This window comes from Thunnus thynnus, chromosome 13 (genome assembly GCF_963924715.1).
Source record: "Thunnus thynnus chromosome 13, fThuThy2.1, whole genome shotgun sequence".
Lineage (NCBI taxonomy): Eukaryota > Metazoa > Chordata > Actinopteri > Scombriformes > Scombridae > Thunnus > Thunnus thynnus.
This window is the reverse complement of record NC_089529.1, coordinates 26,600,947-26,721,379: the sequence shown is the minus strand read 5'-3', so window position 1 is coordinate 26,721,379 and position 120,433 is coordinate 26,600,947. Positions and strand designations below refer to the sequence as shown.

Here is a 120,433-nt window from a genome sequence, read left to right as displayed (position 1 = left end):
TTCTGTTCAGGTACATTTTCTTTGGCCGCTGTCTCGTTGTGAGCGTTCACCTGGGGGCCTGGTGAGGCTGGCTGCACGGCTTGCAGCTCATTCCACAGCCATAGCAGTAAAACGCCTGTTAAAACTTGTCTGACTGATTCTGTAGCGCTGCCTGCAATCCTCTCTTAAATATCTCTCTGAGGAACTCACACTGAAGAACATAGGCTTCAGTGTGCAATGTATCACTCAAATTGTTGATGAGAAAGTCTGCAACATCTATGTTAAAAACACTTGAAGTTGACCAAAGATGTCAGCTGCATCTTTTTAGAGCTGTTGGTATCCATGTTTGAAGTCATGAGTCCACAGTGAGTTGTGTTTACATTGAAAATAACTTTTTAGTATCTACAGTTAGACCATTAGATTAAATTAGAGAGTTGCCTGATTTATTGATCTACAAATCAAATGATCCAACTTCAAGTTTTCCCAGCTTTTATCACATCACTTTTGTGGATGTGGACAGAGCGTGCAGCAAAGTGACAGTTTCAACCTATTAGAATGTTTTCAATCATCTTTATATTTTTTGGAAACTGTCTTTAACTGATATTAGAAAGATCTCTTGTGCATTGTTAAACTCGTACCAGGATGTCAGACTTAACAGAGAATTCACAAGGTACAGAAATGAATGACTTGTTAAGACATAAGCCAGAGAACATCACTTGACACGTTTGGAATGAAATTCCCTGGATCGCGTCATCCATCATCTGCAAGAAATCTCATCATTCAATCATTTTCGCTTGCTAAACTTTAGCAGAGGTATGTTGGCAACTTTAAAAGTAACTGTAAACATAGAATTAGGGCAACAATATCTCACAATCATGTCTATCAAAGTGCAGGTGAGGATCCTTTTGATTGCAAAACCTCACATGAACCGTTTCAACATCTTTTGTCAACGTGGCTGGACCAGTATCATTGTATACAGGCGTTGTTTTAACCGCTTACATTTTTGACACAGTATTGCAGACAAAAGCTGCCAGCACATCGTGCCATGCCCACACGAAATGTGAGAGGATGGAAAAGGGAAAGCAGCCAACATATCTGTCAAAACAACCCATTGAGCCTGTAGACTGTGACTTGTCACTCACTCAGACATTCAGGGATCAGCTGTAGTATTCGCCTGGCTTTACGGTTTAGCAAAGAGCTGCTCAGACAAGTCCCACCAAACCCATAAAGTGTATATTGTATTATGATGTAAAAACAATCTATCTAAAGCAATTGTATTGAACAGGCAGGTCAAAAGCCTCATACAAGCAGTCCTCTGTCTGTCAAATTCAAATTTGCTTTATTGGCATGCATGTCACTACAACAATACTGCCAAACTATCAAGAATCAATGAAACAAAATAACATTAACACAACATTAAGATTGATATATATTAATTATATATATGTATATGCAGTTTATCCTATGCATGTACATGTGTGTGTGTATCTGTGTGTCTAGGTCATTCACTGCCCTCAGGTTATGGCATGTTGGTACATATTGGGCAGCAGGATATGGTCTGTCTCCTTCTCCTAGGAGTATTTTTAATTTTGAGAGGTCATTGAGCTCTTTGAAATCTGAAATTATAGAGTTGTTTAAGTAAATGTTCCTTATTTCGCTGTTTTACATTGTAGGAGGAATGGTGCATCTCTGTCTCAACCTCAACTGTCGAAACAGTGACCACATATTCTGTTTTTCTTTTGGTTACCATGATTTTTTGTGTCGTCCCTTTTCAATGGCCAGTTTGTGGTCACTGAGCCTGTATTTCTATATTTTCTATCTCTGACAGTAGAGAGATAAACTCTTTTTAGGGCCAGATAATATTCTAATCTAGTTTCTTTTTTCTAATGTTCCAAATAGTTTGGGGTGTTTTTTTGCATTGCGTTATAGTTTAGTTTATTCTGATTGTTGTTTGGAAAGCAGTGTTGGTGTGAGACTGGTCAGACTGCTTCTGAGACGGGGCAGTTAGTCCCAGCACCAAGTTACATGGGGGGACTCTTCTCTGGGCTCAGCTCTTAGGTTTGGAAGACTTTGGAATGGAAGGTGTCTAAGGGGCTGGATTTAAGTTGATTAAAAGAAACTGAGTGCTCTCTTTTGAATGTTATTGTCATTGAGTATCTGCCTAATTCTGCTCTGAATGCATTTGTTGGTGTTTTCCTGTTCATATGTAAGATGTATCTGCAGAATTCTGCATGTAAAGATTCTGTTGGATGTTTGTTCCAACGGGTTTAGCTATGATGATGTCTGCCTGCCCACCTGCCTGCCTGCCCACCTGCCTGTTTGTCTGCCTGTCTGTCTGTTTGTCTACAATGGCTGCATTCAGTCAAACACGTTTAAGTTCACAGAAGTGTACACAGCCTCCAGGAAATCTTATCATCCATGATCACGGTTTTTGCCAAGGTAATTGACCTGTGGATAAATTCCGACTGATAACATGTATTGGAATAGGGCATACGCCTATCAGACAGCCAACTGGAAAGTGAGTTTCCAAAAGAAATGAAAATGAAAATGTATCTAAAAGCAGCCTATAGATTCCCCTCATTAGCCTTTAGAGCCTAATTAAAGTGATTTGCGTCAAAAATCTAACTCAGGCTACTCAGAATCATAAGTCACTCAAATCTGAGTACAGAGACATTGTACAAACGGTAGATTCAACGTGACTTTCGCTTTCTGGGGATATTGATATCTCAAAAGTCCATAAATCCGCCTTGGAAAAAGACATTTCTCATAAGTACAGATCTTGCCTGATAATCATAATCATAATCCAGTGATAGTTGTCTGTATATTGTGCAAACAGGAACTACTCATAGCTCTGCATGAATTTTCATGGAGCAAAATAGCCAAACTGTCAACAAGTATAGGCAAAAAAAAAACAAAAACAAAAACAGAACTCAAAGTACTGATGTCACACGTGCTTGTTTAATTATTCCAAAGCAGTGATGTATGAAGCATTGTGTTGGTGATAGCTTCAAAACTGCAAAAAGCACACCATTAACGTTTGAAGCAGTTTACACCTCGCAGGTGGTAGGAAACTGGTCTTAACCGTTGTGCGGCGCGACTTCGTTATAAAGCTCAATGCGTCAGACACAAACTTTGCATGTTGTGGTGGAGGAGTTCAAGAGAATCATTAGCGATTGCACAAGTACAGTTATTGTAATAAACCTAGATTTGGTTCCTGATATAGCTGATATAACACACATTAATTATATCTGTCCCACATGTCATACAGTCTGTCCTCAAGCACCTTTACTGTCTTACAAAATCATATGAACTTTGCTCTTAAAATATATTCTAAAATGACTGGGACAAAATATCACACACAAACAAACATGAAGATAAAATGGAGACTCTGCTTTCTTGCAAATCTGTGGTCCTCTGTGTGGGAGGCAAAAACAGGATTTCGTGGCCAAAATTAACCAGGCAGTTAGGACAGCAGCGAGCTGGTAGCCTATGATTCATTACAGTGGAACTCACAAAAACTAAAAAATAAGTAAATCAGATTAAGAGGCCACAGCAGCTGAGCTCGGCAGTGTGCAAGTCCCTTCCTGTCCTGATTGAGCGTTGTTCTGCAGACTGCCAAATCACATAAAGTAGCAAAGTTTTGTTCTTTATTGCATTTATATAGCGTCTGTCTGTCTCCATCTGCATCTGCATGAATCAAACGGCTGTCGCTGTATGTTAATGATTGGCCTGATCATGACTGCATGAGGCCAATAAACCTATTTAGAGGAAACGGCAAAAGCAGAGAGAGTTACATCCAGAGCCAACACACACACACACGCACACACACACACACACACACACACACACACATGCACACACACACACAAAGAAAAGGTTTTTATTACTTGGTTCATGCTTTAGTCAGTGAGGTTTTCATTTATTAACTGAGTTTGATTTCAGTCTTCTTCTGTTTGGATTTCAAATGAAGGATCCTCTCTAAACTTTTCTTTTTTAAAACATGAGGTCAGAACATTTTAAAGGGAGTAACCCACATTTTAAATGATTCAGTTACTACTTACATGTTTACACCTGTAACATTTCCTCTGCTGACAGTTTCTTCTACTTGAGATGGATGTTGTGTCTCTTTCTCCTCCCTGATGGGATTCCTTCACTTTTCCTCCCATTCTCTGTTACAATGCGCCCTCTTGTGGCGGACAGGTCAACATACAAGTGTGTCATGTCGCACCACACTGACTTTATTTATCAGTGGTGTAATAAAAAGTAAAATATTCATGTGTCAGCCTATGACAGTCATCATTACAATATAAATAATAAAATAACTTGACCTTTAGTGCTCCCAGTATTATCAGTTAAATTCCTCTTAAGGAGTTTCACAGTTCGGTGGATTTTTTTTGCACACTGTTGGACAACATTATATAATCTGTTTGTTCCAGAACAACAAAATATATACAAATATACATTATATTGCATTACACATACTTCATTAAATATATGATGCATGTGTGATCTATTAATGTTTGCACCATTTAATCAAAGAAGAAAATATAGGTTTAATATTATTTACATTTCCCTGTAATACAGTCACACATATTTGGTATAAATAATAAGTCTTAAAAGAGGAGAACATTTCTTCAAATTAAAGTTTGTAAAAGTGTGTTTATGTTCGGTTTTTACCGTTTCAGATTATTTGGATTTTTTTTTATTTTTGACCACAAAAATTTCAACATTACTTTGGTGAATGACTAAATCCTGAAAAACTAATGACATTCCCATCAGCCTGAGCTGTACTTTGTGTTTATTTCTTATTTCTTATAATATTATTAGCAAATATTAGATGGTGACAGTCATAGTACGGCATCGCAGAGCCAGTCTTTATAAATGTTTTCTTACAGATAACACAAAAAGAACATTTTTCAACTTTGAAATTATCCTCCATAGGATACTGGCCTGTAATTTCACATTGTAATTTAAAAATTGTGACTATGGACATGAGAAAAGTATTCTCTTGTCTAATGTTTTTTAATTTCATTTTTAACAAATCTGCAATTATCGTCACTGATATGAAATTCTACCTCTTTTCTTCCTAAGAACCGTATTTCTTTCTCATTGGAAACTCTCTTTCAATCTCCTCTGCATTGTCATTTTCTCAGGACTTTATTACATGATCATTTGACTTTTGACCTCTTCCATACCATCGATGAACTGCTGTTTATCCTGCCACTGGACTCTGAATAGGGGCATCACCCAAGTATAAGAAACAACACACACAGACACCAAAATAAATTGCACCAAAAACATTTTTTATTCTATAAAAGAAGAAGGGAGGGAGGGGGGGAATAAATCACAACTGTACAGGGAGAAACTGACTTTTCAACACCATGAGTCACAGTATCAAAAAGCTCACGTTTTCCTCACTGATCTTTACACATTTGTTCTGTACAAATACAAAATAAAAAGAAAGAAAACATATTATTAATAATTTTATTATTATAATGATAACTGCATTGCACTGAGTAAATATAGTACTGGCCCATAAGTTACTGCATTCAATAGAAAATACCTAAAAGTTCTGATTTGCAGAGGAAATGATTCGTGGTGAGTCGAGGCACTCGCACACAGACGGACACAGTCAGTGACGTCACCCTCAGACATGAACTCTATCCTGGGTTAAGGTCTAAGCAGGGATACAAAACTTTTTTTTTTTTTTTAAATGTTTCAGTGTCCTGCTTTGCACATGAACAGAAGATTTAGAAGAATACAGAGGAAAACAAGCTTGCACAAATGGCAAAAAACCAACAGGAAGCAGGAAAGACATGTACACATGCATCAGTCTCCTGGCAACAACTCTTAAAACCAGCGGAAAGACTTTGTCAGGGTCATCGTCAACAGGCTCTGAAATGTAATAACTGACTGTCCTCTTTGTGACACTGAAGGTTTTAGTGTGTGTGTGTTTACCAATTTAGCTGCTATGATGATCACCAGAGCTGATCACTGTGCTTGTAAAGCAATGGACCAATATCATGTTCATTTACATAATAACACATTTGTGTTGTGTGTGTGTGTGTGGTACATGTTCCTACAAATAAAAGGGGGCTTTGGATCTATTTTGTTGAATAAAAAAAAAATTGAAGGGTTACTTCACCCACGTTCTTTCACAAACATGTAGTGATATCTAGTCACACAGATAATTCTGGTTTTATTTTTCCAGGTTTTTAGATGTCTCTAAATTCTGCCTATATCACAATATGATGGAGGTGTATGGAATTCAATTTGTGGTGCTCAAAAGATTGAAGCATTGACAGTGTCTTTACCACTGACCCTGGAACTAGAAAACTGACCTTGAGCTACGATTATTTCAAAAACGTAGTTACTGTGATGTTTCTGTTGAATTCTGAAGTGTTTTTTCAGTGAACCACAAATTCCATTCACCTTCATTATATCTTGTTCCTCACAGATTTCTCAAAACTCGAGTAAATAAAACCAAAACTAGGCTACATCGCGTGGCTACATATGACTAGAGGTAAAGAAGAGGGTTTTTTTTTTATTATTTGGATGAACTGATTGGTTTGGGTAGGAAAATTGGATTTAAGCTGTTCCATAGTTTATCAAATCAACACAAGTCTATTAAGAGCTCAAGTCCTGTCACGTTCCTTGCTAGCTTCTGTTCAGTTAGCTTCAGTGCGTTTTCCCAAAGAGGGTCTTTTTTATCAATCTTTCAACAAAGCTCTGTCTATATTCTGAACTAAATGGGTATCCACTACCATACTGGATTGAAAAATGCAAACGCCTTTATTTTAACATATATATATGTTAAAATAAAGGCGTTTGCATTTAGGTAGATATTACAGTTATTTTGTTAGCATTCAACAACAACAACAACATATCCCATGAATCTTAACCACTGGCAGACAGTCAAGGCATCATGGGATATGTTGGTGTTGAAAGCTAACCAGAAAAATATATTTTCATCTTACTTATGATCAGAACGGCAGTAGATACCCATTTATCTTACAGTGCTAGTACGCTAACATTTTAGCATGTAGCACCTGAGCGAATTATCTACCAATGACACGTGGATGATTTTGGTTTCTAAGTTAAAATCTTACTCCTGTTAATATTTGAATTTCAAATAGGAGGAGAGACACTAGCATAATTTAATTGTCTATATTTTATTTGGGAACTTCTCAAACTGAACTGTAATAAAAATATTAGAAAGCTGGTTTTCTGTAGGCAACTACGGATTGTATCTTGTTTCTTGAAATAGATCAAGGTGTAAAACAGGTTGGATATGTTTGGATCTTGTAACTCTTCAACATAATCAATCCACTATGAGTCAGGAGAGTGTGAATTGGGAATTGGATTCAAGTCAGTCTACCCAAAATAGCCACAACATTAATACTTTAGCCCTATCTCACCTGAAATATTCTGTCTGAACACACCTGAAACTGGGAGTAAAAAATGTTTTCTGACCCAAACCAGCTAAATATTGTATTTAACTGACTGTTCTAATGATATTTCAATCAGGTCCAGTGCAGAAATGTCAAGCTCTGTTGTAATAAATGGATCTGGTTATTAATTTTCAACATGATTTCTCAGTAGGGTGTGTTTTTTTTTTCCTTGGGTCGTTAATGTTAAGGTAACCCCACTGTCTCACACACACTGACATGCTCACCAACGTCACTATAAGAAAACAAGAAGGCTACTCTCCATGCAACACAAGTGTGCACAACACAAGTGGGACCAATATTTTTTTTTTTTAAGAAACTACAAAACAAATGTATTGTTAGATTTGAAAAGAAGAACACATGATGAAACACATTTCATCAAACCAACAGAGGAGGAAGGAGAAAAAAAAAAAGTTTTTTTTCACATTATCTAGTCAGTGTTAAAAATAGAAATTCACCCGTTACATTTACTCTGCACTTTTTGATTATATACATTTATGTACATGGATTTCTCTTAATTATTTGTCATTGTCCTTAATGTCTTTATCAACAGTTTACAAAAGAAAGAAAATTGCAATCAAATGCATATACTCTTCTAGAAAGATGTGCTTAGTAACTTTTTTTTTTAGTTGAAGCAGAGGGGGATGTTAAGAGAAATGGGAACATTGCATTTGCTCTGCACTGCAAAAAAGAACAAAATCCTTCAAAACAAGTGACTGAATTTAGTTCAGATTCTTAATATAATGGGAAAAAAATGACACCATTTCCCATACTTTTACTGATATGAGTGACAATATCCTTCAGTGAGGCTGATCTTATTTATGAAAAATAAGATTTCAAAGTCCCAAAACCAGATTCAGTGACTTGCTAAGAGGGATTTTTTTTTTCATTTGCAGTGTGCAGACCAAACAACAATCTGCCCTGTTCATGGCATGCACTCAGTTGACAGGAAGCCTGCACGTCCATCTCAGTTCTATGAAAATCTAACATTTTGCTCTCACTTGCCAGCTTTTGAAATGACCACAACTCCAAATCACCAACAAGAACAGCGCCGCCAAAGCACAATGTCTGTCCAGCTTTTTTTAATTCTTACTCGAACTACTTGCGCTATCCTTGAAGAGCACCTGATTTTTTACTTCAACATCACCAACACTACGTTTCTTGACCCAGTGCAGTACTCCCTATTTTATCTTCAATACAAAATGTCTTTTGCCTTTTTATTATTTTGTAAAGGAACACATCAGGATTATAAAAAGCATGTTCCATTGATCACATACCCTCACTTAAGACATCACAACACACGAGTTCCTGTGTTTTTGCTTCGGAGTGTTTTATATGGAGCACTTCGTTCAGTGATCGACAGCACAGGCTTCTTCACATCCTGACCTCCCTTTAAGATTCTTTGTTATAACCTATGCGAGCTGCATATCAGCAGTACAACTACCAGCTATAGTGCTCTACTACTGAGTTCAGAACAGCGCTTGGAGCGAGGTCGCGTTATGTTGCATAATCAAGTTCAGCCCAGATCAGGAGCTGAAAAACAGCCCACTTAAGACATGGACGCTGTAGGTTAGAGAACAGGGTCAAGGGGGGTCAATTCTGTTCCAAAAGGTTTGCTGATTAGATTTGGTTCAGTACAGGTTGGGGAGTTATGCCAGGAGGGTTTTAGACACCTAAACTGTGAGGAAAAGGCAGAAAAACAAGATTCTCAGTTAAAATTGGTAGTTTTTTTCATTAAATTAAGTTCTATCACCATGGAAAACAAGCTCTGTCGAAAGAGAATTGACCCCCGCGACCCTTTTAGAAATGCTAGTGAGGAGAGAGCTTAGTTCCCCCTTGGTTTAAACCCCGGCACTACAGACCCTGACAGCCCGACACAGTGCCTGGTTTCTCCCAGAACCACTGACAGACGGCCTCGCCACTGTGCCGCTTTCAGTGGCAGCCATGTTGGCTCCACAGGTACATTGTTGGGTATGTTAGTATGATGGCAAAAAGTGGCTGATGTGTCTGCTGCTGTTTCTAAATTCAAAAACTACTGGTTACAGTTAGGATTTGTAGAAATCAAACTGTCAAATAATTTGTGGTGTAAACAAATTAAACAGTGATGATATTGTCATTGCTTGAATTTCTCAGAATTAAACCCATATTTCCTGTAATCCATTTAGCTAAATGTGAACGGCAGGAGGCTGATCCTTTCCTTAACTTTAAAGAAGCAGTGATTTTTCCCCTTCTGTTATCATCAAAAACTCTTAAATCTGCTTGCTCTGGAGGAACAGTGCCCTCTTCCTGATTTGTGCTGTGCAGCAATTCAGCAGATTTCCTGCTCAAACCATCCAATACTCAGTATTTAACTAGTTAAATAGCACTTTAGAGTTTCTCTGTGCACCAAAACCATCGTTTCTGCACAAAATAAGGAGATAAACAAGTCAACACTGCTAAGACCAGGTTCTGATGGAAAAACAGTGTCTCGGGAAGTAGCTTCTTTGGCCAAACGTCCTCTGTCAGTGGTTCTGGTTTCGCCCTTTACAGATTGACTTCAGTTATTAAGGCTCAACGGGCAAGAGGTAAAAGAACAAGTGCCCGGAACACACACTCGTAAAAATCTTAAATTCTGATTATGTGTTTGTCTCAAAACATGCACACTCACTCGCAGACACTCACACGAACAACACACGCAAAAAACACACACTCAGAAAAGCTCCCCTATTCCCTGCGCGAGAGTTTTACTTGTAATCTCAAACTACTTGTGTCTCCTCTGCTTTTTTTTTTCACAGCCTCAGAACACAACCAAAGGATCTGAAATCATTAAAAAAAAAAAGATGCTATCTTTGTTAAGAGCGCCAAATCTGGCAAAGAGGGGGGGAAAAAAAAGAGGCAAAACTGAAGGCCTTATTTCATAAAACAACAGCAACAATGACACATAAAAAGCAAATACTGTTATCGAAGTACAAGTCAGAAAGGTGTGTGTGCAGGGTTGGGGGGGAAGAGAACACGCAAATAACAATAATGTGATTGATACAATGAAAACAAATGAATCTTTATAAAGTTCACAGTCTTGAAGCTCCTTGCACCAGGGGTAGGGGTTGGGGTGGGGGTGGGGGTGGGGGTTGGGGGGAGGGGGTGGTTGGGGTTCGGGGGAGGGGTCAGGACAAAATAAACTACTTTTTCTTAACCTCAGACACCTCAGACAGATTTAGAGGAAATGTGTGTTTGATGTCACTTCAGCTGCTGTGAAAAAGCTCACTACATACGCACACACGCACACACACACACACACACACAGACTCATACACTGATATGCACAGGGTCGGGAAGTCTCTCCTTTCAAAATCTATTACAGTTTAGTAAATTCTTCATCTAAAGTTGTGATTACAAATTGATATAATCCAACTGAGTTTTGGTTGTTTAAGCCATTTTTCTATCAAATATTACCAGGAACCAAGGAACAACAGGAACTAAAAGTACCTTTGTGTTGTAGTTTGTCATGTGCAACAATATTTTCAGAGTCATTGTGATGTATTTCGTAGTTTACTGTAGCAACAGAGATGGAAATGGAGACTGAAAACAATCTGCTGAGTTTATCGTGGTTATTTATTTTTGTTCCACCCAGATAGTTCCTTGTCCATTAAAGAAGACTTCCCCCAACGGCAGGGACGTTTTGGAGGTCAGGAACTATGGGTCAGGATTAGAGTAGGGTATCGATATTAATACTTTTTTTGGTACCAACCGAAATATGTCCATTGTACCAACCAAGTATCAATAACTTTCAAGTACCAATGGTTAGGAACTGGAAGGTCTGGTGAGATTTGTAGTCATATTTTCTTTTTCTTAGATCTGACAGTTCCTGATTTAGATCATAATTTACCAATTTTGCCAGGTTCCTCCGGTCAAAACGGTAAGGTAACAAAGAAAGGTAAAGTTCCAGAGTTCCTAAAAAGATTCCTAGAAAAGTCCCTGTGTGGAAAAGGGTTATTGGGTCATTATATTTAAAATTTAATTTAGGCTGCATAACTTCCCAACTCTGGATATGTACATAATTAATATTGTTAAAAAAAGAGAAGAAGAGCAGCTGAAGCGACATCAGGCTGAAGATTTTCCTTCTCATTTAAATTTAAAAATAATACACACGTCATTCCTCCTCTCGTCCCTTCATCTTCCTCCTCTCCTCCGGATGGATGGATGGATGCATGTGATGGATGGATGGATGGATGGATGAACGTCCCTGCTGTTTGAAGTCCATCTGTCCATCCCTCTCTTTCTGAGGAGGGGACGTGTTCTGTGAGGGGTGGGACTGAGTTGGAAGATGATGGTGGGGTGGTGGGTAGTTGGGTGGACGGTAATGATGATTATGTGTTGAAACACACACAGTTAAAATCCTGTCACCTCCACTGCGCACACACACATAAACACAGACACATTCCTGATGTTCCTATGATTTCAAGATGAAGAAGAGGAGGAAGAAGATGTCATTTTCTATCTGCTGATGGGGGTTGAAATCCTGTGGGAGGTGAGAGGCAGCGGAGGGGAGGCAGGGAGATATAGTGGGGCGAACTGGTACAAGATGTGCTGTGAGGGACTTTGAGAGGGTCAAGAGGTTGGTTTGTAGGGGAGGTTGATGAGGAGTTTGTGGGTGTTTGGGAGGGTGGGGGGGAGGAGGGAGGTCAGAGTTCACATCATGACGTGGCGGCGGCGGTGCAGAGAGAGGTGGTCGGACCGGGAGAAGGAGCGGTCGCACTCGGTGCAGCGGAAAGGTTTGATTCCTGTGTGCTTGCGGAAATGTCGGGTCAGCTCGTCGGAGCGGGCGAAGCGCCAGGTGCAGCCCTCCCAGGTACAGTGGTAGGGCTTCTCTCCTGGAGGGAGGCGGGAGACAAGGAGAAGAGTTAGGGGAGAGGAAAAGATGGGAGGACATGACAGAAGGAGGGAAAGAAAAAGGAAGGCTGGGATACTGATGGAAACAAAAATTTACAAAAAAACCCTCAATACCCTGTAATCCTACCTCAGGTGACATTTCCCATAATTTCCAACAACTCATGAAAGTCTCTCTCTCTTTTCTGCAAAGCATTTTCCACTGTGTGATTGTTGAATGTTGGTAGAAGATAGATGGCATTTGGCTACAAGACTGCAGAAAAATGTTAATGCGCTTCTAGCAGTTTTAAACAACCAAACCTGCTCTGTCCACCTTTTTCCAGTCTGCATTAACATTAACTGAACAAAGATAAAGGTCACTTGTTTGTGTCTTCCAAAACAACTTGAACTCCAAAATATATGTTTCAAAACTGACTCTGAGTATATTCTGATCTGCTAAATCTGCTAAACTGAAGCTATTTAGTTGAGGTTATGGAAACATCACTGTCAATGTTAGAGAAACAGTTCAACACTGTGGGGAAAAATGCTTATTCCCTTCTTTACCAAGAGTCAGTTGATACCACTCTCATGTCTGTATGGTAAATATGAAACAGTCTATATTTCAAACAGCGCTACGACACATTTGAGTCAAAGGTTACATTCTACTGGGGGAGAATGACAATCTACAGTATACCCTGATAGGATCTAATTATTATGATTTTTATTTGAACATCAGCACAAACAAATGTATGCTGGGGAACATTTTTTTTCAGGTTCCCATTATGTGCTATATAGAGATGGGGAACATAGGACGCTTTGTCATGTTCCCATTATGTGCCATATAAATCCGGGGAACATAGAGCCCTGGGAACTACATTGCCACCTCGCTGGTGTTGCAGAAAGAAGAAGCTGCTGGCAGATATCATCAAGCAGCTGCATGCACTTAGGAGATCTGGAAAAAAAATGCAGCAAGGCCATTGAGATGTGCAAAAAAGATCCTACATTCTCTAAGCTTCCATGCCCTTTGAGTCAGTATTAAATTAGGTCGATGCGCATAGCAATGTATGAATAAAGCCATAGACACCTTCACCTTAACTTCACCCCATTTAGTCCAGATGCCATGACGGCAGCGCCATCAAAGCACTGTGCCACAACTTGATCCAGGCATTCGTGTTCCTCCAAGAATCAGATAATGAGAGCAGCAACGTCATCAGCCCGCTTGCCACTCGTAACATCGTCAAATCTGTCAAATCTCTTCTTGAAACCAGTGTCCGTCACATAACAGAGAACCAGTGCCAGCTGGGCTGCAGTACTCACATCTGTAATTTCATCCACCATAACTGTGACAAAAGATGATTATTGATCTCCCTTTTTATCTCCTCTCACAAAACTTCAGCTATAGGAATAGTCAGGTCGTATAGTAATAGACACTTTGTTAGTGGAAAGGTGGTAATGCAAGTCTTTGTCGTGCTCGGCCAGAAAGGATCGACATGGTTACCCCTATTTGTGGACTCCTTGCTTTCATCGTGTCCACTAAATGAGTGCTCTTGTTTACCCAGAAAGATGACACAATCGATCAGTTTTTTCAGTATTTCCCTATTTTTCTTGACTTTTTCATTGTGGAGCTCCATTTCCCTTCGCTTTTGTTCATTGAGTCGTAGATCCACTTGGGTGCCTCCAAACGTTTTCAGTAGCACAGTCGCTTGCAAGTGTCCCGCCGTGCTCTGGTGTCTCTTTGCTGCCTTGGTTAGGGAATTCTTATTTGCAAACCCAGTGTGGCTCCAAAAACCATATTTGGTCGGTTGAAAATAACATTCTGCATTCCCAGCAAGGTTCCTTCGACGCTGTAAGCGTCGGTTCCCCGGCTGTGACAGGGCTTCTAGCTGCAGGGTTCGTTGACCTTTGTCGAAAAAGGCTTTGTGAGTGAATACGCCACGAAATCCGTTTCTTCTCCTCCTTGAGCCATTGTGTGTAGTACAGTAGAAATCTATACTAAAGCACTACATCTAAAAATCTAAATGTCAGGAAAAGAAAGTTGAAATAAATCTTAAATAACGCTATGTTACGTGCTTAAATTTTGTAAATGGGCAGACTGGAAAGGGATTAATCATTAGGAAGAAACCCAAATAATAATTTACCTGCAGAACTAATCCCACACAAACACATTTGGTGATTTATTATTAATAATTTAGTTTTCATTTTGAGGTGAACTCCTCCTTTAAACCTGCGTAGAATCCTCAGATTGGATGGATTTTGTTGTGTTGTAGGTGTGTGTGTGAGTGTGTGTGTGTGTGTGTGTGTGTGTGTGTGTGTGTGTGTGTGTGTGTGGTCTGCTCAGGTCTCACCTGTGTGTATCCTCCTGTGGGCTTTGAGGTGGGAACTCTTGGTGTAAACTTTTTTACAGCCTTCATAGTCACACATGTGGATCCGCCTCCTTTTGATGTCCGGAGAATCTGGATCGACCGGCTCCAAGTCCATAACAGACCTGAGACAGAGGAAGAGACGAAGAAAGAATATTGAGTGAGTGTCACTGATAAAGAACTTTAAAAGATAAAATCAATTTTCTTGCAAATTGTCCTGTTCCCCTAAAAAAAAGCCTTTGACCTTAAGACACTCCATGTCACATAAACAGTGTTGAGTTTATATCAAACACGTCCCGTTATCCAAAATAAGAAGGCTGATCAACATGTAAGTAACGAGTCAGACAGAACTAGTACGGCAAGCTCCAAAGTGTGTCATCATGTGACCCATGCTTCGAATTTCAATTATCTCTTGCATGAAGACGGAAATTACGGTGTATTTGTAACTTTGGAGTTATCAACAAAGGACTCCCAAACATAACTGGAAGATATTAAGACCTGCAAGAGAAACAAAGAGTCCATAACGTGACCTTTACAATGACAGTAGTCATACTACGTTTAGTTCAAATTCATGGATTAAAACCTGGCTGATGTATTATCTGAAGAAATCTGTTTTAGCTCATCACACACTGGTATTGCAATATAACTATGGCGGCCAATAAGTAGCAAGAAATTGCAGAAAAGAAATTAGTAATTAATGTTATTACTTGATATGTTTATTTCAACACTGTATAATATCCCACTCAGTTTATATGTTGGTCTTTATAGTTTTATAATTTGAAAACTAAAAACATTATAATTTGTTCAAAATGTGTCTAAATTTTTTACTCATGTTATGTGTTTAGCAGCTGATATATTGTTTACTTATTTTTTAAATTTCAAATATTGATATTGTTATCAGTCTCAATAATCCGGCTTCAGTCTGGCTCTTAAAATGTTAGATTTGTGAAAAAAGTACCTGGATATTACTATTTAAACTATCCCTTTATGTTTAAATTAATTTTGTTAATTAACATGTAAATTAGGTGCCTTGATGAAGAATGTTTTACCCTTGATCAATTTATTTATGTGACATGTTTTTTTTCCTGCTGCTGGCCATCATTTTATTGTCACTGTTTGTGCTCCGTACCATGGTAACATGGTCTTGACTTAATAAATCTGAATCTGTTTTTCATTTTATGAAATGCATTCATAAAAAAAACAAACAAAAAAAAAAATCACAAGTAACTTGTAATCAGGTTTATTTTTTGGAGCTATTTCACATGATGCTACGATGCTACAAATTTTCTTGTCTGTCATCACATTCAGGGTTAATTTGAGAGTGATGTCAGGGGCCTCTTAGGACCACCGGGGGGCGTCAGAGAGTCAAACTGTCTTCAACACAGCTGCACAAAAGCTTCAACATTACTGTGTCCCTCTCTCCCTCTCATTCTCTCTCTCTCTCGTTGATTCCCTCATATTTTTTGGGATTTTTTACTCTCCTCACAGCGACAAATAGACAACAAACCAACAAACTCTTTACTCTCCTTTTTACCTCTCTCACCCTCCCTCCTTCTCCTGAATTATTATTCAGATGTCAAAGATCGACTTATCTACACTGTGACAAATTTATTCAGTTTATTTAATATTCATGTGATAATCAAGATGTAAATAAAGTTGACTTGTCAAGAGAGCCTCTCTCTCTCTCTCTCTCCCTCTCCCTCTCTCTCTCTCTCTCTCTCGCCATTTTACAAGGAGGTGTGACGGCAAGCTGCATTACGTAACCTTGTTTACACCCCAGTTCTGGGACAGCCCTGCCCAGCAACACACACACACACACACACACACACACACACACACACACACACACACACACACACACACACAAGCTCGTAAACAATCTTCATCACACAAAAAACACAAATATCCACAAACACACTTGTTCACTTTGTTTCTATTAAACGTTCTCTCTGTCTCTTTCTTTCTCACTCAAGCTCACACACACAAACACAAACACACACACATACACAAACACACACACATACACACACACATATACACACACACACAAACCAGATTACAGCACTAAGTTAATCGTGTACATCCACACCCTGATTTTCAGTTACAGTCAGGCAGCCTCGCCCTCTGGGTGTGGCAAGAGCTCCATCCTGATTTACTAATAAACACACCGGACACACACACACACACACACACACACACACACACACAGTAGTAGTAGTGTTTACTGTACTTGCAAGAGCCTTCAGTGGCATCCTAACCTTCACTTCTCTGCAGCCTTGAGCCTTACAAGTAGCCTAACAACCTTTCACATGTCCACACTTTCCTCAAGAGGACCAAATGTCCTCATTTGTGAAGTGTGAACAAAGCATGTACACACATGTGTGCACACCAACACATGCACTCACTTGTCTCCCTGTGATACAGCCAGGGCGTCTCCAGAGCTATACAGAGGGTTATATAAGGTTATATAAGTGTCCAGTCATGGCAGCACTGCAGTAATGTAATTAGTCCAGAGGCTGGAGACAAGGGAGGTGATCCACAAAAAGACCGCATTTCCCATAAACCCCGCTGTGCATTAATGTCTCTTTCTCCCCGGCCCTGCCGACTCACATCATGGGTTTTACACTGAGATGACATCACGCATGGCTCATGGTTCTTATATGATGTCAAAGGTTTTGCAGACACTTGTTTTATATTGGCACAAAATCTTTCTCCATGCCGTAATCAGCTCTAACAAAGATAGTTTTGTTTGCATTCAGTGTTTCTCACCCATATATATTGTCTGTCTTTAAAGGGATAGTTCAACATTTTCGGAAATGTGCTTATTCACATTGTTTCCTGGAGTGAAATGAGAAGAACAATATCAGTCTTTCAGTCTTTGTGTTAAGTACGGAGCTGACGTCAGGGTGTGTTTAGCCTAGCTTAGCATTAAGCCTGTCCAAAATGTACATTATGTTTGCTGTTTTGTTTAATCCATAAGTAAATAGAAATGTAAAATGACAATTGGTAGTTTTAGAGGGAGTTACATTCTTGAACTATTTGCTGACAGCGACTATGCGCAGCATCCTGGAGTCTTGTCGTCCGATAGTATCAGGTTTGATACCATCGCACCTTGACAAAGTCCAAATCCAGTGCTCAACGACCAGATCTGGAAACCCCTGCTAGAGATGCTGCACAGAGGTGATGTGCAGATTGTTTAACTGTTATTCTTAAAGATATCAATTCAATACATATCTGTAACAAATTGTCATTTTTGCATTTCTGTTTACGTACAGGTAAACAGAGAAGATATAATGAGTTAACTTGTGAACATCAGAAGTGTCGGTAGGCAAATTTTTAAAATTCTTCTCATTGTATTTCCCAAAATGTTAAACTATTCCTTTAAGAGGAACATATTGACCACTCATCCTGTCTCATAAAATGAAAGCAAAGCTACTTTTTAATGTTATAAAACCTTGCTTTGTTTACAACTAGCAGCCTTCTTCTGCTCTTTTAATGATGTGCTGCTTCTATCATTGACAAATTACTGCCACCAGCTGCCCATATGTGCAACTGCAGGAAACTGAAGGATGCAGCTGTTGCTTAATTTTTGGTAGATAAGGCCACAAAAAAGCTAAAGCTAAGCCTAAGCGGCAAGTTTATTTAGCATCACGACAGAAAAGCTGACATTCAGGCCCAAATCCATAAATAAAGTGAAATGTTTCAAGCCAAGACCCTAATAAATGTAGGACATTTACTTTATTTATTTATGTATGACTGATAGAAACCAAACTGAGCAACTAAGTATATAGGATCAAACATGTAAAAGTAAACTCTCCATGGACACAAAGATAGCTTGTTACATGTCACATTGTCCAAACTTGAGCCATTTCCCTGGAAATTCAAAACAAAAGAGTTTCAGAGTAGTTATGAATAATCTGAGAGCACAAGATCCAAACAAAACAAGGATCTGCTTATCTAAACTTTGCTCCACAGTGCCACTCCTGCTCAAAGACACAATGTACCCTTAATATACTGGTTCCAACCTCCACTATCACCCTGATTAGGACAAATACACAGATCCCGAGTTCTGACTGTCCGAGAAATATAAGAACAAGATGTCACAGTTAATGCAGTTTTTCTGTCCAGCGTGTCCCATTTTATCTACAGGATCGTACCACTTTCACGCCTGCATATTTTCTCTAAATATGTGATATTGAGCTGTGTGCCTGAATCGGTTTGTTGAGTCTCTCTGTAGCATGGACTCACCCTGCATAGAGGCTCTGGGCGCTGAGGGAGGCCGAGCCGGACTCCGTACCGCTCTCCGCGTCGCTTTCACTCTGATACTCCACCGGAGACGTCGAACCTGGTTTGATACGAACTGCAGAGAGAAGAAGATAAAAAAAAAGAGCTTTATTAATCCCCAAGGAAACTCTAGTGCCATCAACATGCTCAATGCAACAGAAACACATGGTAGAGAAAGACATTTTTTTAGTAAGATCTAAATACGACGTACAGTAAATATAAATAAAAATAGAATAAAATCATTTAGGCAGTGCAGCTATAGACATGGATGTGACAAAATAGAACAAGGTAGTTGTCGGCGAGAGGTTGAAAAGTGACAATTTATATTCATATTGAAAAGATAAAATGATAGAAGAAGATAATGCTCCCTCTACAGATACTGCACTCAATGTGAGAAGAGAGGACGAGGTAATGACGATAGGAGGATGGACGGAAAGAGGGAAAGGAGGGACAGAACCAGTGGAAGATGGTGGAATGGACAGAAATTGAGGAAGGATGATGGAGAAACATAAGGCCCAGAGGAAGAGATAAATCTGTGAAATGTAAAAAGCGAGAGGATAAAAGACAGAGAGGAGGGGTAGAGACAGAAAGAAGAGAACAGCAGGGGGTTAATAACTTCTTAACAACGATGCCTGAATTCCAGCAACTTAGCAAGACAAAGACTTGCTCCAAGTGTGTGTGTGTGTGTGCGTGCGTGTGTGTGTGCGTGCGTGTGCGTGTGTGTGTGCGTGCGTGCGTGCGTGTGTGTGTGTGTGTGTGTGTGTGTGTGTGTGTGTGTGTGTATGTGTGTGTGTGTGTAGTTAGATGTGGTCTGCCAGCCTGCAGAATTGATGGATCAAATTTATGGCCAAACCTCGTCTCCTCTTTGTCAAAGTTTCTAATCCTGTTCTGGTGTTGAATTTCTTTTAACAGACAAAATATTTCAGGAGTCTGTCTTTCTTCCTTTCTCTCCTGTTTCAAGAAACTTTCACAATGTCAAAAGCACGAGGAAGACAATGTGAACAGATGTTAATGAAAAATATTCTGCAGGACTCACAGACAATGCTAATTAGCAATTAACTGAAAGACAAATCTCTCGAGGCTATCTGAAGTCTCTGCTGGTCGTCCTCAAGTTTTGGCAAGCTAACACTAATTCTAACACATTGAGTTTATTTATTTTTTCACCAGGGAGGATAGTCACTGTGGGGTTGTGCTCTTGCTTTTGAGTTCTTGATAGCTGAGAGTAACTGCTGGCAAGATATTTCTGAGAAAATTCATCTTCATGTCAGCTAGTTGAAGGTGTAGGCGATGTAATGAGATTCATAGTAGCTAGAGCTTCAGTCGAAGTGCATTGAAGCATTGAGCTGCGTCAGAGACAGATGTTTCCTCCGAGAGTTGGTGGAGACCAAAACCAGAGCATTCATCAGGTGGCCAGAAAGACTCCAAATGAATGCTAACATACACCATATCTACAGGATGTATAAATAAGCAACTGTTTTGCTAGGTAGTAATTATATGAGGGGGGACCAAAAATTCCTGGTAACCACTGATAGCACGGGAGTAGGGTGTAGTTATTGGATTTGCCTCTAGGTAGCGCATGTCTAGAGTTTGGTGAAACTAAAATTGGGACTAAAAGGGAGAAGATTCGCCATAATGGAAGAAATCCAGGAAGAATCACAGGAGGCTCTGGACACGGTGACAAAAGATGACTACAGGAAATGTTTCCAGGAATGGGAGAATCACTGAGACAACTCAAGCAGAGTTCTTTAAAGGACATTAGGAAGGTACTACTGAAAGATTTATGATAGTTTTTTTTGTTGTTTGTTTGTTTTTTTAACAATTCTGGGAATTTTTGGGTTCCCCTCGTATGTCTTTGTTGTGTTTACAGCTTGTTTTCGCTGCCCCCAAGTGGCCAAAAAATCAGTTTATAGTTTTATACTTGATTAGAAATTTGATGTCAAATTGAGTTTAGCGAGTAACACAGATTTAACGCTTTTTGCCTAGAAATAGAAATCTGAGAAGTTTTGTTGTTATGTGCTATGGCAAGTGAGTCTGTAGGAGTGTTTCTTTTTTTAATTTCTCAGTATGGTTAGGACACCTTAAAACAAAATGTATAATAATGTGCATGCCGGCCTGTTTGCACTGCATCAGGTGTCTATGTTTGCGGACGTGTAGTCCACACGTGGTGAATGGTGCATGCAGACCTTTGAGGTGGAAAGTACAATTTGAGCTTTACATTAAGGGATGACGATCCACAAGCAGATGAATCTGGCTAAATGCAGTGTGTATGCATAGAAGTGGTGTTTTTATGTGCTTTTATTGATCTACTAGGATGGTATTTATTATATCTGAGGTCCTGCTCTCGCTGGACAACATAGTTCTACTCTGTTCTATACGATCTGATGTCATCTTCTACTGTATAATATATAATTGCATTATATCGTGATAGATCATAAACAGCTTAACATGTCTGTGAAATTTCTGGAGTCAGGACAGAATGATTGACATGATCATATGATAATTAATTATCAGCAATAAGTTGTTTTAATTACCAGCAATAAGTCAAAAGTATTCTTACATTAAATTACCCTTACATTGCCATTCTCATCAATATCATTTCCACTGTGGTCAGATTATCTGGGTCCGGGTCAGACAGTAGCAGTCATTTATTTAATCTATTGGAACCATTAAGTCCGCTCTCTCTCTCTCTTTTTCCCTCTCTGGCTGTGTCTTTCAGTCTCTCGCCTCTCCATCATTCCCTCTCGTCTTTCCCCTAAATTCACTATTCGGCAGCTTCACTGGCTGTTACCAGAAATACTATTACCAAAACGGAAAACAAGACTTAAGCCAAAGAACGTTTTATGTCTCCAAATCAAACTCTGATGATTAATTATTTGGTCAGAAAACATAATGAATGAATCACAAGTGTCCCACCCTCCCCTTTCTCATCCGTGCTGGAATGTGGCAGCCATACTGTTCAAAGTCCACCCAGCCTGGAGAGGGCAAAGGAGGGGTGGGGCGGTTGGAAGGGTGACGCAAGGAATTTGGGTGGAGTATTTATGTGTGTGTGGGGGGGGGGGGGTCACACACCAAAAGAAGTGTTCTTTGTCTCTGGAGACAATTAAGCCACCCCCACCACTCCGCCATTGCAGCCTTCCTCTTTCAAAAGGCAAAACGACCTATCTTCTCTCCTCTCGACCCCTGCACCCTCTCCTCCTCATCCTCCCTCACCCCCGCAGCATACTCGACCCACCCCCACACCCACCATCACCTCACCCACCCAGTCTCACTTCCTTTCCTCCCCACCGCCCCCCTCTCTATGTCTACCTATCCGGTCCTCGCTCTCCTTTTCCTCCCACACAGCACCACAGTCACAGCAAATGTCAGCCGTCTCCTGCTTGTTCTCTTTGCAGGTACAGGAAGAAAATATCAAAGCTCCCATCTCCTCTCTCTCCTTCTCCTTCCCTCTCTCCTCTCATCTGGATCACGTCTTCTTTTTTTTTTTTCAGTGTTGTACTGCACAGCACTGACAGACGGCTCCTTTGCTGACAACTGAACCCTCAGAATCCACCTGGCCCTGCTCGCTAGATAAGATATTAGATTACATCGGTGTAGAAGAAGCTTGAATGATCCCTATGAGGAAATTGTGTAAGCAAGCACTGTGCTAACTGTAAGCTACTGTATCACAGTACTCAAACCTCCAGACTAAGTAAGCTGAGATCATGTTCTTGATCCATCTGTTTGTTTTCCTTTGGTATAAAAGACTGGCCAGGTTAGTTACATGAGTGTACTGTGTGCAGTTCACTTACACAACCCTTTTTATTACAAACCGGTTCTTATTTTCATAGTTTCGCCCATCATTCCTATCATTGTATTTAAAGTTAATTTCTGAGATCTGGAAACGTTACTGAAAAGAAGTCAGACAGGAAAGAAATATAATCAGGTTTTAAACTATATTAAAGTTTGCTTAACGCATTTGTCTGAGAAAACAAAGGCAAATGATAAAAAGGATTATCCAAACAGTCCATTGTTAACATCTTGATTAACTTTGACCTTCTTTGATTAACTTTGACCTTCTGTACTATACACAGTTTCTTGCACAATGAGGCATTACTGTGCTCATTTTCAGTTTTACTCCCAAATAAGGTGGTTTAGATAATGTGGCTAAACTGTTGGCTTATTGTCTCGTCGCCTGACTGCTCACATATCTTCCCCCGATGGATTTTGTTGTAGCAATGTTCTTATCGTCACCCATAGAAATGATGGTCAAAACTTCAAAAATGAGGCTCAAGAGAACCAAAATCATACTGCAACAGTTAAAAATCTCATTTTTGTTGACGTCAAATGGTTTCACTTTTCACCTTTCTGCACTGAAGTGTGTCGGGACACCATGACATCACTGTAAGGTGTGGTTACAGGTGCAGTACTGTGAGACTCAGCCAAGTGTTAAGTTCACTACCAAGAGATCACTGTTTGCATGAGATGACATTTACAGACACTGAAATGAGCAAAGTTGCAGCTTTAAAAGCTCCATTAAATGATATCAATACTTACTTAAAGTGATGTAATTCCTTGTGAAACATGATGTTAGGGTGGTACATTAGACCGTGAGAGATAAATCTTATTAACTGGTGGGCTGTTAACTACGGACAGAAAGAAAGTTTTAGTGTGTTCAGATGGGCGGCGGCGGCGGAAAATGTGTGATGCTTTATTAGTTAGACTTTTTAGCTACACCTACTCGTACAGCATGAGGTCACCACTGAACACGAACTGTTTTCCAAGAAGTTCCAAAGTGCCCGTCTGACAGGATCTTTAAACCTGCAATAACTACATTTTTTGGGGCAATGGAAACAAGTTGTGAACAGAATATTTAATATCATCAGCTTTTATGTTGATATGATGAACTTGTTAGCAAACAGCTGCTTATTTATACATCCAGCACTTATGGTGCAAAATTATAATTCATTTGGATGATGAGTGTTTCTGTCCATCTGGTGAATATAAGTCCAATATTCACTCTTTTAGCTCTGTTTTGGTCTCTACCAACTCCTGACAGACATATCTGGCTGTTCAGCTGCTAAATGCTACACTATGTTCATCAGCTCTTTGCTAGCTGTGTCTGTTTGCCGTTTGGTGTTGAGCAGGTAGTGTACAGTGGATTTTTAGAACTTTTCCTCTGAAAACAGCTGCCTGCTGCAGCCACAAAAAAAAACCCCTAGAAGACTGCTTAGAGTGAACCAAAGCAGTAAAGTTACAGCTGGACGACTAAACAATGAACTGAAACTCGCTATAAATCTCCATAAAGCCGAGGGGAGCTGCAGAGTGGCTGATAATTCTCTGTAGGTTCATCACTATGAGTGACACCTTTCATATTACACGCTGACAAAATATCAATCGATGTTCTGATGCAAACAAAAAGACATTAGACATTGTGCTGCATTATACCAACCCAAAATCAAGACATCAGTGTTAGTAACCACCAAATAACATACATTTGAACATCTTATTGTTCATTATATGACTTTGTGCTTTAACATCTAATCAAAATCATTGCAAGAAGGGAAGGATGCAGTCACAAGATACAGTGAATTTGCGTTACGTCAATTTAAAAATCATTTATTGGTTTCACTATGTATTGCTATCATTATCACTGTTTCTCCATCTACAGGAGGTTTAATTTACTTTAATTATATGAACCTGTGTAAAGCAATCCCACACAATTAACCAGTAACATGAAGTACCTCTGTGAAGCTTATAATGATAAAAGATTTTGAAAACTACATTGGTTTATTGTATGATGTAAATTATATTCTGAACCTGAACATGAACCTGGATGCCCTGAAAAATGTGCACTAATTTTTGAAATGCATGCTGGGAAATGAAGGAAAGTAGAAGAGGAGAAGTCAAAAATGTAAATTATAGAACTGTGTGACAACTGAACTCCTGACTATGTATTAAATGTCAGAGACTGTTGAAGTTGAAGAGCGTGAGAGCATCTTCAGGCCAGTTTGTACGCCGGAGATTCTTTGAGAGGTTTCTGAGAGTCGCTGCGTCCCCTGTTTACATTCCTGAGTCGAGGCCATGCTGGTTTGGATTAGAGACCAAGGTGAACTAAACTGACTTCACTGAGTGACTTTACTGCAGTTTGTCAAAGGGGTGGAGGCCTGTTTTGCCAGCTTGCCTGCAAATGTCGAGCTTCCGCTCATGTTTACTCAGGGATGGATTACACCTCCTTCAACCTTTCTGTTTTTCATTCGCTTAACTCAAATTGACCAGATCGTTTTGAGTATTTAAAGGCGCTTCTGACTAACAGCTGACATCATGAAAAACTTTCTTCAGTGAGTGGTTTGATATGAGGACTTCCCTCAGACAGGTTCTTCACTATTGATCATCATTTCACATACTGACTCATCTCAGTGTCTGAAAAGGTCAGGACATTTGAGGAACAGAACTTGAGTACATGCTTAAGTAAGTTAAAAACGACAGATGATAGTTACTCAGCAGTCAGCACACTGGATAGAGGATAGAATCAGCTGTAGAAACGTTGACAGATGTATTTCAGGCAGGAACATTTTCCTACAATATATGTAAAATTTCTTTCCACAAGTTCCCTCATTTAAGTGGGAATATCAATCATCTGGCACATATGGAGAGCTTCCAGGATGTCAAAGATAGACAGGCAGACAGATGGCAAGTCTAACATAGCGCTAACCACAAACACACACCGCCTCCCTCGGGAGACACACTGTACTCCTCTGAGACCGAGAGCTCCCCCATAAATGACGGTGTGAGCAAGAGTGACAGAACCATGGAAGAACATGGAAGAACCAGCTGTGACAGACAAAGATAGGAAAGAATGACAGAGGAGAGGACAGATCTAGTAATCTAATAATCTCAAATGGTCTTCCTTTTCTTTACTTCGCAAATTTTAAAACAAATCCTCCCTGTGCTATGTAGTGTACTGCCAAATCATTTTTGTTTTAACATGATACGCATGACATTTGCACATGTCTCGGTCTATATTGATGTTCTGGGGCTTTACTGGACTCTACTTATGCTTTATGCAACTCCTCAGTTCAGCCTTTGTCTGAAACAGGCTGTTTCAGACACCTTCCTATCCAGTGTTTAATGCTATGTGACTTTTAGTGGTCGTACTAGCCTAAAAAGCACGCAACGTATGAAGCATAACACATAACATATAAAGTGAGGTCAAAGTGATGTACTGGGGTTGTTTTTAAATGTTATCTTTGTATAGCTCTAACTGAGGCTCACAGTCATGTCATCACTTTGACAAGAGAAGAAGTCTAGGTGCAGCAGCCAACTGAGGGAACAAGTTTGAAAATAGCACAGTGGCCTATTCTGTCACAGTATATGAGTCACTGCTGTTGGTCTGTGCTAATATGCCAAGAAGCCGACCTGGCTCCTGATTCTGATTCAGTGATTCAAGTAGGACTGGTGTTGTACTTGTTTTGTTGGGATAAACAACTAAACCAATCAATCATTTGAGGGCTGAATTAAGAACGGGGACGTCATGCTGCTGTGTCACAAACAGAAAAATGGCAAAAAGATCGACACGGCTCTATACAGGTTGTTGTAAGTTGACTTGCAGAAATAAAAAAGAAAATGTCGAACATGAACATAATGTCAGGCTGAATACTGAAATGACAACCAAACTTCCTGGAAACACTCACCAGATCCTTCTGAGCGCCCGTCGCTGCCGATGAGCGGCACCGTAATGGCTGCCGTTGCAACGCCGTCCGTAGGCATGGTTGTGTACACAACAGGTAGGGACTGTACCACCACCGGGATGGTCTGCAGCTGGCCCACCTTGCTGGGCATGCTGACAGAGGGGATGGTGTGGATGACATGGAGGATCTGCTGGCCGCCGGCGCCCTGCGTGGCCAAGATGGAGCCTGGAGAGAGGACCTGGAGAGGAATACGATAGGTTGATTTAACCCTGCTGAGTACATTTTAATACAGCTTCACTTAACGATGGAAAACAAGTTTGTTGTTACCATGGAGCCTATCGATTGTACCGTGGAGGGGACCGGTGTGGCAGACAGGCTGGGTTGGGTTACGGTACCGCCGGGCGCCGGGTTGACCGTGGTGTTCGTCGTAGAAGCGGGGAGCGAAGAGGAGCGGGGCTTGTTGAGCGACAAGTCGACGGGTTCGGTCTGGTCCTCCGCGGGGCACGGCTGGGTCAAACAGGGCTCCGTCTTACAACTCAGCAACTCCGTCTTCACCTTTAGATCTGTCGGTTGTGAGCAGTCGTCACCTACGTCTGCCTGCTGGAGAGAACAAGAGGACAGGAAGGTTTAGGAATCTGATCGTTATTTTCATGGCATTTACATATTTTTTACACACTGACATCCTGCTGATAAATTTCTTTAGTTGATTAGTAACTCCATACGTCCGGGTGAGGCTGGTTTCATTTCAGATTTTACATATTGACTCCGACATTGACAGAGCCGACTCATCTCCTCAACATAATCAGATTTCTCACTCTGAGAGGACAACGTAGGCCGAATTCTATCGGCAAACGGATGTATTAATTTGACAGATGTAATCACAGTTAAGTGGAATATGCCAAAAACTGCTGATACATGCTGCTCTATTGTGTGGGAAAGCCAGCAGGAGCCAAACTATCCACTAAAAAAAGAAATTATATCATTATTTTTCTTCCGTGCTGTGAGACTGAGATGGAGACACAGCAGCAGAGGAAACAAAGCAGTGAGGGTTTGTTATATATTCTATCTCTGCTGGCTGCACAGTGACGTGGCTGTTACTGTCTGTGACAATGGACATGATATGCAAATATTTCTAAATATTATAGACGTGCAAAGTAAGAGGTTATTTCCAGGGTTCGGGAAGTACAGACAGTGTTTGGAGACTGACAGTTGGACAACGTGGATTGGATGGACGTTAAACTCTCCTGGTTCAATCATGAATAACAAAGATGAGCAACTGTGTTAGAAATATCTGATTCTTCGATAAAAAAAAAGTCAAAGGAACGAGTCTGTGCACATTAAAAAATTCATAAAGTGAAGTTAGAGTCGACTCTTAAGGTGCATTTTGATATGAAACACTCAACCAGAGAGCTTACAATTCGGTTAAATGTGCCTACACTAAAGATTATACTGTCTGATGAAATTATTTAGCACATTAAACAAACAGTTCACTTTCAGATTCTGTGTCAATATTGGATGCAACTTTCGCACGGTATTTTGTTAACAATTGCAAGGCAAATATTGCAACAGCTCTGATTTGCCCCATTAATTAGTTTCCTCTCCATAGCAACGGTTGCTAGGGCTCGTGGCAAATGCTAAACTAGCAGAAAAACAGGATTTCTCACAAAGATTTAAAAAAAAAAAGAAAGAAAACCAATTACTTTCAAGGGGACTCCTGTGTTTCTCTATTGAGGAATCAGGAATCAGCACAGCTACACACAGTTTCATGATGGGAACTTGTGATTCTTCTAGTCAGGTCTGAATAAAGAACGATTGGATTGCAAAAGTTTGCTATGAGAAAGAACTTCATCCTGTATTGAAGCTTTCGTGTTCAACTTGCGCCAGGCTTTTTGATACTACGCCCCAGTTTTTCTCCTCCGAGGATCGAAGCCTCTACAGCCACCCAGGGCTCAGCTGCCATATAGCTCGAAAAGCACAGGGAACAATGGCTGCTGTGTGGGACACTGAGGGGGGGGGGGGGTGGAGGAGAAGGAGAGAGAGAGACAGAAAGAGAAGGGTTGGACGGGTATAGAGAGAGACTGGTACTGACTGAGAGAGAGAGAGAGAGAGAGAGAGAGAGAGACAGGAGAAATGGAATGAGAGAGGGAGCAGCAGCGAGCCCCCAGTCCTGGTGTTGGCCTCCATCCAGTTCAGCTGAGCGTAGCTTGGCTCTGGGTGAGGAGGAGAGGGTGGAGACTCTGCTACGCCCTTTTATCGGGTCACACAGTTCAGCTGGAGGCTGGGCTGTGGTAAGGAAGACGCAAATATGGAGGCTGCTTCACAACAACCTCCTACGGTTAACAAACATCACATATGCAAATAACCACCGTTAAAGGTGGTTTTAGTGCGTTGCAGGTCGCTACACATCACGCTTGTTTTTGAACCGTGTCTGTTTCATTCTTCGCTCTGAGAAAGTCAGTTTGCAGACTTGGAACTAGTCTCTACAAGCTCGATTCTTTTGTCGAAGTTTTATCATTCTGATATGGTAATCCAGGTGCCAGGAGAGACTTTTTTCGCAACTGTCTTCAACTGTGTGTCCAAGAAAATCCTGAATTGTGCTTCTGCTGTAACGTTCATCCTCTTTGTTTTACATGAGCATAGAAAAAAATGCACCAAAGTTGGTTAAGGTAAGGAGGAAAGTAATTTAAGGAGCACAGGAGATAAATGATACAATAAACACACAGAGCCAAACCAAACTTGGCTGAATAAGGAAGAATTTAAGGAGCTGTTATGGGCAAAAAGGAAAGGTAAAGTAAGCCAGGGAGAGGAGATGAGGGAGAAACGAGGAAGGACAGAAAAGGGAGATCGGTGAGGGCCGTAACATGATTATAGGGAGAGGAAAAAAAAAAAAAAAAGAAAAAACTGAAAAGAAAATGAAGTGTGAAAGAAGTGAGGGAGTGGGTGAGGCAGAGACGAGAGAAAGACATGAGAGAAAGAGAGTGGGTGGGAAAGGCCTAGCGTTGCCATGGAAACTGGGAGCTATCAGCTGACTCCATGTTTTCCACTCGTTCGTTCGCCACCCACCAACTCCCCTTTCCTTTCCCTCCCAGTCCGTTCATCTTTCCATCACCTCACCCCTACCTTCTCTCATCACCGCTCTTTTTTTTTTTTTTTTTTCCTAACCACACCTCTCACCTTTCTCTCCCACACCCCCGCCTCTCCCTCCAGCATCTCTCGCTCTTTACATCAGCCACACCCTTGCCTCTTCCCACCTCACCCTCTCATCCCTCGCTCGTTTTCCACCCACCCGTTCTCGTATTCTCCTCCATTCTCTTATGTGTTTTTTTTTTTTCTCCTCTCCTCTCCTCTGCTCTCCTCTGCTCTGCTCTCTTTTCACGGTTGCTCAGATTAAACCCACAACTCTTTGCAAAATCCCCAAAAGAAGAGACTGAAAGGACTGAACTCCAACAGAAAAAAAAAAAAAAAAAAGAAGAAGAAGAAAAAAAACCTCTCTGGACTCCTGCAAGCTCTGTGATTTGAGAGAGAGAGAGAGAGACTGAGGAAGAGAAAAAAAAAAAACAGGGAAGACAGAGAGAGAGAAACCTTCTGGCATGAGGATAGCGTGATTCGCTTAAAAAGGAGGATGTGTAGCAGCTCATTACCCGGTGGAACACGTCATACTGAACAACAGATGCTAATTTTGGGGGGGGGGGGGGGTTGATGGACACCAGCTCAGTATCAGAAGGAACAAATTAAGACATTTTGACTGACATGCCTCCTATGTTGAGTAATGTTAACCCTTTCTAAATGTTAGAAAATGACAATTAATTCAGTCTAATACCTGCATACGTCTAAGTTATGTCAGTTATGTAAATGATCTTGTGTTTTAATTTCACCGAAGCAGTGAGGGAAAAACTGAGGCCACGTCTAAACTATAGTGAATAATAGTTCTTGCTGTTCAGGTGTCAAAAGTTTTCCGTCCACTGTAGCATTTTCAGCTTTTTTTCCAACAAGTTCATACACATAAAAATGTCTAAACAATAGAAAAACGCTCTTCCACTTCAGCCAGCAGCTTTACGCAACAGCACATGACTATCATCATCTGAATTTTTAAAAAAAAACCAAAACATTATATTCCCCCATCCACACCTGCAAACAAGCGTGTTTTAAATGCACTGCTACGCCGTTGCATTGAAGGCAGCTTTTCACTAAAGATCCAATTTTCATGGTCAAAAGCTCATAAACGAATCAAATAAAAATAAACTTGATACTCTGGAAGTCAAGTTTTGAGAGGATTCAAGGTCAAAACTGTGAGAGTTAGATATGTTTTGAGCCCAGAAGAACACATTTCAGTATTAAAAGGTGATACAACCTCAAAAATATGTTGTTTTTCAAAAGGTAACATAGTATTTAAAGGCACTTTACTACAAACTCAGTGGCAACGCTTCATCATTGATCTTGATTTGGATATAAACACAGACACACCGGCTCTGTGCTGTCTCTCTCTTTCCACCAAGTTCATTTGAAATCACATCTTAACCTTTCATTTTGCCCTGAAGTTGAATTTATTTGCATCGTTTGTGAGTCAGAGAACAGCACAGGACCATAAAATAACTGAAACTACAACTACCAAAACAATCTGCCGGGGTTGTAAGACAGTTCACCTTAAAACAATAAACTCAACGTGTAACATGAAAAAAAACCCTCGCTGAGCTAGACATGTTGCAGCCGAGCCCCCACCCCCCCCCCCCTTTCCCCTTCTCTGCACTTCACAGTTCAACTGCTCCACCATAAAATGGGTCACCCAGTCTTCGCCTTGCAATTAATTCATGTGATCTCTAACTTGAATGGAAGCGGGTAGCAGCTGTGACTGCAGTGGTGAGAAAGCCAGGCACAGAGAGAGAGAGAACGATGTAATATGTCCACTGGACTTTAATCTTCTTGTACTCACACTGAGTCTCATACAGATAAAGTAATGAGTGATTTACGGTACCAATACAGCTCTGCTAACAGTAACCTTCTGTGTCCACAGAGGGCTATTTACATGGCACAGTATGTATGATTATGGCACAGTACCCAGAGCGTATCAGCCGGGCTGAAGCATTCATATTTTCTAAACGTTCCTTCATGTTTTCTCCCAATTTAGTTGCGGCAGAAGCAAAGCAGCCACAGACTGACACCTGTCACTGCATCAGAGTGGGGTTTTTTTGTGTGCGTTATGTGAAAATGCAAGTTCAAAGCAGGTTAAATGGAGAACGCTAAATTCAGCAGCACTGACAGGCTGATCAACACACCTTTGTTAGCAGCCATATTACTTATTTATGGCAGGTTATACAAGTGAGGTCAACTGCAACAGCTCCTTTACCGAATGCCCATTAAAAAAAATGACATTTTAATGACATAATGTCTGCATACGGTATGTTATGATCAGATGCCTAAGGGACTGACAGAACAGACAGCAGAGTGCTGTTAATGTCATTTTTATGTCATGACCTCACTTTTTTTTTTACAACGTGGCATGCATGTTGTATGCATACAAGCTGTAATAAGTGTATAAACACTGGCCAGTCTCTTCTTCCAGTGTTGTATACAGTTATGGAACAGATGATATACGTACATGTGCTATACGTCAGGACTTGGTCACAAATGATCGCAGGAATTTTTACACAAACTGTTGTAAGAATTCAGTAAAAAGTCAAGAACTTCACTTGGAATACAACCTCAGTTTTGGGGGTTTTTTTTGGGGTGGGGGGCTGTAGTTCTGCTCCCCAAAAGGTCAGTCCTCCAAGGTCAAGGTTTTCTGATGGCCCAGGAATGATTGGGGTAGGGCCCAAAGATAATCAGTTTGTTATCATATATGACAAAGAAAGCATTGAATCATCACATCTGGGAGGCTGAAACTTGGAAATGTCTGGCATTTTTGCTTAAAAAAAATACCAATTTGATTACTTAATTATCAAAATAGTTGCCGATTAATTTTCTATCAACAGATCGACAGAAAATGAATTGATGAATTAAGGTGGAGTCTGCAGCGCTGAACTTCAATTACTGGTCAAACACCAGCTTTGATCAATGTTACAACATGTCTACACATTCAGAATGTAAAGGAGTGCAAGTTGTTGCAGGTATCGATATAATTAGACAGGATAGAAAGTTCTTATGTAATTGACATTTAAACAAAGTTTACCAGTCTACTGAGAGACAGAGAGTGAATGTGAGAGAACAGGATTTTGTTTTTTTTGTGTGGTTACTATTTCAATGTGGAGAATCAGATTCTTTGGAGGTTTTGCCAACAAGCGTCTGACCTCTCTGGTGTTTCCATCTCTGCATGTCTCCTTTCCAAAAATTCCTTCATACATCACGCGATTCATGCAAATTACAAAACAACAACACCACGACTAATATATGTGATTTTAATCTTTCATCAGTCAAATTATGCAAACAGACAAAAAACTAAACCGAACTGTAGTTTCTGAGCTTTTGCTGGAAAAGTTACTGCCAAAATGTCACCAAGGGAAACCAAAACATTGACTTTGTAACCATATAGCAGCTTTTAAACCTTGGTTGAGATGTTATCTCGTGTGTTAAAAATAGAAATAGAAAAAGAAAAACCTACTAAACCACTACACAACATAGAAACAGGATGTTAGTCATGCCATAGAAACTAAATTCCACTGAAGCCTAATAGACTTTCAGTCCATGCTACTGTTGTTTTTTTCTACAGGAAGAAATCAATAGGTCACGAGGTGAGACAAACAATACTGTGACTGTGTGTTAATGAAAGAGAGGATGGAGGAGAGGAGAGATTAGGTGAGAGATGAAGGGAGAGGCAACTTTGCCATTGATTTTCACCACACAAAAAAACACACCAACAGGGAGTGTGCTTGTGTGTCAATGTAATCTATGATCAACACTGCTTCATTATGATTTAACATGCTGTATGTGTTATATACTGTATGTGAGAATATCCTCAGCAGGAGTGTGAAGGCAGATATGGACGATATAATAAAGACTGAGTGCAAAAACAACAGCTGGGGGAGATATTAACCACGAAGCACGCGGCCCCGCCTTACCCGGCGCGCAAAAACACATACACACATGCAGCTCCACCCCTTACAACCTGACCCACCCAACGAAACACCAACTGCCCCCACCCCTGTGTTAAAGTCTATTCCCAACTATCTCGCTCTCTCTCTCCCTCTGGTTCACCCACCTGTCAGCAGGCTGATCCCAGCAGAGCTCGCCGTGTCTGTTAACGTCAACTCTATGTTACCTAATAGGAGTTGCCAGTGTTGATTTCCTGGGTGCTTAGTTACTTGTTCGTCCAAAACGCCCACATGAGACGGTCTGACTCCAACCTTAAAGCAAACTCTACTCAAGTTTTAATTGAACCTGCGCAGCTTGTTCCACATGAACGTACACTTTGTTTTTTCTCCAATGAAAAGGAAAAATTCCACCTCCAGACACCTTTACACTGTTGTTTAACATGATCTATTTAAGCATTTTAGTAATAAAGGTTAATTAAAGTGCTTACAGGTAATTCCAATTCCTGGATCAGCCTAATTAGGCATCTGTAGCGAGCAACATGATGTACCTTATGATTAATGCTACCACCATGTACGTGACTTAAGCGTAGTTAGACTTAAGTTGACCTTTCTCATACAGTTGTTTTTAATAAAGCACTAATTAGGAGCTTGCCAGTGAATACGTGCTTAGATACGAAGATTTAGATTTTTACGCAATCATATCTTAGCTCACAACTAAGATAAATAAAGCTTTTATCAGTGTTTGCATAGCAAATAAATTAGAGCACCAAAAGGCTTGTAGACACTGAGAGGAACTCTGATAAACGAAAGTCTGGCTGTATGTTAAAGACACGTGTAGATGTTATAGCATTAGCTTCAAGACAACCTAAGTAAAGTGACCAGGATGTGGAGCCTTTCTAGTTTGAGCTACAGCACATTAACATTTTAAACTACAGTACTTTAGGCACTTCAGATGTTAGATTCTTAACCATAACGCAACACCATCAGGGAGGCGTCTGATCGGTCCCAAATTCATTCTGTAGTATGATGAACGACCGCAAACATACAGCCAGAGTCATAAAAACCTCCAGCAACAGGAAGTCAAGGAGTCCTACAGCAGATGGTTTGGCCCCCGCGGAGTCCTGATCTCAACAACAGTGTGGGATTAAATGAAGAAACAGAAGCAACTGAGACGCCTAAATCCACTGAAGAACTGTGGCACCTTCTCCAAGATGCAGGAACAACCGACCTGCCGAGTACTGTACTTGAGAAACTGCGTGCAAGTTTACCGAGGAGAACTTGGGATGTCGGATGATGAATGAAAAACATATAATGGCGTTAGTTTTGAAAGTATCCTCACTTTACTTTCAGTGCCTGAAGTTTCTGCACAGTACTGTAGGCTCTGTACAATGACTACTGTAAAAAGTCTTTATTCCAAACAACCTGCTCCTTATTTTCATTATTTTAGCCACTATTCATATCAGTTATGGAAACACTTTACTAAAGAGCTCTCGACAAAGGAATGTAGAAGAAGGGCCCCTGCAACAACATCTGGATGCTAACATTAATGCTCAACTTTGTTGTCTCTTCCAAATAAGCAGTTTACATAACTGGGCTAAACTGAACTTGTTTAAAACCTGTCTGGATAACTGTGTTGCAACGCCCTATCCACTCATAAACAGACATAAAAGTCTGTATATCAGTGTCTCCGCTCCCTGTGTCTCTATAATGAAGACAATAAATAAAGTGTCTTTATAATTGAAAGAAGTGATGGCAGACAATACGCAAATAACTTCCAGGTTGTAAATAAGATTTTCCTGCAAGCAAGGATGTTGAAACAAGTTCAAAAGCATTGGATTGGCAGCATTTTATGTCAATCCTTGGTGTATTTTAAGAATTCAGCTAAATTGAACTGTAATGATCTACTTTTCTTTTGGTGTACCCACTTTCCCCACAACCTGCTTTGCCTTGTTATGGTTCCTTCAATAGTTTCCCAGCATGCTTCTCTGTAACCTTATGAGAATGTGCCTGAACTTGTTGCATCCAGTTGTGGATTATATTGTACTCAACCTGGAGGCAGAGAGAGAGAACATCACAGTAGTTCACGGGTTAAAACAGCTCAACAGAGCTCCTCCGGTCCTTCACTGATGCCTCAGAATCATCCACAGAAATTTCTATAGTTTCTTTCAGTTTTTCAGAAATTGCCATCTTTTCAGGTTGCTAACGAAGGGAAACAATCAGCTATCAAAAAAGACACATTCAATGTCCCAATAACAAGCTTTTCAGGCACTGAGAAAAACCTTGAATTGATAGCGAAGCAATTCACTGCTGTTCTGATGATAAAGCAAGACTTTAAAACGGCAGAAAATGAACAGTAATTACTCTGATTTCAACTATTTGTGTTCCTTAACTGCAAAACTATCCCTTCTGGCGGATACTGAAGGAGGCAGAGAAACATAAACTTGCATATTCACTCTAGCAGACACAAAAAAAAACAAACGGCGATGAGTTTATTGACGCATCCATTATTTCAAAATCATCATCTTCATAAACCACAAACCAAACATCTTGTTTCAGTCAACCTGGCACCAGTAAAGCTCGTTACAGACGGCGTCGGCAGCCGCAACACCTGGATTTAACTCAGGAAACAGTCTGTGTTGGAACAAGGTGAATTTTTCCTTTTTATTTAATAATATCCTAATTTTAGAGCTGAATAATAGACTGAATGTCCTCTTGTTAACATGAAGTTTCTTTGTGCTGATATCAGATGCCGGAGTTACAGACTAATGGTGTTGTGAAGGGAAGCATTGATAAAAGTGTACGGCTCTTTGGTACCAAGTGATCCGTTGCTAATATTAATACTTGATCGGTATGTCTGGTAAACATTACCTGCTGCTTTCTTTGTGAACAATTAATAAGACAACAGTAATTTTAGGAGATAAATTTGCCCAAACACAGAAACATAATTTCTGACATATTATGACAGGTAAATGTCACCTTGTTTAAGGAATATAACAATTGAGAAACTCAGCAGAATAACACTGGCACAATGCCTCATGATTCCTAAGAATTTAACACTACGCATCCACAAGATGTCATTAAGAGCGTGAAAAGTGAGGGCAGAATATCAGGTCAGCGAGTGAAGCGGTGTCATTTTTTTTCTGCCACAATCTCATTAACAATATGCAAACTTCCTCGGGTGTTGCTATTATGTCTACATTGTGCAAATTCGGACATTCTCAGGGAAGATATTCAGGTTGTGTCGGGGATTATTCAGCATCGTTCCAGTTACACACACGGCACGCATCAATGCATCACAGCTGCTCATCTACAGGAAGTCGTTGACACAAACAAAAAGTGCATCAAGAGCCTTAAGCTGTCAGCGTGCTTCATCAGAGGCGCTTGTTAGATGATCGAACAGCTTCCCCCTCATACCTCTCTGACTTCAGAATCGAGGAGGGAATTTCTGTAGCTTTCCGAAACCAAGAATCTGAGTTTCACACCCGCTTCACACAGTGATTGGTCGGCTGTGCAGAGCTGAGAAGGAGTCGAGGTTTGAACTTTTTTTTTCTTTTTCATTCTTGACAGAAGTATTTGTCACTTTTCACGTGGACAAACAATACTATGACATTGAATTAGATATAAATGTGAGATGATTCACCAACAGCGGCTCAATAGAAAGAGTTTTAATTGGGACGTTTTGCATGGACTCCCCTGGATTAGTGAAGTGAAATCCTTATCTTGTGTCACTGATTCTCTTTTCATCTTTCAAAACAGATTACAGTGTAATATTAATGATGCCCAGCGCTACTATCCCTGATGTACAAAGAAATACAGTCTGGTGATGTTTAATACAAACCTGAATTAAGAACATATTGTCAGGGTGGAGACTTATGTGAAGCAGAATTGATCCTAAAGTCAAATATCTCTGTGTGCACAGTTACGGTCAAGTACTTTACCATCAGCTATAGAAACAGGCAGGTTTACTGCACTCCCTGTAGAGAAAAGACTGAATACAAAGTCTATTTTATAATTTATTGCTCATAACACAATGATTTAAGAGTTGAACTATTTGGTGAAATGTCTTTAATTTGTGATGAGTTTTTCTGGATGAATGATTATACAAAAAAAAACAACCTTGAGCTGTGTTTCAGGAACCTTTTCTGAGGCTGATTTTATTTGTAGAGCTCGGTACAGAAGACTTTGTTTGCAATGTGATGTAAGAAGTCTTGTTCTTCTCCATGTTTGACAAATATTTCACCACTGTATGTAGGCTGGGAACTTGTGTGTGCCTGACACAATAACTAACTAGCTATGAGAGCCTTCTAGGAACGAGGAGAGACTGTGTGAGTGTGGCCGTTCAGAACGGTGCGAACTTTTCAACTTGGCCATAAGGACAACAGGCAGAAGAAGCATTTACTGTATCAATAAACAGAACACAGTCATGTCTCATTTCATAGTACACACAGCTAACGGATTATTAAGAGCCAGACCAAACATCGCTTAATAAGTACATGTTACTCGGACCACTTCTGAATAAATATGTGCACACACACCAGATTCATAACTACTTCTTGTCCCAATCAAAGCTGCTTTTTTTTTACTTCCTGGAAGCCCCACATGAAGGAGAAAGTGTCTGGCTGCCAGCAATGACATCATCATCCTGCACCAGCAGAGGAAACCGCATCCGTCCAATTTCTGCAGTGCATTTGTCTTTTTTTTCTCCCCCCCCACAACATCTCTCTCTCTCTCCCACTGCATCCAAATATTGTGAATGTGCTGTCCTTTGAATGGATTGAATGCTCTGCCACACACACACACACACACACACACACACACACTGACTAACACTCATGCTAGCAAAGCCCTCCTGGCAAAAGCACAGTAAATAGGCCTCTAACCTCTCATGTCTCATGCTCTCTCTCTCACACACACACACACACACAAACACATGGGGAGTAATAAAGTGTGTGTACATGTGTGTGTGTGACTGTGTATGTGTGTGTTGTGGCCTGACTTTGTGCATGAGTGCTCCTCTTTGCAGGAGGACAACTGACTTGTTTATGTGCATACATCAGTGACACACACACACGCACACAGGGGGCCTTATTGTGTGTTTGCGTGCGTTAATGTGTGTTAGTGTGTATAAGAGAGAGAGAGAGAGAGATTACAGGGCTATTCACTGTGCTGTGCTGGCAGGTATTCAGAGAGTGTGTGCGTGTGTGTGTGTGTGTGTGTGTGTGTGTGTGTGCATGTGTGTGTGCTCGCTGTTGGCTGAAGTGGCGAGTTAGAAAGAGAGAGAGAGAGAGAGGAGGGGGCAGGGAGAGAGCGAGAGAGGTAGAGAAACAGAGAGAGAGAGAGAGAGGCCAGTTTGGAAAGGTGGAGGAGGAAGAGGAGGAGGAGGAGGAGGAGGAGGAGGAGGAGGGAGGAGTGAGTGAGTGAGGGAGGCAAGGGGGAGGGGGAGGGGTCAGGCAACATAGTCTTTTCGGCAACTCCCGCCAGAGCCGCGGTTGCCATGGTGACGGCGCGAGCGGAAGCAGAGCCTCCCTCGACATATCCTATTAGGGCGTGAGAGAGAGAGAGAGAGAGAGAGAGAGAGAGAGAGAGGGGAGAACAAGAAAGAGAGAAAAGGGGATAGAGAAAGAGAGAGAGAGAGTCAAGTGTGAGAGTTTGAAAGAGAAAGTAGAGGAAGAACGACGGCGGGAGAAAGAGGGAGATGAAATACACAAAGTGTGTGTGTGTGTGAGAGAGAGAGAGAGAGAGAGAGAGAGAGAGAGAGAGAGAGAGAGAGAGAGAGAGAGAGAGAGAGAGAGAGAGAGAGAGAGAGATCACAATAAAAGAGAGAGTCTTTTGCCAACTTTTGCTGCAAAGCCATAACGGGGCCACAGAATGACCTTTGACCCCGTTCTGACATACCAACAAATACTAGTTAACTTGCATGAACCATCCAGCCTGTCTGATCATCTCCTCTCTCTTTTCATTTTAAAGAGTGATCGACGCTCTTTGAGACAAACTTATGTTTTTTATTTAGGTCTGTATAAGAAGAATTGACTTGCTGACTTAACCGATAATGAAAATAAATCTTAAGCAGAACCACTGGAGTTCACGACAGCGTGTCTTCACATGGAACACAGGCTGCACACACTTACTACCTCTTCAACAAACATCTTGATGTTTGTATTACGTATTTCCTATAGTCGCCCTTCATATTGTTTCCCATTGAGGAGCAAATAAGGAAATAGCAAGATCTATTCTAGACAAACTAATATTGTTCTGTGTGACCACTAGCTGATTAGATCTGTTGGTCACACACAGCAGGAACCAATCACCAACAAGGATTCAGCAGTGTTTCAAATTTCGAGAGGCATGCTGAGTCAGTGGGCAAATATATAACTGCAGAGGTTCGTGGTTGAACATTGCACAAAAAAAAGCATGCAGGGGTCTCCTTACGAATAATTATTTTGTTAGGATAGCAAGTTAAGAGAAGTGAAGTGCATTTTGTGGCATTCTGAATTTCTTTTAATGTTTGTGCTTTAACTCATGGACATGTTTTGTCCTTAGGGGCCACCATACACAAATTCTTTTTAATTCATGTCTACAACAGCCATCATTCAAAGAATCTGAGACTGCTTTATTTGGAAAAAAATCACATCCTGTTTAAAAGATGGATGTAAAAAGCATCAGAGGCACCGGAACAGGCAAACAATCGTCATGCCAGAGTTACAGTGTAGACAATACAAACCTCTAATAACAGAGGTGATAATAGTGACATGGGCTTAAGGTGTTACACGCAGCATTAATGTGTGCGTTAAGGTGTTTAAGTGTTTGTAAGCTCCCAACGGAGTGAATACCAGGAGGATCTGCTTCCTGGAGACTTTATCTTTGGACAGGAAACTCCACTCCCCTCTGTTCGAGACAGCTACAAAGGTGTGGTTAACACACACACACACACACGCACACACGCACGCACGCACGCACGCACGCACACCCTCTGCTTAATGATCCCTTAGGCACTACTGCTCCACCCAGCCCCCACCCTTCACTAACCCAAACCACATCATGCCACAAGACACACATAAGGCTCTACCAACCCCCTCCCCCACCACCCTACCCTCAACATGTAAACACACTGACATAATTCTGCTTTTTCGCTGAAATATTATATTTCTTTTAAAATAAGTCAATGAGTTTAGTTTGAGGCTCTAACAGCGGGTGGGCAGTTCGGCTCTTGTGGGGTCAAACATGTGACCCTTCGGATTACAAGACCGTGACTGCATCCCCCAGTTCCTTCACACTGTCCCCACCAATACTTTCAGCTTCACTTCCTGTGCACATGACTGAATCATTAGAAAAATGGCAAATAAACCGTCAAAGCAGCATATAAAGCTGTTCCGATGCTAAATGTTTATAACATCTCAAATATTTCAAATTCAAAGGGTTTTTTTTTTTTTGCATGTTAGACACAGTATTGTATAAGCACTCTATGGGGGTCGACATAAAACAACATTCAGAGCAGTATCGAGACACAAACAGTGCATATAAAGTATGTAAATATTTAATAATTGAGGAATCACAGAACAGTGAGAAAAACTAGCAAAAACGTGAAATCAAAAGAAAAACAAGAAGAAAAAAAACATTGCGAGAGTTGAATTCTCTTTCTGTTTTTGTTGTAAGTTTTCTGACAAAGTTTGGTACAACTGAGTGTCATACGCATAATTGTGAATTTATTGTTTGGCATAATTTGGTCAATTGGAAGCATGTAAACATTAAATAAAAGAGGCCTTAGTAATGAGCCCTGGGGAACTCCACATATCGTGTTGTTATGCTCGGATGCATAGTTGTGCAGTGAGACATGGTCTGCCTTGAAGATTACTGTGCAACTATAAAAAAGTGAAAAGTGATTTTTTCCAGAAACCCATAACATCCCAGAATTTACAGTTTGAAATCCTTGATTGATTTTTATACCTAGAAAACAGAAACAGACAAAAACGCCTGTACTGTGTGATGAGTTCTACTGAAACACAAATCTCTCCGTCACAGAGCCAGAGGCAACATATAACTGGCATCTTCAGCATAACTGATGACACAAGTGAGAACAGATTTATAACCTTCCATGTCGGTGGAAAAGGTCTATTGTAAATGATGACTGAGCAGGTAATGAATGTGTCATGACCTTTGGCACAAGTCTTGGCAGGTATGATGCAATTCTGCGCCTGCTTCCTCGATAAGAGAAGCCTCGGAAAAGTCAAAGATGCGGTTCGCATGAATTAAAAACAACAAAAAGGTGCATCAGCTGAATGGCTGTGCGTCTTTCCCTGTTTTCAAACTTCCTGATCATTATCGACAGTGTGAAACCAATCAAATCAAAGCAAAACGAATGGCCTCATATCTAGACCTATCTTTCCTGGATTGTTATAACTGGCAAAAAGTTTGCTGAAGCATGGGGAACAGAACAAGTATTCAGCACAAAAAAACAACCAAAAGTAGACACAATTTTATCTGCAAGGATGACCACTTAAACTGAAAAGTCTATATGTGGTCATGAACACGACACTAACAAAATATCAATCTCTTTTCATAAGTTCAAATGAATCTTATTGGGTGAAGTACTTCTAATTTATCAGCCTCTGTAAAGGTGACAAAGGTGGTTCATCACACTGTTACAAACTGTTCATTCACTATTGATTTATCCCTCTAAAGACTCTTATATCCACGCACACAGTTCACTTTTGACAATTACACCCATGTGTTCATGCCCTGGAGGCTGAACCTACCTTTAAACATAACCAACACATGCCTGAAACCTATTTTAAACCCCGATTTAACCTAAACAAACAGCAACACAGTTAAAAACACCAAAACCTCCGTCTCTTTTCTGACTTCAAGCCCCATTGAAAAGTACACATATGCCATCTTTTTAGTTTTAAAGGTGCTACAGTCCGTCAGTATCAGCTGAGGATGAAAAACAGTTGGTTTCCTGCCCTGTTTGCGACTTCCCTGTCAACTGTACCTCCTATCTCTCCTCCCAAACACAATACTCCCAGCCTATACAGCCAGTCTTGCATATCCCTTCTCACATACCATCACACGTGTAAATGCAATCACTTCAGTCTGTTTGATAGATAGCTGGCAAACCCACAGACGAGCATTTGACATGACAGGGACCCATCTGAGAACATTTTTTGAGTTAGATATGATTGATGGCTGAACTGCGCTCCTGTCATTACCGTACATGGCGTGAAGAGGTTCAAACCTGCAACCAAAACTATCCCGACTACTACTGACTGAAATAGTGAATATGATGAAAATGTTTGATAGTGGAATAAAAAAGAAACTTCCATTAGGATTTCCAGGGGCTTCAGGTCAGACGAGTTTCTCTTCTAGTAGATGATAAGAAATTTACTGCTCAGGCAAATGAATTTACCTGAAATATTCACCTTGGTTGGTTAGATTGAAGTTAATGAATCTACAGGATATACTAAAATGTAAAAAATAAACTAATTCAAACAAAATACAAGCTTCAATATCAAAAAGGTACTAAGAGAAGCTCACAAAGTGTATGCTACAGTGTTAGCATAAAGCACTGGAGGGAGTAATACGGTGGATTTGATGTGGTGTGTGTTCTCATTTCCAAGCTAATCTCCCAAAAACCCGACATACTGGACCTTTTCAAATGATTTTTTTGGGTTACAGACAAAAACATCCCTCTTCTTGCCCTGCCGTTTTTCCAAAAAAAAAAAAAAAAGCCTGTTAGCATTGTTAGCTTCTCTAATTAAAACCAAAGGGAACAGCTAGCCCCAGTCGGCATCTCCTTGCTGCTCGCTGCACCGACCCGACTGGGAAACATTATGGAGAACAAAAAAAAAAAAAAACATCGAAGGCAACGCATAGAAGAACAAAATGGATGACAGTCATAATCCTGCAGTGCAGCAAGTGCTTATCTGACTGTCCACAGAACACCTTTTCTTCTATCTCTCCTCTTTCCGTCTGCACTCTTTTGTCATCTGTGTCCTTGTTACCAAACTGTTTCTTTTTCTCTCCCCGTCTTCTCCTCCCTACAGCTTCCTCTCTTTATACCTCACCCATCCTCCCTTCCAGATGACAACACCTCCTCCCTCAGCATGAGGCTGCTATAAGTTGCCTGTGATTCTGGCAGGCCTCAACTTATCATCACTGCTCACACTCTTTATTCTATTCTATTCCTTTGTCTGTCAAACACAGTACACAAACCTACATATCAATTTAACACTAAGGTTAGAAATGTCAACGGTGTAGCAACATGCCTGCACTGTCGACCTGTGATCTCAGCCAAGGTGTCATGCGAACACTCCCACAGGATTTATTACTCATGATTATATTTAATTCGCGTTCTGAAATTCTAGCCACCGATATTCATTATGATCCTAATCAGGATGAGAAACTACAAACAGCCAGCAGCCAAACAGTCGTCAGCCACGTAGATTTCGAGGTTGAGAACACGATGTGGACTTTTGGAGGACAAAAGGAAGACAAATTGATCTTATCACCTAATGACAAGAGGATTCATGTTTTTTAATAATCCACAATCAAAATGTAAATTAAGTTCAGAACACAACACCGCAACCAGCTATCATTTTCAAACTGATGATTGACGGGTCTTTTCATAAAAGGATAAACCCTAAACAACACTGAATTTAAGTTATGAATGTTTTTGTTTACATCAGTAAAAAAAACAGACCTACGTTTTCAATTCTAATCAGTTGAAAAAAAAAAAAATCAGATTTTTCATTAATCAGACAAACTCTTTAATTATGTTTGTAAATTTAAGCCAAATTTACACTGTAAAAAAAATTAAGTCTTGAGCCTTTAAGAAGCTGAGTTACAAACACTGCTGCACAAGTGAGTTGCATGAGGTTGAATCCCAATTTGCAGCAATTATCAGCTATAAAAATCTGAATGCACCTACTGTAAGCAACATAAGACAACAAAAACAACTCCAAAAATTGCCAGATCAGCAGAATCCACAATGCAGCTGCACAAGTGCAAAAAAAAAAAAAAACCAAAATCGTTTCCTGTGTCAAGTCTGGAAAATAACAACATCTGGCCAACTGATTTTACACAGAGGAACACTGGTTACCAGTAGAATATTTAGACTTTATTGTCTGCTATCATTTAAAATAACCTAAACAATGATGCAAAATGCCATATTTTATTCCTCAAATGATCAAAAATTATCAGGGTTGTTTACTGCTCAAATCCTCTGAGACATGTTCAGTATATCTGAGCGCGTAGAAAAGTCATCTGTAAAAAAAAAAAAAAGACTGAAAGATGCAGGCGTTCTCCCTCTCCAGAGAAACTCCCCGGTTCAGTGAAATCATAAAGAAGAAGATGTAGTTCTAAGCTCCAAATTAGCTTAATTTATTAGCAGACCATCAGACCAAAATAGCTGGATCATGAGAAGTAAAACCACTGAGGCTTTCAGGCAACGTGTGGGGTAACCCGTGTAGGAGTTTGGTTTCGAGAGGAGCTATTCTCTTCAAAATGATTCCCATAGTCTCTCCTTGGAGCGTGTTGTCTCTGCTTTGACATCTGACTGCCTCGCTATTTATTGCTTGGAGCTTGTTTTACCGGTACGCTCCCTGTAATCACTTAGAATTAAAAACAAACAAAAAGGTCAACTTTGCCGCTTGAAATATAAAATCCGAAAATGTCAAAATGCTTAACAATGTGAGAGCAATCTAGTGTTTGTTGACTTTGTCTTTAATCCATCCATCAATCATTTTCATCCATCATCAGACCTACGTGCCTACGTCCTGCTACCGTAATCTCCTGACATCATGTCAAGACTCAGAGAAATCCAGCAGAGGTGCCTCGCTTAACATTTACACAGTTAGATTTGCTTATTCTCTGCTGCTGGCAGGTTAAATGATTTGCTTTAAGGCTCTCCAGCAGTAGCAGTTAAAGTGGAAAGTGAGAAGGTTTCTCATTCACTTTCTCCATCCAGAGCTTCCAACCACGATGTTTGGGGACTGGACCTGCTAAACCTGCGACAAATAGGCCTTCAGCATCAGCTCTCAAGCTCAAGTGTGAATATGAAAATCATAACTTTTGAAATTGACAATTAATCAAAAGTGATTTTGATGATTGAATAAGCATTTATAGAGCAAAAATGCTGAACACTTTCTGGTTTCAGCTTATCAAATTTGAGAATTTCTTCTTCTTTCCTTTCCTCTCTTTATAAACTAAATATTTTTAGGATTTGGACTGTTGGCTGGACAAAACAAGCTATTTGAAGATATTATCTTGGGCTTTGGGAAATCATGATGGGCGTTTTTCACTAGTTTCTAACATTTTCTAGACTAAACTCATCAATTAGTTTGGTGGAAAAGTGATTATTATGATTATTCTGATTTGTTTAGAATAAACAGCAGCAGCAGAAGAAGAGCTGGGTAATTCACATGTGCTGTGATAGCCACCATAGCTTCAAGAAAACTTTAGTATCCGCTGTTCCTGACTTTCATCACAATGATCACCAAACTCTTCCTCTTCTTCATCTGTTCGTCCACCGCACTCTGCTCGATCCATCCCTCCTTCACCCTCCTGCTGCGCTCAACCCGCCTCTCCATACATCTCTGTTCTGCGGTCACCCCTCCATCAATTTTACTCTTTGCACTTCCTACACTTCACATCCACCTCCAGATCTCCATCTATCAACCATTCATCCTTCATCTCGTACTCCGCCCACCAGTCCACTCCCCAGACTTTCCATTTCAATCAGTCCATCCCCTTTCTATCAGCCCTCTACATCCTCTGTTCTTTATATCTTATCTTTCTAACTCTGACTAAGTTTGTGGTGATAAAGTGGAACAATGATTAATAACTGATATGATATCATCGCTGTGATGAATAATCGCAAAACGCCCATCTTTGAGGACACCTTCTGAGCCAAACATCTTCAAAATATTATTATTGCACGTCTAAAGTTCATGAAAACAGCTTAGAAACTTCATAAACTGTAGATATAACTTACATGTTGGGTCCAGTTTCACAAAATGACTGGTACAGGCATCATTTTAGCTTTTAGTAGCCTGTTGAAATTCCACTTTTTTCAATATTTTGAAGAAAGTTGTCCAGTCAACATCTATTCAAAGTCTATTTTGCTCTGTTTGTCTGTCAGTACGCAGGGTTGTCAAAAAACAATTTCCATTAAATTTAGTCAACAGAGGACGTGTGAAACAACTGATTACATTTGGTGATCAAAATCTGGCTTAAAATAATGGATAAAAATAGAAAAATAACGACACTTTCACATACAAACTCCATGTACAAGACAGGGAGATAAAAACTCACTGCTGACCTGTCACAGATAAAACACCTGAAGATTGTTGTTCACAAAGGAAATACGTTGCTACTAAACCACAGAACTACACCAGACATTGTACAAACATATTTGCTCACAAGCGATATCGAACAATAGTCGCTGTTTACCTTGAGTATTGAGCATTATGATGGAGGAGAGTCTGGTATTGTCTCTACAATCATGTTCAAGTATCTTTGAGATTGAAAATAGCTGAATTTACTATGGAGAGGTTAGTTTACAGACCTGTGCTCATGTGCTTTCAAAAAGCTGAACAGTTAAAAAAAAATGTTGCAATTCCAGCAGACTTTCAGCACCGAGTTCATTGTAGACACAGTGTTTCAGGAAGTTAGGCGTCGTTCACACAGACTACAGCGCTGCTTGGAAAAACCCTCCTTAGTTATTTGAAATAAGCACAGAAGGAACTGTCAAAAAGACACATGGTCGTTTGGCAAAAATGTTGAACTCGGCCCAACTTTTGCCACAAAGCCCGTATGCACGGCAAATACACTATGTAGTATTTCATCATCTCACCGGTACCTGACACGACACACCCCAACCAACTCCTTGCACAGCTCCTTGAATATTTTTTAACGAAGGGTTGTTTTTCAACTAAACACTGAGTCAAACCCAGGTCATGCCAACATCAAACACAGGTGGGCGCATTGGTTTGAAACTGTTAAAACAGATATGACAGATATATAGACGGTTATGATGACACAAGACAGAAGCAGTCAGGTGATCCGAGAGGTTGTGAACAAGCAAACATTGAAGCCTGATTATCTAAACCAGTTTCTTTGAAGGTAGAACTGAAAGTGAGGCACAAGTACAGAAGGTCAAAGTCAGTGATGGACGTTCACAGAAGACAGTTTGGGTGATAATTTTGTTTTCTCTTCCAAATAAGTTTGTCTAGCCTGGGAGGGTTTGTTTACAACCTGTCTGATCGTCTGACCGCTCATGTTTCTTTCCTCATCTGATCTTTTTTTTTTTTTTTTTTTTTAGCAAAGCTGCAACGTTTCCATTTCTCAGCAATTTAACTAGTGAGTGCAACGTTATTACAGATAGAAATGAGGGACAAAACCGGAGGAAAAACCCTGTAAGCAACCAGAATTTCCCTTTATACTAAATAGAGATCTGAATGATGATGAAATGGAGGCCAAACACTGGTCTCAGATATAAAGCAAATCTACCAGATCAAATCTGGACTTCCTCAAATTGGAAGAGAGGTGAGACTTGGATTAATATTTGACAAATTGATACCCAGTGAAGTATAATCACAGACTGACAACGACACTCGCTGGACTGAATGATGATTATAGTTTCAGATGTTTCCTCTGAACAAGTTTCAAAATATGGAAACACAGAACGTATATCGCAGAACCTCAGAACTGTTAAATTGTATATTTGCCACTTCACCTGATTATAGTCATTATCATACTGTCCAGAAAAATGTGTGTGAGAGCTTAGGAGGTTAATTACCATGTGACTCTACACGCTCTGATGAAGGTCGCTAGGCCGAAACACGGCCGGATCGAACATGTCTGATCACACTTGATACCTGCTCACACCCACCTGATTCTCATCCACCCGTCTTTCCATCAACCCCCCCTCCCTTCTCTCTCTCTAACAGATCAACCAATCGCCTTCACCCATCCCGCCTCCCCCTCCTCACCGTGCACTCCATCTCCTCTGGTTCCGGTTTGATCTGTACAGACGGCATGTCTGTCTCGCCCTCCTCCTCCTCCTTCTCTTTCACAGACTTGGTCGCCACTTCCTCCCGCTCCTCCTCGTCTCCCTCCTCCTCCTGCCGTGGCCGAGACCTTGTCGCCGGCCCCTCCTTCTTCTCTCCTTCTAGTGGCGGTAGTGATGACGACGGCGGTGATTGTTGTTGTTGTTGTTGTTTTTGGGTCAGGGTGCTCTGCTTGGCCGGGGTCCTCTGCTTCTTCTGGGCGCCACCGGCACTCCTCTTCTGCTTAGGAGTCGACTGTCAATGAGGAAGAGAAGAAGAAGAGGAGACAGAAGGTGAGACGAGGAAGGAGGGAGTGGTGATAAAGAGAAGAAGAGTTGGAAAGGAGGTTGAGGAGAGGAGGTGTCAAGAGGGGTAGTGGTGTGTGGGTGTGGGGGGTGTGGGGGGAGGGGGTGGCAGAGAGAAACAGGAGGGGGAGGGAAGAGGGAGGAAAGGGTGAGAACATGTTAAAAAAAAAAAAACTTCCAGGCCAAGGGGGGAGGGGGACAGGAGGGGATTTGTTAAAGGATTTGAAGCAAAAGGGAATGAGGAGAAAAGTGTGTGTGTGTAAGGGGGGGGGGGTTTCCAAGAATTTCCCTTTACATTAACAGTGATCTGAATAATGATGAAACGGAGGCCAAACACTGGTCTCAGATATAAAGCAAATCTACCAGATCAAATCTGGACTTCCTTCAATTGGAAGAGAGGTGAGACTTGGATTAATATTTGACAAATTGATACCCAGTGAAGTATAATCACAGACTGACAACGACACTCGCTGGACTGAATGATGATTATAGTTTCAGATGTTTCCTCTGAACAAGTTTCAAAACATGGAAACACAGAACGTATATCGCAGAGCCTCAGAACTGTTAAATTGTATATTTGCCACTTCACCTGATTTCAGTCATTATCATACTGTCAAGAAAAGATGTGTACAGGAACTCAGAAAGTTAACCACCATGTGACCCTTTAAGCCACTCACCTGCCAGCTCCTGTACACAAATGACATGATTTCCATTTTCCTCCACGCTCTGATGAAGACCACTAGGCTGAAACGTTAGCAGGTTTGTTGACCAGAATAAATTGGTGAAATTGACACCAGTTGCTTTGTCCTGAAGATCTGTGTGTGTGTGCTACTTCTTTACCTTTGGATACCCGACGTTGGAACGGTCACTGTAACTCGTTTGTAATGCTTGTTTGATGAATATTAACTTCCAAATAAAATCCTCCTCCGGTGTCTGCCTGAATTTAATCCTGAGTGTGTGACTTGATCAAACATGTCTGATCATACTCCATACCTGCCCACACCCACCTGACTCTCATCCATCTCTAATAGATCAACCAATCACCTTCACCCACCCCGCCTCCCCCTTTCTCACCGTGCACTCCATCTCCTCTGGCTCTGGTTTGATCTGTACAGAGGGCACGTCTGTCTTGCCCTCCTCCTCCTCCTTCTCTTTCACAGACTTGGTCGCCACTTCCTCCCGCTCCTCCTCGCCTCCTTCCTCCTCCTCCTCCTGCCGAGGTCGAGACCTTGTTGTTGTTGGCTCCTCCTCCTTCTTCTCCTCTTCTGGCGGCGGTGGCGATGACGACGGCGGCGGCGGTTGTTGTTGCTGTTGTTGTTGTTGTTGTTGGGTCATTGTGCTCTGCTTGGCCGGGCTCCTCTGCTTCTTCTGGGCGCCGGCAGCACTCTTCTTCTGCTTAGGAGTCGACTGGCACTGAGGGAGAGAAGAAGAAGAAGAAGAGGAGACAGAAGGTGAGACGAGGAAGGAGGGATTGATGACAAATAGAAGAGTTGGAAGATAGGGAAAGGATGGGAGGAGAGGAGGTCACAAGAGGGGTGGTGCGCGTGTGGGGTGGGGAGTGGTAGAGAGAGGGAGGGGGAGGGGGAGGGAAGAGGGAGGAAGGGGTGAGAGCAAGGTAAAAAAAAAAAAAAAAAAACTTCCAGGCCGGGGGGGAGGAGGGATTTGTAAAAGGATTTGAAGCAAGAAGGAATGAAAAGAAAAGTGTTTGTGGGGGAGTAGAAGAGGGGGCGGGGGGGGGGGGAAGAGGAAGGAAATATGAAAAAGGAGGAGAAAAGATAAAAGAGGAAGAGGAGGAGGAAGACAGGTAGGAGAGGAAGCAAGACAGGAAATGGCACGCTAGAGTTTAGAGCGCAGGACAAAAAAAAAAAAAAAAACACATGACAGCGAGAATTACCTCTGCTCTAAAAGCCGGCTAAAGAGACCCCCCCCCCACCCAAAAATAAAAAAAAATCTACCAGAAGGGGGGGTAAAACACACACACACACACGCTCTGAAAGAAAGAAAAAATAAATAAATAAAAGGCAAAAAGAAAGAGAGAGGCAGAGAGACAAAAGGCCTAATCCTGAGGCTGCCAGTGAGGGAATGAGAGCGAAAGAGAAATAACAGAGACAGAGTGAGAGAGCAGGGAGGAGTAGCCGTGAAATGACCCCTCCCTCCCTTTCAGCGGCAGGCAGGCGGACACACCCTTCCCTGGAAGCCGAGCGAGACACACACATAGAAAGAGAGAGAGAGAGAGAGAGAGAGAGAGAGAGAGAGAGAGAGGTGTGGGGAGTGCCAGGGTAGAAAGATTCACTCTTACTAATACACACACACTCATTTTCTGTCTCCATTTTCCCTCGATGTCCACTTCCTCTCTCAGACATTTACATTTCCTACTACTCTGTTTATGAGATTTAAATCTACAAATAAACTTATTAACAGTTGTTGAAAACTCCTACAGCTGTAAAATTACCTACATCCCGGCGTGAAGATGAAGAGATGTGTAGGCCTCAGTATTTGAAAGGTTTCAGTATCAGTGATGATACAATACAAACTGTACTTTTTTTTTTTTTATTTGAGCAATATAAAGATGCTTTTGTCACTTAACGAGTTGTCAAATGATAAATGTTCTCGAAACACGAGCAACTGTACAAAAGCTTTGTCTACATAATAGTTTTAAGATTAAATCAGACAGAATAAGTGAAGAAAAACACGTCGCACTAGTGAATTAAAGGAAATAAATGTGCTAAAAGTTAAAGCTTCTACATTCATCAGCACTGTATTTTCTAATCAACCAACACTCATTGTCATAGTAATACTGACTATCATAACGCACGCAGTAGCCAAAGATACATTTTAAGGTGATTTCAGTCTCCAAATTTGAGGATTGGAATTAATTTGAAACTTTTATTTTTCATTTATTTGATTGATTTTCTGGAAACTCGTTCGGTTTATAAAGTCTCACAGATACACGGCGCCCGAGGTAATGTCTTCAAATTTCTTGTTTTCTCTCACCAACAAATAACAACAAAACCCAGTTAGTAAAGGTCAACCAGTGGGTGCCAGTTTCATAGAAGAGAAATAAGAAGTGAAAATAAAATGCTTTCACACCTTTTCTATCGTTTTTACTGTGCAACAGATGCTCAAATACACAAAACAACCTCACTGTAAACCACACTGCTTAATGGGAAACGTAGCGTCATGTACAGTAAAAGCCATTTACTAAAAGCACGAGGTCTGCCGAAGGTGTTTGCCGTATCGTCGATCAATCAAACTTTATTTGTACTGGAGAGCACTTTTCAAACAAGTTAGTGCGAGTCAAAGTGCTTCACAGATGACTGACAATCAGATAAGACAGAACTAATACAAACAGTAAAACAATTTGAAACTAATGCGCAAAGAAATAAAACTGATTATTAAATAATACACATAAAAATAACAATAATAAAATAAAATAATATAGATAAAATGCCATATGCCTCGAGGAATTCATATAAGCTAAATAATAAAGCCCAGTGAAAAATATCCAAATCTTTACTAAAAGTAAAAGTATTAAAAAAAAAAGTTCTGCATTCAATATATTACTTGGGTAAAAGTATTTACAGTAAAAGTTTTTCACGTTACATTGGTAAGTAAGTAAAAGTAGTCAGTGTGTGAAGAGCAGTTAAATTATTAATACTGTATGTTGAATTGTCAGCAGCATCTTAATGATGTAACTGGTCCAGCTGGGACTCAGTGGAGGATTGCAATGCACTGTGACCTTTTGTGACCTTTGTCTGTTAAATGTTTAATCTGCAAAGTAACTACATCCAACATATAGACGTAACAGGGGAAAATAATCTAGTATTTTCTTGTAAAATGTAGTTTATTAAGTACAGGACTGGAGTAAATGTACTTACTGTACTTTCTACTTGTGTAGTGGAGGGTCAGTAAAGTAACTGTAGCACATACCGAACATGCCGCTTCATTTGATGCACATCAGTACACACGCTAGATACACGGAGAGACAGAAGAAGCAGTCATGGTACGGTGGCCAGGATGTGTCAATCCTGGGAACGGATGCTCTAAAAAGCCCACATTTGGGACAACAGTTTACTTACACAAAGCTTCATGAACAAGGTCCGTGTTACACGCTGTAATTGTGAGAGTTTCACATTTTGTTCCACGGCTTAAAGTCAATATGTGAGCGATGAGTTTCTATCTGTTCATAAAATCATTTGTAGACTTAATATCATCCAGATGTGTGGTTCAAGAATTAAATCTGCAAAAACTATCACGAGTCTTTGTTGATGAAGAGCTCATTTTCTTTGTTCCTTTTTCCTGAAGCCGAGGGGGGGGGGGGGGGGACGGAGGAAACACACAGGTTGACCTTTAAATGACATCATGAACAAACATTTGCATGCATTATTTTTTTTTTTGTTTACTGTGTTTTGCTCTGCCTGTGACCTCAGACAGAGCTCTCGGGGCAGACCGACATGTGACTCGGCACCAGCGGATTCCACACTGAGGTGTGGCCTTAGCCAATCAGCCTGGGTGTGGCTGCAAGCACCACCCCTCCCACACACACACACACACACACACAAAGGGGACACACACTGGTCTCTCAGTCCCATTGTAAGTGGACAGAGCCCCCTCTGTGTCTCTAAACAAAGGTAAAGGCTGCTCAATGCCACACCTTCCACCCCCCACAACCAGCAACACACACAGAGCCCGAATCTGAAATTACAAAACAACTTCCCTGAAACATTACAAAGTATCTTGTGCTTTACATTTATAGGTCCACCTCCTATTTTTATTCTTTTTCCACGATGTTTAAATGGCCAAACAGACCATGTGATGAATTATTTCAAACTGGTTAACAGCAGAAAACGTCCAGCGATCTAAAAAAACTGGGGGTCACATCAATTAGTTGTTCAAAATAAAGAGAATCACACTAAAGGAGCAGGAAGTGGACCAGAATGCACTGCAGCTACAACACAGGTTACACTTCAATTAAGGAATGCAACTTTTTTTTTTTTTTTTTATTCATTTTTATACTCATATGTGTTGTTTTCTTGTTCTAATGGAAGCTAGCACCAAGTCATTGTCCTTTACATATCATGGTAAGATTGCATGAAACAGGAATTTATGCAAACTTCCTGTTACAAATTCAACTACATGAAAATTATAACTGCATGAGAGAAACTGTTAAAGAGGATGTGCTGAGCAAAACTGACTGAAGATTTAAGTCTTATTAAAGGGTGGAGAGGCTCTTGAGACCAGCAGGGTAAATTTTCCAGCAAACATTATTTCATTATAGTACATTTTCATCTTTTAGAACTTGTTTTTCATTCTTTATCTGACTTTCAGCTCAGTTTTTAGGGGTTTCGCTCCAGTTTGATGTTTTGACCGGATTTGCTCTCCGCTGACGGCCTCATTATCATCTCCTCTGTTCTGTAATTGGCCACTTCTCACCTGCTATTGATGTTGAACTCCGTTCAGCTCTTGTGGTGGCAGCATGAATGAAAATGGCTCCCTCACCGTCAATTTGTAAATTCACCCAACATCAACAATCATTGGCTGTCGTGGGTCGCACAGGGTAGAAACTCAAGTCAGTAAGCCAAATCACATTTCCTCTTCTACATTTTTCTTGTGGTAAGACTGAAGCAGTGTGTGTGTGTGTGTGGGGATTTTTGCCATTTAAAATACAAAATAAAATTCCCATACAAACTGTATTTGGTGCCCCACAGCACCAAATACACCAGCGAGTGGAAGCGCCATATTGTTGCAATTTTTTGGTGAGTGTCAGACAGTCTCGAGGAGGGAGGATTTGTTTTTGTCTGCTGGAAAGAGCTGAAGGCTGCAGACGGCACAGCTGAAGGGCAAAACTCCACCAGCGGCTTAAAGTCAAACATACTCCCTTAATTCCAACTTTTCACTGAAATTTAACAAAATCCTTTTCCATTAAGACTTCCATGATTCTACCAGGCTACTCTTACAAGTATTAACTGTGGGAAATGAATCATTATTGGGAGCTAGATAATAAGAAATGCAGAAACCTTTATACTCTAGTGGAAACACACAGATGGACAGCAGGACGAGGAGGATTCTGCAGCAGGAGTGATTTAAGAAGTTTCAATGGGTATTTTGATATATATTTTGCAGACTGCAACAAACTGAATACCCCTCCCCCTCCCCTTCCAAACATGTAGAAGAACCTACAGTGGCTGTGAAACTTGTGAAAAAACATGAAAGGCGCTCTTTGGGTTACAGTAGAAACACAGCAGGCACTGTGGAAGATGACCCGCTCCCTGTGTAGATTATAAAGGGCTCATTCTAAGGTAACGAAAACACAATTCTTATTTTCAGGTGATTATACACCAATTAGAATATTATCTTCCATTTCTGCCAAGTCCGTTCAGCTAGATGCCACTAAATTCAACACACTGCACCTTTAAACACTGGCAGAAAAACGTTTCTAATGATGAATCACCACGATCTATGAAGTTTTTCTGGTCAAGTATAACTTCATGAACTCTCACTGTTGACCAAACGCTGTCTTTATAGTACTGACCTTTGAGGTCAGTGGAGAACCAGAGAGTCCAAAATGGAGGAAGCTACTGTAGCGCTTTGTGCCACCGCCCAGTTTTTTTTTTTATGTTCCTCTGTCTGAGCATAAACTACACCACAAAAGAGCAACTGTTTGTGCAGACAGTTAGCGAATGAAGTTAATGGCACAAATACTACTTTTGAATAAACTGTGTGAACTTGTTGTCTCTTTAGCGATCGAGCTAACGAGCAAGCGGTTAGCAAACTCGTCAGCTTGAAGAGATTTTTTTCCCCTCCTTAACTCTTTTTGAAGAAATTGAAGTAAAATCCTGAGAGCAAAATGCCACGGGGGATTAAACAGCCCAGCACAGAGAAAATAGAAAGAAGTTCAGGGAACTTTTGTGTTTAGCGGTTAGCTCACCAGCTACAGTCATTCCCCACGAGCCCTGTGAGTAGTTCTAACGTCAGCAAGAGTCTGGATGCAAATATTTCATGAAGACATGCAGATAAATTTCACAACGATGCCAAATCGTTTCTGAGGCCTTCAGTGAGGTAACAACCAACTTCTTACTTCACTTCAAGAGTTTTCTTCATGTTTTGTGTCATATACAAATTAGCTAATTCAATTCAGCTGAATTCCGACCATATTTATTAGCCTAAATATATTCAAATGTTGTGTATTTTGTGCTCTTTTGGGAAACAACCTCATTTGGAATCATTAATCAGACAAATTTTAAGATCCATTTGTAGTGAACAATTTAAGAGTTAAAAACTGAATTTGATTGTCTTTGCACTTTTATGACCTGTGAGAATCTTGTGCACCGACTTGAGCATAAATCTGCTCAAAAGTATTTTGGATTGGAAGGGTTACGAGCCGCAGCCAGACCTGGATCGAATAGGATTTGCAAATAATTCCTCAGCGTTTGTTTTAACCTAATCTGGAGTTCCAGCTGGGTGGAGTTCAGTGCTCCAGGACATTTCAGACGGAGCCACATGGGCAGTAAATCACAGGAAAAAAAACACACAAAATAGAAAATTTTAGTCGGCTGGACTTTCTGAAGTCGTGCCTCAACATACAAACCACACCCATTTTACCACGCCGAAAAGGATGAAGCAAACATTGAGAATCTTTTGCAAATCTGACTTGATCCACATCTGCAGTCAGGGGGGAGGGAGTACAGTTAGGGGGCCAGGAGTTATGTGTGTGTGTGTGTGTGTGTGTGCATGTGTGTGGAGAGCAGCACTAACAAGTACTGATAGTGAGAGACTGCGTACGTGTGTATGCACATGTTATGTGTGTGTAAATGAGGACTGACAAGAGTATGTGTGTGTGTGTGTGTGTGTGTGTGTGAGGAGGGGTCCTGCTGTGGAGTTCCAGGAATAAAAGGGTGGGGTGGGTGTGACCCTGTCAGCCTCTGATCCCACCACAGGAAGTCAGGGTGGGGGTAGAGAGGGACCAAGACTGAAAAAAGACAGACAGAGATAGGACTTTCTTTGCCCCAGCTCACATTTCCAACTACATACGACAGAGTTCCCAAGCAACAAACACACATACCGATATTCCATGGTGAATTACTTTGTTTAGAAGTTCAAACCAAGTGGCAACTACCACAGCTTGAGGTTGAAGCCAATGTTGTCGGCCACTAGATGCCGGCTCCAAAAAGTCCCTGACTTCATTCAAAAAGCATCAGCTTCTCTTTATAAAGACTAAGTCAATAAGTCATTAAGGCCTCACTGAATTCACGTCCTCTAATAAGTATGCTGGCGGTCATTTTCTGAAATTATTGCTCCGTTAATAAGATTTGAGGACTTATAGGAGCTTTGATGTCTGCTGCGTTCGCTCGCCTGCTACTCTCCCCGGCTCCGGGACTCGCACCGAGTCGGATTATTCTCATAATATTTCTGTAAGTTTAACGTTACTGGACAAGTTTGCTTAATTAGCTAACGTGTGCACCAGTCAGTGTTCCCAGTGAGCTAGCGTTTGCTTCAGTCTAAGTGCATCATAAAAGTTGCTAAATGATGTCATGTGGTAATTTGCCAATATGTGACATCACTGCTAGATGGTTGTGTGTGCTGGAGATTTTCTGAAAAGATGCCCATTACAATACAAACTACAGTAACTCAAACAAGGCAAACACAAAAGTTTTACAACGCTTGCTCATAGCAACTGAACCGCAAATTAGTTTTTGCTGATATAAAGGCCAAGTGGAGAAACATCACAGACGATGAAAGCCATCGAAACAAAGCGCTTCAAGCTTCTTACTCCATGTCTGGTGAGCTGAATGTGGCGATGCCGCTCGTGCGAGGGTACAACCAGGCTGCCCCCTGGTGGACAACATTACATTTTTATTTTGCGACAGTTCCGGTATCTATTTGCTATCTATCTATTTCTAATTCAGCATGAAGTGTGTATCTGTGCATGTTTGTTTACTGATTTGTCTACACACTAGAAGTTTGGTATTAGACAATATTTTTTTAATAAACAGCTCCCCCTGCTGGACGGTGCAAACCATTACATTTTTATGGTTGTTTTTTTTATCCGTCTGCTGATTGACTTTAGTATATTTCTGTATAAATATATCTGTTTCTTATTTTTCCATACACATAAGAGCATGGGCACAAAAACAATATATATATATTTTTTAACACAGCTCCCTCTGGTGGAAGAATTTCAATTTTCTGCAGCGGTTGTTCACCAAAACTAAAATGCTTTTGACTACTAAAGTTGATCAACGTGAATGTGTATGAAGGCGATCAACCGATAGACTCTCACAGCAGCGGTGGGGTCAACTGTCGTCGTATTAATAATGCCCTAATCAGCATTTATCGAGCAAAAATGACAAAAATTGTCTCGTTCCAGCTTCACTAATCAATCAATGATTAAATCAATCATTAGTCACAGGAGTAAAATCACCATACAGGGACATACTAAGGGCAAAACTCACTGACAGTTTTTTTTGGAGAGAAGTTGGATTTGGATCCGCAGCCGTCCACTAGAGGATCTGAGTCTGGGCTTCAAACAGGCCAATCTCAACATTTTTAAAATCTATTTTTATCCGGTGAAGGCTGGCTGAGCGTGAACTGAACGCTCTGCTTCATCCTCATACGATCCCACACATTCACACCCGCTCAGAACAACCAGTCTGTCACTGCTGAGCTGTGGGGAGCTGAGGAGGAGAGTCATGTCGCAGGTTGCTAAGGGAGATTTTTCCCCAATCACTCTCTGCGTCCTGGTCTGAGATTTCAACCCTGTCACTACCTCACTGAGATAAAAGACGATAAACGGGGATTTAAAAAAACAATACAATCAGATCAGCTGCTACAGAAAGATGACAAATATTTTGATTTGAATTTTTTTTTCTGATGTGTGACAGTGAAAGTAGATGGCAGCACAAAGAAGACAGATATGATGGAGACCTGACAGGAAGGGAGCTGGATGAACTCGCTGCAAAAAATGACGGCTTCCCAAACATTACTTTATTATGAGACATAAAGGAATACACTGAGAAAAATAAAGGTTAACAGCAAACTGGTGATTATCTGTAGATTTGTCTATTAATGTTTGTTTTGTGCTTTAAAATAGTTCATGACGTCATCTGACAACAGAGAGACATTTGGATGAAACACAACGTTTTTTAATTAAATGTGTTGTTTTTAAAAAGAACAGCTTTTCCCCAATGCGTGGTAAATAAATTTCACCACATTATTCACCCAATTCAGTGTGCAAAGTGCTGAGGAATGTTGTGTCAGCATGTTGAGATCATGTTTTCGAGGTGATCTTGGCAAAACAATGTTCACATTAACTGTGTTGGGAAGAAGTAGAATAACTACTTATTACTGTAACACGAAACCGTTTACTGGTTTAATATGATTCAGTTTTTCAGTCAGCAGTTTGTATCTGAATCTAATAGAGAAACAATCATTGATTAATTGTTGATAGATGCTGAAAACGCTGGTTCCAGCTGCTCGGATGTGACTGTTTGCTGCTTTTCTCTGTTTTATATCATTGTCAAGTGAAAATCTTTGGAATTTGGACTGTTGGTCAAACAAAACAAGCAATTTGGAGACATCGCCTCTGGGAAGTTATTGACTTTTTTTTTTTACTATTTTCTAAATTTTCCACAATGATTGAAAAAAAAAATCAATTAGTAAATAATGAAAATATCAGCTAGTTGCAGATCTATTTAAATCCATTATTACATGAATGTGATATAAAAACACTTGCTGAGCTTATTTTTTACAGTGTGAAAGAGAGGGTGGGACAGAAAGAGAGACTATCTGGGTCAGCGCTCTCTTCTCTGTCACTGCTGCCTCTCTCCAAACCCCCTGGCCCTGTGTGTGTGTGCATGTGTGTGTGTGTGTGTGTGTGTGTGTTTTGGGTGGGGGGTGGGGGATTGCCCCAGTCAGCCGCACACTGTTCATGCCTCCACAGGGTCCACACACACACACACACACACACAATTTACGTCTAATTATGCTCCCACCCATGAACGATCACGCTGCAGTTTCCCCGAGCAGTTCCAAAAAACCCGATCAAGGTACATCAAGGTACACACTGACATTGATTCATTGTTATTAGATGTACAGATGAAGATGATCCGTCTCCATTTGACCCCAGTTTCTTCCTTTCTGTCTGTATTCTAGCTCAGTTACTCTCAAGAGTTTCCTTCTATCATAGTGTTATCATTTAACTATGCAGCAGCAGCAGCAGCAGCAGTAGTTTCAGTTTGGGAGTCATCAGTGTTTCATGTAACCGAGGGTACAATGAGCATAAGAGGCGGAGGGGAAATAACCAAAATTAAGAAAAGAGACAGAGGGTTTTTTTTTCCCCCTCCTATAATGGCCACCAGTTCATACCACTGTGGGTTCAATCTCAGTTCATAGCACCGTTTAACATCCTCCCGACAGGCTGTCGATAGCATTCAGATATGGAACGGTAATTTTTCAGTGCACTGAATGCAAAAGCAGTCAAAGCTTTCTGTTCAGTAATAGCGGGAGGTTATGCGTCTTTATAGATTTTATGGCATCTTTTGGATTATCTGGGCACATTTCAGTAGAGAGAGATATAAAGAGACAAAGATAATGTGCTGCAGGAGACTCAGGTCAGTGTCAGATTGACCATTAATGGAAGCATTAGCATGAAAAGGTTTCCCAGTCACTCCTCACACTCGCCTCATGGATCTTTAGTTTTTTTTTTTTTTCTCCTGAGGGTGTCGAAAGCATGGTGGTGGTTTTCCAAGATGGCACCCCGTTCATTCCTATTTAAAGAGAGTGTTTTTGAATCCCAGCACACATTAAAGGATATGGCATAGGCTACAAATTTTGGGACAACAATAGAGGAATAAGACATATCAGGCTCTGGATACACACACACACACACACACACACACACACAATACCTGTAAGTAGATTAATTCATTGTTGGTTTGGCTCTGCACATGACATTAGTTGACAAAAGAAAAATATAGAAAATTGCAAGCTATATCTTTTAAAGCCACAAAAGAATATGGAGAAATGAATTTTTTTTGTAAATTTTGTGCCGTTATAGGACAGAGTGTAGTGGTGTAAGAGTCTGCAGTTAAAGTGGAAACGAGGGGACGTCCCACCAGGATGCTCTGATTTGTTCATTCTTACTATACCTAACGCCATAAGAGTAGTTTCATAGTGTTTGTGACACACAGTAAATGTTCTTCCTTTTTTTACGGCTGTTTTTTTTTCAAGCGATTATGTGGTACAAAGTCTTTCTGGTCTTTCTAGTGTAGTGGTATAATTTTATAAAAATGGCAGCACTAGAAAGAAACCATTGCCAATGAAATTTGACATGTGGATGCACGAAAACATTTATTGCTACAAACATGTGAGTATAACATTACGTTAACTATGTTTGGACACTTATCAATGGGCAAAGTAGAAATAGACTAAGCACCATTTACTATTTACAGGCAGTAGCTACTAGTTCAAGTACAGGTCAGAAAGGTCTGCGTCTTACTTCTTACTATACTTCAGTTGGGAGAGGTCAAGGAGGTCAGTTCCCATTGGTTTCCAGATATTGCACAACTCCTGTAACTGGAGTCCTACACACACACACACGTATACACACCCCCACCTCCCTCTAAAGATTCAGCCCTGAGAAGCGAGAGGACCCCCTCTTAGAGAAGAAGGAAAATGAGGGAAAACTGTGTGTGTGTGTGTACATACTTATGGTATGCATGTGTGCATGTGTATGTGTGTGTATGTGTGTGTATGTGTGAGAGTCAGAAGCTTTCAGCCTACACTTCCTTCATATAGACACACACACACACACACACCTCCCCTGCTTAAACCCCCCTCCCTCTTTCAGTTTTCTTCTTCCTGTTGACCTCCCTTACTTTGTGTGTGTGTGTGTGTGTGTGTGTGTGTGTGTGTGTGTGTGTGTGTGGGTGTGTAGTTGGGGACGGGCGGGGCTTGGTTAATAAGTGACCGAGATGAGACGGGCAGTTGGTTGCTAAAGGGCGATGCCACCGAAGATTACTTTTTAATTCATGAGCGAGGACATAAAATTCAATCAGAAAGTCCAGATTTAGGAACATCTGGGAAGGATTCCTTCAAATATTTTCGGAGAATTGAAGATCTCAACTGTGAACAGTAACAGGACTTCCTGTGCTTACTGTCTTGGCAGTTTTTTTTTTAATCACTTGAGACACAAGAACACAAACATCAAATTCTCCTCCTGCATCCTGTTTGAAAGCAGGTGGACTTTGAGAACACAGATGAGTTTGATTTTGTTTGGAATATACTGTACGGAAAAACAGAATCTGCCAGGAGAGCTGCTCACGAGAGCTGATTTTCGTATTTTACACTTTCAGATCCGTCCCCGCGGCCTCTCCGGTCTTGACTATGTGGGCATTCAGACAGTAAACAGCACTACGTTAAAAAAAAAAATAAAGAAAAAGAAAAACCCAGTGAGCAGCAGCGATGTGGGGGTCCAGTGTGAGTTTGTGCATCCGTGCGTTTTAAGATATCAGACGCCAAAGTGGTTTAAATTATGAGTTCGAATTTCACGACTCTTTTACAAGTCATCATGTTGACAGAATCCGTCTTGACGACTGCGAGGCTAAAAGTAGAATCACAGCATCATGTTATACATAAATGTATACTTGACTATGTTTGATTATTCAATACATGGGCGGATTTGAAGGGAGCCGGTCCTGCAACAATAGTGGGAATTTACTTCCCTTTCAGCAGTGTTTCATATGTTGATCATGACTGATAAGTTCTGCTGTTGGTTGAAAACTGCACTTGAACTTCAACATTTTGTTTTTATTGACGATTAAAAGACCTCCTTCCAAAGCTTCATGTCATAGCAGATTCACACAGTTTCACCATAAATGTCATACAAACTAACATAGATCACTATGACAATATCAAATAGGAAATGAACCCTGTAGTGTGGGGTATATTTTCTTTAAGCAGAGCTATTCTGCTATCAAATATATTAAAATCACAGCTGTATTATATCAGAACATGCAAGCATGCTAGCAGCTCTGTACAGCTAACAACAGAGGCTCCTTCTTTTGGGCCCCACTGACCCTTTGGACTGCTGGACTGGTATCCAGTTAACAATCTATGGATCAACACAGTGTCTCCATTGCTTCTGTGCAGCAGAAGTTGAACCAGATTTAATTTTTTTGCAAGACTGGCTTTGAGGTTTTTTTTGGGTTTTTTTTACAGGAACCTTTTGTCATGTGCCTACACAGTGGTCTCATTGAAATGAATGAGGAGGCTGCACAAAAAAAAAACACACAAAAAAATCGGTAAATCTTGCTCAACAGATGTGTATAGACTGTAAAAACAAAAAGTTCTTCCTGTAACACATGCGTGTGATGAAAATGTCTGTTAAATATTAAACATTGGGAGCTATATGTACGCTCGGTTGCTTCTCCCTATGCGTCTGTATGTCACATGTCTCTGAAGCCTGAGGCTCTCTGTACCAAGCAGTGCCATCTCTGTCTCTATTGTCCTGCATAGAGAGAGCAAAAAAAAATAAATTAAAAAAAAAAAAAAGAGGAGAAGAGGAAGAAATAATGTGATGTTGAGGCAGAAAAAAAAAATGTTATAAAGGACACGGGAGAGGAAGGAGAAAATAAAAAAGAACGGAAAGAGAATAAAGAGGAAAGAGACGAGGAGAGCTCGAGAGAAGTAAAAACCACAGAGCGAAGCCTTTCACTCTCTCAAACAGCTGTGACCTTACATGTCTATGTCTTCCTCCTCCTCCTCCTCCTCTTTATTTAACTCATACCACTCTCTCCTCTCAAAGTCTCTCCTGCTGATAACCCTCCCTATAAATCATTACAGTCTTATCTCACTTTTCACTTAACTAAACTACATTTTAATGACATAAATCAATTTCTAACACATACAGAAAAATAATAAATATCAAGTAAAATGACAACACGGAGACAAAAAGCAGTGATCACACCGTACTTGAGTATTACATCATCACTAGCTGATAGAGCAAACACACACACACACACACACACACACACGGCACTGAAACAACACGCCTACTTCTGCCTCTCGCACTACAGCAGAGAGGACAAACTTATCTCCCGTCCCCCCCCCCTCGACCACTCCCTGACAGTTTCACTCCCTCCCTCCACCCCTCCTGCAGCTGAGGAGAGCCCACCGCCTCTTAAAGGGCCAAGGTCCCCTCCTAAGAGGGGCCTCGTGCGCACGGGCAGGGCCAGGGCAGGAACGTACCGCGGAGAGGTCGAGGCTGGAGCTGCTCTGACGCTCGTCGGAGAGACGAGAGATGTGACTCCCTTGATTCTCACACACACACATTTTATGATAAGACTGCTCGCTCATGGGTTCGGGTCCTTATGGACACTTCCTGATCCTTGTGTCCTTCATTGGTGATCTTGAAAAATGAGGTTTATAATTAACAAGAGTAAAACATAAAGTTTAAAAAATCATTTACTTTAAAATGACTCAGGGAGAAGTAAGATCAGTCAAGTCCTACTGGCAGAATTAATTTACTATTTTACTAATGTTATCTAGACCTTGATGCTCAGATGAGGCATGAGGTGGCACAATAACAAGATGCAGTGTTTGCAAGAAGTCCTGTAGCTAGGCAACATGGTGAATAATTCATATTTTCTACTTTTGTTGTATGTATCACGATGTGGCAAATACAGTATATGCAAAAATCATAAAAAAAATATATTAACTAATGTTAACTAATGCGGCAGAACATCATATGAGTAAAACAAAAAGTTCAAAGGCTAGCAGTAGTTTCGTTTTTAATTGCAGATTGTTCTGAATCACTACTTTGAATAACAGAAACTCATAGAACGATAACGTGATCTCTGTTTCTCCACCAACCAACAGGTGGCTACCTGCTTAAAAGTAGAGCTGCACTAACGATTGTTTTCTCAATTAATTGGTTAATTTGTTGGTCTATTAAATGTCTAAACCAGAGGATGTTCACTTTCAGGATGTTTCACTTTTCTTAAAACCAAGAGGTTTTTTGTGCAAGAAAGCACAAGAAAAATCAACTCAACTGAAAAAAAGTGAAAAAAAAACACAACTAGATTGATGCATCCTTTGTATGGCAGTGGTTGTAGTGATATGGGAAACACACCATCACTTGTGTGCACCATCCAGCCAATGTCTTGAAACACACACACATCATAAGCAACCTCAGAGCTTGTCGGGTTGAAGTGCGAAGAAGGTCAAAACAACAGCTGACGACTGCCTGTCAGGCTCTGACAACAACAAAAGGAAGAGACGAGTCAACAGCGACCGACTAGAGTTGTTTACTAGCCACGGGGGTCAAAGGTCATTGTTGCTGCATAATATTGGCTGTCTTGTCGGGGGGACATTAACAATTTTTGGACAATGAAACAGAGAAATTAATCGACAGGAAGTTTGGGATTGACCTGAGAGAGCCGGAGGATGGATGTGTCAAGGACGGGGAAGTTGTCATGATTCCAAATGATTCAGTTCAGCTCACATGTGATGACACGATAAATAAAACACTATAATTTACTATGAGGTAAAGAGAACACTTTCATTTCTTTCAGTACTGGTGCCAAAACTTTAACAAAAAGTGTTTGGCTCATCAGAACGTTCCCCAGTCAATATATAAATAGAAATGGAGGCTTTTAAAAAGAGTTTTCCTTTTTCTTTCCTTTGCTTCCTTTTCACTTTCTACGCCTCTGTTAATGCACATGCATTTAGCATCTTCCTGTTTTTGTTCTCATTGTCGTTATTATAACAACAACAGATGGACTGGTTTCGTTGCCTGGTTGAGGGCTAATGAGAGTACTTAAGGGGCAGTTTTTTTCTCTCAGTTTCACATTCTGTATTTAGGTTTCATTGTGCCTGTTTGCTGCATATTCTTGATGCAAAATAAACACAATATCTTTAAAGATGCACTGATGTGTAACTTTAACGGATATTTTTCACTTTTTTCTGACATTTTGTGGACAAAACGATTAAAAGATGAATCAAAACTATAATTGGTAACCTGACTGGTAGACAATGCAACATGTGATAAGAGGTCCCAGGTACACTTTGCTTTATTTTAAGGGGTCACAGGCCAAAAAGGTTGGGAACCACTGTTCTATAAGTATATCATTTGTTTAGGGTTGGGTATTGTTCATGTGCCAACATGGTTTAACAATGCTGATTAATGTCAAAGTGTCAAAGTATCATTTAAATCAGGTGCCTTTTGTTGCAGCACCTGACAATTTTCAATACTGTGTCCAATGGACCCAATTTAGTCAGGAGCTAAAATGTATCACAGTCTGATTCCCAGTTCTACACTTACATGTCCAAGTGTAGGTGAAAGAGAATGAACATACAGTATATATTTTCTTAAAATCCATTTAATTACCTTACAGGTACTTTATGGAGTTTTTGACCACTAGTAGCGCTACAGAGCAATGTTTTAACAAGTGGGTTCCTTGTTTTGATACCATTCTCATGTTTGTATGCTAAATATACCGCCATCCGTTGGCTTAGCTTAGTTTAGCACAAAGTCTGGTTTCGGGGGAAACAGCTGGACTAACTCTGTCCAAAGGTAACAAAATCCACTATCTCTGACGTATACATAACTAGTTGCATCTTGTTTTTGTCTTTTTTTTTTTGTACAAAAACAACAAATTGCCAGTTTATGGGTGGTTATGTACTGAATTACTTCTTTGGAGAGTGACACATTACTTTTTGTATTAATTCTGCACAGCATAGCATTGAACAAAATAAGTCAAGTGCCAATTTTGAGCTTTGATGATTATTTCATCTGTCCAAAACCTTCCGCTGGTTGCCTGGCAACTGGTCCAGATCAGTACATAACCCTTTCCATTGGCAGACAATTTTGTCCAAAGCCCGTTCAAATTAAGGTCCAATCAGAGCCACAATAGATCCACAAGAAACCATCAGGTTTCAAAATAACACCTGACACAAGTATCACAAGGTTGCAAGGAGATGAAAAAAACATGATGCACTGATATGTGATATGATACCGATACATCGGGTCATTACACTCAGTATATTTTGTTGTTTTCAATGACTTGTAAACATCTGAAAACCTCTGAAATATATAATCACCAAACATTATAGCATGAACTGTCCACACAGGCAACTGCATGACATTCAGTCTGTCAATCGGCTGAGACATTGCTCATGTTTGACAGTCCTGCCCCCAAAATCAGCTGGGAGGAATCCTGTAATGCTGGTTCACCGTCAGGCTCATATTTACATTAAAGTAACGCACACTTCACACCAATAGAGACTAAAATAACAGCACCAGTGCAAACACGTCTGCACAGCTGGGTCATGTAAGGTCGCCTTGCACTTAGCTGTGTTAGTTAACCCTGTATAACCCTGGGTTTTTACCTTTTCATTCATAATTATCTTAATTTTATTTTACTGTATTTATCTTTTTATTGTTTTAATTTTATGATCATGTCATGTTTTAAATTTCTTGTGAAGCCTTTTGAGCTGCATTTAATGTTTGAATTATTTTACACCATGTTTTCATTTTATTTCACATCATTTGCAAACTTTTACATTATTTGTAAAATTATTTAAAAATGTTGTTCTTTTAATGAATAATTTTATGTAAAGCACTGTAGCTGTATTTTATGTTTGAAAGTATGCTTATTATTATTTTAATTATAAAACTTATTTATTGATTTGTTTTAATTTGTCACTTGGGAGCAGAAGAACTAAACCCGACAAGCTTAAAAACTCGTCTCAGACAGATCCATTGTTAACATGAAATACATTTTTAAAGTTTTTATGAATACATGTTTATTATTGGTTCTTGTTCAGTTTCAGCTTGTGACCACTGCTCATCTTTGCTGGTGCAGTTTGTCTGTGTCTGACAGATGTTACTGTGATTTTCCAGACTATTCCCACCTTGACACACTGGATTTTTTTTTTTTTGGCTCTTGCTATTTCAGCTCGGATTATTTTGCCTCTTCTGGAGCTCTGTTAGTTGACTCATGCTGCCTACATATCAAACTGCTGATTGACTCTTTTATAGGCGACAGATGCTGCTAACTGGCATCGGGCCAATGATGAGCCATCTCTGTAGAACTGTAATACAGTTACTTCTATCATAAAGTCCTCTTCTATGAGGGATTTACTTGTTTTTGGTCTACCTCCAAGTAGATCAAAAAAAGAGTGATATATTGTGGCCTTGTGATTCTTTAAAATCTTGGTCAGAAAACACACACACACTGCATATACCGTATGCAGAGAAGTGCAGTGAAGAACTGGGTGTGTCTCCATCTGGCTGACAGATAGAGACAGAGAGAGACCTAGAAAGAAAGAGAGAGAGAGAGAGAGGGAGAGAGAGAGAAGCTGCCCGGCTGTTATCACACCACACCCTGTTGACGCAAAACCGGCCACCACTTCCCTACACACCCTCTTATCCCCACACACACACACACACACAAACGCTAGACAAAGTACACTAAGTTAAGTACATATAACTCTTGCATACACACACACACACACACACACAAACAAACACACACGTGCCTAGACCACAGTGTTGCGGTCAGAGTATTTCTCTAAAGCTCACACTGAATTCAAAGCACTTATAGGCTCGAACCAACCTCAAACGTGAGGGAGCATGTGCAAACAGACACACACAAATAAAACACATTCACAGGATTTACTCGGTGAAACAAGTGCCTATAAAACACGTCTCCTGTCTGTCAAACAATCTGAGCAGGTGTTATCAAAAAGAAACCGAATGTCAATACATCTCCACCAACAGCCACTAAAATATGACCCTGTCTACTGATATAAGGGAAATATTTTGCATCTACTTTCTTTTTTATATCAATATAACTGGTTGTTGCCTTCTTTTACCAGTAGGAAGCAACAGCATCCAATAAATTAAAAAAAATACATTTCTATTTCAGTTCACCATATATACAGTACATTTATATGCCTTTGAATGTACCTCATTTGTATGTCACTTTAGACCGAAGCATCTGCCAATAAACATGTATATTGGACTGATAGAATTGCATCACACCCTTTACAGTCAGTTATATTCGAATCAATCTGCCCATAGACTGTGGATGGTTGATTTCTTAACCGTCATGTAAATGTGAAATTCGTTTTCCGTAATCCAGGTAGGGGATAAAGAAACCAGATTCCCCTAGGTAGATGTGCATGTGCCTGGAGAAGGAAGCACAGGAAGTTGTCACCAGCAGAAAGTGAATTACAATTATCAACAGGGCGAGCATCAGCAGCAGCAAAACAACAACAACCAAAAGTCAGCATTATTAGAGCGACAAGAGACGCTATTAATGGAGAATGTCATGAAGGAGTACAACATCCTGAAATATCCAGATGAGAGGAAACACTGCAATGCTGACTTTTTGAAGAAGCTGTCCAGTTGCGAGGCAGAGGAGGGCTTCAGGAGGACTGTAGAGCAGATTCACTGTGGGTGGAAAATGTTAAAACAGTCCTACCGCAAATCTAAGATTCACAACAGGACCGGTGGCAGTGACCACAGTTTGTGTCAGTTTTTGGGTGTAGAACGCAGGCTTCAGAGATAGTTGAGTTCAACAATAATGCCTCGCCCCCATTGGCAGATAACAAAGGGTTGTTGCATGTCAGTGTTCAGCCTATTTCAACAAAAGGATATTCTTGTAGTTTGGCTCCTGAGTTGTTAATAGCCTGATTTTGCTAACTCTACTGTTTTGTGTTATTCAGAGAACTATGACTCAAATGTTTCAGAGGTCACTTTAACACATGACACAAATTAAAAGAGTGAAAGACCATTTATGAAAATAGATTCGAGCCAGCTCATCTGGTGAGTGACACCTTGCATATTCAACATCTAATGTGTTTCACTAAATGGAAACTTTCTTTATGCATATTTTTAACCACATTTCAGCTCAGTGTCTCACTATGTGCCATCAACTGACTGCTCTATACACATGCATATTGTGTTAAACATCAATTATGTTGTTCAGTTTCATTTTTGAAGCACATGTTTCAACCCCATCGAGATACATTTGATTACACAGTCAAAGACAAATGCAGAACTTTGAGACACAGACAGTCAGGGACGAAAGAGGATATGTAAGATGATTCATATCACTAAGTTATGAAAACATGAGATAGCATTTGATTTGACACAAATGTCAGACAAAGAGAAACAGTCCTTCTCAAAAGCACCACTTGAGGTCTAGCCTAGACAAGACTTAGCTTGTCTTCCTTCATGGGAAAGGATACCCACGTTAAGACTTTTCCATCACCATAATGAAACCGGGTAACCTCAAGTGTGTCTCTGCAAATATGACAGCAGGTACTCGCACCTCCTGTACTATTGGAGCCCCTACGTCTGCCAACACACCTCCGCAGTTAGTCCAAAATGTTGCTGCCCATCTAGTGTTCAACCTCCCCACGTTTTCTCACACTACTCCTCTTGTCCGTTCACTCCACACACTTTCTGTTGCAGCTCAAGTCCAGTTCAAGACTCTAGTGCTAGGCTACAGGGCAGTAAAAGGACCTGCTCTCAAGCCATGGTCAAACCAAGTGGCAACTACCATGGTTTGAGGATGAAGCCAGTGCGGAAGTACCTTAAAGTGCAATCCCAACTAACCAACAAGTCCAACTGACTCCCATTCAAAAAGCATCAACTTCTCTCTAGAAATACTCAGTCAAACGTGTCATTAGGGGTCAATTGCTAAATGTGTGGCCTCTAACAAGTATACTGGTGATTATTTTGGAAATTATAACATTGGACCAAGTGTGCACCACTCTGTGTTTCCAGTAAGCTAGCGTTCACTTCAGTCTGAAGTAGGGGGGGCGTGTTTCCAGAGTGTGAAAGGCAACAACCTGTATTCCTTAGATTAAGAGGCCTACAGGAGTGAGGACAGGATCCTGTAAAACCAGGCCAGAAACACACTGATTTAAAAACAGCGCTTTAAAACAATCTCCGTCCATACGAGCATTTTAGCACCATTTCAGAAATAACCTCCGTCCATACTTACACACCTGAAACGCATATCACACGACCATTCCATACACTGGGCATGCAGGTGCCAGTGTAAACAGGAAGCAGATTATCTACTGCAGTTGGTTGCTTAAATGAAAAAAATACTACAGTGAAAGAACAGCCACAGTAAGAAGTAAGACCAGAGATTTCTTTGCTTGGACTAACGACAACGCGGAACTGTTACTGAAAGAAACACATGAGTAAAAGGCGGTCAAGGAATCAGGGAAGGACATATTGTGACTGATAAGAACCCTCTATCACTGGACTTAATGACTACAGGCCCATCACCCTGACGTCTGTGGTCATGAAGTCCTATAAGAGACTGGGGTCGACCCACCTGAGGGAAATCACACGCCCCCTGCTGGACCCCCTGCAGTTTGCCTACCGGGCAAAAAGGTCAGTGGATGATGCAATCAACACGGGATACATGTCTGCATAGAGACAGGAGGTCGAACAGCTGGCCCTGTGGTGCAATCACAACAACCTGGAGCTGAATACGCTCAAAACTGTGGAGATGACAGTGGACATCAGGAAGAGCCACCCATCACTGCACCCCTTCCCCACCATACTCAACAAAACCATGTCGGCTGTGGAATCCTTCAGGTTTCTGGGATCTACAGTCTCCCAGGACCTGAAGTGGGAGTCCAACATCAACACAGTCATCAAAAAGGCCCGGTAGAGGATGTACTTCCTGCGCCAGCTAAGGAAATACAACCTGCCTCAGGAGCTGCTGATCCAGTTTTACACTGCGGTCATCAAGTCTGTTCTCGGTACATCCATCACTGTCTGGTTTGGAAACGCCACCAAACAGGACAGGAACAGACTACAACGGACAGTCAGGTCTGCAGAAAAGATTATCAGTGCTGGTCTGCCGAATACATTTCACTCATTACTGTATATCTGAACAGGCTGTATATACTATACATAACCACCTACTATAAGTTTAAAAAGTAGCAGGGTTTTTTCCATTTAATATTTATCTCATTACTCACTTCTTTGCACTATTTGCATCCAGTTCACAGAAACTGTTTCACCTGTATATAGTCATTCTTGCTGTATATTTCTGAAGATTGTTGTGTTGTTATTCTGCGTAAGTACATTGAGAGCCACTAAACCAGAGTCAAATTCCTTTGGCTAATAAAGATGATTCTGGTTCTTATTTAGAAGGTCCATGGCTCCTTTGCAAACCAGTGGGTGACGTCACACCTTGATACGCCCATATTTACTGATATACAGGTGAAACCATTATACTGTTCTGCTTCTAGACAAAGCTATTGCCTCTCACTCTGGAAACCCTTTTAGTTGCTTGAGAGGAATGCACTCTTCTGCATGTAGACAAGACACACATAAGAGTTCTGAGAGATGGTTTATTTGGACTAGGATGAATTTAAGGAGCAAGATGGAAGACGTCCTTTTAATATTTTAGAAAAGCAGTGATCGGGTAGGTAGCGTGTTTCTCTTGCTGCTATTGAAGTGCAGCGTAATGTCTGGAGATCAAACGTTACAGATTTAATTTACTTTTCTCTCTCATGTTGTCATAAGTGAGTTCCAGAATGAAACAAGCCACCTGGAGTTTCTTGTTAACTTATCTGTCTTGGGAATCTTTTGTTTACAGCGACGTTGCACAGGAAGATTTTCACCAGGTCTGATGGAGCAAAAATATTAGATCATCGCTCCCAGTATATCGACTCCCGTTCACTGCATCCTACCAGTGCTGCAACCAACAATTATTTTCATTATGAGAAAATAATTATGTGAGAAAATTCACAATTTCTCAGGGGCCGTCATGATATCTTCAGTTTGCTTGTTTTGTCTGACCAACAGTCCAAAATCTTTAGATAGGTTAGATTAGCAAATAACCCAAAAATTTTCCAGTGTAGGAATGGAGGAAAAAGCCCAACACAATAATAGACAAACAGGACTTCAAATGTATCCAAACGCACTGAAAAAAGGAGGCTTTTGTTTTTGTGTGTACCATTCTGCCCTGTATAGCATAGAGCCTATGGTCATGTGATTTTGATTAGCTGACCTTGATCACCTTTAACCCAGTTTCCATTTCAAGCCCAAGTTGCTTTACTTGGTGTGAAAGTAAACATGAATGCTTCCAAAACATCACCATATAAGATTCGTTCTCCATTTTTTCAAGAAATGAAAAAAAAGTGTGAGTGTTCAGCTTACAAACTGTGACCCGATTATCTGTAGATCTCCTTCTCCCTCGATGTCTTTCTATCATTCCCATAACCTCTGTATCGCTCACCACACACACACACACACACACACACGATTTCAGACACACCCTCCCCACCTCAACCATTGCCCCACCCCTCCTCCTCATCCTCTTCCTCCTACTTCACTCCACTCCCCCACATCCCGCTTTTCTTTTCATTGTGGCCATTTTGGCAGCGCGGCCATGGTTGCCATGGTGACAGGATTCTTTCCCCCGTTAATGACTGTGGCGTGGTTGGTAGGGGGTCATTCTCCACCGCAGCCACCACCACCACCGCATCAGGGCCTAATCTGAGGTGACACGGCCAATATCCTCACTCACGCACGAGGAAAAACGCAAGAACGCACACACACACACACACACACACACACACACAAGCGCGTCAACACAGGCATGCACACTGGCATGCGGCAAACATTCACAGGAGCCCACTGAGAAGAATGTGTGTGTGTACGTGCACACGGACACACATACATACACACACACACACACACACACAAGCTCTACAGGCCCCACCCCTCGCCACCCTCCCACCACACCACACACACTCATTCACATAATTCACAGTCACACATTCCCACTAGGAGCACACAGTCAGCTACACTCTGCCCTCCAATAATGAACCCTCACTCACTTGAGCACACACACACATATACACACTTCCTTTCCCTTGAACATCCAGTACCAAAGCTTCTCCTCTCCTTTTCCCTTTGCTCAGGCCTCCTAACAACCTCAAGCTGTTGAGATATAACTCCTCACATATACAGAAAGCTGCCTTTTCTCCATTCCAGACTTACAGTTCCGAGCTCTAAATCTATTCTAATCTCAACTTTCGAGGGTGTGGTTTAAGTGCAAGCTGCCTGATCATTACAAAAAGGCTGCGTTATTGGTTGACGGAGCTGTAGCTATGTGTGATGGTGAACCTTTGTCGTTCCCAGCATGTCATCACAGCATATACCTTCAGGTAACTTCACGTAATTACACTAATGGTAGCAGGCACTCAGACAGAAAACTGAGGTGGGCATTAGCTCTGCGTGAAAAAACGCAGCCCTCTCATTCATTTGAATGACGCCGGTGTGTTGGCGCAACGGGGTTGCCAACGCAGACGGCTCTGCAAAACACTGAAGGGCCATTTGGCAAAAAAAGCAGAACCTGGTTCAACTTTTGCTGCAATGCAACGTCATGCTGCAAGGCTCTGCATTGGCCAATCAGTCCCGGTGAATTACTTTATACTGTGAACACTGCGTTTCTGCTGTTTACCTCACGATCATAGCGAGGAAAGATGAAACCGTCGCTGCCGCTGTAACTTTCCTGAGTTGTAAAATCCTGTCCGTGACCTCTGTGCAGTGTTTTGCTATCTGCTAAGACTTTAAAACACAAGTATTTTCTCTATCAATCAATTCATTGTTTTGTCTATAAAATATCAGAAAACAGTAAACAATGTGTTATAATTCATAAAATCCTGTGTTGATGTCTTCATAAATCAAGTTAAAGTTAAAGTCATGTATGACGCAGGAGAGCTTCAAATCGTCACACTTGAGAAGCTGCAACCAGCAAACTGCTTAACAAAATGACAAACACAATTTTTCAATTATCAAATTAGTTGCGGAGCCATTTTCTCTCAATCAATTTATTGATTATCGCAGCTCCATTCACAAGTTCTTAAAAGCTAAGATTATACAACGTGTCAGGTCATACGTTGTATTTAAAATCAATTAAAAGAAAGCTGCTGATTTAAACTGACGGTCCCGGTGGTCTTTTCAAGCAGTATGGTTGAAAAATTTGATGTTGCAAGTAACAATGTTGAGGCAACACACACCGCTAAGATAATGAACATTGACGATATCGTTATCACACATCCTTCTCTATTTGCTGATCTCACATATGTACGACTAGAAGTACTAATTCTACATTTATAAATGTCAACTATCATGTCAATTGTGCTCTGAAGTCAGTTGAAAGCATGCATTCTTACATTCTGGGTTGGCCATGTTTAATTATGGCACACATGCCCGTGCACAACCCCACAACCCCAGTACCACAGAATGATGTCAGAGTTACACTTCCGCTGATATAATCTTCAGGCTCAGGATGTGTGTGTGTGTATGTGTGTGTTTATACACACAATTACCTGCTGGGGTTCTTTGGAAGAACTGTACAAGCTAGTAGGAAACTTTGCATACCTTCAAACTACTGTAGCACCGTGGTATTCACACCATACACACATTCCTCTGAATGATTAACGAAGCTTGTACGCAGGTCTGCTTGTTTCTTTCCTTAGTGTGGCTCCATGGGCAGAGTTAGCGCTGATGCTAAGGAATGCTTCCTACAGGGGAAGCCAAAAACCTTTGCAAGAAGGAATAAGATTCAACAGCAAGAATGGACTCAAATGTTCTCATGAACTGGATGAATGCAGCTGGATGTCGGAAACAGATCAGCACATGACTGAAATCTGTATTTATCACATGTTGAATTTGAATGGACAGCAAGCAACAAAAAAAAAAAAAAAAAAAAGAAAGGGAAGAGGAAAGCAGAGAAGAAGAAGACATGAGCTGTTATAAACAAACCCAGTCCTAACAAAGTTGTTCTTTCTGAAGCAGCGAGTCACATGACAAACTCCCAGCAGCTTTATGACCTTCAGATACACTTATACTCTTTTCCTACAATTAGTGCTGACATTGTTTACTCAGAAGACTCTGGGCGTCAACAGCAGCCGGACCAGTCTCCATTAACAGCCCTGACGCAAGCCACCACCCTGAAAACCAGCTAGTCAGCCACTGGATGAACCATTAAAAATGAAGTTTCATTTTGGGTTACTTTGGAGTTACTTTCTCTTACGAGTCCACTTGTTTTCTCCCCTTCTCTGTCTCATGTTGTTTTGGGTTTTCTTTTCTTTTTAGATAATCAGCTAGTTACATAAAACTGCCATAAAATTGTCAATCGTTTAAATAAAATAAGCATTTTTTCACTTTCTGCCTGTGTTTTTAGTGTGTCCGGGTTTTGAACTGAATGGAATTTCAAGTGTTGTGCTTAAAGCAATAACAATTTAAGAAATTCCATTGCGAGGAAAGCCTCCAGAAACAATGCTCAAAACAGTTTAGATTGGAACTGCTTTCTGCCAAAAAATAGTTTCACTGACAAGTCTTAACAGTGTGCTCTCTTGGCTGTCTAGACTAAAACAGACACTTCCTGTGTTTCTTTCCGGAAAGTGATCAACACCGTTTTCAAAAATCCAAAATCTCGCTGTTGTGAGCAACACGACCACCATTTACTTCCATTGGATCCTCTTAAAGACGTACTTTATATCTTAACCCTTACATACTGTTCGGGTCAAATTTGACCCATTTTTACATTTGAAAGAAGTAAGAACACCCTGAACATCGTGTTCTTTAGCCTGATAATTTTATGACTTTATGACCCAAAGTGATCTAGAATACACAGAAATGGAAATATTTCAACTTTTATTCATTTTTGTACAGCTGATACACATTTTTTAACCAGCAGGAAACAGAATCAAATGTTTAAATACTGAATACTTTTTTTAGACAGACAAATGAAAAACCAAGTTGTTTTCTGGTTTTGGTTTAATTTCTATTCCAACTGCTGATTTGAAGAGGAAAACATGCTGGGGGGAAAAACAGGAAAAAACAGGAAGTGGATTTCTTTTTTTGTTAATTCATACAAAAAATGGAAAAACAAAATGATGCATTTCTTTATCCTGTTATCAAACTAATTGAACGCAGCTTTGGACGGAGGGTACACGGACCGGGAGGCAGCGATGCCATTCCTGTGCCTAGTCTGCCGGAAAATAGAGGACGTCAGTTGAGTAGACGGTCCTTCAGCGCGGCCCTGGACACATTCGCGTTCACGCTGCTAGAAGAATGTGGCCACAATCAGCCCAGACCACCTCCGAATGTGGTCTGAGCGATCGGATCTCAACGCATCCTCAGTGAGTCTTGGATGCGTTCACACCTGTACTTACAGCTGTCCACTTATGACTGGATCACCCAAGACTTATGTTACTGCCAGGTGTAAACAGGGTTTAGTCACTCAACCAGCTAACTGATATTAATTAAGTAAAGTGGTCAGAAAACTCGTCAGCCGACCAACTTGATCTAATCTTTCACTCAAATGAAGAGCCAGTCAGCCAGTTGATAGTAATGTCCTGATGCTGGGATGAAGCAACAAGGACCAGAGATTGAGAAACTTTGACCTAACAGAGAGGAGGAGGGAGTACAAGCAGAAGAGTAAGAGACCAACTCAACTCTCCAAAACCCAAGTGAAGCCCTTTAAGTTTTATTAGACAGTCAGAAAAAGATTGACGTATTGTTGGCCTAATAACAAAGGCCAATGAACAAATAAGTCTGTCCTTTCAGAAGTGTGTGTTGGCTGCCTGAAGGACCACATCAAATACAGAAAATAAGAAAGAAAAATCAGCAGAGCTTTTGTAAATTTGCTGGCAACTCCACACCTCATGTATTCAAGGTAAAAGCTTTCAATCAGGAATAACTCACCACAGCTTTCACCGTGAAGCTCAGTTTAAGTTGGTTTTGATGTTGTTCAATAAACTCTGCCTTGAATGAACCTTGAAATACTCCCGTGTCTGGAGGCTACCATCTACGAAAAGCCCAGGAAATGATTAGCACTTCGGGTTTCCTGTTTGTTTCGCATAAACAGAAGAAAATCTGGGGAGCAAAGATGTTGCCAGCATCATGAAATATACAAGGATGACAGATTAGCACATTAAGACAGACAGAGTTAAACTGTCACTTCAATGTATAGTCAACACAGATGGCTACTGGGCCGGCCAAGCTGTTCCAAGGAACTCGGAGTGTGTGTATGTGTGTGTGTGTTTGTGTGTGTGTAAACAAGTTGGGGTTTTTTCAGCTCTACCACCACCTTCTCTCACTCTGTTTTCTCCATCTCGATATTTCCACCAACCTCCTGCTTTTCTCATCATGTTGGTGACTGAGAGGACAGAAAAAGGATAGACACAGAAAGTCTGGGTATGTATTATCCACAAACAGCCATCAATTCTATGTCTGTTAATCGCTTTTTATGCAGCCACTGGCAGTAAACTCAAGCTCAAATTTTAATTGGCAAAATGTTGAAACCGCGACTAAAACAAAGCGTTTCATTGGGCTGTGACTGCTTGAGCTTTGTAACGTCTTCCAGTCGTCCAATTGTCAACCATGTCCTGTGATGATGATGATGATGGTAGCCTTTCCAAACATCCCGCATCTCCAACTTCTTTTCAGTAATTCAAATTAAGCTGGAGTCTAAAATGATTAGCCGATGAATCTATCAACATTAAAACACCAACTGTCTCGATAGTCGCATAACTGTTTCAGTTAGTGAGCACAAATGCCAAACATCTGCTGGTTCCTGCTTCTCAAATATGAAGATTTGCTGCTTTTGTCTGTTTTCTAATATTGTAAATTTGTGTCTTTGTGTTTTGGACTGTTTGTCTGACTGAAATTGCAATTTGAAGAGTCTGGGAAATTGTGACTGTGTGGCAATTTTTCTCTATTTTTGACATTATTGTCAAGAAACCACAACAATCAGAGCTTTGTAGGTGGGATTAAGAACAGGGGAAACTATCTGTCTGGTGAGAAAAAAATGGCAACAAACAGGTATGAGATGGACAGAGATGGACAGGGAAATAACAATTCTCCACTGCTGATAGGTTGAGGTAAAATAACCCCCATCCAATACCCACATAGCTAACATGAACACAATGTCAAATTGAACACTAAAGTGACAACAAAATGGAAATTCAGCCCAATTATCAGGTTATGTGCATGGTTGCCTTTTATCTACAATATGTCCTCTGGGCTGTTTGTGTGCTTCTTTACTGCTTCTTCCATCAACTTCAGGTGAACACAAAGTCCCATTTTGATTTGCAATTATGTCAAGACTTTATATTTGATATTGATTGGACATAAGCACACAATATCGAACTTATGCATCAGACTTTGTACACCCATTGATTGTTCCATCTTTTGTTTTATCTTTGTGATTGTAAGGGTTCAAAAAAATGAATTTTATATAGTATGATTTTTAACAATGGTGTTAAGTTTATCTATTTCAGTGTCCAGATGGTGTAAACATGTAGACTGTAGTAGTGAAAAATAAGGGGGAAGAAGAGGAGGAGGCCTGTAATGGACAGAGTCTGCCTCTTATCCATGCACTGCAGCAGTCTGTTCAATTGTAACAGAGTCAAACAGTCCATCACGACTTGAACTGGATCCCAGTTCCTCCAAAACTGGTTGACGAAACTAATGCCAGGAGTGGAACAGGGAACTATTTTGTTTACAGATCTGACAAATACTGAACCAGTGTAACAAAACTCCTGTGCAGCAGTCCTGTTTGAATCTGACTACACATACAGGAACCGACCAGGTTACGCATGATCTACGTCTCAAAATATAACCGTAAAATTTCTAATTGTACAGATGGAAAAAAAACACATCTCCATGAAGCCAGCTGTGATTTCTTTGTGGTTCTCCATCACCTCCATTGCATTCATTGTACAAACTGGCGACAGGATGACACAGAGGTATTTTTGCTTCTGCTAAACTTAACAGCAAAACACACTTCAGTCCAGGTCTGAATTCCTTTCAAGGTGATGAAAAAGATGAGAAACCAAGGTCAGACCAGAAGCTCAGTGTAAACACTTTGTAAAGCTGGCTCTAGCAAAGACTCACAATGATGCTCACTGCTGTTCACTGTAGCGGGTACACTGAACTTAGTAATGATGTTTAGAGTTGAATTTTGGTAACATTAAAAAAAGAATGAGCCAGTTCTGCTCTGCCTTCACTATATAAACGGTGCTGTGCATCTATAAATAGCCCTAAAGCCCTGGGGCAGGCCAGCCTGAGCAAGGCCGCCCAGCAAACACAGAAAAAAAAAAAAAAAAAAAAAAAAGACACCGTGACACCAACAACAACTCTGCTTCCCCCCCTGTGCTGCTCTGCTGAATCCAGGGCAAGAAAGTCTGTTAACCCTCCTCCAGACACTGCAAGCTACAGTGCAGCACATTTCGCAACAAGTTAACACGGTGTCCTACCTCAATAATGCAGGCAGAGTCTGACCAATCAGTGTCGAGATGTATCATCTCTCTATATTTCAGCAAAATCAGACCAATAAATGAATACTCAACCGACGTAAATTCAAAATCTTCAACTTCAGACATTGTTAAATCACAATGAAATTGCTTTATAAGATCATCCTGCTCTCTAAATGTGACGCAATTACTGTTGGACTATGAAGTACTACCTACTCTCCTACTTACACTACATGCCCCACCCCCCCCCCGCCCACTATGTGATTGTGGAACATGATTCCAAAACCACATGCATCGATATGTAGCTATAACAGCCTCCACTCTTCTAGGAAGGCTTTCTAAAAGATTTTGGAACCTGGCTGCAGGGATTTAGCTCCCATTTGAACAAGTAAAGGTCGGCCACTGATGGATGATAAGGCCTCGCTGGCGGTCTGTGTTGGATGGGGTTGGGACCGGCCATGGACCTGGCTTTGTGTATTGTCATGTTGAAACAGAAAAGAGACAAATACAAACTGACACAAAGTTATAAACACACATAAATTTCACTCAGAGGTTCATAAAGGAAGCCATAATGGAACAATGCTATTGATTAAAACAGTGGCCTCCTTCAATAATAATCATAGTGGTAATAATAATAATAATAATAATACATTTTACTTATAGAGGCCATTTAAAGATATTCAAAGATGGGTTACACAACAAGTTAAGAAAAGTAACTAAATAACACAATGAAAAACCTTTATGCTGTATCTACTTTTCACCTTCCCATTCTCCGGAATGAGAAAGTGTGTCCAAAGTTTTGACTGGTAGAAAGATCCTGCTCTGTCATATGTAACGTGTCCGTCCACACTCAGGACTAGCGTAAATAAAATTGCATACGATAACCCCGCCGTGGATTGCATAAATGAAACGATATGTCAAGGATTTAACTTTGATATTATCAGCGTTTAACACACGATCTTGTCTCCTCCCTCACTGCCTCACAGCTCTCAGGCTTTCAACATATACTGTTTTTGTCTGGGACCCCTGTCTTGTTAGTAAAGCTTTTGGTAACTTGGGTTGAAGTTCATTTACACCTACTGTTAAAGCATGTGTTTTTATATGTATTGCTAGGTATGTGTGTATTATGACAAGGTGTAGTCGTTATCAAATGTGAAAAGTTCCTCTTTCATTGTGTTTAAAGTAAATGAAATCCCTAGAGGATGTGAAAAATTGCATTTCTGACTCTGTGGTGGAATACAAACTAATGAAAAGCACAGATCTGACATTTACTTCCCTCCCGCTCACCAGACTACCTGCTTCCCATTAATTCTCAGTGACACAGTTGACTGAATGACCCGACCAAAACGCCACCCGCCAGCAATGACCCTTATGATGGCCCTAACGCACTCGGTCCATTCCTCACACCACACCGTATCTTCCTCATTCTCATTTATCTCTTCTGTCCTCCACACACACAAACACACACACAGTCATCCACTGTAGCTTGAAACAAGCTTCTGCCGGGGAACATATCAACATTGAAAGACATTGCTCTTTCTCCAGCTCTTCTTTCACTTCCCAACACCTTTCCATCTCCTGTCATCCAACCATTTCGAACTCTTCCCCGCCAGTCGCTTTTAATGTTACTGATCGAGGACCTGAAGCTTATTGTACTGCTGCACACACCGTATATTACTCTGAATATGAGCGTCGGATAAAATGGAAAATGGAAAAGTGCAGTGAGCCGGTTAGCTCTAACACCTCATCACCACCTGGAAAACACTTACAGTACGTATTAGAGCGCCCTTACCTCAGTCAGTGAAGCATGAGACTCCTAATCTCCGGGTCACAGGAGCCTTTAAATTACAAATCCACCGCTGGATACTTCCACATCATGACAAAGAATCGATTTATGACATCCAACACATGCCATGTTCTTCTTTGTGATTAGGTGATATTTTTATTTTGGGGCACCTGCTTTCTCTTAACCTAATTCTTCTGGAAAGGACTTCCTAAATTTCCCAAAATGTACCGCCAGTCATCAGGGTCACATTCACCACTGCCAAGAAAAAAACGGTTTTCTGTTAATGGAAATCCTAACACTAACCAACAGGTGCTAACAAATATCTAGCAACAACCTAATTCTTTACATTACATTAAGACTCGCTCAATGGTGAAAAGAGCCGCTTGATTGGATTCTAACCATGGACGTTTTGTTTTTAACCCAAATCAAACACTGGAGCGAGAGATGTATTTCAACCACAGAAACATTGCAAACTATTGCAGTCCCACCCCCGGTGGGAAATAGTTTCATTCAGAAGTGGAACATAATGCACAGTATATGAGTAGGTGGACTGAGCAACAGAAACACCAGAGTAAATTTTTCCAGTGAAAAAACGGTGGCAGCTGCATACCAGAAAACCCAACCTGTTTTGCAGATGCATTGAATTCTGGTCTCCGTCTGGCTATTGTGGGTGTAGAAATGTTTGTGTCACTTCTATGATAGATTTATCACTACATGATTTAGATTTTTTTTTTTTTTATTAGCTTTATGAAAGATGCCCTGGATTCCACCGGACTGACGGTAAAACCTGCATATATAATGATCTCTTAGAGTGGAACATATTCTGGTATCAAGGAAGTTGAAAGCAAACATTTTGAATCATTGCAACCGCAGGATTCGTTTGAAGATGAAGTTTTGGGTGAGTCCAAAATGCAGGAAGCAAACATTGTAGTTGATGCCAACTCATTAACAAACTTCTCTAACAAACTAAATATATTACCTTGTGGTTGCATGCCTCCACCCACCAGTCAAGTTGCAGTTTACAACCGTGTCTGTTCAGACTCTTATAATATTTGTAGTGAAGGAATTTAATAAAAGGTATCAAGTGTATTTTCCTTATATGTGTTCACATGCTCAGCCAAAAAAGCTGATTCAAAGATGCCTCGACATTTGAGAAGTGTTAGTTGCCTTCTGAAAAGCAAAAATCAAACCCAGAGGACTGAAAAAAAGCACATAAGGATGTTGTGTTGAGGATCATTTGAATTGGGTCATTTCTTGCATTTAAAGGTTTCTGTTAGCAGCCAGTCAAGTCAGTATCCTTATACAGTGGATTTGTAGCCTTAGCTGCTTATTGCATTGCCATGCAACAATAAAAAAAAAACTAGACCAAAGGTAAAGGTGACTAATGGTTCACTGTGATGGATTACCAGCTAAACAGTCTCTACAAGTCTCTGCAAGACCATTTCCATGATGTACTGAACTTAATTGAAACCAGTGGCTGCATAAAAGCTAGAAAATCACTTGGAAGACATATACCCAACTCTTTGAAAAAGACAAATGCACCAGCATGGTTGTGTAATGTATCATTCAGTTTAGAAAGTTCACCAAAGTTAGCGTTCCAGATGTCGATGAGACGGCGGGACGTGGCAAACAATGTCTTTTTGTTTCCCATTTCATGCAATACAGATAACCAGGAGAGTCTCTCTGACTGGCAAACTGCTATTTTAACTGAATTGTGAAACATTGGCAACAACTGGCTGATTCTGGTCCCTCCACCCATCCATGTCATCCTGACAACAACTCAGTAAGATGTGAGTTTGCGTGTGTTCGTGTGTGCATGTGTGTGTGTGTGTGTGTGTGTGTGTGAGAGAGAGAGAGTATTGCAAGGGGGGAGATACACATACACACTATTAACTATCTCAGGAGTTTGATCAAACTTTGATCAGAATAGTTAATCATTGTCTACTGCGTGGCATCAGCTCTAACTCTCTCACACACACACACACCAACACTCTGTCTCTCTCTCTCTCTCTCTCTCTCTCTCTCACACACACACACACACACACACACACAGGGAGACTTTGTATTCAAGGGCCCTTTGCTGCTGATGCCCTGCCCAGGAATGTACAGCTAACCCTGCTCTCACGTCTACAGCCCAGCTGATCCAAGACACACACACACACACACACACACACACACACACATTAATAAACCATGGAGCATGCTCAGTTATGCCTCTGTGAACCAGAGTCACTGCGCTGCTGTCAGTTAACTACACTTCCAATAATGCACAGCTTTAACTATGACGAGAGGAAATTGATTTAAACTCCCATGGTGTCAAAAACAGTTATCTGGGTCAAAGGTAAAAGTATATATGGAAAGAAAGAAAGAAAGAAAGAAAGACTGGACTTCTTCTCTTTGTCTTACATTTTACCTAAAATGCACCACTGTTCCTGTGTGGTTCATCTTATTTATCTCACCTGCTGTTATTTGTACAATTTTATGCAACAGTTTGAAGAAGTACACCGCTTAAAATAATAATAACACACAATATTTACACTGCAAGTAAATGTCTACTTTGGTGCCATCAACTGCCAACTGCTGTAAAACTTAAGTGTATTTAACGGTTCTCATTATAGTTCATGACAGCTTTTTAAGATTCACCGTTGTAAACAGTGTCTGTTATGTAGCTCTTTACGAGGGAAAAGTTCTTTGCTGCAGATGATGTGATGCATTTCATGTTTCCCGTTTGAATGAAATGAACAGGACTGACATTGAAAAGGTCAACACCTACAGATACTCAAACTATTTCAATCGATTAGGGCTGCAGCAAACCAACATTCTCATTATCGATTAATCTACCAATTGTTTTCTCAATTCATTGATGATTTGTGTGGTCCGTAAAATGTTTCCAGAGCCCGTGGTTACTCTTCAAAATGTCTTGTTTTTGTCTAATCAGCAGTTCAAAAGCCAAAGACTATCAGTTTATTATCATAGGGGAGTATGAAAACTAGAAAATATTCACATTTGAGAAGCTGGAACCAGTGACTTTTTGCCATTTGTGCTTAAATAATTTCTTTAGTGATTATTTGATCAAAATTGTTGAAGATTAATTTTCTGTCAATTGCCTAATCGATTAATCGACTGATTGTTGCAGCTCTAGTAACAACAGAGGTCTTTCTACCAGAATCTGATATGCATACATTAACTTGAAAACAAAAAGAGACCAGAACTGGAAGAAATCCAAGCGGATCCAACTGGGCCTGATCACGGATTATTAGACCAGATCTGAAATGTGAACAGACCCAAATAGAGAGAGAACAACAACACGAATGAGTTGAAAAGAATAGAAATATCATGTCATCACACTCTCTTCCTGCCTCAAAAAAACATTTTGTCTCCTGCAATACTTATGCTGCACCACATGATCGGAGCTGATCACAGACCCGAGACCCGAGCGATGTGAATATAATGACTGGATATAATATTAACCTGCTCCAATGTGCCTCATGTATCGGATCTCAGATAACAGGAACCAACTAGTCAGGTGAAGACCTCTACTTTACAACCGCACCTTATGAAGTTCAGTGCAGAAATACCACAGCAGTGACCTCTCAGTATGTGGAGATGAAATGCACTGCAAAGTCAAAGCTTTTGAATTTAACACACTTGACATATAAGATTGACGCGTGAAGGTCAGACCAACAACTATTTTTTTTCAGTGTTTCCCAAGACTGAAGCAGCTTTTTTTTTTCCAATACTGCTGCTTTTTCTTTTGGTTTTAAATGTGTCTCAGCCTCAAATGTGTGCATGGACCATTCACTTAAAAAAAAAACAACCTAAAAACACAAACATGTAGCAATTACAATGATGTCAGTGCTCTGCAAGCACCTTTTTTCATTTGAAATCTACTAATAGATTGTTGCTGCTCCAGTGAAATGCTCGCTGTAAATATCTGCAGATTTACTGTATTTGGCAAATAAACTGCTTCAGACTCAAATGCTGTTGTTAATGTGTATTGCCTGGGTTCCTGAAATGCTGCATAAATTATAAATGATCCCTTTTTATATCTGATTCATTGCGGTTAATTATAATCCTATTGGAAGAGTCATGACAACACCTCACTAAGTTTATTGCGGGTTGAAAGCTACTTACTGTGGTTACTACTGTTACAGTGGCAGGGTTGTGTGGCGTAGGGGTGAAAGCGGTCTTCTTCAGTCACAAGGCTAACAACGGATTTATGGGTTTCCACTTTCAGTTAAAAGCCCATTATTGAGAAATGCTGTCACAAGTTTGCCCTGGAGCTCAAAGTACTTTGATCATTCATACTAATTTTACAAAAAGAGATACTCAAAGTGGGTACAGCTAACTTACTAGCTATGCTAATCCAACTTTAGCTGGGGGAGGAGCTGCTCTGGAGGAAGAAATCATTGATTGTTATGAAGACTAGCATTCTTGTTATTTACTGAGGAAGTGCTAGTTAGCAAAAGAGTATAGCTAACCATCCAAGTTCAAAACCGGAAATAGCAGTCTGGGACGTTAGCTGTCAAGATACCGTATTTCCTCAAATAAAAGATGGTAGTCAATTAAAAGCCCTGTCTCCGATAATGGCCGGGGGTGTGGTCGACATGAACAAATAAAGGCCAGCCCCAAAAGCAGGCTGGAGAAAAAAACAAGGATGGATAAATTGCTGGTGCCTGTTATATAATGTACATGGCAGTTAAGCATAAATAGTAGCTACCTGGATGTAACTCCAGTTCTATGAGTACATGCAAAGCCCTCTAGCCCACCGTCACAGAGGGGGGGTGGAGGAGACAGGATATCATTAAACACAGGGATAATGGTGCACATATTTGAATAATAATGATGGCAGCAACACTACATGGGTAACCAGTGTAACTTAGCTAAGGCTAAGCTGGTGAGCATACATCCATGAGCATACTACTCGCATGCTACAGCTAAGTGGTGCACTGCCAAAATATTCAAGATGGAACTCAGGCGCTAGAATTATTGTTCCACACGTCGGAGTGAGTGGACGCAGTAACATTTAACAGAGCAAACAGAAGAAGATCAGAAAACAAGGAGGCTTCATACTAAAATATGATAAAATATACTTATCAAACAGAGGAAAATTAGAAATAAAGTTAAGATAAATAAAGGCCCCGGCCACTATTAGAAGAAATAGCGGGAATGGATAAGATTTTATTGATACCAATGCCATTATCACTTATTAGTCCAGTTCTTTATTCCCTTATTGATTCCTGATCAATTTTCTGTGTGGAAAAAAAGTAGGCCTAAAAAGGTTTTCAGAGTCAACACAACATTTTTATTATTTTGGAATCTGAATACAGTGTAGAAACAGAGTAGAAAAAAGGCATGCACATGACTCACTGTGCAAAAACTACACTGTTAAATGACTGTTTAATTTGGAGCCGGTTCTCAACTGGAACCAGTTCCCTAAGTAATTGTCAGTCTGTCATCATGAATTGAGAGAATAATTGTACAGCTTTTGTTTTCATTTAGGTTTTCTTCATAAATTTGGAACCGGTTCTCAATTGGAACGGGTTGTCAATTCCCATCTCTAGATTTGACTGGTAATGTTTTCTAGTTGACTTGAACATTGTTTTTTATCTTCAAACCACCAATGATTTTGCAATGATAAACAGTGGAGGAAGCGCTTTTTGGATCTGTATTCTCGGATTACCCAAAAAAGGCACACTGCTTTGTTGAGGTACAAAAGTTAAAATGCCCTTATTTTCATTATTGAAAAAAGACCAACATGTATTGACCGCACGTCGGTCTTCTTCAGGATCAGGCAGTCACACACACTGACAAGTGAATACTGACATACAGACTTAAATGACCAGTGTGTAGGATTTAGTGGCATCTAGCAGTGAGGTTGCAGATCGCAACCGACTGAATACCCCTCCCCTCCCCTCCCTCTCCCCTTCCAAGCATGTAGGAGAATCTATGGTGGCTGCAAAACTCGCAAAAAACGTGAAAGGCCCTCTCTAGAGCCAGTGTTTGGTTTGTCCATTCTGGGCTACTGTAGAAACATGGCGGTGCAACATGGCAGCCTCTGTGGAAGAGGACTTGCTCCTTCTGTAACAAGGGCAATCCAACAATTCTTATTTTCAGGTGATTATACACTAATTAAAACATACTTATGAATATTTTATTCCATTTCTGTCATGGATCTTTAAATCACACACTTAAGAATTTGTGCAGCAACATTTCTTAAAATGGGTTGGAATATAATTGGACATCTATTAATAAACTTTGGAAACCCGTCCAAGTATACTATGTCCAAACTAAATAAACTTGGTGCGTCCACACAGCTAAAACAGCAGGTAAGGAAGGGCCAGAAGGGCCACAATTGGTTTTCATGCTCTGCACACGTTTTCTAGACAAATGTCTTGCAATCTTTGCACAGCCTCTTACTAAACCTTACTAAAGCTGTGTTCAGAGAGTCAACAGCACCATGTGAAAAACACAGCCTCCTTATTTTGAATGGGACAACTCCATCAAAGAAGTGGGCAGTGCTGCCATAATGTGACATCATCCGGCAAGGTGCTGCACTGACCAATCAAATACATACAAACCCACATTTTTAGTAGGTTACTTTCTAACCTGAACACCATATTTCTATTGTTAGCTCACAAGTATTGCAATGAAAGATAAAATGACACTGTGATAACTTTCCCAGAGTTGTAAAATCCTGTCCTGAGGATTTTATACTGCAAAATTTGCCATTTAAAATACAGAGATACAGTAGAATACAGTTTAAATAAAATTGCACACTGTTTTGGCATATGATAAGCCTTCAAATGCATTAATCTGATACTCAACTGGACTTCTTTGAATATATTTCTTTCTCTCATTGTTATCTGAAATAATACTCCCACTAGGGACTGGGTCAGTCTAGCCTTCAGTCAAACAAAACTGCTCTGCACTCATCACTAAACAGGATTTGATACCACCAATGCTCCGTTTCTGGTAATTACAAAATATTGAGTAGAAAATAATAAATAAAACAAAAAATGAGCAGCCCAAGAGTGATGCTGCAGTGTGTGGTGTGGTAATGTGGACTGCTAGAATCAATCAAACAAATAATCCACATTCAAACACAAAATGCATCAGCTGTCTCGGGTCAAAGTTCACTTCTTTATTGAGGAACTTGGAAGTTGCGTGTGCACAAACTAGCTGTGACTTGGCTCCATCATCGTCCCTGCAAACCATCAAACAAGCAGATCTGAAGCTGCAGCGAGGTCTCCCACTGGTGTTTGCCCTCAGCGCTGTATTCCATGGCAGTCTGATCACATGCCAGATTTAATTTACTTTTGAGTACACTGCCAGCCTGGCTGACACATAAACTTACTATGTTGAAGCAAGACTCATTTAAAGGCACAAGCAGAGCAGGACCCATACAGAGTGTAGCTGGAGGCAGTGCACCTGGCTGCTTCCCAGGGTTGTGTGTTTAAAAAAAGGGGCTGCGGGCCCTTTAAAAGCTAAGATGGTGTCCTACAAGCTGCAGTTTCTGCCTTCCGTTTCCTTCCTGCTTCTCAAAGATCACAGAGCATTCACAATTGAACCTGAGCTAACCCCGTACAGAGAGAGATGCCAGAGACAGAAGAGATCGAGAGGTTTCCGAGTGAACTGTGGAAATGACAATGCTCTCAGCCTGATGCTCTTGCAATGCAGTGAGGTCGCTGTTACAAAACTCTTCCACTAATTGCAAAATAAACTGCCTTCCTGCAAGGATACACTTGTAATTGGCTGTTAGAGCCAAATATACTCACTGACATTCATCTATTGGCACATGTTGAGCTGACAATGTCAACTCTGTTTGTGTACAGGCAGATCATCCGCACAGGTAGACGTTTCTCTTTTTTTTTTTCATTGACCAGGGCAAAGTCAATAATGTGCACTTACTGTCTTGTTAGGGGTCTCCGTGTGCATCTCGGTTGCCGGAGCGGTGCAGCGGCGGAGGGGTGGAGCAGCAAGAGCAGGAGGGGGTCGGTCGGGGCTTTGGGTGTAGCTCTATCTGAATAAGAACTGTTAGGGAGAGAGGAGGGTTTGGGGGGCTAGTTTTCCACCTTCACAGTAAATTTTCGGGATATAGGAACACGATCCCTGCCTCTTCCAGTGTTTCTTTTCAGTTCATGTCCGCAGCGTCGAAGGCTCCCTTTGCTCCCCCCAAAATTCAGCCAGTCTCTGTGTGTCTCTCCCTCTCTCTGTCGGCGTGTTGTTGCCGTGTATTCAAGGGCTGGGCTCTCTCTCTCTGCCTTTTCCTCCTCCGCCTCTCCCTGCTTGTGACCCCACCCTGCGTCCCCACCCCTCATCTCTCTGTCAGTCAGTAGCTGCGCAGCCCTGCAGCCCTGCAGAGGAGCCGAGTGGAGCGGAGCCGAACTGCCGGCGACCCGACACCGGCTGCAGGCAGGCAGGCAGACACTCATGCATGGGAAATTTTAATTGCATGCAACCACCACTGCTCTCCTTGCATCCTTATATCCCCACCCCCACCCCCCCACCTAATGCAATGCTGCAGCAGCGGGCTGCTTTTTGCTCAGAGATGGTGAAGAGAGACACCCATGTCACCTTACTGACGTCAGCCAGCAGGCTAATTGAGGACACTTCAGCTGGGTGGGGAGGGTGTTGGAGCGGTTTAGAGTATATATTCAGTAAGGCTTTGCAGCATTAGGTCTGATAAATATGACACCGTGCACAGCTTAAAAGATGAAGGGAAGGCAGCCAACTCGATGATAGACATGGAGTTATAACCACACCCTTTCTAATGAAGCGGGGTGTGGCATATTTGTATGTGGGTTTTTTTTCTGTACATGATTTTTCACAACAGAAATACATGCATGCAGCATGTTACTGATGTGGGGTTTCAATAGAGAGAAGACATAAAACTAAATAGCCATAAAATAAATTTAAAAAATACAAATCTAATTCCTATATACTCTTTTTTCCTTGAAATGATATAATTTCTGCACTAATTTCATACATGTGTTCAATTTTCAGCTGGAATGGATCAAGTTGAAGCTGAGGTATGATTTTCTTCGAGACTAACCACCAGTGTAAACATAGATTATGGCTCCTTTTGGAATTGTACTCCATTTCCCATGATTCAACGTGCCGGAACTGGTGGCACGAGCCGGAAGCATGCGAAGGTAAACAAAACTTTCACCTATCAGTGTCACATACCAGTAATTTTGGAGGAATTGAGGTATTTGAATCAAACGGATTTGTTTCAAGACCTGGTTTGACACAAGTCTTACAACAAATTACACATTTAAAGCCGTTACGGGGCCCTTACGTCGATCATTCGGTCTACTTCAGTCGCCGTTGTTGTCATGGAGATAGCTACAGGCAACGAAGCTAACTTAGCGTTAGCTATTCTGCAGCTCCCCTCATTTATGATTTTACTTAAAAAGTCTTTTTCTATCATACTGTAGACTTACAATTGGCTTCTCTCCTCGTTAAGTTTGCTTCTGAAAGTCTCTGCTTGTGACACTTAACGTTAGTTGTTGAAACAAAGTTCTTTCTCAAAACTCAGTTCAGTTGGTTTAAGTCCACCTCATCGCAGTGCTGTGATATCTGTCAGTGTCAAAGTAAATGGATAAACACATGTAGCTGTTAGTTACATGTATTTCCACTGCCCAGCCACCTTTTCTTGGTTCACCTCAGATAGCAGTAGGTTGGGCGATATTGGATAAAAGAAATTCATTACGGAAGACGTAAATGTATGTATAAAGAGATATTGAAATGTATTTTGTGATGTAGTAGCCTACATTTTCTGTAAATTCAGTTGACAAAGTGTTAATAAATAATACTATGGCTGCAACTAACGATTATTTTCATGATCGATTAATCTGTTGTTTGGTCCAGAAAATGTCAGAAAGTGATGAAAAATATCAATTACTGTTTCTCAAAGCCCAAGGAGATGTCCTCAAATGTCTTGTTTTGTCCACAACCCAAGATATTCAATTTACTTTCACAGAGGACTAAAGAAACCAGAAAATATTCACATTTTAGAAGCTGGAACCAGAGAATTGGGACATTTTTTCTTTAAAAAAAAGACTCAAAACGATTAATCGATTATCAAAATACTTAACTAAACGGACGAAATACCTGACTAATTAAAGTACTTAATCAGTTTGATGCAAAAATCCTGTAAATCCAATGTTGTTGTGATATAAACAGCATAGAAAAATGTCTGACACATCTCTATCCTCTCATGTTATGTATTGCTATATTCAGAGCTGAAAGAATCGATTAATTGATCTACAGAAAATGAATTGGTTAATGGAGAGTAATGGATGAAGTAATTGGCAGATTAATCAATAATTAGTTGAAACCCTCATTATATTGTCCAACCACAGACAAAAGTCATAACAGCTATTCACTACTACAAACATTCTTTGTATCTTGTAGTACTGTTTATTTTTGTGAGTTAAGACAGTTTGTGTAAAAAAACTGTACTAACACCTCCTAATTGACTCAGTCATATTAACAGGTTAGTGCCAACCAATTGGTAAAATACTGTAATACTCACCTGCAAGTATCACTGTGTTTATGATGGTGGGAATGCCCCGCTCCTACTGTTCTATCAGCATCCACTAAACTGATGTCTGTCTGTGTTTTGTTGGTCAGAGTGAGTCGGCAGTCCTGTGAGGATGGACCGCTGCTGGAGGAGCAGGAGACGGAGGGCCAGCGGCAGCTACACAGCCTCCTGCTGCAGCAGCTCCACACTGACGTCGACATCGACCGGTCAGAAACTGTTTTTGTTACCAGAAGATGGGGTTATCATAAAAATATGACATGATACTGCAGAAAGTTAAACTAAAATCCCTTCCCAGACATTCCTTGATAATGAAATATGGAAACATCAATAGGATTAATTATAGAGCAGTGATCTATCGTCCAGCATAGTTTTCTTGTCCATTGGCCACATTCTTGGTACTTCCAGCCAACTAGATATATCCTAAGAGCTGCAGACATCCACCGGGGATCAGGGCGTGTACAATGTTCAACAGTATACCACTATATGATATCCTGTAGTACAGAAGCACCTGTATTGCAATACATTCTGCAAAAGTTCCCCACCGCAAACAAGCAAAACATTCTGTGGTGAACTTTGCAGGTCCCAAGCAAACATCTGTCAGTGGATGAAAGTTCTTGGAGGTAGCATAAATTATGGGCACTAAAAGACATTATCTGACCTTCCAACTGGTTAAAATACTTAGATTGAAGCCTTTTTAGCTTGATATGATCAAAAATACTTAAGAAAAGTGACAATATAATGACTTAAATTATAATATATAATATCTGGAAACAGCAGATATACAGATATATAATTTGTGCAGGATAGTTATGTTCATTCATTACTACAGACTGTTGTAAAGACTGTATAACTGTTATGTAGTACAATTTACATTTACAGAAATAATTAACCAAATCCTTCTCTTTTCTTGTTCAAAATATGAATATATGTGAAGATCAGTTTGATTTATAAACACAGAGTTCAGGATGTTGTCATGGCTAACCTCTCACTGGATAAATTTACCCTCACACAATAACAATAAATAAACAACAAGCAGTGCTAATAAAACCTATCTGTGTGCTCTGGTGTAGAGGAGAAAGCAGTGTCTGTAGCTTCATTACTACTTGAGCTTTCTGTGCTATATAAGAAAGAAATCCCACAGTCCTTGATCTGTGAGATGCTTTGGATCCAAGTTATGTTGAGTTATGTCACCGTGTCCCACCGAGCAGCCTGGAAGATTTTTTTACACAGAACCCTCGGGGCTACAGATTCTTACACAGACGTTATTTTATCAGTGAATTCAGCTTGTTAAACATCAGAAACAAAATTGTGCGGTTGAAACCAGAAACTGTCGGTTTTTGATTTCATTTCGGGATAAATCCTGTCTTACAGATGTGTAGCCAAGAGGCAGTGCTTTGCCCCGGCGGCGCTTTATCGGCCGTTCGGGCAGCAGGCAGCCGGAGTAAGGACCCTGTCCCAGTTCCAGGCCCTGCAGGACGGGGAGCAGGAGCTGGCCAGCCTGCGGGAGCTGGGCCTCACCGACTCTGAAATCCAGATGTGGCAGAGCAGAGACACACCGGAGGCAGCAGAGCAGGTAAAAACAGCTGGAGACTGAGAGGAGTTTCTCTGGTTTTCTTTATGCAAACACACTCAGGTCATGTAGACTGGAAATGACGAGTGACTGTCCATCATTTTCACCCTCCTCGCTGTATTGAAGGCTTAGAAGTGTAAAGCCTCAAAAACACCTTTATAAAGGTCATAGAGGTCAGTCCATTTACACTTCTGTGACCTCTTTATTTAGTCTTTATTCCATCCTCTGCTGGTGAAATGTACTGTTTGTACATACTTATGTATTTGTGTTTTGTTTTCTCTTGTTTTTACTTTTAAATCTCCAAAATACTGTCCATTTAGGGAAAAGTGATGACTGATTTTCATGCTCAGTGTTTAAACAATAGATAAATAAAACATCCAAATGTAAACCTGTTAATGTAAATCAGATTAACATTAATTCTCAATTCAAAATAAATAATACAGATATCCTTTCAATAGGGGCCAGGTTCCTTCACGTACGCATGTCGCCTCACAGCTCTCTGAGGAGACAATGATATGCGTACTATATGAACTACTCGTCCAACAAACCAATGTCTGACCCCCATCTCTGTGCCCACGCAGTCCCACGGGGTGTGTGTCGCTCCCGGGGTGAAGCAGCAGCGCCTGCAGGTGATCAGAGACAAGATCGAAGCCAGGGCGGAGCTCCTGTCCCGCCCACAGCGCTTTGCCGCCAGCCGACCGCTGTCACGACGGGAGATGGAGATCGAAAAAGCGCTGTTCCAGGGAAACGATCGCCTGGGTTTCCTCACCGCGCTTTACCATCGAGGTACAGAGTGCCAGAGAGTCGTCAGGCGTTCCGGTCTTGTGCTTGAAACAGTTTTTGTGTATCTGCCGACCGTTATGAGTGACATGCTGAACATTTATTTCTGTAACGTCAAAACAGAGAGGTGAAATGATACAGAGACATCAGAAAGAAAGAAGATAAGTGAGACTGCTTAAACCCAAGAATCAAACGAAAACAACTCACCTCCAAACATAAAAGCAGCAAAAGGAAAAAAAAAAAAAAAACCTTGACGGTTAGAGACACATTTATTTTCACATTTCAGGCACTTTGATTTTCTTACCCAAAACAGTTTGAAATGCCAACAGCAAAATAGACGACAACTTTAGAACAGAATTTCTAGAAAGGTGAAGTTACGTTATCTAAATTATAGCCTAGAAGTATTAGACATGTAGTTTCTTCATGCTGCCAGTGAGGAAATTAAGTTTTGACAGACCACATGTTTTTTTCATTCTCAAATTTCTTTAATGACATTGACCAAATTAAGATAAGTCATATAATTTCCCAAATCGGCTTTAACAAAAGAAAGAAAGCGATCCTGTCATCTTGGAATGATCACCCTTGGATTTACGAAAGAAATGAGAAAGAGTAGTGATGACAGAAATAAATAAATAGGATAACAGGAGAAGAGTTTGAAACAACATAGTGCTAAGTCCCTTTAAGTTCCTGTCTCACCTGTGTTGCTTTATTTTTCTTTACAGATGAAGATCACCAGGAGGGCCAGCAGGGGGCCCCGTCCTCTGATCCAATGGACTCTCTCTACAGAGACATTCTCTGTGAGGGGAGACCACGAGCGTCACTACAGGACTCTCAGGGAGAAACTGCTGGAACATCACACCTCTCTACACGTGAAACTGTGTCTGAACAAAACTCACAGGAAGATATTAACCAATCAAAAGGAGCTTCCGACTATCAGTCAGAGCTGCAGGGTGAAAAAAGTAGCTCATCAGGTCAACCAGAAACCTCAGAGCAGCAGGATAAACCGGGGAAACCACGACCGGCTGCTCCAACAAAGATAAATATAAGCCAGCCAATCGGCAGTCTGTGCGGAGCGGTGAAGGCGGGGTCAGGAGCACCGCTGACTGTCAGAGGGGAGATAGAGACTGTTTCAGATGAAGAAATCCTAAAGAACCGGGAATCGGAGGAAGGAATCCGGAGCATCCCGAGGTTCCGAAACTACCAGCCGGGAAAACCATCCAAGGTATCGACAGCTACATCTACTAGCCATGTAATCATTGTTATGGTGTAAACCACACGATCCTGATACGCTACCCCCTTTTAGGCTAGCTGCCATACTAATAATGGTTCCCTAACACACATAAAAAACAGCTGTCACTGGAGAAATATTAGTTCTCAGTCAAAACCAGTCCAGAGATTCAAAGATTGTTTAAATGTATGCCAAAAAAATGAGTTTAGAAATGCTGTCAGCTGTTCTCAATTATTGTAGGAGTCAAATCATAGGAGCCAAATGAGGCTTTACATAATCTGAATATCTGCAAATTCATTATGTGGTGTATTTATTTAACAGCAGAATATACAGGGAACTCTCTCCTAAAATCTGACTTCCAATTTTGTATGACAGGTGATGTATACATTGTATATAGTCACAAAATGTAGCATTTAATGAGACTAATAATTAAAATACATAGACTTTTCCCATAGGAATAATATTAGAGACACACACTGCTTTAAAATATCCAGGTTGCGAATCACTGACTTGTTTGGACTTGTTTTAGTCTGTCAAAAGATGGTTGTACACCGTAATTGTGATTTTGGGGTATTGTTTTCTTGCAGCACATTTAAGAGCTGCAGTTGTAAACAGGGTGCTTTACCCTTCTAAGATTAGAAACACACATTAAACACAGAGTGAAAGAATAGATGAGCATTTTAGTAAATGTGATTTGGATCAATATAACTTTTATGTTTCATTATCTCCAGACACCACATGGGGAGAAGTTCAGAAGTATGGACTCCTAAGTATCTGCAGTGACTTTATTGATGTGTTTGTGTGTCTCACTGTAGGTTTTGTGTGTAAGGAACCTGAGTGCACAGGCATCAGTGGCCCAGCTGGTGGCGCTGTTCTCCAGGTTCGAGCAGGAAAACGGGTCCGCTGTCATTTACCGCCTGCTTACTGGGAGGATGAGAGGTCAGGCCTTCATCACTCTGCCAGGTGAGAAGCTGTTGCTCACATACAAGAGGTAAATCAGATAATACTCTATATCTCTGTACACATAAGATGTGTTATTATGTGTGTTTGCTCTCCTTTGGTAGATGCTGAAACGGCCCAGAAAGCCTTGCAGTTGGTCCATGGATACCGGTTGCTAGGGAAACCTTTGGTGGTTGAGTTTGGTCGTGAGCGTCAAGAAGAAGAGAAACAGAAGGAGGAGAAGAAATAAAAACACGAAACATGTGTTTGATTGTATATTATTTATGTTCTTTCTGGTTATAAAGTTGTCATCTAATAAATGTCTGTTTTGTATCAAACTACCGTTTGTTGTGAGGTTTGTGGAGTTGTAACCAGTTGTTTTTTATCATATCATCAAGTTATTTATTGTCATCTTGATAATACAGTATTTATGACCAAATAAACAAGCAGGCTTAAAAATACATTTTATAAAAACAAATTACAATAAAAACAACTAACAAATGCAGACAAAACTAAAGAGGATAAAAACTAATGCGCTTTTCAGGACATGTTACTTCTACCTATTAAACAAGTTCAGGCATATGTTGTTTTACATAATGACACCCTTTACTCCATCTTATTTCATGTAATTAAATGTTCCCTCCTAACTTAAATGTAATTAGCTCCACGGTTAGAAAATACCTCACCATTTATCTCCACTTTTGAATAAAGAACTTGATAATTTAGGTATAATTTCTGGTAAATATATGTCAGTTTTAAACTGAGTATCTGTACTAATTCTATATCAAAATAAATGGCTCTAACTTTTTTTTTCAATTTCTTTTATTTTTCCCTAACATGTCGTAATAATTGGGGAAAACAAAATGTATGAGTAAACAAGGCTTTTTGTTTGTTTCTTGAAGACAACACAAAGCTTTTCATTCTAAAACTGCCTGAACAAGTCGATGAGACAAACACTGAACCCTCTGACCTTCCTGCAATCAATAAAAGCATGTATGTACACTGTACTGTACTGATAGCATGTGATGTCATGAATGAATGTGCTCAGACTTGTTTGGCTCTAAAAAGAACACAACAAAAGATATCTGCAAGTCTTTTTGGCACAGAAAATATCAGCTTATGGAGACACAATCTGCAGTTTTTATTTGGATTGATACACAATCATTTGAAAGGATTTAAAATCCCACTGCTGAGTAACACAAAGATGATTTGAAAAGCACTTTTTGTGGTTGCTCCTCAGTTTAAATTCAATGTTATTCTTCTTTTTGACACTAGATGGAGACATTCAGGCATTGAAGGTCAGTCTGCTTTTGAGAGAAGCCGAAGAAAATCATCCTTGCAGCCACTGAAGTTGAATAAAGTTTGTTGATAAAGACAAAACACACACAATACCTATGGTGTCATTTTGTTTTATATCCTCACTAATGTCACTGATGTCCTGCAGTGCATGATCTTTACTGTCAAGAGAGAAACCTGAGCTGAAAGTTGATGTCAAGAGTTTTATTTTTAAGGACAGAACCAAGCGTGTTTTTTAGGAAACAGTGGGGGAAAAAATGGAAAATGCACAGAAAGAGAAACATTTAGTTGTAATTGTGTGGGAAATATTTGTGTTTCTCAGGTCATTCGCTGGTCATTTTCTATCCTGGGAGTAGTAGGTCATGACCTGTTTATTTCAGAGTGGATCATCTATCTGTCTACTGAGGTTAGCTGAGATATGCAGCTGTCTGGATAAGGTTGGCTGTCTTCTGTGATAACCAAGGTCAGATGGAGATATGCTGTGCTTTGTGCAGACAGTCAGACTGGTCTCCTCTTAGAATGGATAGCAAGTAACCTGCGTACAGACTACGTGTTTTAGATTACTACTGTACTTCTGTCAAAAACTGAAAAAAAAAACAACTCATGTGGTCAAAGTTACAAAGGAACCATTGTAGCCTTTCCTAGATGGTACACATTGTTCCTTCATTGTGTATTATGTTTGTCATTGTACGAAATAATTATGTTTTATGATATGACAACACTGTGGTTAAGGTCTGGTTAGGTTTAGGCACAAAAACCACTTGGTTAGGGTTAGGGAAAGATCATGGTTTGGGCTAAAATGATCACTCTTGCAAGATCTTTCGCAAATCTAGGGTTAACATCTAGACATGACCCTATTTTAATGTCATTTAATTGAAATTAAAATATGGACAACAAGACAAATACTGTGTGGATGATCATCAGATATTTAGTTTGAGTTGCAGCTTTGAAGAGCTTTTGTGTAACATGTTGACACTTTAAACACAATACAAGTGTGTAAAGGTGTAAAGGTACAATTGTGGATGCCATATTTTTTACTTTTTAGTGATCTCACCCAACATATAATACAATCATCTTAGGACTTAAGATTCTTCAGTCTTTTTGGCACCAGTTTGTCTAAAATAGGTCTCTTTTACTTTGAACTTCTGATTTTAATTGACACCCTTTTAGTAGCAGAGCTCACCAACACTACCTGTGTCTGTCTCCAACAGGTGTTGAATATATGAATTCAGTTACTGAAGTATGTTTTTTTTCCCAGTTGTATGTCAGAATGCCAACTGGTTTCCTGCATAAGAGTCAGTGAATCATCGCAGCAGTTAATTTCTCAGTGCACCCGTCTGTTTCTTTAACTTTCTTTAAAGTTATACTGTTCATCATCTCATCAGTATATGTGGTTTGCTTTCAATTTTTGACTTTATTCCCTTTGTGAATGATGTTTGTGTTTGTTATATTCACTACAGTGATGATATTTCCCCATATCTACAATTATTTTGCCGTGTTTCATATTTATCTCTGAGGGTGTTTCATGTTTCTTTGAGGACTCAGATCCACAGCCATTTTAAAGATAACAAATGCTTAAAACTACTTGTATTTAACCTTATATGGTCATTTTGATTAATTTACTGCGGAGTTAAACTCATGTTTCATATGGTGTTTGTTTATTCTATTTTGTCCACTCCCTAGTTCTCCCTAGACTGTATCTTAGTCCAAACATGCCCAGGAGCATCTGCTGTATGTTTTTGAGATTATGTTTGTCTCAGTGTGTGTGTGTGTGTGTGTGTGTGTGTGTGTTCCTAGTCCAGTTATCTCTGGTGTTCTCTCGGCCAAATGTATGTTGGTTGAACTGGTTCACTTTCTGACCTGTTTCCCGTCTGAGCTCGACCACCAGAGAGGGTGATCTGCAGTTTGTTATGTTTGATTTTCCAAGCATAAAGACTATATTTGGGAAAACCTCACATTGAGTGGTTACATCCAAGACACTCATTTGCCTGCTTCACTTCTGCATTTAAGAATTGTAACTTTACCTACTTATTTACTTTCCTCTGTCCCGGAGATGTACATAATGTCCCCACAGATATGTAATAAAGGCCTTCAGTGAAACTCACCTGCTGCTGCCTCCGGGCCAAAATGCAATAAAATAACACAAAGTCTTATATGAAGTTTTGCATGTTTCATGAACTAAAGATGTAGAATGTGTTGTTCATGTTATCAGACTGTTCTCAGGTCTTCTCAGACCAAGCAGAAACACGAGGCCCACACAAATTAAAGACTATAACAGCTGAGGTGGATTAGAAAGTGTGGATATAAACCAGCTCTGGTTGAATCAGTTCATTGAAGATTTTGGTTTCCATTCATTGTTTCAATGATACATTTCTAACTACAAATGAGACTTTAAAGCTTTAAATCTTTCAATGCTTTAAAGAGGATCAATATCCATTTTCTAGATATTCTTGTTCTTGTACAGTGTCACATAATGTTAAGTGGCATTTTTGTCACTTAGCTGCAGGGCCATTTCTGGATATTTTGGTGCCCCAAGCAAGATGACCACTGGCACCCCTGAGGGATATTTTATCACAATTATAATGATTATTCAACTTCACTCAAATTCTGTTCTTTATCATGTCATTATCATCATCTTTCAGGTAGTATTTTTACATGCACTAGTCCCTGTTAAGATCTTTTCTGGTTTTAATAATATCAGGATATGATATAGAACATAATATCATAATATATTAATATCCCTGTAAGATGATATTAATATCCAGGTTACAGATAACCTGTGCAAAGTGGTGGATCATCTCTGATTCCTATAACAGTCTAACAGTTTATGTCTTTTCTGTACTGACGTGCAGGTGTTTTCACTCATGGCTGTTCTGACCATGTTCATGATGTTTATCTCCATTATAGAACTTACGGTGCACACTTTAGACCTGCATTAGAGTAAGTAAAGCATTTCAGATATGTTTTACTGAATACATTTGCATTAAGAGAATATAACATGCTAGTTTCCTGAATATTTGCTAAAGTATCCTGTAGTATTTTCTGTAATATCCACACACAGAGAGAGAATGTCAATGTGAATCTGTCTAGACAGGATTTATACAGATACTAATTAACTTCTGCATCAACAAAATACTGAAATTTTCAACCAACCTAATTATGCTCTAAATATGTGTCAGCGCTTAGTCATCACTTACTGAATGATATTTTGAGAGCAACCTCTCCAAATTTCAAAACTATCTCCAAACTGACCTAGTTTTCCTGTGCATTTCGGTCTCACGATCCACCCATTAGTCAAACTAAAACTGCATGTTGATTGACAAGAGCAGGGGTTTTGTTTGTTTAGGGTTTGTTTGTGTCCATCTTCTATTTGCCTTCAGTTCAAGGCTGTGATCTTTTTCTCATTCCAGACTGTAAAAACACCCATCGAAACTAACCTGTAACACCGACAGTCTTTGTATGTCAACCACTGCTCCATTAAAAGGGCCTTTATGCACCAGTAATTGTGTGTTAATACTTTAAATTTGGATTTTTAAGAAATTCAGAGCAAGAATTTGATAAGATACAGAACAATGTTTGTTTCAATATGTAGAGCAAGGTGGTAACCGTAACCTAAATGGCACAGAACTATCATCAATGACAATCATTTCCAGCTGTGCTTTTCCTGCTATGACAGGTCAAAATATCCACAGCTGTCTATGATCAATGCACAACAATTCATAGTGCTTAACAAGAAGTTTTTTGGGGGGGAAAGTGTCCAACAAATGGATTGTAAGAAAAGTTAGCATTTATTTCCAAATAAAAAATTACTAAAATTAAAGACAATGGTGGTGCACAAAAGGTTGTTTTATGTACTGGAACAACATCCCTGATAATCAACAGAGGCACGGTGAAAAACATCAGCAGTCAAGAACAATCAAGTAAGGGAAAACAGAACAAAAAGACCAGACATGGCTTAACCTTGTTTGATAAAGAAGTGATCCCTGGAGATTAAGTGAGAGCTGTAAATGTCACATGGCAAGAAAGATTTTCTTTCTTTTTTGGCAATGTATCCAATATTTTGCACCAAGTCTCGTTGTTGAACAGTTTTTGCAGGTACTGATCCTCAGACCGGTAGAAAAGTAAAACCAGTCTTTAAACTTTTGACAATACGTGTACAGTCAATATAGAGGCCGGGAACATCCAGCAAACATTTTACAGGCAGCCTGCAAATACCAAACTGTACTTCAAACCAAATCAACATAATATTTTCATGCTATAATAATAAGGTGCAATAATAATTAATATGGAAACAGCGTTGGAATTTTCTTTGAAGATAATTAACATTTTGATTTAGTAACACTTCATGTGAACAGTCCAGTGGTGAATCAACTAGTCATCAATAGATCAGCTGTAATATATCAATAAAAAATCAGAGTTTCACTGTTAGTTATCATCTGTAGGGCTCAGATTAGAAATGTTAGTGTTGGCTTTAGATTTCATGTTGAAAATGACATTTGAGTGTCTGTTTTCTTTCACGTGACAGTTGAGCATCAGCACTGGGGAGTTCAGATAATGAAGAGTTACCCAAAATCTATTAATTGATCAAATATTTCTTGGGTATGTTTGACACATCTACTCAGTCCTAGAATATCAACAAATTATTGTTATTGACAACCTGTGTTTCCATGAACTCTTTAGTTTTCACAATCACTGTCTTCATTATTGTATCAATGTCTACATTTACAGACTGAAACATTTTCAGCTTTGTACACACACATCTTCTGGTTATCACTTCCAGAGCCAGCCATATTTAGAGCCAGCAAAATTATAATCAACACCGTCAAAGGGTGTCATCTGCATGTGTGTGAAGTTTGCACATTTATGCAACTTTTCTACATGGATGAGTTGCCATCAAGGTAACGTAAATGTGTGACATCCAACAGTCTTCAGAAAAGAAGATAAAACATGTACAACTAAACTGTCCTCCACTGAAATGCCACAATTCCACTTTACTTAACAAAGTTTTGAAAAAGCTTTAAAAAAAAAGGACAAACATGATTGATTGCAGACAGGCCATGTGAGCCTTCAACTGTTGACTCGTGTCTTGTTTGTATGTACATTAAAGTCCTCTTCCACTCAAAAATGTGTTTTGCTTCTTGTTCCTACAGTTGGATGTTTGAGTTCCACTGCAAACACTAGAAGGGTTGTTATCATATATTCATCTGCTGAAGGGGGGAATGTTTCTCTGTGTTCACCTTAAATCTGAATTTAAGGCCTGAGTAAGACAAGCGTGACTTTGTGACGTCACAACTAGTTCACAAACCAACCCTGGTGAGACTGTGATGTGGAAACTTGCAGCCTCCAATGCACATACACTGAGAATGGACTTCACAGTGAACTAGGAGGCATGCTGTGTCCTGCAGTTAAACTTTTGAAATTGGTATATTCATAGATTATAGATTTTTCAAATAAGTAGAAGGATGTCATTTTAGGAACTTTAACCAGGTATTCAAACTTTTTTTAATGGAAAAACCATGTCAGGCACAAATTATTTTTATATGTCTTAAAACATCTCAAATGTGTCACATATTTGTCTGCTCCGTCAAGCATATTGCAGCAAAAAAAACAGCATATAAATACATATAACTGAACTTAAGTTGTGAAGGAGCCATACTGTATATGAAGCGGTGATGGAGTCACAGTAACCTCAGACATATCCTGTGATGTCATATCCTGCTGCAGTGGGCTTCTTGGCTCCCTGGGCTCCCTGCATACTTGTCTGCGAGCTGCCACTGGTACTGCGGACCAGTGCCTGCCCCCTGCTGGCTGTGTTGATGCCTCCCACCTGCAGGGTGGGGTTGCGGTAGGTCTGTGAGGTGGTCCGTACCCCTGTGCCGCCTCCTACAGGGTATGGATACCCTCCGCCGTGCCGTCTCCCACGGCCGCCGTCCTGCTCTTCGCAGCATGACATACACAGCATCCCCCCTCCCAGCATGGAGATGAGTGCAGAGGCCAGGCCAACATACAGGCACTCCCCCAGCTCGAACTTCATGCTGGCAGGTATGTTGGGACGATAGAAGGTCTGGACCACCTCGTGTGTGGTCCACGACACTGGTATGAGTGCCAGGAAGCCTGCAGCGAGAAACAGACCCCCACCCGTACCTGCCACACGACTTTTTACTGCGCCTGAACCCTCCAGGCAGAGAGTGCACTGCATCCCCATGGTTGATATGGCGATTGCGAGGATGGACAGCACCAAGGAGATGACCATGAGGGCACGAGACGCCTGCAGGTCGGAGGGCAGCGCCAGCATGGAATTGTAGGTCTCGCATTGGAAGGCCCCCGTACTCTGATATACGCACTCCATCCACAGGCCCCTCATGTTGGCCACAGCCGTAACGATGTTGGAGCCAATGTGGGCAGAAATCTGCCAGTATGGTAGCACTGTGGCGACCAGGGTACCCAGCATCCCCAGCAAGCCCAGGAAGAAGCCCATCAGTTCCAGAGCTGCTGATGCCATGGCTACAGCTGTGATGAACCGCTGAACTGACCGAGCAAGACCAGCTCCTGAGGAAGTCACAAAGAATAATTTCTCTGATGGGTGGAGTTACTGAGTTTTACAGTTGTACTTAAGACTTCTGATGTTGATATGAATGCTATTTGCAAGTCAGACAGTGGTAGGCTACAGAAACTCCAGTATGACTCAGAACAAATTACTTTCCTCAAGTCAGCTAAAATCTGTCAATCAAGGTAATTGAACCCAAACTGAATTTATTATGCTAGATTGTCAATGCAGAATAATTCTAACCCTCACATGAACAACTCTGCAATCATATTGTCTTGAGTTGAGTGATGAACACTTGGATGTTGTAAAATGTGAATGTTTCAAATGATGTGTACGCAGCATAGGATATCACTCCAAATTAGATATTGTCAGGTAAGTTTTCAGCTATTGACTTTCCAGTAAAGACTTTTCAGTTATCTTTACAACCTTCACTAGTAAAGTGACTGTGCAAACAGGCTAAATATCTTAAAAAGAGAGATATCTAGCAAAGTGCTGTGTTAAATCTGTCTGTATATGTACAGTATATGTATCTAACAGTCTGATAAATTTGGGTTTCTTTCTAAATTAAGTTTTAATTATTTAGAAAACTGTCAGAATAACTAAACTGAAGCAACTGTCTTCTGGCTTTGTTAGCTTGCTAACTGTCAAGCAAGCAGGCCAATTTAGTAGAACAGCTTCTGCTACAACGAGCAACAGCTTACGCCAACTGTATCTGAATATTGTACATTAGTTTTCTGATCAGATGTGTTCAACAAATAAAAGCTAGTTAGTTAGCTGACAAGCTGGGATTAGCTAGAGTTTATTTAGCTAAAAAGGCTACAGGTAAATTATATCAAATTATGAATTAATTTCATTTAAATAACACCATCTGGTCCTTTATACTGGATTTAATCCTGCACTGAGACAAAGTCAGAAGAACAGGAACCTCCTGTTCCCACATGGAAGCACTCATTGCTAGCCGTGTAATCAGATAAATTGGCTAGATAAGCTCTTTTTTTTATCATTTTATCATATTTATGATTCATTAAGAAGTGATACAACATGCACACAAACACTTTTAGCTCCTTTTTAATTATTTGAAACATGAATGTTGCAATATGGGATTTTATAGATGTCAGAAGAGGTGGATTTGCAGCCAATTTTGCCAATGGTATGTTTACAGACACTTTAGTTTTTTTCACCAAAAAGGAGATATCATAGCTGTAAGAAATTCCAAATATGTCTGACCCGATGGTACAAGTAGGAGGCTGATGTGAATTACAGATATGATCGGTGTCTTGGAAACTAACCAACACTCTTTGGCAAAGACACCTCATCCATTGACTGTGGTAACATTAAACTAAAATAACCTTAACAAACAATAATACTAGTATGTCCCAACTCAAACCACACTGTATAACATAGATAGGGTGGACAAATAAACATAAAAACTTAATGTAAAAGTACTTTAACTGTGGATACCAAAGTCAAATTCCTGTATGCGTAAACATAATTAATTGGTTAGTTTTAGCTTGTGAACACTCTTTTTCAATTTCATTATTTTTCAGATTGTTCCCCAAATTTTGCTGGGTTTTTGACCTACACAGCTGCAGCTGATTATCAGGCTTTCTTGAAATTGTTAATAGAAAACTCAAGTGCTGATTGCATCTCTTAAATGCTATGAACTGACATTCAAGTTTATACAAGCCACCTTTCTAACAGTATAACTGCATTAATTCAAAGTTAAAGACCTTTCCCATTTGGTCCCATGTACCTCATACAAAATATCTTGTCACCTGAAAATACAGGTACATGTAACACACACACACACACACACACAGAACACTTTCAGACATTACCTGAGACTGCAGCAGGTTATGGAGAAGCCAGATCCCGGACTGATCGAGGATTTGATTTTGTTCTTTTGCTGCAGGAGCTGAAGTTGCAACTGAAGCGGAGGATGAGGAGGTAGAGGATGAAGAAACAGCAGAGCTTGCAGCCTGTACAGTTTGTATTCACCACTGGTATTTCTGTTGAACCTGCTCCTGCTTCTCAAATAGAAATTTTTTTTTCCTTTTTTTTTTTTTTGCTTGCTGTATCAGTCTCTGACTGCTTCCTCAGACCTTGACATAGTCACAGTTGTCATGCAGCCGCTGTATTCTAAATGGCACTTACTGTGCTGGCTGCATTGGACCAAAGCAGCCAAAAAAACACTTTTAGAACAAGTACATCTGCTACTGTTTGAGAAGAAAAAGTCCTTTGAGTTCAATGTATTGCAAAATACTTCACTGAATCCACTTAAAAAAAAGATAATTTTGACGCTTTAACATTGTCTCTCTGTTATTGTCTCTCATGTCTGTCTCAGATGCTCTGCTGTCTTTGTTCAAGTGTGTGATCTCTGTCCTTCATCCAGACCTTCACCTCCTGTCATGTACACACACAAACACTGACAATGACACCTTTGACAGTGACACACACACACTCATATCCTCGTAGCTGGCCAGGTTAATCATTCTCTCATCTGTCATTTCTCCAAAACAGACCTTTGGTACATCATCGGCAGCAGCTTTGTCCAAAAAATAAAAAGTTCAGCAGAGGCGGAGGCGTGTTTGGCAGTGGTAAGAGGCTTCATTATCGCCACTGTAAGAGAACAGATATTTCAGGATATTGGTTTTCTGCATAGTGGAGTGAAATCTTTTTCATTCAGCAAAAGATGTAATGGTCACATAATACTTTTATGAAAAGAGAGGGGCTCAAACCAGTTATCCTTTGATGTTATGGGGGAAAGTGTCTCGATTCGGTGTGCAAAAATCCTTGAAAAAAAGGCTTGTGAGCATTTTTGTATTTATCATTAAAATTAGCAATGAAACAAACCAGCCTGAAGCGAGAAAAATGAAGGAGTGCTTAAACACTTTTAATTAGTTTAATTTAGTTTTCTGTTTTAATTGTACATCTTTTATTTATGGCTTTCCCCAATACCTTTCCCACTGCTGTATGTGATGTGATTGTGAAGCTACATTCCCTCTAATTCATTTATTCACTTAGTCGAGTCATAACTTCATTGATTCAGACCTTTAATAATTTATTTATTAAGTCATTGTTGTTTTACTGAGTTTTCTGTCCAATCCAACAACTCAACAACGCTTTTTTCAGTAACATTTGTGAGGACTTTGTTCAGACAAACTTGAGATCACTACTAGAGATCACAAGCTCAATTTTTTTTATAGTCAAAGTTGTTTTTCCTTCCTCCCTGACAAAATCTCACAATATATTAAGTAATAGCAGAAGATTAGCAATTAAATTCATGAATTTACAGGGCACATCTAGTCATTAGTGTATGCTAACATATTAGTGTTGAGCACAGAAGAAAGAATTAACTGTGTAACAAGCTACAGCTAAAATTTAAGTTGAATAGTTTGTGATTTTAATAGATTCCAAAATTATAGGCTGTTGTGTGCCAGTGGGATAATTATAGCCTTTTATAGTGTTTAATTATAATCAACAAATAAACTGAAACTGATTTTGAAAAACTATTAAAAATGGCTATTCTCAACCCATACTCATGCTGATCCATGGATTTTTAATTATTGTGTGGTACACTGCTTGCTCGCTTTTAAATTAAAGAGAGTGGTCTTTTATTGAAGCAATAACAAAATATAATCTGTAAATGTTAAGGCGGAAAACAAATAAAATGTGAGATGGAGTATGATTAGTAAATGGGATTTAAAAAGCTTTTTGTAAATTAGTTTATTAATTTCATTTTAAAATTCAACTTTCAATTCATCATTTAAATAAGGAATTAGAATGAACAAATTTAATTATGTTTTATTATTATTCATGTTTCATTTAAATGTGAATTTAATAATGCAATTTTAAAAATTCATACTTTTTTATTCAGATTAAACACTGTAGCTATAATTATTCTGGCACATTTCACACTCCATACAAACTGACTTCAGAATTTTTTTACCATTATGCTGTTGTGAATTTACTGCTCATTTGAGCTAACACCAAACTTGGCTGCCTCCTGTGCACCGCCATCCATCAAATGTTTGCTGGGTTGTCAATTTGAAGACTGCTGATGCATCACATTATAAAAGCAAATAATACGTACCATGTCAGTGTATTTCCAGATGTCAGATGAAGAGACATGCCCCCCTTTGTAGGTCAGTGTTTACACATGCCATCGGAGTGTGTGTGTGTCAATAACAGTAGTTACAGTCACAGAGTTTGCTGCTGATCCCGTCCTCAAGCTCGAGCCTTTGGTTTCTTTTCCCTCTTACCGGCCCTCACATGGCAGCAGCATCATAATGGGATTAGCGTGTAATCCAGTCACTTCCCCTAAGAAGCTGACTGAAAGGGCAACGTCCACACATTCAGAAACACTGAACCATTATTGTAAACCACAGAGGGGCATTATCTGGACACACTGCATATTAATGAAGCAGCTCAGGTCAGCCTGTTACCCGTCCGTCATACTGTTGTGACTGACTGGTGGTCAGTTACTGTGAATGAGTGAGAATCTACTGGTGCATGCTTATCAAAAAATCATCGAAAACAGGCAAACCTTTTGTTGGTGTAACTTTCTAATGCACTCCAAACTAGGCAAACATGCACTGTATGGCCAAAAGTATATGGACACTTCAACATTACACCCCTATATGTGACTGTCAAACATCTCATTCAAAAGACGTGGGCCTTAATCTGCTGTTAGAACAGCCTCCACTCTTCTGGGAAGGCTTTCCACAAGATGTTGGAACCTGGCTGCTGGGATTTACTCCCATTCAAGCCACAACAACATTAGCGAGGTCAGACATTGATGTTTGGTGATAAGGCCAGGCTCGCAGTCAGCATTCCAGTTCATCCCAAATGTGTTGGATGAGGTCGAGGTCAGGCCTCTGTGCAGGCCAGTTAAGTTCTTGTACACCAAACTGGGAAAACCATTTCTATATAGAGCTGGCTTTGTGCACGGTGCATTGTCATGTTGAAACAGGAAAGGGACAAACACAAATAGATGCCACAAAAGTGGAGGCACACTATTGTCCAAATTAATTGGAAATAAAGTGCCATGAAAAGCAGCCCCAGACCAAAAGTATGCGGACAGAGTTGCCCAAAATGTTAACTGTATGGGAACAAAAAAATATCTTTATTTGGATCTGACGTCTGTGTATTTTTGATACTATTATTATTATCTGAAATTAACTGAGAGGAGCTAAAGAAATATCTCATAAATTATTTGAAAGCATTACAATCCGAAGGGGTCAAGACTCCAGCAACATTTATAATATAATTTTATAATTATATTACTTAATATAAAAGTAATAGTTATTTAAATTTTCTTTTCAGTGTGTTATATACTGAACCTGATCGAGGCCACATGCCAAGACAAGCTGGTCTCATCAAAAGTTGTTATTTATACTATTTATATATATATATATATATATATATATATATTTATACTACTAAGTGTTGATGGAGTCTTGACCCCTTCTGACTTCTTTCCTTCACTGTGTTCCTTGAAAGTAGGTGAAGTTTTGCCAGAAATCCCTACAAAGCATTAAAATCCCCCAAAATTTCAAATAAGTTTTTCACCAGACAGCAACAAAATGTGGAGTCTTTAATTTATCTTTTTCATTTAAATAATATTATACATCTAATTCTGTTTCTGAGTTTAGATACATCCACCAGAAGAAAGTATCTTATCAGTGTTGTCTCACAGCCGGGACAAAATTTAATCAAGAGAGAGAAACGGGAATGAATTAATTGGAAATCTGTGGGATCAGAAAATAAAAAACCTTGAAGAGTTTGAACTCTAGCTGTTCTGATGCTCTTTGAGGAGGAGGCTGTAGTTTGTGGTTCAGGTCACTAGGGGGAGATAAAGAGCCAGTCAGATGGTTTCTAAACTGTTATATTTCAACCTGCTGTGTTCAAACAGCAGATGTTTGAAGAGCAAATCAGCCTGGAGTGTTAGATGGTGGGTTCAAGGACTTACTTGAGTTAAATGTCTTAAATGTTTCTGCTGACGATACAGGACCTTGATGTGAAATAAAAGAATAAAACTAAGAAATACACACACAGTTGTTGTTTGTATTCTTTATTGTAGTCACAGTTATTTAACATTACAGTCTTTTATTACGTATCTCTAAAAATGACCATACTGGACTTTTAAAAACAGCAGTGAACACTTCTCATATCTGCTGAGTTAACTATTACATTTCATTTCATAGTTTGCCCCCCCACACATGTGACTTTGTGTGAAACTGATCAGGTATAAGACCTCTAGTGGTTAAAAGAAAAAACTGCATCAACAGCTACTCTTAAAGGTGCAGTGTGTAGAATTTATTGGCATCTAGTGGAACACACTGGTCCTTTAAGTTCAGTTCAAGCCGTAATGGTAAAGAAAAGATAAGTTCAGTTTGTTTTCAGTTTAAATAACAAACAAGAAAAAGCTCTTCAATTAAAAATAAATAGTTTGATTTATTCGGTCAGTGAATGAATCCAGTCCGAGGTTCCTGGAGTTTTGCTGCTGAGTTGTGGGTGAGAAACAAGCTTCCGTGAACAAACTGAGAAGAGTGGATTTTGGAGCGATCTAAGGGATTGAAGGAATAAAAATATCGTTTGATCAGAGGATGGCTGTCAGTGGTGGATGAATGAAGGACTTGAGAGGGATTGAACAACCTCACTGTGGTTTTTAAACACGGCGTCCAAAAATGAGTATACCATGAAAAATGGGTGTTTCTGGGGGTGAATACAAGCAGGGAAATCCAGGTTGTCACAACACACACACAGCAAACAGGTGAACCAGTCGTGCGTCCCAGTGCCTTTAACCTCAGCAAACAGTGAGGGGACCTCCCCCGGCATGACTCCCCAATTTTAAGGTTAAACAAATTAAGGATACCAATATGGCACACATTTATAACAACCAAACCAGACATGCAAGAACACACAAGAATGGTCATTAGTAGACACTTCAGTTCAAAGGATGCATACACAGCACCATAAAGGACTGAAAATGTTAGACCTGCTTACCAGGTCTGTGTGTTTTTGTCTGTGAATGTAGGAACAGGTTTGGTGTTTTTGCTGAAAGGCTTAGAAAGAATAAGAAAGGGGCTCTACATACCACTCAGCAAATGGACATTCACAGTGAAATGCACCGGATTTAGCTGAATATAATTACAAAACTAAATTCTCTAGGAATTACCCTGAGCTGATAGGCCAGAAACCTCAGTATCATCTTTGACTCAGAACTAAAATTTAAGGCTCATGTGGGGTTTGTCATCAAAGCTGCTTTTTATCATCTCAAACATTAAAAGAGATGAATGCACACTTTAATATCCAGCAGGCTGGACTACTGAAACATTCTCTTATTTGATATACCCAAAAAACTTGGAAATCAGTCACAATTAAGTCAGACTTCTGACGCCTGAGTGCTGACTGGGACCAGAAGAAGAGAAAACTTTACATCTTTATTGATTGAAGAATTCTTTACATGGTATCAGTATTACTGCAGATAGATTCACATAGCATTGTGGACACTTAAAACAAAGAATTTTGCAGAACCATTTCACAGCCTGACTCTTCCAGAGGTTTTCTATTATAACATTAACTTTAATTATTTGCATTTGAACATGGGAGGCTTTCATCTTAAATCCTATAAGGGTTTGGATCGGGGGAAAAAAGAATAAAGCGTGAGCTGTCGGGTGTGATAAAATAATATAAATCACTTTATATTCTCACTGATTTATTTGATCAAGTCAGCTAAAATCTGACTTTACAGGTTTAATGTACTCAGTCCACTTGGTACAAATCTGCAAAAAAATTATTTTTGGACTTTGAGGGAAAAGGACAACCTTTCCATAATATATATTTCATATATTTTTCCTATATATTTCATATATTATTGCTTATTTATTGCTCTGATTTTAGCCACTCTTTAGCCTTTTTGCTTGCTGTCAGAAGTATTTGTACCAGTTTCTTATCATTGATATTCCACCCTTCAAATGTGATGTTATCCATGTATATAGTACCATATCTAAAAGGAATGTCTACTCCAAATACATTGTTAATATGTTTATATATTTCCTGCCAGCACTTCTCTGATGTCCCGCTAGTTGAATTCCATTGTGCTTGACATATTTTTCTCCAACCCTCCTCTGAAATATTAAAATTTCCCTCCTCTCTTTTATATACAGTGTATTTTCAGACTAGGACTGGAGAATGTCATTGCACATTCTGGAGATAATGTGATTACATGTTGTGGATTTAGATATTGACAAGAATATTTTCATGATTCCTGTCTCTCCTGTTTCTAAAGCTACATCCATGTTCTGGTTGAAATATTACCGAATTTGAAGGTATCTATAGAAGTCATTTCGTTCCAGACCATGTTTTTTTCTGTAAGGATTCAAATCTCTGGAACGCCTCCTTGTGGACACATGTATAATAGTTAGTAAGGCCTTTTGTGTCCATTTTTGAAATCTCTCATCAGATGTATTTGGGAGAAATTCTGTGTCATAAACACACCACCATAACAGTTTAGATGAGTCACCCAATCCAAATAATTGTACTGTCTCCTGTCAGGTTTTCATAATTTATCAATCCAAGGCTTATCTTTGTTTACCATCTTATTTTGTAATTCATTATCTGCTATCTGCTATTGGTATGCCTTCTGTCATTGCACAATTTCTTTCCATCTTGCGAAGTATGGCTGGTGTACACAAGCAGATTAATGGCCTTAACTACGCTGCGTAGTAGTATTCTTGTAAGCAAGGGAGGCCCATATCACCGCATTCCTTTCTTAATTGTAAAGTTTTATATCTGATCCTAAGTTTTTTTCCCTTGCCATAAGTATCTGGATATCAATCTGTCCCATTCCATAAACTGTTTGAGAGACTGAAAAAGATACAGCATTTGTGGCAGAATGTTCATTTTAATCGACTCAACTCTGGAACTCAAACTCAAAAAAGGGATAACAATCCATCTTAATATGTCTGACTTCATCTTTGCATTCAATGGATCATAATTAAGGTAAAATAATTTTGAGATACCTTTAGACAAGCTGATACCCAGGTACTCAATTGATTCTGTATCCCATTTCAATTTATATTTTCCTATAATATGGTTGGGTGGGTTGTAATTAAATGTGATCACCTGAGTTTTCTGTATATTAAGCTTATAACCTGAAAGTGTCCCATAATTTTCTAGTAGACTCATGAGTTTTGAGAGCGAGTCTGTCTTGACAGAAAACTCTATCAATACATCATCAGCAAATAGGGCCAATTTATGCTCCCCCGATAACATATCTATCCCCTTGATTTCAGCATTTTGTCGGATCCATTGGCTCAAGGGTTCTATAAACAAGGAGAAGAGTGGTGAGGCACTAATCATGATTAATTTTTATCCTTGCGGATGGTTTGTCATACACTGTAAAAAAAAAAAAAAAGTTATTGTTATTATATATTGTTGTTGTTATATATGTTATTATATTGTTAAAGTTAAAGTTATTTCACAGATATTTACTGTATAATTTTATTATTTTTATTATTATTATTTTATTATTATTTTTATTCAATTACTTAATGGTCTTGAATGTTAAATTACATTGAATTCTATGTAAAAATACAAAGAAATACACATCCTATTACTGAATATAAAATTAAGGCAACTTTCTGTATTTTTTACAGCAAAACTCTAAATTTAATGTAATGTGCTTTTTTATGTTTTTTTTATTCAAAAAAATATTCTATTACAATTTCCTTTTTCTAATTTACTGATCTGTCCACGTTTCTTTTGGTGTGGGAGGTAATCCCACAGGCAAAGCCTAAAAATGGAAGAGAACTTATGTAAAGCATACAGTAAGGGACTGTATGTAAGTATCCCACATAAATTAAATTTAGGAAACTATTGTTTCCTAAATTTATTTAGAGAATCGTTATACCCCCAATCAATAGTTGTATTTATTAATCCTAACCATAGCCATCCCTAGTTGTAGAGACTAGACTGACTTGTGACTTTATTGACTTGTTCAGTGACTTGACTTAGCTTACTTGAGTCTAAGTCACAGTGAGAGTCACAGTGACTTGGGACTTGCTTGAGCCTTTAAGGTTAAGACTTGAGACTTGCTTGTGACTTGCACATGTGTAACTCCCACTTCTGATATTTGTGAACATGAACTACTCTCTCCCAAAGCCACAAAGCCACAAAGCCAGACGTAAGAATCAAATTTGTGATATCATCTGGAATAAAGTCTGGAGCTGCTTCTTAGACAATGAATGTGAAACTAATTTTCTAGTATTTTTTAATACCCAAATAAGCTTTATTCTGTAGTAACCTTTCATATGTGAAACAGAAAATGTACCTGAATAAAAGGGTTGGGCGATATCTACAGAATTGGCATATGACGATGTCTACAGTGAAATATCGCGATGGACGATGATATCGAGTGGGATAAATTACTGCATTTTGCTGTCATTTATGGTTGCACTAAGTTTCTCTCCTCTCCTCTGTTTCACCGCGGGTGGGGCTGATCCACATGAAGTACTCGAGTTGACGACAGCTACAGTCTTTGCGTTACTGTAAGTGCAATAAAAGCTTCATGAGTAAAAAGCCATAAGAGTAATTTAATCCATGCAAAAGATGGACAGACAACGGGGGGGCTTTTAAATCACGATGTTATGATGGTAGAGGCTCGTTGGTTGATGGCAGTCAGCCATTGACGGTGGAAGATGGCATCGCCCATCAGCCCAACCCTACCATATACTCAGAACATCCCCCTGGGTGTCCTCAGTATCATCTATAACATCTTTCTCAATTCATTGTTTCTGGAAAAGCTCCAGACATTATCAGATGACATCACAAATTTTAATTTTAGCAAAATAATTTTTGGATTTGTGAGAGATTTGTTCATGTTCACTAACATTTTGAACCATCTTAGAGCATGGGATGGGATGGGACATTGTACTGACACAATGTACAAAACTGTTTTTGCTTCCATTGATGTTTGTTGAAGTAATCTGAATGAGAAAAAAATAAATACATTCTAGTAAAGTATTCTGTTTGAGCTCTTATTGGGTTGATCAGCTTCAGATCCACATTATAATTCAATATGGCTGTTTATTGGTTCATTAATTCTGAAACTTTAAGGATAACACTGTAAAAATAGTGAATTACTTTGTAAATCAAACAGTAAAAGGTAATTTTATGATACATTCTGGTTATTACACATCTTGAAATCTCATACACCTCAAATGGGGATCTGCATTGAATGGATTGCACAATATTGTAAAATGTCAGTAGGAAAATGTATATATTTATTCAGTGTAAAAGAAGTTGATATAAAGGTACTTTTACATAGACCTTCTGGTTTTTGTACATTCAGAGCCCCATACATTAACGTGAAATGTCTGTAGATATATTGGATAGTTGCTTTTAAATACTATCAAATAATGTTTATATAAAGTAAACCCCATACATTAATGGGAAAAGCCTGTAAATATATTGGAGAGTTGCTTGTAATTACTGTCAAATAATGTTTATGTAAAGAAATGATTATTAAAATTATGTTTTTGTAAACTATTATCACATGATCTTATTTTTTTGTACAGTATAGAAGCAACATTTACTAGGGATTTGCTGTAAATAGATTGGATAATCACATTAAATAAAAGCCTAAAGCTTTCAAGATACCATTAATGGGTGTTAAAGGAGGGTAATTTGAATGTAATTTTACATAATTTCTCTGTGTTTTACATCCAAAAATCTGTACTTTGACGGGGAGTTCTTGTGGATGGATTGGGTTCTGCAATCTTTTTCATTTTTTGTGCAGATTTATACATTTGTTTAACATTCTAGCAATGTTTTATAATGAGATTTTCTTTTTATTTTACAATGGTTGGACTGTAAAATGCAGACAATGTCCAAAGTAAATATCCGTATTTTTAAAATAAATCTTTGTAGAATAACTAAAGGTTTTTTACTGTTATTTGATGTTAAGTGTTTGGCAACTTTTGCTGCCAGACTTTTTACCATTTTTTTATAGTGTATAGTGCTTTAAATGTTTCAATAATAGATTTATGAAAGCCAGGTCTTTCCTAAACACTTTGTTTAGAAGAGACCATCTGACTGAGTCAAACACCCTCTCAGCGTCTAAACTTATAATGGCTGTCTCTATTTCCTGTTGTGTCTAATAATCTGCAGTGTTCTCCTGATATTATCTTGTGTTTGTCTTTGTTGGATGAAACCTGTCCAGTCTAAATGGATGAGTTCTGGTAAAATACTAAATATTCTTCTGGAGAGTATGGATATGAACAGTTTATAGTCCACATTTAATACACTAATGGGACGATAGTAACCACAATCTAGTTTGTCTTTCCATCCATTTCCATGACATCCCTTCATGAGGGTGGAATTTCCTTTTTCTGTAGCACCCAATTAAAAGCTTTTAGTAATGATGGACCCAATTGTTCCTGCATTGATTTATTCCACTCAGAAGTGAAACCATCAATGCCCGGGGATTTATTTGCTTTTAGTCTCCCAGTAGCTGAGTATAATTCCTCTTTTTTTTATTTCAGCTATCATTTTTTTTCATTTTATTCATTAGTAATAGAAGGCAGATTCAATGAGGCTAAAAGTGACTCAATCGGAAGGTCATTGGTAGTTTGTAGTTGGGAGTACAGTAATTTATGATACTTTCCACAACTCTGTTGTCTTCTAGTCTTTCTAGACTTGTCTCAAACTCTCCCAAGTCAGGATTTCTTATCTTGTATACAGTATTAACTGATTGTTGTTTTCGTAATTTGTAAGATAGAAGTTTCAAAGGTTCACAGTAACGTTGTTTTGTAACTTTTTTTTGTATTTCTTGTGTATTTATTTTGTCTATTTCATTACTTATTTTCGTAATGTTTGATTTAGCCTCTTCATTCAAAGTGTCTACATGGTCTCTCTGTAAATGCTTTCATTTATCTTCCAAATTCTGAAGCCTTTGCTTTCTAAGTTTCGTATTGTGAGAAGCGATAACTGTTATTTTTCCCCTAGTTATCCTTTTAAGTGCATCCCAAAGCACAGATGGAGTTACCTCACCAATGTCATTCAGATCTAAGTACGTTTTAATGTCGTTCTTTAACTTTTCATCGGTCTGTGGATTATTTAGAATATTTGAATTCAGTTTTCAAAGTGTAGGTCTTGATTTACTATTGAGATAGTGACATATATACTGTACATAGGACTATGGTCTGAGAGAGCGATCATTCCACCAGTATCACACTGGCCTATTCTATGAAGGTCTCGACTGAAAATGAAAAAATAATCTATCCTGGAGTAGATTGTATGAGGTGAGGAGTAATGAGTGTAATCCTGACTAGATGTATACATTTCTTTAGAAACATCTATAATGCCCATTTCCTTCATTAAGGCATTTATCTTCTTTCAGATTACTACGAATTTCCACTAGAAGTCTTGCATTTAGACGTACATTAAAGTCTCCTCCACAAATTAAAATCCCCTGGCTTTTTGTTGCCATTATTTCAAATATCTGTCTATAGAAAGACCAGTCACTACCTGTGGGAACATACAAGTTAAGAAGACTCACTAAGGTTCCTTCCACTCTCCCAATAATCAAAACAAATCTGCCTTCTTGGTCCCTGAGTTCTGATATGTATTCATAATTTACAGCACTTCATAAGTATGTATCACTCATCTAAAAAGTTAAAGTCCTTCCAAGTCCTTCCATTCAAAAACGTGTTTTTCCCCTCCGGCTTTTCCCCTCCAGTGTCCTGAACTGTAGGAAGACGAATATACATGTTTGAAGCCCATTTTGTTTAATTTGGTATGCTCAGTATCACTAAGATGAGATTCTTGCAGATCTATTTGAATTTTATCCTTCTTTAATTTCGACAGACTCTTTCCCCTCTTAATCGGATTGAGTACCCTGTTAAAGTTTAAAGAGCCTACTAGGTCTAGCTTGCATTTAAGTCACTTAGCACCAATCCTCATACACTTGAAAAGCTTTACCTTCCCCGTAAGAACTGACACAGCGATGTTCTGTTCCGAATCGCATACTTCTACTTTTCACTTTTAGTATGTACTGCAGCTGCCCGTACAAAGTAGGCTACGTACTGTTGCATGCAGTATGCATATAGTATGCATACAATTGGGACATAATACTTTGTCATAACATTGCGCCTTGTCCATAGCGCACAATTTGAATATTGTTGACAAAATGGTTGGTGCTTGAATGTGGTGTCATCTGTCATTGTGGCTTCTGTCATTGCACTGTCATCTGTCTGTGCTCTCTCTGCAGCTCAGTCAATGTGACATATCTTCTGCTGCGCAGAGGATTCTGGGTCAGAATAGCCAGTAAGGCATGCTAGCTTGCATATTGCAAAAGACGACTGGATGTACATCCTGGTACTTTTGGCATACTGCATTAAACATACTATGTATTGGGACATAGTAAATCGTTTTCAGGCATACTAAATAGTATGGTAGTATGGGTATTGGAACGCACCCAAATCTGTTGCATTAGTTCCGCCTACCCTCTCTGGTGGACCAACCAGTGCTGGGTGATGGAAAACGCATCACTTTTCCTGGAAATGTCGCCACCAACACCCAGTTTGTAATACTGCAAATGCAAGGGCTTTCATCAGTGGGCCATAGGGTCAGTCACCATTGTGTTATCTCATTCGGCAATAGATAGTGACTTAACAGTTATTTAAATGAAAATCTTTGAGCTTATTACTTTAAACTCCAATTTTCAATGAGCACAACCAAACTTTCAGCATTCAGCAGATGAATGTGAAAACAGCCTTCCGTGTTAAACTCTGCACATTCATCATTCTGCACAGTGAAGCTGAAACATCCAACAGTAGGAACAAGAAGAAAAACATATTTTTGAATGGAGGGACTTTAATTTTTTTAGATGAGTGATAACGTAGGCTACAAAACCTAAAAGCTCTGCAAAGCAAATTTTATAGACATAACCCTTAGAGGAGCTGTTTAGAAGTTGTACATGGTCACATAGTGAAAGCTGACATAAGGACGTAAGGATCAGTGTGTGCAGTGCAGCAGCAGAGGTCTCTATTTCGCGGTATAGCTGTCAAACTGGGCACTCCCAGGAGCAGACGAGCTGACCAATCCGAGCGTTTTAAATCCAGCCGGAAAGGCGAAGTGATCCATAATGAACTGTTTTGGCCACGACCACAGTGCTCGAGGAATATGAGAATGAATCGCCCACGCGCTGATTCAGCCTCACGTGTTGACCATGCAAACTAAGTGATGTAAACTTTGCTTCACAGTCCTCCTTACATATGTCTAAAATATCTCTAATCTGCTATAAACTGCCTACGCATACAGCTTGCCTGTGCTCTGTCTGACAGACTCTACACCAAACTGCGCTCAGATTTTTCTCTATTTAACATTTCCCTGCTGACTGGTGGACTTGCTCACACATTTTTATGTTAATAAGATCTTTATATGGGATATTAGAAACCATT

The 120,433-nt window shown here is 40.0% G+C and overlaps 3 protein-coding genes across 10 annotated transcripts; 1 reads left to right on the top strand and 2 right to left on the bottom strand.

Moving 5' to 3' along the window:
• Nucleotides 1-5,261: 5,261 nt before the first annotated feature.
• Nucleotides 5,262-90,319, bottom strand: klf8 (Kruppel like factor 8). 6 transcript variants are annotated; one of them, XM_067608869.1, is made up of 8 exons: nt 89,969-90,319; nt 50,032-50,370; nt 48,596-48,907; nt 26,911-27,180; nt 26,587-26,821; nt 18,881-18,992; nt 14,618-14,757; nt 5,262-12,277 (listed from the first exon to the last, which is right to left on the bottom strand). In XM_067608869.1, exons 1-8 carry the CDS (start codon nt 89,993-89,995, stop codon nt 12,096-12,098), a joined length of 1,617 nt encoding a protein of 538 aa, XP_067464970.1. In that variant the 5' UTR covers nt 89,996-90,319; the 3' UTR covers nt 5,262-12,095. The 6 variants fall into 6 exon arrangements, with proteins under 6 accessions (XP_067464970.1, XP_067464969.1, XP_067464973.1 ...); XM_067608868.1 differs by having other exon boundaries at nt 26,911-27,183; nt 89,969-90,318; XM_067608872.1 differs by lacking the exon at nt 89,969-90,319 and adding an exon at nt 67,057-67,145 and having other exon boundaries at nt 26,911-27,183.
• On the top strand, nt 89,569-97,461 carry rbm41 (RNA binding motif protein 41). 3 transcript variants are annotated; one of them, XM_067608877.1, is made up of 8 exons: nt 89,569-89,741; nt 91,064-91,212; nt 92,696-92,812; nt 93,978-94,179; nt 94,758-94,962; nt 95,679-96,178; nt 97,000-97,147; nt 97,249-97,461. In XM_067608877.1, exons 2-8 carry the CDS (start codon nt 91,205-91,207, stop codon nt 97,371-97,373), a joined length of 1,305 nt encoding a protein of 434 aa, XP_067464978.1. In that variant the 5' UTR covers nt 89,569-89,741; nt 91,064-91,204; the 3' UTR covers nt 97,374-97,461. The 3 variants fall into 3 exon arrangements, with proteins under 3 accessions (XP_067464978.1, XP_067464976.1, XP_067464977.1); XM_067608875.1 differs by having other exon boundaries at nt 89,569-89,909; XM_067608876.1 differs by lacking the exon at nt 89,569-89,741 and adding an exon at nt 90,594-90,853.
• A 5,828-nt stretch (nt 97,462-103,289) lies between these two features.
• cldn2 (claudin 2) lies at nt 103,290-107,615 on the bottom strand. The gene is made up of 2 exons (XM_067608848.1): nt 106,805-107,615; nt 103,290-104,968 (listed from the first exon to the last, which is right to left on the bottom strand). Exon 2 carries the CDS (start codon nt 104,919-104,921, stop codon nt 104,109-104,111), a length of 813 nt encoding a protein of 270 aa, XP_067464949.1. The 5' UTR covers nt 104,922-104,968; nt 106,805-107,615; the 3' UTR covers nt 103,290-104,108.
• Between the last annotated feature and the right edge of the window lie 12,818 nt (nt 107,616-120,433).

What these genes read in the sequence shown, in the direction of transcription:
- klf8 (XM_067608868.1), bottom strand. Translation starts at nt 89,995, where the DNA reads ATGCACACGGAGACCCCTAACAAGACA. An exon ending in CAGAGGAGATGGAGTGCACG is followed by an intron (nt 27,184 to 48,595) that starts GTGAGGAGGGGG and finishes TGTTCTCTCCAG; the next exon opens with CAGGCAGACGTAGGTGACGA. An exon ending in CGGGCGCTCAGAAGGATCTG is followed by an intron (nt 18,993 to 26,586) that starts GTGAGTGTTTCC and finishes TTCTCTCTGCAG; the next exon opens with TTCGTATCAAACCAGGTTCG.
- rbm41 (XM_067608877.1), top strand. An exon ending in AGCCGGGAAAACCATCCAAG is followed by an intron (nt 96,179 to 96,999) that starts GTATCGACAGCT and finishes GTCTCACTGTAG; the next exon opens with GTTTTGTGTGTAAGGAACCT. An exon ending in GGCCTTCATCACTCTGCCAG is followed by an intron (nt 97,148 to 97,248) that starts GTGAGAAGCTGT and finishes CTCCTTTGGTAG; the next exon opens with ATGCTGAAACGGCCCAGAAA.
- cldn2 (XM_067608848.1), bottom strand. Translation starts at nt 104,921, where the DNA reads ATGGCATCAGCAGCTCTGGAACTGATGGGCTTCTTCCTGGGCTTGCTG.